At 38.3% G+C, this 121896-nt stretch overlaps 4 protein-coding genes across 10 annotated transcripts; 1 reads left to right on the plus strand and 3 right to left on the minus strand.

The window, feature by feature from the left end:
* Window positions 1-8640: 8640 nt before the first annotated feature.
* On the minus strand, window positions 8641-9492 carry LOC108678784 (protein odd-skipped). Its single transcript, XM_018167252.2, has one exon. The coding sequence runs from the start codon at window positions 9473-9475 to the stop codon at window positions 8717-8719; it is 759 nt and encodes a 252-aa protein (XP_018022741.1). The 5' UTR covers window positions 9476-9492; the 3' UTR covers window positions 8641-8716.
* Window positions 9493-21706: 12214 nt separating this feature from the next.
* Window positions 21707-26452, minus strand: LOC108678813 (protein sister of odd and bowel). Of its 2 annotated transcripts, XM_047882775.1 has the most exons (4): window positions 26405-26452; window positions 25613-25795; window positions 24685-24888; window positions 21707-22791 (listed from the first exon to the last, which is right to left on the minus strand). In XM_047882775.1, exons 3-4 carry the CDS (start codon window positions 24752-24754, stop codon window positions 21725-21727), a joined length of 1137 nt encoding a protein of 378 aa, XP_047738731.1. In that variant the 5' UTR covers window positions 24755-24888; window positions 25613-25795; window positions 26405-26452; the 3' UTR covers window positions 21707-21724. The 2 variants fall into 2 exon arrangements, with proteins under 2 accessions (XP_047738731.1, XP_018022786.1); XM_018167297.2 differs by lacking the exon at window positions 26405-26452 and having other exon boundaries at window positions 25613-26042.
* A 29394-nt stretch (window positions 26453-55846) lies between these two features.
* Window positions 55847-74412, minus strand: LOC108678810 (glutamine-dependent NAD(+) synthetase). Its single transcript, XM_018167293.2, has 17 exons — window positions 74390-74412; window positions 69081-69424; window positions 68106-68276; window positions 67744-67828; window positions 67432-67577; window positions 67008-67168; window positions 66385-66581; window positions 65647-65898; window positions 64904-65064; window positions 63950-64124; window positions 63360-63535; window positions 62984-63087; window positions 62333-62448; window positions 61842-62018; window positions 61116-61272; window positions 58831-59042; window positions 55847-58444 (listed from the first exon to the last, which is right to left on the minus strand). The coding sequence occupies exons 2-17, from the start codon at window positions 69224-69226 to the stop codon at window positions 58337-58339; spliced, it is 2544 nt and encodes an 847-aa protein (XP_018022782.1). The 5' UTR covers window positions 69227-69424; window positions 74390-74412; the 3' UTR covers window positions 55847-58336.
* Window positions 74413-79885: 5473 nt separating this feature from the next.
* LOC108678803 (laminin subunit beta-1) lies at window positions 79886-121508 on the plus strand. Of its 6 annotated transcripts, XM_018167280.2 has the most exons (34): window positions 79886-80270; window positions 87230-87937; window positions 92831-92943; window positions 94100-94230; window positions 94580-94748; window positions 95150-95278; window positions 95746-95898; window positions 96879-97110; window positions 97366-97554; window positions 97877-98056; window positions 98523-98591; window positions 104672-104888; window positions 105393-105501; window positions 106029-106079; window positions 107645-107806; window positions 108587-108707; window positions 109024-109151; window positions 109584-109776; window positions 110321-110518; window positions 110823-111000; window positions 111864-112027; window positions 112541-112765; window positions 113327-113342; window positions 113456-113633; window positions 114016-114112; window positions 114458-114649; window positions 115527-115707; window positions 116112-116296; window positions 116651-116886; window positions 117132-117503; window positions 117874-118018; window positions 118231-118589; window positions 118849-118984; window positions 119413-121508. In XM_018167280.2, exons 1-34 carry the CDS (start codon window positions 80207-80209, stop codon window positions 119559-119561), a joined length of 6129 nt encoding a protein of 2042 aa, XP_018022769.1. In that variant the 5' UTR covers window positions 79886-80206; the 3' UTR covers window positions 119562-121508. The 6 variants fall into 6 exon arrangements, with proteins under 6 accessions (XP_018022769.1, XP_018022774.1, XP_018022768.1 ...); XM_018167285.2 differs by lacking the exons at window positions 87230-87937; window positions 113327-113342 and adding an exon at window positions 86584-86826 and having other exon boundaries at window positions 113440-113633; XM_018167279.2 differs by lacking the exon at window positions 113327-113342 and having other exon boundaries at window positions 113440-113633.
* The last annotated feature ends 388 nt before the right edge of the window (window positions 121509-121896 follow it).

A 121896-nucleotide genomic window follows, 5' to 3' on the forward strand; every position in this document is an offset into this window, starting at 1 on the left:
CTCAAGCCTTCCTGCAGCGTCGTACCTCGCCGATATAATGGCCAGAGATTGCTTCTTTATAACTGCTTTCTCTGCTGATTACGGCTTTCATGCGCCATGTCTCGGTAGGAGGCTCCTACAGAGATTTTTCCCATGGCAAAAAAAAATTGAAGCTAATCTCATGATTTCTGTGATGGATTTCACGTATACAAAAGAAATGCCTCTTGAGAATTCGGGAAATCATTCTCCGAGGTGAGAAATCAAAGGAACATCCCTCAAAGATCTTTATACTAGTGATGGGCCCCCAATGCGTGTCCAACTCTGGCATCATTGTGGCCTTAGATACCTGTAGTTGCTTGCCATTGTGTTCACGTTAGTACCACCTTTCTTGACGTGTAAGAGCCGTCTATTGTGAACACGCTTCACCTTCGTACGTATACCTTTTCTGAACATACACCATCGCTTCTTATCTCTCGTGTATAATGACGATCCTGATTCGTATTCTGCCACGTACTATGGAGATTAGCACCTCATCAAGAGGCGACGTTGTCTGACTAATACGCCATTGCTATTCACTATTTTTTGCCTCCTCGGTGGAAAAAGCTTCCAGACTACTTTTGAGGTAATGTTTTCTGCTGGATCTTATCCTGAAATTCCCTGAATAATAAACGCTCACCACTGACAACAGTTTTTCAAGCAGTGTATTTTTTTCAACCCAAGACTTCATTCACAATTGGCACTAAAGTAACTAATTGCCAGACTGTGATTTTTAAATTGTGCAAATATAACTTTCTGAAAGTTTTCGGCTATTTTTCCAGCATTTAACTGGAGAAAATTTCATCCTGGTGTTATCTTGAATAACTAAATCCATTACTCTAAAAAGCTAGGTATCTCCTTAATATGATTCAAAAACGAACACAATTTTAAGAACTTGTCAAAAAATATTTGCTTTTATTCAAGTAACGAGTAAAGGTTTTCGTTTTGTAACCACGTCGATTAGATTTTTTACGGGAGTCAAATAGCATTTTCAAACTCGTATGCTTTAGATATGGAACAATGAGTGCAAGAAGCCAGCATAGCTCTTCATAAATAACCCAACATATAAGCAGGTTTCCTCGCTGATGTCACTCTGAATACTATCTGATCTGATAAGCGTTGCTCGCTCATTGAGATCAGGTCCGTAACGACCCAACCAACACCACTCAGTGGGTGTCGATCTTTTTCTCCACGACCTCACTAACTTCGAGCTTTTGTATGGTAATCGGCTGCTCTCGGCAGCCGGTGTCATTCTCGAGCCAACTCCCACAACTTGGTCAAATCGTCCATTTCAAAATGCTTCGTTAAATCTCGTCATAATTCTAGCCTCGAGAACACACCTTCTTACGAATGAGCTAAGATTATGGGAGCGTCGAGTTGTACAATATGAGGAAGAGGTCGGACAGGTTGCAATGCGCAGCTGCGGGCGGTCACCGCTTGTCGCACGCTCGACCAGCTCAGCGCCTTCCACCTCCAGCCGGTACAGTCATCCATGTTTTTTTTGTGCATATCGGTATATTTTAATGGCTAAAATTAAATGCAGTAATGATTTTAACTCGTTGCAATATTGAATATCAAACTTTAAAATAATACTCATTGATAGTGACAAAATATGTTCTTTCATTAAAAAGAAACGAACCTAACAGAGTGGAATTCATTTTGTATTGAATGTATTGCACTGAGGCCACAAAGAAATAATTTTCATCATTCCATTCTCATTATTAACACAGGTACGCTCGTATATCCCTAGATATTATAATTTTTTCAAGGTAACTCTTACTGTCAGTGAATGGCATAAGTTCCCAGGCTCCCATAGGACGCTCACAACCATAACGTACGACGCACGACTGTGCGAGACGCTCGAGTGTTCGCTCAGAAGCGATCGTGAGGCAGCCAAAGAGGATCGCTCCTGGAGACCATGTAAGCCATGGGGCTGGTCTCTGGCACGGAGATAGTGTCTCTGATGGAACTTGAACCCCTCACAGGCTTCTGTGGACCGCAAGCTGTTGGAGCGTTGATACATGACCATCATGTATGTATCCTGAGAGCTTTGTGAACGCCATGCCGCCATTAGAAAGTCAAATATGATGGTGAAATACATTAAAGGACTGGCTGATGTTGCTAGCGGTCGTGTTGTAATTATACCGTGCTGGTCGCGACTTCAACGGCTTCGACTTATAAGTGGCCCTTTTTTTAAATCAACTCCTAGGATGCATGTGTACCGCAACGGTTGTCCGGTCGAATAATTCATGAAATACTTCACGAATTTTCAAGCTGACAAGAATTCGGAATTGGTCACGAAATTTATACTGAAAAACTTGGCAAAAAACCAATATCCATAGATTTTATAGATTCTGCATTGTAATAATCATAGTCGTACAACTTGACGGTTCTTTAACTCGTCGCATTTTCTTATATCTGTTGGATCGTAACTTTTTTTATAAATTCTGTGAGATCCGCCTGACAAAGAACATAAATAGAAATATTATCATTTTAGCATAGAACTCTAAATTCTGGCAACCAGGTGATTTCTCTGAATAAATTACGCAACTATATGGTATGAACATTTCTAAATCATAATAATTTAGTCGAAAACTCAATCTTAATTCAACTGAAACTACATCGAAATATCGTGAAACTGCTTTCTGATGGACCATGGTTGACATTGCTCATTGTTCTACCTCGAAACCGTGAATGCATGCAATGGAAGACTATTAAGTACCAAAGTATTGAATATAGCTACATACATCCATATCACATGTCAGCAGCCTAGCTTTGGTAGCTGTAAATAGCAGGAACTTGATATGTGTTCCATCGGTGGCATCAGGGGCGGCATGCGATGCAGTGTAGGTCAAGTTGCGTACCGTTTTGAGTTGCGTGCATCTGTTGCTATCATCAAAGTCTCATAGCTCACGCAGGGCGCTCATTTTTGTTGATTAGACTGCTATTTGCAGAATTGTTCTGTTCTATTATCATGTACTGCGAAGAGATCTTATTCAGCACATTGATTATATGCTGAAATAATCAGTGCTTATGAAATTGACTTGAGAATTGCGTGCGAAAGTAAATATTGTGGTTTGGATAAGAAATATTGGTGCAAAACATATTATTCATTCGAAATATGTTAACCAAAACGATCATAATACCATAATTTTTTATAATAGAGAAATTAAGTAAAAAAATACCAAGTTAACCCAAGCGACCAAGTAAAAAAATGAGAAAAGAGCAAAATTATTATGCAAGGCTTAATTATTCGAGCCGATCGTCTGCCGCATGTTCCTATATTACCTGCACAGGAGACACTTTCAAATGTTTATTAAGAAAACAGCGTGACGTTCGACCATCCCTTGAGGAGGCCAGATGTGCGGCGAGATAAGGGACGGGCACAGGGCACGTCGGGGCTGGTAACGGGCATGGGGTAACGGGAGTCCAATAAACGGGGACAAGCTTGGCGCTCGTAAACACAGTGGTAATGAACGCTTGTCGGTGGCACAATACTACCTTAAATGCTGCGTCCTGACCATTCAAAACCAGATCAGCCGCTATAATTTTTTTATTTTTTTTTTCTTTTTCTCTCTTCTTCTTTTTGCCACACATTTCCTACTACACACAGCAATCCCCCAATTGTGGCCTTTTCCTGTGTGTATCATCAGTGTTTAAAACAATCTTACATTAGTTTTACCTAGCCAAAAAACCCTAACATAACACCTAAGAGAAGAAAATGAGCCAAGATTGAAGCGCGTGCAAGGTCTGGTTGATTTTTAGCGAATTTTTTAAAAAATTCCCACTCTTTGGGGATTGGTGTCTTCCCCATGGGGAATTTCGGGAATCCGACTCCTGATTCGTATATAGGAAATCGAGCTCTATTATATGAGCCAAAATTTCAGCTTCCTGGCAGGCCTGGAACATAGAGAATGGCGCCAAAAGTACAAATTTCGTGAGAGGTACTAAAAGGGTGTTCAGACCTCGTCCTCGTCAATATACGATTTCTGCCGAGGTGCGGGATTTTGTTTTAGTGATTTCTTTCGAAACTTTTTTTCGAGTCCCACGCGTGTAATGAATTTCTAATTTACGTCTTTCCGCTTCTAGAGATGTACGTACAGAAGCCTTATATTAATAGCAAAAATTAAGCTAATTTATTTAAATTTTATGTTAAGTTATCAAAATCAATTCATTTATTAATCAAATTTGGTCAACGCCTTCAATCGCTTTATTCATTATTGCCAACTTTTGCGCCTTAATTGACTTGCTTACTCAGCTATGAAAGCCTAGAATATTAAGAAGAATTAATCAAGTCAAGCGCTTGAAATTCTTTTCAAGAAACAGAAGAAGTTTTAACTTCTAAATAGCCATTTTACTTTTAAATATTGAGATGAAAAATGCGATAATTACTGTTAGAGCTTTTTTCTATAACTCTTCGCTCGCAAATGTTCCCTGATACTTTGTAGCCGAAAAATTATCGAGAAAAAATATCGCGTATAATATTAGAGACAAAAATTTTTTGGTGTGGATTGTAGTTTGCTTGAATTCTCCCATCACCAATCAAGGTTATGTACTGAAAAATAGACAGCTAGAAAATACTGCAATACATTGAAGTCTATATTGAAACACTCGAAGCATAAACATTTCACGAGGAGGTTTTTTACGCTTGAAAATTTGTATTCAAGCTTCGGTGATGCCACCCAACAGACTGTTTATTGGGCCTAGATAAGTCCCCTGTTGACACGCCATGAGAATGAGCTCGGCTTGTGTTGACTTCTTGCTCTTAGCAACATCGTTACTCCGTTGAAAAATGGCTTGTGAACGAGCCGTTTGTATATGACCTGACCGTTACTATGAATCTGAAAAAATTAACTTCGTTCCAAGGCTTTGAGAAGTTAACATTTTAAAAAACCGTTTGATTTAAAAAATTTTTATTTTTCTTTTTGAAACAGAAGAATGTAAGATTGATTAAATTTTATCAGAGGAACGTCGATATGCAGTTTGATGCAGGTAGTTTGTTACAATATTGAAAATTATTTGTACAAATTTTATTTGCATATGTAGCTCGAATCTAGGCCTTTCAAATGAAATTGCGTTCGAAATAGTAACAATTAATTAATAGTAATTATAATAATGGTATAATATTATAATAATATAATAATAATTATAATAATAGTAATTAATTAATTAATGTAAGTTTTTTGTATAAATGAATCCAGCTGTACAATTTTATTTTTGTTTTTGTCGGTACTTTTTCTTATGTCTAGCAGCTAAAGCTGCTAAGTATAATTGGTTCTCACAGTCTGCTCTATTAAGTTATGCCGATAGAAGTATTGCGCATCAAAAACTAATTTTTTCCGTGTTTGTTTCTCGTGCTGTCTGCTACAATATCGAAAACTTCCAATACATTTGTTCTTACTTGTTCATCAATATTCAATACCACCGCTTATTTTAATAACAGTGCTGATACCGTATCCCTCTCTAAAAGTTCCGTTGCTAAATGTTTTGCATATGGAAAAAATATGGATGAGGCAGCGATCAGCAGCCGTAACGAACGCTGTGTTTTGATGAACACTCTCGATACGCTTTAAAAAAATACGCTAGGACAAGTCAGACGCGTTGCATCTATACGGCGACTTTGCATGGCTTGGTCACAGCCAGCGTCTGAGGTCGACAGGGTCCAGAGATTGCCAGTCATCATATCAAGCAAAGCTGGTGTCGACCTCCCGAAGTGCGGCGTACCTTCAACCCTGCCCACCGCGGCGTGCCTTTACATAGCAGCCGCGGGGTGGTAGAGCTTTCGGTTCTCCTTGCTTCATTTGCCTCCTTCACAAGTGCCTGCCTTCCCTCATTATAGTGCTGGAGCGCCTTAGTGGCTTACTCCTTTAATAATTTCTCACAATGACTCGAGTTGAAGTTACGTGCCTCGCGAGGTTTTTATGTTGAACGGACGATGGCGATCTTGCAAGAATGACTTTCTGACGCTTCATTTGCATCGCGTGATAAATGCTCGCTGCTGATGGTTGGTCGCAAGCTTCAGGACTCTCGGCGGTCACGGCGTCACCGTTTAGCTGTAACTAATTTATACCTCATTTGTCGGCATATTTTACAGATGATATTATTCCCAATAACGCATGCTACCTTTTGCAGTTCCGTAGCCCCTCTTCAGGAACATGCAGAATGTAATGAAAGAATTGACCGTTGAGCGCTTCTTGTGCTGCTGAAATAATCGAATCATAGCGCCTTATTTAAGAGACAACCGCAACGGCTGCATTGCCGTAGCTCACTCTATATATAGGTTGCATTGCTAATAAATTTAATCTATTGAGGCTTAGTTAATAAGATAATTTTAGCCTGAGCGCGATTGAAATTCACAAAACATGAAAGATTTGCTAAAATTTGTTTTAATTGTTTTAGCAGCACCCAGTTGTATTTTTTTACATGCGTCCAGTCACCTATATAAGCCTAATTAAAAGTCATCAAATTCGATAGCGTAAAACTATATGATATAAAACATAACTAAATTGTACCTCAAAGATCTATAAATTCAAGGCTGCACATGGGTTCCATCTGCGCTGCTTGAAAAACTGACGGAATTTTTTCGGTTGTATATGTCATAATTTTTTTCGTGTTTTCTGCTTTAAAGTGTGCTCATTAAATTCTATTCAAATTTTATTTATTGATTGATCTATTTATACCATATTCCGTGCCGTATTTCTATAGGCATCAATTTCATATCTCATTATATATTACGGCGATTTCCCCATACACACTTTTGACCAGCTTGCATGCGCACATTCCTTATTTGTCTCGTCTCGTTCATTCATAAATTATATCGAATTCCTCAGCACGAAAAAGGATGCCTTCTATGTTTATGTATTTATCTTTATTTAATATCATACTATACTAACACTCAAGCTTCATTACGTCTCGAATCATTTTGTAACTATTCGTGGATTTTTGTATTCATATGATAAAAGTCAATTGAGTTGAATGCCAAGCACTACAAACTAGAACCAGAAATGAACTGACGTTTTTACTTCATTTTCTTAAAATTCAAGTTATATTTCCGACTTATTTGATTTTAGAATAAATAACCGAAAATTTGAAACATTTTTACTAATTCCATTCTATTTTAACCGTATCTTCTAACTTTGTTCGAAAATATGATTACTTTATATAACTTGATTAACTTAAGTTTCATTTCAGGGTGCGAAGCGATCGCCTTGCAAAGAAGACGCTTCTCTAACGCAAAGACATCGCGCGCAGCTGGCAAAGGATGCCACAAAGAGCGTCTGTGCAGCCGTGACTCGTGATACCTCCAAATTTGCTCCGTGATAGTGTAATGAGCTTACATGAGTTAGCCTTTTAAGAATATAGCAAGTGCTCAGTACCAACAGCCGCCGACCCGTCTACTTACGACGGACTTTTAAATACGGTATCTATATTTAATCTTTTATTCCGAGCACCTTCCCTACCAAGGCTCGAGGAATGGTGTCGTTCGTTTCTGGCACATGCAGTACGTGCTGTAGATTAAACGGATTCAACTTTTTGTCCGGTTTTACATGAAATCATATGTTTAATTTATACTCACACTTGCCAGAAAAGTTTTATAGCTCATTCTGAAAGCATCCCATGAATTTTATGACATTTACGCACTGTTTTTACTGGAAATTCAAGTTTATGTTGCCCTTGTCAATTTAGTTGTTGTGACTAACTCCAGGCCAGCAGATTTCTCAAGTATTTAAAATTTATAGTTGAACACTGGAATGGTTTCGTCCCTTAAGTTTTTTAAATAGAATTTGTTTTTCTTACATAGCATGGCTTCAGAAATCCAAATAGTACTTGACTCTACCAAAAAAAACATTCTTTATAGAATTCATTTTTTAAATCTTATTTACGTACACGTTTTGATTGGGGCAACCGTGAGATCAATTAAATTAGATTTAAAATCTGCGAATGATTTAAAATTTATTTTTTAATAAAATTGCTTAGCTTGCTCTAAAACTAGAGATTATAATGATAATTGATATTAATAATCAATTCTAAAAATTTCCGCTCCTCGATGCTAATCTTTGTGTCAGCCGTCAAATTTTGATCGGAAACAGAAAGGAAAAATTAAAAAATAGCATACATTGCGTACAAAATATTTTTTACTTTCGTTCGGCTAGAGTTCACTTAATTTTATGTTATGAAATAGTATTTCAGCCCAAAACCCCAGTATTATTTTGCGAGGATTAACTACATCAGTGGGTAATTATACTTTTATTGCTGTTGATCATTGCAGAAATTAAAAACTTTTTTACAGACAATGCAATACACGTAGAAAAATCAATCGCATTAACGTAATGAAAATTACCAAAATTCGAATAACTAACGATACAAAATTTGAATACATCAAAATTTTAACAGCAAACACCTTTGAAAAGAAATAATAATTTTCTATGTAAATAATGTGCAAGAAAATTTCACTTATATATGTTAAAGAATCTGATAACGAAACAAATTAACTTCGATGGAGAGAATGACGTGCACAAATTTGCACGGAAAAATTTAATTCGCGAACAATACTTGCCATCAGACAACACACACAATATTGGAGACTTTCTGTAGAGTGTAATTGGTACCAGTAAATATATTCTACAAAAAAATATTACGAAATTTATATGCAACTTATTTTTTTACTCGCAGACATGAAGGTTATCATCCGCCCTTGGACTCATCTTCTCATGATGTCCTCGATGGTGAAGCCGAGCCTTCTTGGTCTCTCTTCTTCGTCGTCAGCGCCAGGCTCCTCCGCAAGGGTCTGCATGGGCTCGTCCTCCGTCAAGGCTGACGAGGTGACGAGGATGGGACTCGACAATCGCTCGACTCCTGACGAAGGCGAGACGTTGGCCGAGCAAACTCTTGGTACCCTCAACAAAACATTGAGTTCGGTGCTCGATGATAGAGCGATGTCGTGTGCGTGTTGGGCTTTGTGCACCGCCAACGTCCTATTCTGACAAAAACCTTTACCACAAACTTCACATTTGAAAGGCTTGTCTTTACTGTGGATGTATTTGTGATCACGGAGGTGGTCTTGTCTTCTGAAGGCCTTGCCACAAATATCACAAGGGAAAGGTCGCTCGTCCGTGTGTGTACGTTCGTGAATTAGGAGATTGTAGCTTTTGGTGAACTCACGATTGCAGAATTTGCAAATATATCGTTTCTTGGGCCGACATAACCGGCCAGTAGAGCTCAGCAATAACGCTGTTATGTCGGCGGTCTTCTTAACGCTGTCACCATAACCTCTCATTAAGCTTTCTAAAGCCATAAGCTTTGGGTGTATGACACTCCAATCCACACCACTTCCTTGGTCACTGAGTATAGGCAGGAATGGCATAGAATTTGCCTTGTTTGAGTAACTGGAATCAAACTGAGGCCACGGAAAGTTCGGGGCGGTAACTGACTTGAGGAACACAGACGAGGTAGAGTCCATGGCTGGCGTGTGGTCGGCAGTAGCTCGAATGGAGGCAGCTTCCGAACATCGTCGCTTTTATATAGCGCCTGAGCTACGCCCGAGGCGCCTTCCCACGCCTTCTGGTCCCGCCTTACGCACGGCGGTGACCGTCCGCTACCATTGGTGGGGCCTCCGAGGCGGGCCACCTCGAGGGGCGCTGCGAATTTCCCCCCTCCGGTAATTAGTTCCTTGATACACAAAGTAATGGCGGAGTGGCGTCTCGATGAGATCATTCCCGTCAAATGGCGGCCTCAATCTTTTGATGCAACCTTTACGTCTACTAATTAGAATGACATGAGCAATTATTGCTGAAATAAGTTAGAGATAATAAACAACGCTTCTGTAGAGATAAATAAAAAATTCAAGTTTTTTCTAAGTTATAGGTTTCGTTCGTCAAAAATCCTTACCATTGTCAATCAGAACTTTCTCCTTTCTGAGTCAGGCCAATTAATTACATTTTATATTAGACCATATTTTCATTACTAATCCATATATTAAGACATCTCTTCATTGTTGAGACATACATTAAGCCAGAGTTCAATTGTTGAACCACATATTGAGCCGTGCTTCAAACACTAAGAACTTAATAAGCAATTTTTCAAGCCATATATTGAACGACGCTTCAATTGCTAAACCAATAATTAGGCAATTTTTCTATTAATTGTTAAACCGTATAATAAGCCATACAATCCCATACATCCATTGTTAGACCATATATCAGGCGACGCCTAAATTGATAAGCTATACATAAAGCCGTTACTCCATTGCTGAGACATTAAGTTATATATCAAGCAATATGCCTCCATTGTTAAGCCATTTATTGAACTATGCATTATAGAGCTGCTATCCCTCGTTTTCGTCGCCATTTATGCAATTATTATTATTATTATTATTATTATTATTATTATTATTATTATTATTATTATTATTATTATTATTATTATTATTGTCATTGTTATTATTATCATTATTATTATTATTTATCATTATTATTATAATTATCATTGTCAGTATCATTTTTATTATTAGTATCATATTGCAACATAGATGTCCACCACACCACGAATGATAATAGACGGCGAATAATTTTAGTTTTGTTCCACGGCTCCTGACTCAATTTTGTGGTGGTTTGTAGAATATGGCTGTTCACAAGTTGTTGTTGTTAGCAGTCTGTTGTTGTTAGCAGTCTGTTGTTGTTAGCAGTCTGTTGTTGTTAGCAGTCTGTTGTTGTTTGCAGTCTGTTGTTGTTTGCAGTCTGTTGTTGTTAGCAGTCTTTTGTTGTTGGCAGGCTGTTGCTGTTTGCGGGCTGTTATTGTTATCAGTCTTTTGTTGTTGGCAGGCTGTTGCTGTTAGCAGTCTTTTGTTGTTGGCAGGCTGTTGCTGTTTGCGGGCTGTTATTGTTATCAGTCTTTTGTTGTTGGCAGGCTGTTGCTGTTTGTAGGCTGTTGCTGTTTGCAGGCTGTTGTTGTTAGCAGTCTTTTGTTATTAACAGTCTGTTGTTGTTAGCAGTCTGGTGGTATTAGAAGGCTGCTGCTGTTTGCAGGCTGTTGCTGTTTGCAGGCTGTTGTTGTTTGCAATATATTGGTGATATCAGGCTGTTGTTGTCGAGCATATTTTTTTAACTCATTATTATTGTTACAGGCAGCTGTTTTTGAAAATATCGGAAATTTCAATGAGTTGCAGGTATTTAACGTTGTTTGCAGATTCAAAAAGAATATTATATTGACGGGCTGTTGTTGTTTACAAGTGACAGAGAAAAGATAGCGTCTCCTGGTCTAATTGGTGAACTTATCTTTCTTCACATTTACTCAAACCAGTATAGCTGAATGACAAAGACCTTCTGTAGGTCTCCTCCTCAAAGCAGTATAAATAAATGACACTGACAACTGATCAGCAGCAGGTCGATCTCGCGTTGACCGCTGCCGCCCCAATCCTGCAGTGCTCCTCGACACTGCCCGATAAAAGTGGTCGCCGAACTAGCCCAGCTCAAACACGCGGGTTTTCCTCTGTTGACTCACTCAAGTTGAAGAGTTTTAGTCTTGTTGGCAGAAGAACCGACGAAAGGCGTTAGAGGCACGTTCTGGAGAGGAAGTGGTCGGGGCGAGGTACAGCGTCGTGATACCTGATATCAAACCAAAAACAAAACTTGTCGTGTGTGCACTAAAAATCTCTTCCATTAGCCCATGCTTGATCAACACCTAGGATAGCTCGCTTGACCTCACTTGGGATCATCTTCATTTTTCTGCCGGAATTCATTTGGTTAAAGACGTTAATGAAATCGTTTTTGTTTATATCATGAGATAATTATAGGCTGTAATTTTAATCTTTATTTTATATCTAGATAGCTTTTTTCAATAATAAAGATTATACATCTCTTCCCGCATATGCTTCTTCAGAAATGTTGACACAAGAAATTAGAATGAAACATGCTATATTTCATCCATCAAGTTCAATAATTAAAATTTCTGCTAACCCAGTAGAGGGACGTTTACTCGCGATGCCTTTTTTGGCGGCCAGAACCAGCGGCCACAACTCGAGGCTACTAAATTAATGTCATCCAGATTTTTTACAAAATTTGGCTGCCAGAGTGTCGTTGGGGCGGCAGAAAGACTGAATAGGTGAGGCTGATTATAAACTTCTATAGAAATAGCCTTACAAGTAATTATAAATTATATATGTAGAAGTTAGAAACCTATCTTCTTATAACTTTCGTTTGAATGGTAAACTTTTTGGTTAAGGGTATACTAGCCGTCGTCAATTATTTGCATGGTAATTATTGAGAGTTGCCGTTGGCAGTCCATATAGGTCAAGATCGTAATCGAAGAATTAAAGATGAATTAAACAGTAAAAAGTTCAAACTAAATTAAAATTATGAGTGAAATGAATGAATTTAGGAATGTATATATTGTACGCTTAATTATTCTTATTGTGTGATGTACGAGGATGTCTATTATTATTCGTGAAAAAATAGAAGCTTTGTCAATTTCCGTCTATAAGGAACGTTTTACCAAAAAATTATAGGACTAAAAAAAATCAGCAGTCACGTATAATTATTTAAATTAAATTAAATCACAAAATTATGAACGATTGATTTTACTACAATTGTAGTAAAGTTGAATTTATTGTACCCACTTCAATTTAGGCACAAGTGAACCTTTACGGTATATAAATCTAGCTCATACCATTAATCCTCTTCCGATCAATCAGCCGTTATTTCCCCACGTGGCAGCTACTGGCCGCTCACCGGGCCACTAAATTCAAACCTGCAGCCAACAAACTCGAACAAGTATTAAACTCAAGCATTTAAACTCGTTAAACTCAAGCATTTAAACTCGTTAAACTCAAGCATTTAAACTCGTTAAACTCAAGCATTTAAACTCGTTAAACTCAAGCATTCAAACTCGTTAAACTCAAGCATTGAGCTTCCTACTTGCTAGTTGAATCAAGCCTGTACTACTCAACCAGAGTCCGTCCTCAATAACTGGTGCACGTTTGTCCTGGCCAGTAATGGTGGCTGCGACTCATTATTTTACTAAGCAGACTTTACCGAAGCAGACCACACGAGACCTTTAGCCAGATAATTAACGGCGGTTATAATAATGCATTGCATTAAAGGCTATCATCACGGCCCAATTCTACATGAATGATGAGCTATAGTGAGAATTGCACTCATTTTCAGATTTGTTTTTGAAAAACAGTAACGTAAATGTCATTTATTCCACAAACAAAAAAAAAAGCTTATTAGCCGAAAAAATTGCAATTACATATAACATACGTAAATACATAAAGTTTTCTGTCGCATTCTTAAAATTTAAAGATTTTCCCTGAGATCAAGGTGACAGTTTCTCATAATTTAACACGTTTGAAGTCTCGAGTTCTTCTAAATTTGAATGCAGACAACTTCAATTCCCGCCTCGCGCAATAAACTCGAGACCAACATTTGTGTGTGGCGACATGAACGCCAGAGCTTCTATAGTGAAGCGAAGTGAGAAATACCGAGGCGCTGCTGCCTCCTATCTGCCCAAAGGTCAAGGCATTGTATGGGTAAGTAGTTACATTAAAGCCTATTTTATGGCTTCTCGAGGCATTGAATTCTCACACGCACACTTTACTGCCACGTAGAAGCTGAAAAATCACTCTGCCGAAAAATTGTCCAGCGTACGACATTGTCATGTAAAGTTTAGTGCAAATTGTGGGAGCTTGGTCAGCAGTGGCAGATTAAAGAGCCCACAAGTCTTATCTCGAAGCTTTTATAGCCAGGCTGTAAAATAAAACCCATTACAGACCAGATTTTTGCTTCTGACAATAAATGCCGCGTCGAGGACAGGGAGGCTGCAGCATCCAGCAGTCACGATCATGGCAGTTCTTGGCTTATAATATATATGTGTCGCTACTTAACCTCGTTCATGTTAGGTTAAGGTTATAAGCTCATAAAATAAAATACCTGGAAAATAAATGAACTGGAGTTCAACCGTTACTCCAAAAAAATATTGATAATTGAACTAAAAAACAATAATTTTCATCCAATCTATATATTTTTACATCATGCTTTCAATTTTGATAATGAACATATTTGTTTGAAAAAAATATACAATTTTATTGTGATTCAAGTAAGAACGGAGTTCACTTCTTCGTCAGGCGATTAAACAATGATTATTTATAATAACCTTTAAATATCGTCTAATTCACCATAAAATATCATTTATTTGTAGGAAATTGAAATTTGAATTGTAATTGCGACAAAGTATTTTATCTTGTAATTATAAAACAGATTAGAGGCCTCACAAAGTAATAACCTAGTCAGGATTGCATCCGACCATTTAAAAATCAATACAATAAGTAACTCAGTAAGCCCTTGACATGAGTGATGAGCGTTTATACACGCAGTCCGGTCATTGTCTTCTAATAATCTTGCTTTATTTAGCGATCGAAATAAACAATAAATTTTAGAAAGCAATCAAAGGAAGGAGTCATAGAGTGACTCGTTTGCTCAACGGGTCTCTACCTTCGTCACTTCTTCGATCATTTCCAATTTTCTGCCAAGTTTTGATTGGAAACTATAAATTTTTCAGCGAGTTCGATGGTCGATATGTAACCGAAACGAATGAATGTTTTCACACAGTCATAAAGGACCATATAGATTGTAGAGTTGCCTTATAAATTAAGTTCAATAACAATTCATACCACTTCTATTTTGCAATAATTTACCACACAGATACCCCTACGATACTGTCCATGTTATTATAATTTCAACATTATACAAATATACTTGCATAGATTTTTTTCTTGTGTCTACTTAGGAAAATCACGTAATTATTTAAATACAATTATTTTAATTTAATATTTTATGATTATTTGAATTCAATTTTTAACAATTTGAAAAGTTGAACAAATTTCTTTCTGTGGAATAAATTTGTAAACAACTCCTGTAATTATACATTTAAAAAACTATATATTAGTCATGCCTCAATCGCAAAAAAAAAAACAAGCCACTGACCATCATTTAAAATTAAATCTTATTATATCGTCCTATATAAAACACTGATGAGGTGCGCTACAACATATTTAACGAAGACGATGATATTGAATGTGCTGAATGAGGGACATCAATTTCAGGTGAGACGGACGATTGAAGAGCGATATTGTGAGACAGGATTTATTTGTAGCAGTAGGCGAGTATTGGACCAGACCTCTGGCCACCTCCGACCAGCGGGGGACCAAATGCCCGCTCAAGAAGCTCATTAAGAACAGACAAAGCTTAAATCTATGGTCCATTCTTGGTCATCTCTCGCACTCTGGTCTTCATGGTAAAGCGTACCAAGTGGTTATCTTTAGTACCCTAATTCTTAGAGTAACCAATAAGTGTTTAGGAATACTGGGTTCTCTGTTATTCATTTACATCTGGTCCCATTTACATTTGGTCCTATTTACATTTGGTCCTATTTAAATTTGGTCCTATTTACATTTGGTCCTATTTACATTTGGTCCTATTTACATTTGGTCCTCTTTACATTTGATTCTATTGGATAATGTTAGTCTGGTATCTCTCGTTCTATGTAATAAAGAGTAACCAGCAGTTCTTCAACATCCTTCGTACGCAGTTTTGTAGGAGAAAACCTGAGTCCACTCCCCTTAATAACTCATAGATTGTTCTTCATATTAATTTGCAGTTCATGACCATCTCATCTTGGTGTTAAGATTAACCCTCAGTTCATAACCATTATTCATACTCTCTTTTCAAGGTTAATCCGCTGTTCATTACCATAACTCATACCATTTTCTTATGATTAATCTGCAGTTCATGACAATTACATATATTCTCTTTTTAATATTAATTAACAGTTCAAGAACTCATCTCTTTTTAAGATTAATTCGCAGTTAATGACCAACCCAGTAGCTATACTGCTTGAAGTTTCCCCAAACTCCTTGTCATCCCGCGTAGTTAGCCATTCAGAGTTTCGCTACTATATAAGCATATCAACAAATTCTCATCATTTGACCATTTCTTTCATTCATGCAGCCTGTTAACTTTGATTGATGAAAAATTGCCGTTCGCATAATTATTTAAGATGCCGAAAAATTTATGTTTTGTGACTAATTCTTATTTCATCAACATTTACAATATTGTAACGTACGAAAGTAATTCGATAGTTAAACTGAAAAGTGACTTTTTAATCTCATTTAGTTATACTTTATTAATATTGCACCAAATACTGAAAAATTAGAGTGAAGTGAGTACACGTACTGTATCTAAATAATTAAATTCGCTTACACAACTTAATATTCATGATGCATTGCATGGTATGCACTAAATTCAAGCGTTTCAATTGTATGCTTATGATCTGACCTAACAGCCTTCCAGCTCTCGAGCACAGCTTTGCCATTTATTTTTTGTCCTCACTTTAATTAACAACAGTTCATATTTGTGTATGTACAATCTATAAATAAATTAAATCTATTATCTACGCGACATTGAATCTACCAAAAGTATTACAGGAATTATCATTAAAAATATCCATGATAGGTTCACAAATGGCACAGACATAGGACTGGTGAGAATTTCTAGATAAAAGCAGAAACAAACACTTGGTATTTTTTTAAGCAATTTTAAAAATAACTTTTAAGTAATTACGAGTCTAAATGAGATGCTGATTAGGGATTCAGTAGCTGGCGAGTCTGCGCCCATGAATTCATCGAGAAATTTCCACTGAATAATTAGAATGTAAACGGCCGTCATCTCAGCCTAGGAAATATGAGCTCATTTTTCAGGTAACATTGTTTGTTGAAGGGCCGGAAAAGCCAGCATTAGCATGGTAATAAGGCAACATAATATAAGCCAAGGTAATAAGGCAACAACAGCCCACTGGTAATTGACGGAAAAACTTTTACTCATGTATTCAGTTCTCATCGATAGCGTATATACATGTCCCCTAGTGATTCTTGATTGTAAGCAGAATTCTTTGATTCAATGTAAAAATTCGGTACAAATTAATTCAATCAACCACCATCACCCCACCCCCACCGCCTCCCTCCCGATATTTTTGTTATTTTAGTTTTCAAAAATTATTTTGTACCTATGCAGTGAATATTTTTAAATTATTTATTCTACCAAGCACCTCGTATCCTCGAAAAGTTGCAAAATTCACAGGTTCAGTCACAACTCACTCACTAATAACAGAACTCTTTCAAATTACTGATTATTTTGGACGAAACCTCATAATTGCATCAAATTTTATAAATATTAACTTTTGATACACAAACTTACTGCATGCCCGTACTGCACGAGATCATAAACAGAGCTCTTTTCAATAATGGGGTGTCGGGGTTTCGTTATTAGCTGTCGAAGCTCCCAATACTGGTCGTGACTTACCCGTCAGGCCGGAGATGGGCTCCGCACTTCACTGCGTCTCTAAACTTAATTAACATCTGGACTTCATCCAGAGCTTCGTATCGAAATATGTGTAAGATGGCTGGCCTAAATTTGCTTCTCACGATCTTTTAGCTGATTATATCCGCTTTTTAGTGTTAGTTTTGTTGTAAAAGCCAAATTAGACTAATCTCGACTAATCACGAATTAAATTTTATTCATCAGAATTAAAGTGTTATAAATATTTATTCTTGGGTTACTATAGTTTTTAAATATTAACAAAAAAAGAGCCGTGAAGTGCCTTGGGTAGAAGATTTTGAACATGACACTCTGTGTGTAATTCACTTGTTTATTATTGAGAACTTTAATGCATAATACCGCATTCCGTTGCAGAAAATTTCCTTCAGTTCATTTACTTAATTCATCACGTCGACGTATTTATTAGAAATATACTTCAAATAAGCTCAATATCCCCTAATTATTGACGTCATGCGTTGATGGCATGCGCGCGCTGGCTAAGTTAAGGTCAATTATGGAGTTCAGGCATCCAGTACATCGTTATATCCATCCCCAACGATACCGATTAGCCCATTTTTAAAGCTTTAATCTCCAGGGGCCATACTTTCAAAATTCGCTGAATGAACGTAGGTACTTACGCTCTATTTTCCTGTCTATGATTGGTGGATTTTGCTTGTAAGGCCGTCAATGATTGGCTCATGAACTTACGATCTCTTAACTTTTTTTGAAAGTATGGGCTCCGGAGTCAGAGCCTCAAGCTAAAGCGCCTCTTTAAGGGTTTACCGAGTATTTATTCTCTAATCATGATCATTTGGGAAAGAGTCCATCATGCTGGTCCTCCGTGCTAACCCCCGATTCGTACAGTACGCAGTTTACCCTAAAAGTAATTTTCGGAATTGCGTGCAACCAAAGCTTCCAGTTGGGGCTCTTACTATGAATTTTGTAATGAACTCTGGTCTCTTTGTGATAGTTGGATTTAAGAACTTGAGAACAATTATCCAGGCATTTATGTTACCGACAAAAAAATTATCTCAGCATGCAGTGTCTTCCCTGTGGCTTCATTTTCTGTGCGCACTCGCTTCTGTATCAATTACGTAACTAATGATGAGACCGTCGGTCCAGCGTACGCTGTGCTGTTAGCAGGTACCTGGACCTTCTAATATATCCCGCCATCGGCTCCTCTGACCAATTACTGCCAATTACAAAAGCGTGATTTGGCTATTCTCGAGACGCCAATCATATTTTGAGCGTCGATGACATGAGAGACAACCAAGCTGGATTTTCGTTCGCCAGAGAAAGCGCTCTCAAAGAGTCCGCCGATTGAAAGATACGATATCTCCATAGGCATCAAATGCCAAAGATTTTTATTTCCAGTCCATAGCCTACCTTGACAATTTTCTCATAAAGATATATTTTTGTATTTGTTCAAATATTGTACGGATGCAGTTCTTAATCATGAGTACTGCCTCATGTCACTAAATATTTTCTAGAATGAAATAGCTCTGAAGTATACGCGTTTTCCTGCCGCTTAAAAAACTGGCAGGATGGTATCGTGTGTGGCAGAGCGAAGCTTCTTCAGCAACGATCGCCACGTCATGGTCGAAGCATTAAAACAACGAACAGGACAATTACTTCAGCCATCGGACGCTTTCAAGAGCAGAGTATCTCGATTGCGTCGCAGCATCGCTTTGTCAAATTGACGTCGTGTTGCCAGACGTGTGAAGTTTAATGTTCGTAACGCGCTATGCAAACGAGATTCTTGTGATGAATTATTGCTGCCGATGGGTTTACACTCATTTGCACGCATGAATGAAGTCCAAGTTCTATATTATCAAGATCCATGCAGGTTTACCTGTCCATGCTCGGCAGTTTGCAACTTCGTGTTTGAGGAGTGTCTGAATAAAGCAAGTCAATTAGTACCATGATTTGAATGCATAATTTAAATTGCGATTTGGAATATTTGAATGAATAGCTGCGTAGATACGATTATAATGCGCAGGTTTAAAATAAATTGTAAGTTTATCTGCCCATGAGAGCAACAGAAGCAATACGACGATAAAATACCTAAGATAACATTGAACAATCACACATTTGTTAATTCAACTTCCAAAAGTTAGTTTAGTACTTTGATTCCAAGAAGCAATTTCTGAACTGTTCCTACAGTAGCTCTCTAAAGTTATGAATTGAACCGACGTTAAAACGTTAATTTTTGCATCATTTTGTTTCTGTGCCACTTCCAGACAGTTGTTGCTCGGAATTCCTCCTTCCTTCCTTGAGATTTTCTTTAGACAAAGGTTTGATTAAAAAATACTTGAAACTCAAGACTCAAGCTCACATAATAACACTTTATTATGCTGAAAAAAAATCCATTGTTTCTATTAACCAGTAGAAAATTTCAGGACCCGCAATCATCTTAATAACCTTACTATTCATTTAAAATTGAGAATTTTATGATTCTGCAGAACCCGTTCAAACCTACTAAGTACGGAAATCCCATTGAAAACCAGTTTTTAAATATAACGAAAAGTTGCGCATCTTATTTTGAAATGAAATTTTCTTTTACCGAATCAAATATTATTTTTCAATCATTTTATCTAATCATGCCAGAAATTTTTCAATGCTAGATTGACTCTCATTTACAAAAAATTGTCTACATTGGTAATATCTCGACACGATAAGTATCGTGTATACGCGCTCGAACAACCCCTATACTCGTATATTTCTAGCGCCAGGCTCTAAACAAATTAACAAACACATTGACAAACATTCAATAAATATAAATCATTTTCATTCATAATAAATAAAAATTACTTTATTCCTCGATTTTTGAGCGTAGGACGAATGCCAATGCAAATACTGGAAGCAATTGTCAGGACTCGAGACAAATAGAGGATGTCACGGGAGCCATGGCAGCATGTGTGGCAGTACAGACCTGGCTACGAGGTGTCGGTGTAATCGATGGCATTTGTCGCGCGACATCCGCGGTGCGCATGTTCCGTGCTCCGTGGGTGGATGTTACTGAGATTTCTTACCATCCTCTGACTCTTTTATTATTAGAATATAGGTAGTTAGAAAAATAGTGGAATTTATTTAGCCTAAAATGCTTGAAAACAATGGTCTGATAGTGATTGCTCCGTTCAATCGTTATTTGATTACTCGTTATGCATTTCCATACCTCAGTGAGAAAACGAAAGGCAGTTATTCATGTAGCAAATCAAGACTGAATATGATGAGTAAAAAGTTTTCTGCTTTATTAGAAATTTCGCGAATCTTTTGACGACTCATTTTTTTTAATCGTGAATTAATTTTGTTTACGTTAACTCTCGCATCGCAATTTTAAATTGCAATTTTAGCATCGCACTGCATTCTGAAACCTGGTCCAATTTACACCTTTTTTACTTATTCTGTGTATTTATATCTTCACCTCCGGTTAATGAAAGATTATAATACAGAGCGCAAACTTTAACCTTAATGTCAAATGCAGGTTGCGTCGTGAGATAGTTTCTTCTAACTCGAGACAAATAGAAGAGACAAAAAAATTGTATCTGAAATATGATGGCGGCGAACCGTAGAGTTTTTTGTGTGCCTGACGACTGGCTACAATTCTACGACCGTTGGATATACTAAAATTTAGTTTTCGATACGACCAAGCTAATTTGTTTATGCTTATGAACGAACCTTCAACACTTCATTTTTTGATTAGGTTCAGGTGTTGGCTACCTTGTTCGTACAAATTCTTTTATTTGCAATTTTTTTACATATTTGAAGAGAACAATTCAATAATTATGTAACAACCGAGAATTGTTTCATTTGTATACAGTCTCGTAAAAATGCTTGTTAGCTCATTGTTAATACAACCAAAACTCGTTCCTACATCAAAGGATGGAAAAATGATACACTTTTAAAATTTTTTACTGAAAATCTACGGATATGGCGTATCTTAACTACAAATTTCTCACTCAACGAAAAATTCTTATTCCCTAATCTTAAAAGATAATCTTGTACTGCTTTAGCAAACAAATGATATGCAAATAGATCTAAGTATTAATTTAAAAATTTGTTCTGATGCGAAAAGTTTTCAAATTTTGATTTGGAGGAAAAAACTACCCGTAATCCAGTATCCATTGACCAAGTTAAATTTTACAAACGATGATCAATTGTTTCTTAGAAAGTGTTATGATTCAAGAATTTAGTCATTATTCAATATAGAATATGAAATTCATTTTTTTGTCTGAAAGCAAAAGTAAATACATATTGAAACAAAAAAAGTTTGAAATAGCCGTGACACAATTTAGAATTTGAAATGAGAACGGTACATGCGATGCAAAAGGACATTCACTCTCTTAGGTGCTATAGGTACCCCTCACACTGTTATGGTTGATATCAATAGACAGTTTTGAATGATCTTTGAGCAGCAGCTTAATTGTATTGGCTGATGTTGAACTACTTTGTCTGCCGGAAGTCCTTAAATCCAATGCTATTTCTTGTCGTTGGGTTTCTTCAACAATGTTTTCATCGAGTCTATTATACTTTTCTTTGGATATTATCTCTTTTGTCAGAATTTCATCATTGGAATTAGAAATTTGACTCTGAGGCAACTGCTGTCGTAAAATTTCCTGAGCTTGTCGATAGTGTAACTGAGCCACCAAGTTACTGAAAGCTACAGACTGAATACTTAGCGGGGACGGCATTGAATATCCACGCGAAATTGAGTTGTGTAGGGGCCTGTGTATGTCGTAAAGAGACGGATACGGCACTAGACTTGGACGAGAATCGATTAAATCTCTTGGGAATGAAAAACAGTTTGTTGATGGCACAGAAGCTGGTAGAGTATCTGGAAGTGGATTTGCTTTCCGAGGCGATTCTAGCCTCGGTGATAGAGATTCTTTGGGATGTTGAGACTTGTGCACCGCAAGCGTTCTGGCCTGACAAAAACCTTTGCCACAAACACTGCATTTGAAAGGCTTGTCTTTACTGTGGATGTATTTGTGATCACGGAGATGGTCTTGTCTTCTGAAGGCCTTGCCACAAATATCACAAGGGAAAGGTCGCTCGTCCGTGTGTGTGCGCTCGTGAATTAAGAGGTTGTAGCTTTTTGTGAACTCTCTGCTACAAAATCGGCAAATGTAACGCTTTTTAGGCCGACTCATTCTGCCATTGGAACTGAACAAAAACTTTCCTATGCTAGTATCCCAGGAAGATTGCAGACCATACGGCTTCGTGGAAGAGACCTTGGAGCGAGTTCTTAACAAGCAATCATCGGGCTTTCGTTCGAACTTTCCATCACTTGACTGAGATCTTCTGGAAGAAGAACGCAAGTCTCTTGCAGCTGTAGCCAAATAATCAATAGAATCACTTAATGGTGTCGAAGGACTTGATAAATTTACTGAATTTGGACACATACGCGAGTCTGAAAAGACAAAAATTGATAAATTATTAATTGTCAGGATGCATACTGTATACCAACATTTGAGGACATTTAGAGTGTGTGAGCCTCGGATATATGTATATGTACATACTTTCGTTCTTACAGTGTTAGATTCAACTGCGAATGAGGCATGAGTGAATCCAACGATTAACATATCACACAAGCTCTGAAAATCCCTTGGTATTTTCACCGAGTTTCAAATGCATCAGCAATCATAAATCAGTGATTATCGCTTGACCGGTATCAACACTTCTATTTATGTTGCACAGGGTTGCCCAGTATTTCCAATACGATTTTTATCCCCGATAAACACCTTGTAATCTGCTAGGAATTGAGTGAAACGACTAAGCCCTGCATCGAAGATCCAACTATACTTGAATTTAGGATACTGTTAACCTTGATGCAGTTATCCAGAAACAATAAACTCCGTAAATGCATTAGAAACATTTCTGGGATCTGGAAAATTTCGACTCGGCCTTCGATTCAGGGTCGGTACAAGTTACCTGGAGATGGCTAAGAATTTCGTTTCTGATGATTTTTTTAGGATTGAACTTGACACTGCGAATTAAGTTTAAAATTGGACGTTAATCGCTTGCAATTTGCGTTTTTGGTTCTGCGAAAGATTAATCGGGGTTTGAAAATAGGAGAAGAAAACTGACTGGAAAAAGCGGGAATGTGAATTCCTTCCTGTACCTACTCTTTGAATTTTTAATTCAAGGGAGATATGATCTGATAACAATTGCTTAAATCAGCAATTGCTTAAATCGTCTTATCGTCCTTTACTTCGCTAATGTGCGCTTCATATTAAAAATTGCAACAATCTTCTGCCGTATAAATTGGGCTCGATACATACCTGTTGCTATTTCACTAAAATAATTACATTTTTTTAATTTTCCAATTTAGGACTAGCTAGTTTTTTAAACAAGTTTCACCCAATATTCGTGAACCTAAAATTAAAAATAATTCTAAGGTGATTTAAATTCGAGTAAAGTTTTCTGCAATTATCGAACCAAAAATCTTCCCAGATTTTCTAATTTCACATTTCTACTTTTTTATCCGTTTGTCATTTTTCGGTTCTCAAAAATTTCTTTTCAAAAAGTACATGCAAAATACTAGAGAGCTTATCATTTTCGCCCAATAGATCAAATTGAGTGGGCACATAATAAATCAAATTGAGTGGGCCCATTGCGTACTCCCGTAATAGGTAGGAGCTCTTCTTCCTCAGTTAACATTAATTTTCTTCACCTTGAATGGTCCGTCAAAGAATACATTAACACCTGAAGTAATTTCAGCAGAGCTATTGATAAGAGGCTCCTGAGCAAGCTCAGTAAGACAACGACTTTAAGACGTCACCTTTTGACCCGTCATTATTCTTGCTTCTCCTGTCTTGCCAGTCGCGCAGAGGATTTCTCCTCTGCACTGAAACTGGCGGGCACTACCATCAACTGATTCCTGGTCATGAATATGCATTGTGCCATGAATCCGACATGTAATGGTCTTCAAATGTTATGAACAGGGGCTAACTCAAATTTTTTTTCGTTTTGGTTCTTGGCTTTCTCGATTTAGTTCTTTATCCCAGTACACTAATTCGCGAAGGCTTAATTTGGAGTATCAATTTTATTCAGTTAAGTTAAAACTACCAGCAATGACAAAAACTAAATGTTAATTTGTAAGTAAAAATATATTCTTTATCTTTAACTTTTAATTAAAATTAAGTTCTTCATCTTTATGATTTGAATTTATATTGTAACTTTAGACACTGGAACAAGTTGGCGATGTTAAAACCCAAAAATTAGGTCATCCCGCTGTCACTTTCAGAACGAATGCAGTGAAGCAAATCCAGCAAAAGGTCTTTCCATTGAATGCACAAGCTACCTGCCGGTGGGGGTGCAGAGGTGGCCTTCGGACTGGCCTCCTTTGTGTCGGTGGGAAGTGGAGTACCCATCACTTGAGTCGGCAGCCAGCGATACTCTGACGTAGAGATGCTCGGCACTCAACAAAGTTTTCTCACGCCAACCAACCGTTATGGATTGCCAGAAGTCGGTAGTGTTTTCAGGAGTCTTGGAACGTATACCCGACCTGGCACGAGGAAATAAAAAGAAAGTGAGTTATGGAGACCGTGGCAGCGCAAAATAAGAGATGCTCCACTTGACAGGTCTTTGTTTAGCGAGCGGTGAAGTCATGCCGACATTGCATGCGTGTGTTCCCACCTTACTCACGCGAGTGCTGAGTTATGTGAGACTAGTCGTCTTGACTGCATCAGGCACCAAAGGGAATGAAACTATAACTGCATTCTTACAACTAAATGCTAATATATCAATATCTGTCTTATGAGTGCTATGTTCATCTGTGTAGGCGAAACTTTTAATATTCGTGCGATTATCGGAAATATTGCATTCCGGTATTTATCAATTAATTCAACATTACTTTGGTGCCACTTACTCTGATCACTCAAATGTGTCTCTGATCTCAAAAAATAGTCATTTATGTATTAATGAAAATGTAGGTAAGTTAAGGCAGAAGCGGACTATTACTCACACTTTGCATGAACTACTCAGTCATGATGATGTGAAAAAAAACACAGCAAAATAAATGATCAAATTCTAACGCAGGAATTTAATGATAATACACTGTATTTAAATTTGGAATCCAATGATTTTAATCATATTTTTTGCTTAAAACGTGCTCCTGTAAATTTAAATCGCACTTAACAGGAGTTGAATTACGTAAACCCTAATATTTGTTTCAAGTTGAAGCTATGAAATAATCACAAAAGCCATCTGCCAAATAGTACTGAACTCACAGTCTCCGCTCTGTTGCACAGAGCAGCAGGTCGCGCTGCTTTAAGAATATCCCAAGACGGGCTGAGCTTCAGTGTTCGTCTCGAATGAATTTGATGACCCGAATTCCCAGGTCGAATTTATGGCAAACGTGTTCTAGGGCCGCGCTTCTGCAGCGGTCACTCGACTGGATCATCAGCTCGAGGCTGCAGCTTTTCTCACGTTATTTTAGGCTTAGCGTTGTCTTGCTGAAATTATTCCATCTCGCTTAATTATGTAATTTCTGTACAAAAAGTTAATCAGATAAAGGAAGGTTAATTCTCATTAGCAATGAAATTTTTGCATGCGTGATACGCGTGTTGGAGGACTGTGAAGACAAAGCGGTAAAATATTCCTAAGCTCTTACTTCTATTTAGCCTTAGACGAACGAAATTGAACGATGATAGTTAATTCGATAGTTTTCCATCAACGATACATTTTTTTACGATTTATTACTACCACATGAATTTTCTAGATAAAAACTTAAATTAACTTGTGTGATACCACCATTGTTCGCCAATGAGAATTGTTCAGCCTTCTTATGACGGCAATATTCAATAAAAAAGGTGTCAAGCGTGCAGTAGTCTTTGCATCATTATTTCATGAATTAATTCAACTGCAAAACCTATACTCGTAATCTTTTGAATGGAATTTACAGAAACTTCACACGTCTTCGTAGAGAACAAAGTTCGGATGAGATCACTCTCTTGTGGCCGTTGAAATCTCCGACAGGATAACTTGTCTTAGCGGCGATAAGCGAACTATATATAACTTACCAGCTTCACGCGTTTATCTTCCATTTATTTTGTTCAAAATATATTTATTGAGAGGAATTACAGCTTTTTGATGAAGAGGGGTATTTGATTGTCATCAAGTTGGCGTTGAATCGTGATAGTGATATCAACGTTGTCAAACAGCGATAACTGAAAATAATGTGAATGGTAATAACTCGTGCAAAGTTTTATTTTTAACGCAAAATTTTGGCTACAATGTATGCTAAATCTCCATGAAACGATGACTACTCATTCTTAATCTTAATACTCATCAGAACCGAAGTTTTCCGTTCTGAATAAAGAAAATCCAGAATCAAATGATTAACTTTAATAGAATCATCAGCCTGTTTATGTCAATTATATCGCATTTAAAATGAATGTTTAAATTAATGGAAGTAATTATGAATTTACTCGCCACAGATCTTGTCAGCGCAATCTGAAACATATGATTGAATACACCATGTAATGTCCTTCCCATATATAATAGAAATGGCAACGGGGCACAAAATAAACCAAACTGCCTTGTTGAATAATTTATCAACTGGATTCTAATAAATTTTTTAAATTATATTTATACTGATACACTGCAATACTTATTTCATTACAGGTCGACATATTATTTCTGTACTAAATACAGCCCTGAATTGACTTATTCAATTCTAAATGACAGAAAAAGCGTGAAGCAAAATAACATTTTATTGTAATATACGTAGCCTTCATTAAGTGGTTCAAAACATAGATGCTATATATCTTCTAAATTTAAGCACCATATTATAATTTCAAGGCAATTAATCTAGATGATATCAATGTGGATTTAAAAAATTATTGGTTGACTGCATTATTGTGATGCTCAGCGAATAATAAAGCGTTATTTTGATTCAGAAAAGCTCCAACATACAACTTTATTGAAAATAAATTTCACGCAAACACGATGAAGCACCGCTGAATGATTAAAGCACTGCCGCTATCACATGTTACCAATTTCAACTTAACACACCTTTACCAGAGCCGAGCATGAGAACAAGTGCAAAAAATCAATGCGAGCGACTGAACACGCGCATCAACAACGCAGCCTCAGCTCGGGGGCACTGAAGTAAGCTAGGCTAGTATGCGCTCGGTACGGCACCCGGAGAGGTACTATCATATACCACCGCCTCCCGGGCTCACGCCGGCAACCTCGTGCCCTCACTCTAACTCTCTCTCCGGCTCTTTTTTTCCTCTTTTTCTCTTGTGCTGCTGGTTGGGTTGTCTGGAGCGTCCGTCCGTACGTTCAGGCTCCAGAGTCATGCATGGAACAATGCCTTGCTTGCCTTCGCGGTCATGAGACAAACGAGCAGGTCGAGTTTTTGTTCTGAAACGTAAAGCTGATTAAGAAAACGTATCCTTCTTTACTATATATGATAAAATTTGAATATCAGGCCTTTTGTTTCATGATTTCAGATCTTCCGTGTAGTGTTTTTTTCATGAATTATATCATACATACTCGCATCACATTTATTTCCGCATTATTTGATTGTTATTTGAATATGGAAGCTGTTTAACTAGAAACAAATACACTGAAAAATGTGTGCAATAATCTGCAAAAAAAACTTGCGGAAGGCACGGCATAAAATACAACCGCAGGGTCGAATGAAATGCACCGAAAAAATTCCAATAACTATGTATTACATTTTCCCAGTGGATTGCGGTATATTAAGTTTCTAAGTCAAGACATGAAGACGCAACAATGAAAATGTAGCCACCAGTGTTGATACGGAGACCCACCCAAGCCGCTGGAAGAGAGAATAACGTCGCCCGCCTCTCCACCCTGCTTAGCATAACTTGTTGCTCATTCCACCCACTCGCTTCAATGCACCCAGCACGACGCTCCAGCAGCGACGAGCCTTCCACCTACCGCTCCTCAGCGGTGTGTCGTCTTCACTCCTGTTATTCTGATGATTAAACCGTTTTATATTCGTGATGTATTGTTCAATTATTTAATTAGTAATTCCTGCTTGAGAATTGTTTCGACATACAACGGGGTAGTATAGCCTGTGATCTTGTTAGGAGATTTGGTGATTATTTGTCGAAGCTGGTAATGTCTAAACTGCATTCTTAGATTTTCACTAAATTTTAACCAAAAATGAATACAAAACCTGAATATAAAATTTTGGCGATCACGATTTGGTCACGACCATAAGCGTCCCAGATTTCCATGATCGAATTATACCTACGAACGCTGATGAATTTCCGGATAATTATGTTCATATGTTAATCTAGAATTCTTCATCATCTATATATATGTCCGCTCCTCTACTGCCTCGTAAGTGCCCAGACTTAGAAAAATTGGAAAATCTGTAGACAAAATTCATAAGATTTATTTTTACATGACTAAAAAAATTATAAATGATATCCTGTTCGTTTGTATGAAAGAGTTATTCAGTGTCAGCAACCCGAAGGGATACTGCGGCTCATCGAATGTCATAATGATAATGCAATGTTGCATGCACAAAGCTCATTGACATAATTTTACAACTTTTACACAGCAACTGATAAGAAATGAAAGAAATCATTACTTCTTTTACTTCACTTAGTAAAAATATGTTCGAGTACTCGGGGGTATTCATGAAAATTATAGAATAAAATGTTGGCACTCACTGATGGAATAAACACAGATTTTCTCAAAACAGCTGAAAATGTTTTTCTCCACCACGGAAATTAAATTAATAATTATTAACTCGCATGAAAGCTTACCTTGGCCCCAACGCTTGCATTTGTATGGGGTACGTAGTCTGCAATGAAACTGGAATCGATAAGCACTATCCTGGTGTAAGCACCAAGCTGTTAAAGACTGACAATGTAATTGCCAGGTAGACTGGATACAAACACACAATTACCAATTGCTAATTCAAAGTCTTCAGTCCCGACATAACGTCAAGGCAAGTATTTTACTTAAAGAGAATGTTCTGTCGATTTAGCACGCCTCCAACGATTTTAAGGCTTTCCTTTTACGATAACGTTGTGCAAGAGCTTTTAAGACCAACCATAGATTTTAGACTTCTTTACTTGAAAAACAAATTTATTCTGCGATGATATTGCTGGAAAATTCACCGGATAATTTTATCATTATTTCTTTTCTTCCTCTCCAACACATACCGCTTTCTCCAATAAATGCAATATCGAAGACTTCAGTACTGTTTTTTTACTCAAATTGTTGAACAGAATTACGTGATTTTATAAAAAGAATTCAATATTCTTCAGAAATGTTAAAAAGTAATTTGCCTTATTTCTTAAATCGAGGGAAAAATTAGATAATACTACCTACTTATGCATTTTCAATGTTAAAAAGTGACGAGATCAAATAAAACTTCAGCTAAAATGGCTGAATTGGAATCAAATTATAATCAGGATTAAACACAACAAGAGTCTACAAATAACTTCGATTTACAACACTTCTCTTTAACTTCACTTCTTGTCTGTCTGTCTGTCTGCTACAAATCTTGTAATCAAAATTTAATACACTTCTACTTATCCTATCGATCTGAAATTTTGCCAACTTGTGTAAAGTTGGAGACAATGCATGAATCAAATGTCAAAATAAATGATTTTAGAAATTAAAAAAAAATTTTTTTCAATATTAAGAAATTCATTGTACATCTGTAAGATTGGAGATACTGGATTCTTTGGAAGTGTTGTCTTTAAAAAGTAATTTTTAAACGTATATTATTTATATTCATGACTGCATACATCGCTGTCTGCACAAAAGTGAACAAAAAATAGACCTTGTGCTCCTACCTACACAGTGAGCTCTTCTCTTCGTCAGTCATATGTCGTCATGACGTGGATTTACGTCGAGCAGCCCACGCATGCAGCGAATTTACAAATAATTTATACTGCAACACGAAGAAGATGGTAAGTTCATTTAAATTTACCATAGAGTTTACTCGAATATGCACAGAATTGTATACGACTGCCCTCGCACGAAACGATTTTCTGATTCATGAGCCTTATTTCATGAGTTGGATTCTTAATTCAAACTTAAATGAGGGTTTTTAAAGTTGGCGAGCTTGATAACACTGAGGCCATATGTCGGAGAGCCAGTTACTTTAAACCACACCTCAATGTAAAAAGTAAGAAATTAGAAATTAGTATGTGAATGAAATACTAGAAAATGATATGATATAGAAAACAGGCCCGGATACATCGACTTGGCCACACTTGAATGTCACATGCCTGACCATCAATAATTTTCAATTTTTCGGCCTTTTAAGTCATTCTCATAAAGTTCAGTAGATATTATTTTTCATTGAAACTTGACTGATGACTAAGATTTAACCAACGACTAACTCGACAAAATTTTATGCTAATTACCCATGCATGCTCCGCCAAAATTGATCTCGAACTTTGGTTCCCTAACTCCACGCGAACTGATCAGTTGGGCAATCCAATAAACTCCGTAAAGTTTAGAGAGGTCGTTAGCGGGACTTGGACGTCAGCAACTTGCTCATATCGAGAAGCCAGTGCCATCACACCCTATTATATATATAGCGTGCCAGTGCAGAACACCCTCTTATGTATATAGCGTGCCAGTGCCATCACACCCTCTTGACTGATCGGGTCCATAAAGCGCCTAACCGCAAGCCTCCCTTTAGCTCTGCTCCGTAATTAAAGGGCTCCTAAAATTCACGGGGGCGAGTCGGTGGTAGGTCATCACAAGCACAGTCAACGGTAATAATTATCCGAAGTACAGATTCATTTTAATAGGAAGCAATTAGGCATAAAAATCTTTAATTTAAACACATAAATGAATCTTTAAATGAAGCATATGAAGAAATGAAGGTTTGAAGTACTGAGTTTCCTCTTTTGTCGAAAGTTCTTAATGATTTAAACGCAAAATCGCGTCCACTATAGATTCTGTTAACTTTTAAAGAATTTGGACCCAATATTAGAGCTCTTCTAACTTCATTAATGGGGGTCATATTGTTTTTTGAAGATGAAAAAATTATCATAGATTTCATCATGTGAAACCATCCATATCCGCCATAATTCAACCACTTTTCTCAGCCCGTAAGTAAGAGTGTATTTCATCAGATTCTGAAGCCAAAAATGAAAGCGTTGAATTTTGAACCTGGACCTCAGGGCACCTAAGATCGAGTGGCCCACGAGGTTAGGGAGAGTCTCGAGGTCGCCTGACCTCACGGAGCTTCCCCCTTCGTCTGCCGTCACAACTCCTACGATCGCGCCCTTTGCGATCCCTGCACACTGTATCAAGCCACGTCCTCAAAAAAAAGAAAAACTTCTTTCTGCGCCAAATATCTCGTACGCTCGTACTTCGGTGCTTTCAGTAACAGGATATTCTATTCAGTAACAGGATATTCTATTTAGTAACAGGATATTCTATTCAGTAACCGGATATTCTATTCAGTAACAGGATATTCTATTCAGTAACAGGATATTCTGTTCAGTAACAGGATATTCTATTCAGTAACAGGATATTCTATTCAGTAACAGGATATTCTATTCAGTAACAGGATATTCTATTCAGTATTTAGGATATTCTATTCAGTATTCAGGATATTCTAAAACTTATTAAATCGCATATTTTTGAAATTTTACTCTATTTTTTCTTCCCTCGCTAGCATTTACCGTTTAATAGTTTATATAATTAACTAATATATAAAATATCTACAGAAAAATTATAAATACAATAATAACTTATGTCCTATATCCGTAAATACTCAAACTAGGTTGTTATATGTAGGTTCATCACTTACATTATCATGGATCACAACATAATAATTTTATCGTAATATTCACGCTTCTCATTTCTTGAAAACCGAGGAAACATCGCACAGAGCGTTGTCAGAATTAAAATATTTATAACCAAATTGTTGGGTATCTAATTTCAGCATAAATTCAAGCTAAATTAATTAATGTGACAAGTTCTTGCAGTCAGAAACTATCATGCAAATCAGCAACGCCTTTAAAAAGGCAAAACATCGCAAAGGAAGTTTTTCTTTAATTTCAACATTTCCTCTCCAGGTCCTTCTTCGTTTTCATACACAGTTCAATGATATTTAAACTCATCCAAATTAATTGTAAACTGTGTGCTACAGGGTTTCTAAGCTGCCTTGCCTTTACAAGAACATGGCTCAGCTATCGAGTGCATGCATTACGTTGCACCCAACGCCCACCATAACTCAACTCAGGCCAGAAGCAAACGCTCCAACCTTCGTAGTCACTTTGAAGAACCACTCGGTATCTCATACGAGTACATCTCAGTCATGTGTCTTCTGAATGAGCCAACTAACAAATGTGCTACGGCCACATGTGTCGCGAGTAGGCCATGCAATCTTCGGGGCGATGGAGTCCTAGCTCATCCCTGCAACGTATTCGGCTATATTTCATCGAAGAATTTTTCGAACTGCTCAAAGGTCATGTTAGGGATTCTCCATCGTGAATATCTTGGCCACTGCCATGTAAACAACGAGTGTCCGACTGACCAATCAATTTATGAACCTTTTCGCAATGGAACATCGAATAGGAAAATTGTGCATCTGAGCAAAATGGCTGTGCATTTAATCGTCAGCACCTCCCACAAAATGCTTACATTCAGCCAGACCGATCCTCATTCCGCCACGGCATGCGTTCAAAGCAAGCCTGTAATTAGATAGAATTAACGGAGTTGAGGCGTCACGAATTTAAACCTTGAGCAGATAAGAAAAGGAGCTCCAATGGGCCTCTTGCGCTGTTGCTTGTATCCCAAAACTGGGATTATTTGCAAGGCTGCGTATATTGCCTATACAGGAAATTCCATCGCTAGTTAACGGTGACAGTTATCTTCTAATTTCTTCGCTAACAATTTGGCATCGTCGGCATTCCATTCAAACATAAAATCCAATCAGTTTTTGACTATTTTGGATATCAAAATAAAGCATGAAACGCTCGAACTTTATCCGTACATGAACAACAAAAAACTTTATCAAAATTTCAGTTAATCCTTTTGACGTAGAATTTGTGTTCTGTGAATACTTGTTGACTATCTGCATTAAACGGAATCTCCTCGTTTATCTTCCTGTAAGAAAAATTTTATGGCCTAAGGGCACCGGAACGTCGCAGCTGAGCGTACGACTCCTCGATCAGCGCTCAATCTTCCTCTCGCCTGACGATGGCCGGTCACGATCAGAATCTTACGCACTTTGAATTTCTGAAGTTTCCTGGACGGCATTTTATCCTTGAATTCTTCAGAGTTTTACGAGAATCTATGTAGAATCTTGTGGTCATTATGTTCAGTTCTCCCAAACGGTTTAATTTGAGATTTTAAAACTTAAGTTTATGATCGGAACATCTGCAACAATTTAAGCAAGAAAAAATACACGAAGACAAAATTTATCAGTACGAAATAACACAATTAATTATGCTAGCCAATTTCTCATTTAGACTGAGGGACTTGATGCTAGAATTGTGTTAAACATTGTGCATTTTGCTAAGTAACGAACGTTTGCATTGTTGGCATGCATAACCAAAATCCATTTCTAGGTAGCATACAATGTTTTTTATTCCCTGGAGACTTTATGTTATTCATTCGGAAGAATCCGGTGTCATAATTCACTAATTTCTTTCATTGCATCGGCCTGATCTTCATCGGATCTTTTAGGTTCTATTAAGTAACTAATTAATAAATGAGACTAACATTCCATTGAATTCCTCAAAACAGCATCGCACAGGCTAGGCGGGCTCGTGCCGGGTCTCAAAAGCCTATTATGGCTTAGCACAAATCCCGGCTACACCCATTGATAATTCGGTGACTCTCCCCCTCCTCCGAGCTTTGAATAATGAGTCAGGAATGGTCAAGTCGTGAGCATCGCAGCGATGCTTTAGGAGTGCGGCGGCAGCGCCATGGTTCAGCGCAGCGTCGGGGCTTATCTCAGGCACGACTTTTGTGCAGTACGCATGAGTGTGCCGTACGCATGAGTGTGCCGTACGCATGAGTGTGCCGTATGCATGAGTGTGCCGTACGCATGAGTGTGCCGTACGCATGAGTGTGCCGTACTCTTGAGTGTGCCGTACTCTTGAGTGCGCCGTACTCTTGAGTTCGCCGTACTCTTGAGTATGGCCGTGTGTCACTGTAACGCCATGCTGCTACACGTTGACTCACTTTGGCCGTGTGTCACTGTAACGCCATGCTGCTACACGTTGACTCACTTTCGGCCGTGTATCACTGTTACGCCATGTTGCTACACGTTGACTCACTTGTAGACGTGTATCACTGTTACGCCATGTTGTTACACGCTGACTCATTTTTGGCCGTGTCAATGAGTCACATTCTGACGGGTATGCGTTTAATCATGTGTTATAGCTTGTACTACTAAACCAACAGCTCGCTAGCATTTGTAGCTCAGAGGAGTAGCAGTGTTTTCTTCAAAATTTCCTAGCATTGAAGTCTCAGTTTTACGCATCTTGCTGGGCATTAAATTACACCTAAGCCATTAAATATGAAAATTGCTTGATTGTAAAAAAAAAGTCTAAGAGAAAGCAAGGTGTGCAGAAACTTCCAATATAGAGATACTTCATTAACTGATTCAAACCATCCTAACTAGAGATATGATTAAATTAGCATACGCAATACCTTTTTCGCTTATCACAATTTTATTGCGCAAGAATTAAATATTAAACGTGAAATAGCTTTGGTATAAAACAAATATGAACTTGCTGGTAAGCAGGTGGCACTTGCCGATCTCCTTTCAATACGGCGATGGTGGTGCATGAGGTCAAAGCGTTATTTAGACGCGGGAGTAACAGGTGGTAGGATGAAGTTGAATATGTTGACTTCTCATTCACTTACTATATGGAGGAGCAGCAGCAGCAGGTAAAGCTGAGATGTCAATCGTCTGGTATTCGATGATTGATTTTGAGCACAGGAACTTTTGAATATATCGGACTTGGATGGAAAGTGCAAAAGTTCTCTCATGAGTTTTACGAATTCCGATTGAAGTACCTGGTGCTGACATCGACCAGTAAGAATTATAGATTCTTTAAAATGCGATGCAAGCTAGCACGACTCTGCAAACACGTTCCGACTCTCGTATTTTAAAGTCGCTAATAAAAAGTGGCGAACCATGTCTTCCGAAATCGTGCGCCCCACAAAATGGACGCTGGCTGCGAGGAAGTCGTGACTTGAAGCAACAAGGAGTTATCCAACAGAGAAGTGGTTTTGCCAACCCAAGATGGAGAAGACATGGTCCAATACTATGGGTGCTCCCTAGCTCGACAGGGTGTGAGACTTAACGACTCGTCCATGCGGTCCACACAAAGACATGCCCCGGTTATAAGTGGTCCGTGTTATAGTTGTTTTAGGTCACCTATCTTTCAGCGTATGACATTCACGGATTAATCGTCTGAATTTGGTCAATAACGCTGACCTGAGAACAGTAGAAATTTGCGATCGTACACTTTTGTAAGTTTATGTCTTCTTGAGATCGCTGTCTCGTTATCACTTTGAGTACGCATTGAATACGACCTGGAAACAATCGGACTATGTTTATTTATGCAACTCAAACATGCATGTATAAGAAACATGACTGAATAAAAACCAAATTGTATATATTTCGCATGGAACCACCTTATTGTAAATCTACCGTACCTCAATTCCGATAGACATCGTGAAACTCATCTATTTAATTAAACTCTTCTCCTGCCGTCTTATTTAGTAGAATAGTTAGACCATTTAATGAAAAGTTCAACGCAAGTAAATTACCAGAAATGGCCTATTGCTTGTACAGTTTGCAAATACTTCAGAATCGCTTCGCATATAGTGCAGTTTTTCAAATGTGGCAGAAATATAGCCTGCTACCACTGGAGTCAGTGGTGTGCACTGCTCGGAATTCCATCATTAACTGCTGTCAGCCATGAAGCTGCCATCATGTGCCGAGTTTGCCATTGCTGTCAGCCATAAAATTGCCATCATGTGCCGAGTCTGTCATTGCTTCCCGCCATTAAACTGCAATCATGCACCGAGTCTGTCATTGCTGTCAATTTCCAGATACTTCAGCCAGTGCCTCGACTGCGCACCGAACTGAACGCCTCACAGCTAAGCGGCGCATGCAGGAGCTCCGCCGTGGGAATAAGTGGATAACATCTCGGAAGGAACTGGAAGAGCAGGGAGCACTTCACGACAAGCGTTCCAAAGGCGGAGTTCGGGTCTGATAAGAACCTAAGGAGCGATCAGCCCTTCTATGGGTTCTTGGTACAGAGCAGGGGCGTGAGACCCAAAAATTTCTTCAAAGAGTGTACTTGGTCTCTTAGTTACGGGAGAAGTGGCGAAGTTACGGGAGAAGTGGCGTTTGTTTGAATGGCTAGCCTTCTAATTTAAGAAGCAAGAGAATATAAAACTGCGTGCTGAACAAGTTTTTTTCTTTTAGTGGTACTGAATGTTTTAAAGACTAGTTTTAGTGGTACTGAATGCATGCCACTAGTTTATAGACAGAAAGACTAATAGAACCGTTAATGGCTTTTGGCATCTTTTCATGTGGCGTTAGAGATCTCACGCCACATCATTAGGCAGTGTTTTAATTTATATTTAAAAATTTTATAGAGTTTTCATTTCAGTTAAGCGTCTCTGTAAGTGCTGCTTTTCTCCCCTTTAAATATTTTTAACAGAGCAAAATTATTTTTATGCTCGTAATGCTTCGTGATTCTAAGTTCCTCAGTCATAAATACCTTGGATTAAATTGCCAGCGCTTGTCAAATAAAACACTTTTCCATTAATATAAAACACATTCATTCATTCAACAAAATCATGCAGAAAACAATAGAGCTCAAATGATCTAGAGAGATTTTTGCACTGACCTTAAGACATTATCTTCAGGAAGATGGAGAAAAGAAAGAGAATTCGGTTTCCTACAACTCGGTCTTTAACGAGCAAACAAAGACGCTCTGGAAGACACGTCATCGCCAGTAGAAAACTCAACTCCAGAAAATAATTCGCGGCATCCGCGCGTGTGTACAAGTTTTTGCCCACTCTTTTAGCATTTATAGATAAATGTTTGCATAGTGAAGTAATTGCATGAAATGGTTCGATTTGGCTTCTGTTGCTATCTACTAAACGAAAACACTGAGTAAAAAATTATAAATTTAACTAAGTTAAACTAAATATACTTATAAAAATTACCCACTTGTAATTTTTAATCAAGGAATGTGCGCAAAAATACTAAAATAATATATCTAATTATTGCTTATTAGTTAATATTATTATAAGCTTTTTTTATTTACGCTGAAGATTATTAAAGCAAAATTCACATAGCTTGTGGTGAATTTTTCATCTGACGCAAAAACTTGCAAAACCCTCCTGAGATCATAGAATAATTTCTATGAATACACACGGCGGCAACAGTCGCTCCCACGGCAGGTCCGAAGTCAGGGGGAACTTCAATCACTTACGCCACGGGCCAACACCGCACGCGTGACACTGCCTTCGTGACGCCTCATACGGGCCTGCCCGGCGCACGTTCCCTACCGGTCCGCCCTACGGGGTTTATTGTGTTGTAGCATCCGCCGTCGGTCTTCAAAGCCTAGTGCTGCAATGTCGGAGTAAAGCCCAGTGCTGCAATGTCGAAGTAAAGCCCAGTGCTGCAATGTCGAAGTAAAGCCCAGTGCTGCAATGTCAAAGTAAAGCCCAGTGCTGCAATGTCGAAGTAAAGCCCAGTGCTGCAATGTCAAAGTAAAGCCCAGTGCTGCAATGTCGAAGTAAAGCACAGTGCTGCAATGTCAAAGTAAAGCCCAGTGTTGCAATGTCGAAGTAAAGCCCAGTGCTGCAATGTCGGAGTAAAACACAGTGCTGCAATGTCGAACTACTTGCCAACTTGTCACCGTTGATTGCACGAGACCATGATGACCTTCAAATTTGTATTTCAATTTTTGAAAACGGTTGTTATTCACTTTTCTCTCTATCTCAGAAATACTTCATTTGCAAGGCTATTCTTATTAGCCATCAATGGTATTCATGTTTATTATTTGCTGTACAGTTTATTTTTATTTTTACAATTCTGGAATCTTTGCATTTGAATCTGCGCGTTTGTACTCAGTTCTTGGGCTGAGTTAGACACTCAACACTATTGGAAATTTTACTGATTCGTGTTCCATTTAATTGAAATTATGTTCCGTTTTACTGTAACGGAGACCTTAGAGATTAAGTTAGATTAAGTATCGATTTCGAGAGAAATTTTGAAGCATTAGGGGCTCAACTTTTGACTGGCTTATGTGATACGGAGGTGACTCAAATGGCGTTCTAGGCTACTGTATTGCCCGCAGTGACTAGAGTGCAATTCACTTCCTATCATCTTTTTGAATTAATGCATGCTATGGGCCCTCTATCAAGATTAATGCATGCCACGTTACTATTTGGTTTGACCCAACTTTAAGACGTCTCTGACGCATTAATTAAACTTGGCAGTATTGCCGGCTTTCGAGCCTATTAACTTTACGCCTTGTGGCGCTTTAACCCTATTAACTTAGTCACGTTGGGTCTACCAAGCCATTATTAATATACTAACCTATGCACTCAATTGCACTTGAACACATCTACCTCTAAACGGCTTTCAAGCCACTTCTAAATTTACCCCAGCGGTAATAAATTAGAAGGTTAGTCTCGAAATATTTAAACTTAATTTTTCATAAATTGCTCAATATATCTTGATCCTCATAATGATAAATTGCATACGATACAAGAGCACTTGCTGATCAATCTAATCTTGGTTTGTAACTGTTAATTTTACAGTATAACCTCCGTCGCATCTCGTACGTCGCATCTCTTTTGCCGTGTGCTTCATGCCTCCAGTGCAGCCAGCGCGACACTATTTCTGCTGTACGCGTTATTTCATTTGAGGTTAGATTGGGAATATGCGTTCGCTGTCAAGTTTTGTACCGCTAAATTGGAATTACTGAGCATAATTGATAAACTCATTTCTCAAGCTCCGGCATTTATTTAGCAAAGTCTCTTTTTCTACTTGCAGTTCCCTAAACTGCATCCACTGCAGTTCCTTTATTCTACTTCGCTGGAGCCGAAGTTTACCTTCTGGAGTTTCAATAAAATTGTTAGCCGTTATGCTTGTATGAATTCCTTACAACACAAGGCTTTCCAGACGTGTTGTGCTTGCATGTCGTCCGCACGACCCCATGTATAGCAATAATCTGCATAACATATATCATTGTTTTGCAAATTAAGTTCTGTTCGAGGCTCAAAATCTTTTTATCGTCAGTTTTCCTCCAAATATCGTGACTGCAAACTTTGATCACAAAATAGTTTTTTAATGCAAGTCGAAGAATACATTTTCCCTTTCATTTATACCGTAGCACTTAATCTTCCACCACATATTCATTTCTCAGAAGTATCCAAACCATCTTCTGAACGCTGATTTGTGATATTCTAGCATCAAGTTACATGCCTTTTCAATTATTAATGAAGAGAAATCTGACTCATCTGCCAGTACTGCGTGCGATTATGGGGCTGCCACGCAGTACATCACCGAGACAAATTGGCAAAGCAGAGGCAGCTGCAAAGCCATTTTTCGTCTTCGTATACGATTTTTAGCAAAGAAACTACGCGTTTCCTTGGTCTCAGTTTCAAGTTTTTGCTCGTGTTGCGTCAGTCGGCGTGAGAACTCTCAGGCCGTCAGCCGTTACTGAAAAGTTTCGGTGCCCCGGAGGGAGCCATTGCCGCACTCGTGTGAGTGGCACCTGCATGAGTCTTTGGTGACGACAGGTTTTTTATAATTCATAATACTTCAGGAAGCCTAGCGTGTGAATCTTTTTTTTTGTAAACGGTTTGAAATTTTGCTCTTTTTCCTCTACGATAGTTTAATTGAACCTCCTCTATAATGCTCCCTTAATAATAGAAGCAGGTTAACTTTCCGAAATAGCATGTCTCAATCAATTTGGAATCTTAATAAGCAAAATAATTTCTTAAATTGCATGCAATGGAAGATATCATATTTTTCGCTTGGATGTCGTAGTTTGAATTCGAAATAAATAATCATATTTCCCTATATTAAGTAATATTCTTATGCTTGATCTAAATGACCATAGACCTTTTTTCAGAAAAACCGCTGAGAATAAATTTATCTAAGAAGTTCAAGTTTCCAACGCCGATTTCTGTAAATTATAACCTTCGTAAGACAACAATTATGGGTTTGCTGGTCATCATCAGTTCGCAAGATGAGTGCTTTTGTAAGAAGTTACGAGCTTCAGTGGCCCAAACTTTAATGAAAACTCTTGCTTTCAACAAGAATATTGTTCATTGCCCTGTCTCAAGGCTGGTATACCTATAGCATTTTGACAAGTCACTCATTATCCCTACATTATTTCAACAAGAATATTGTTCATTGCCCTGTCTCAAGGCTGGTATACCTATAGCATTTTGACAAGTCACTCATTATCCCTACATTATTTCAACAAGAATATTGTTCATTGCCCTGTCTCAAGGCTGGTATACCTATAGCATTTTGACAAGTCACTCATTATCCCTACATTATTTCTTATACTTTCCCCGAACAAATATTGAAATATCATTAATATTTTTAACGAAATATGTAGGATAGAATTTTTTTGTAGTGCAGGTTTGTGGTGTCGTCTCGTTCGCTTAAACAGTAATTAACTGAGGTCGCTGGCTGCTAAAAAGCTAGCAAAGCCTTCAATACCATCGAAGATTAGTACTGTGAGATGAGGACAATTACCAGACGGGATGTTCTTCTCACGGACTCAGAGTTGCAGCTAGAGCTTCTTTAGCAGTAAGTTGTTGCCGCAAACAACACCCGCACGACAAACTGCTTAAGCTAATGAACATAATGAGCTGCCGCAGAGCGCAAGAGAGACACAGCTCTCATGGACGCTTACCGCTTCTTTGCGACCTTGCCAAGCGTTCTCACAATATTGAAAAAATGTGTCCAAAGTTAATGGTTACTGGGAGTTCCAAAATTGTGCGTTGCAGCAGCCACTGGCGATCATTTTGCGCCCCATGAGGCAAAGTGCCAGTAAGGTTTAGTGTCGCGCGTCGTTTTTTACATTGAAAATACGTCGAAAAATATACCAGTGCAGAAGAATGGCCTTAACTTGAAGCAAGAAAGTGTCACAAGAACCTGCCTCTGGACGCCTGGGAACCTTCCCTCTCAAAAGAATTGCTAGCCCGGAAGGCGGATTGGCCGAAATTAATATTTCGTGAATAAGAGACGGAAAGTGAGCATGCACTTTTGTCATGAATTATGTGTATAAGAATTACAATTATTCAATTATTACAGAGAATACAGAGATTGTCGTACTTGAACCAACAAAATACAATCATTAAAACATTGCCACAAAAAATGAAAATTGTTGTGCTCAAGTATTTCCGCTGACCATGGCCATACGTGTGAATACTTTTTAACGATATAAATAACTAGAGATCGTCAATGGTTCATCAATATTATTTATAACAGAGCATAATTGAGTCAAAAAAGTTGTTGCGAATACATATTAAATTGCTCGACAGTTGCCTTTCAGAACAAGAGCAGGGGCAGCCGATAATTATGGGTCAGTGGAACAGAAGCTGCTTCTGGAAACCACAAAATTGTAGGCTGCAAGAGGCTGTCAATAGGCTGGCAAGTCAGGCTGCTCAATCCTCCACTGCTTCGAGCTACTTCTGCATTGCTGGGTAAATTTTCGGAGTAACAACCAAGCATCCTGCATGTGGACTTATAATATGTTATAATAATCCGCTGAATTATCGCACTAATTATACTATTACTTAAAATTATAGGACAATTACGGTCACACTTTTCACCAATACTCGATTTAAACACGCAAACCCAATTATTGATGATGCACGAGTCCATACCTGCATGGTGCATTGTAATAGAAGCTAGAACCCTTGTCTTTTAATTACACTATCGTGGTTTGGCTGGGCACACACTTCTTTGCTCAGTATGATGATCAAAATATGCGTTCAATAAGAAATCAAGGCGTAAAAAATACGCTGGTTTAAAAATCTGTGTTTTGATTTGTGTGTTTTTAGGTATTTACACGACACAAGAGCCTCCAGCAAATGCAAGAAAAATCAAGCAAATGTAAGAATTAGCATCAAATACTACATGGACTGCAGAGCCTCAAGCAGATGTAAAAATTATCAAGAAGATGTAAGAATTATCAAGCAGATGTAAAAATTAGCAAAAAGATGTAAGAATTATCAAACAGATGTAAGAACTACATCAAATACTACATGAACTGCAGAGCCTCAAGCAGATGTAAAAATTAGCAAAAAGATGTAAGAATTATCAAACAGATGTAAGAAGTAGCATCAAATACTACGTGAACTGCAGAGCCTCAAGCAGATGTAAAAATTAGCAAAAAGATGTAAGAATTATCAAACAGATGTAAGAACTACATCAAATACTACATGAACTGCAGAGCCTCAAGCAGATGTAAAAATTAGCAAAAAGATGTAAGAATTATCAGACAGATGTAAGAAGTAGCATCAAATACTACGTGAACTGCAGAGCCTCAAGCAGATGTAAGAATTAAATGACAGACTGGGTTTGCCGACAAACGGCAGCACATGTACAGTATAACCACCACAGTCGGGCCTCCGGGCAGCGAGATGCTCATACGGAGTTAAGATCATGAACGCTCGGCGGTGCCTGGCTTATAGCGAGTCGTGAATTGCCTCTCAGCTTCTAATTATTACCCTGAAGTCGATCCTTATGAATGGCTTCTCGTCAGAAAAATCTTAATTAATTGATCTGAAGAAAATGAGTGAGCTCGGATTAAACCCTGAGTGAACACAGTTTTTAAGCTACAGAGGCCCAATGGATCAAGCATTTATTCAGAATTGACACAAAATATTTAAATGTTCTTACTTTTCAGTTTGCAAAAGTAGCCCTTTCATTCAATTTTATCTAAATACAAGAAATATTCTGTTGATGACACGTGCTGTATCATTTTCTTTTTCGTATGCGTGCTTATAAGTTCCCATATTCGCTTAGAACTATTCACTTATCAACTAGAATTTGCGTACATATTGACAAGCAGATCAATGGTCCATTTCATAACCACGAGGCATCCAACCATGCATTTTTCATAAGTTTCTTCTTGAGTGAAATAGCGCTCGTCTACCGTCATTTTCTAACCACAAAGACTACTGCCAATTTAGGATATTTCTATGTTGCTTTTCCACTGCCTATATTCCCGCGAGTCATAGAGTTTAACTTTCACTGTCATTCGGAGATTTTTATTCACAGTTCTATGCCATGCAATTTACGTTTCTTGCTACGCAAAGAAATGGAAAATCTTTCAGAGTCTCCGACAAACATCTCGTATCACTGATACAGAATTTTTGAAAAGGCTAAAATTCCTTTGGCAATGGGTTGCGTCGCACCGACCTTTAAACATTCATAAATTTAATAATTTCAGACACAATAATTCTGGTGTTCCAGAAGGCGGGGCGCATACACAGTCGTACTTTAATCGACGGTTTGATCGTTGCAATGCAAGAGCTATGTTTGGCAATGCGCTAAAGCGTTTCTAAAATCTTACGACTTGACTCGTTTCGTTGCCGCAAAGGCCGCGTATACCTACCTCAACAGTGACGAGGTATCGTGACTTTAACAGCGTTAAATTACAGTGTAAACGCAAGGTTAACCTGACCAAACGACTGACCTTTTAGACCATTTGCCTTTTGACACTCGAGCACCAGAGATAGAATCGCCGCAGCAAAACGTTGGAATTTTTCCTTATCAATGTAGAAGTATATATGACGATAACAATACTGCTGTGAGTGCATTTAGACCTCACTGAAGCGCAGCGCTTGGTTGCTGTTTGATATCTTGCCGCGACCCTGTATAAGGTTGAGAAATATCGAATGTTCTTGTAAATGATGAGATCATTTTAGGTGTGCTAATACACGAGACATTAGAGCGAAATGGTCGGAAGTTCATGCTTTTGAACACGAAGTAAGGCAAAGCGAAACGTTGGTTGTGCTGGACCAGTAATGCTGTATATCTGTTCCAAGGCCATAAAGACATTTCAACGTCAATTCAAAAAACTTTCACGCATATTGATCTCGAAAATCATTGTAGCGAAAAAGCATTTCAGTTGGATTTCCCAGAATTACGAATGTGCAAAATCGCAACTGTTGATTTATGTAGGTCATATCTAGATCTTAACAATACTAGTCTTTGCGTTCTTTCTAAAAGTGAATGTTTCTTTTAAACCATTATATAGATAGGAAATCCTGAGAAGAGTAAAAGTACTGCTAGTACTCGAATGAAATTAAGTTAGTGTTTCCACAAATAGAGGCGAAACGGAAATTGCAAGATTTTTCATGAACTAAGCTCATTCAAAATTGGCAAGTTAGCGCATCAAAATAAATTCTCATGATTTGTATCAGAAATGCTCATGATCAGTTAAAGTTTAAGTTTAAGAGAAAGGAGCAGTAGCTTGCAGTTTGCATGCTTACAGCAAGGGAGCGAAAACCGACAAAATTATTTAGAGTAAAAACACTAACAGTAGATATGCAGAAATACAACACGCTATTACGTATATGTTCTCGATACGGCAAGCAAAAAAAATTTAACACCCATTAAGAACAAAATGAAGTCCGCAACCCACTAACAGTAGACAATAACAATAGATTATATTAGCAAATGTAAAAAGGCAACTTATAAGCAGTAGCGGGAATGAAAAATAAAATCTAAGTAAAAATAGATGAAAAATGAAGAGGAGTGAAGGAAGATACAAACAGAATTTGCTCGCGACCTCGAATGCAAACCAACATAATTTCTAACTGAAAACAAAAAAGAACAAGAGCGTATAAGAAGGAAGATAGCATCAATGCAGGAAGCTGGAAACGCAAGATGATATCATTATGCATGTAACAGAACGGCAACAGGCAATTGCCGAACAATGGCAACTGGAGGCAGGGCAGCTAGAGGAAGGCAAGAGGCAGGGCAGCTGACACGACAAGTATCCTACAGGAGGCGGGCAGGAGGCAGGGCAGCTGGCACGACAAGTATCCTACAGGAGGCAGGCAAGAGGCAGGGCAGCTGGCACGACAAGTATCCCACAAAAGGCAGGACAGCTGGCACGACAAGTATCCTACAGGAGGCAGACAAGAGGCAAGGCAGCTGGCATGACAAGTATCCCACAGGAGGCAGGCAAGAGGCAGGGCAGCTGGCACGACAAGTATCCCACAGGAGGCAGGCAAGAGGCAGGGCAGCTGGCACGACAAGTATCCCACAGGAGGCAGGGCAGCATCGGAGGAGGCAGGGCAGCTGGCACGACATGTATCCCACAGGAGGCAGGCAGGAGGCAGGGCAGCTGGTCCTGGTATCCTGAGGCAGATCGTGACCAGCTGAGGCGGCTCAGCACGGCAGGCCTCGACGCTGAGACGCGGGCAACCCAGCTGCTCCCACACCAGTGATATACCGGACCACAGCAGGGTTTAGAAGAGACCACAACGAGGGCCGCAGAAATTAGATGTCGGTTATTTCGCGCGAAATAAAATAAAATAGAACCCATGTCAGGTACATTGGTAGCTCTGAGGTTCGATTTAACTATCATTTCTCCGCTGGTTTGCTCATGAACTATAACACTGATGGCGATTTATTTTAACATAACATAACACAGCGATCTCGGCGCTGAAGTGTAGGCCTGATGTGGCCTTTCGCCGATTCTTTTCCTTTTCGTGCCTTGTTCACAGAAGTTCTAAAAATCGTGTCCTTTGACCGGATCTTTTCATGACTGACGATAGTTTGAAATAACTACTAGACTTCCATCGGATTCGATATGGTGCTAGGCATTTCAAATCTGAACATATATATAATAATTTTCCTTAATTATTATGTTTCAACGTCTCGCTAACTTAATTTTTTGAGATTCGTTCACAGTACACGCATGTATTTCAATACCGAGTCCGTTCGAGAATCATCAATTTTTGAGGTTTAATATTTGCCGACGAGAAAAATATACAGCTTTATACAGTAAATTTCACATACTAAGACTTCATTAGCACCAGCATTCTTTCAATGCTCTAGTAAAATGAGCCGAATATTGGATATGCAAAATTTATAGATTTTTCTTTTACTTTCAAAGCGTATCACTTTTCAGAGACGGGAGGCACCGTCAGTAGACTCTATTGCCTTTCAGTTTGTTCAATGCACGTCTTTGCACTTACAAGGCAAGAAGATACATTTTCTTCTCCTTTTGTATAGGTACGACAATGCATGCATACTAATTCAAGTATAACTGAGTAGATTAGTTCTTAATTTACGAGGTAACTACGTTTATCAACAAACTCGTTCATGTTGCGGATCTGCATCGAGAAATTTCATTGAAGTTCTTCAATGTTTTTCAAAACCTGCATTGTGAACGGGTAAGAGAAAGGATGGCCTCTACAGGCTGCGAAGGTAATTACAAGCTTACAAGCGGCTATTTCATACACCACAACAAGCGCACTGCTTCCAACGAGATAGAGTTTCACTGCACGCAGGTGCTTACGAAGTCATCGAAAAATATAAGTTTTTTCTTCAAGGTTACTTCTTACTTTGTTGTATGTGATTGCTTACATTTTAAACTAAGTCTAAAGTTCTAATCAATCGAATCTATTCCGCAGCTCTAATAGTTACACAAAATTTTAATCCAATAATTCCACACTTAACATTGAATAGTTCCATGAAATTATCTTGAAATAATTTCAAGAAAATACACAAGAAGAAAACACAAGAGACTCTGGACTTGAAGCCACGTATATACAAAGCGCCGCGTGATGTTGAAGGCACGTCGCTCGTGCAGTATTGGCTTGGGTGATTACAGAGCTAAAGTTTTTTCCCATATGAGTAAAGGAGCCCTTCACTCCTGGGCCTAGCCTGGAGCAGCTCGTGACGATCTCTGCACTGTAGCAGTGCAAGGGGGAGTGGGTGGCGTAGCAGTGCAAGGGGGAGTGGGTGGAGTGGTGTGTGGTGCCCACTAGCTGAAGGGGCTGGTGTCGGTGAGATATGAGTGCTCATTGACTGGGAGCTCGCAACCAAACGAGCAGCAACATTGCGGTCAAAAACCTAACTTCAGAAAACCTAAATTTATATTTGATAACTTAACTTTAGGAAAACCCCGTTTATTATAATACTGCTGCTGAACGTTATTGTATTTATTCTAAAACGATGAATTCATATATTCATTTAATAATCCATTATTAAGTATTTCATGTCTAAATATGTCATTAATACGTATATCACGTCAAAAAAGAGTCACAGTTCGATGTGAAAAAAAAAACATGTCTATATGGCTTTTGTCAGTGTACACAGCACCGTACTTATAAAATGTTTACCGAACTGGTATTCCATTATTTTTACGCACATAACATTTTACTGGCGATTAAACAGTTAAATTTATATTATAAATAAATAATAATATTATAATTATAAATATTTAATAATTATATTAAATGTAATCAAATAATAATATATATTGCCTTAACTCCTCTTAGAATCAATAAGAATAGCTTCAGTCGTATTGAAGAGTTCATGTTATGAATGTACAAATGTTAATAAGGATTGAATTTGAATTATAATAGAGAACAAAAGAAATCGATTTCAGGATTAAAGTAAGGCTATAATTTGAAAATTATCCAACAAAGATGAAGCAAACTGTTCGATCACAAACTTTAATCAAACTTTTTTTCGGGCCACTTGTGCACTACGAAGATTACAAAATCACATAATATGAACAAACAATATTATTAGTAGGCGTATTCAACAATAATCAAATAAAGTAGCTAATAATATAATAATAACTGATAATACTCTTGCTAGTAGTAACAAGTATTCTAGTCTGAAAACACATTGCACGGGTAGATCGAATGTCGGCACATAACGGCAAAGATTTGGAAAGCTGTTCCGATCGAGTCGTTGTTTTCGCTTTAAACCAGAGAAAAAAAAACTTGAAAGTGCATACGATAAACTGCACTGGAATTCCTGTTCCGTGTGAATCACTCGATTCTTTGAAAGCTGTTCTTACAAGAATAGGTGTGGGAAATTTTGTAAGGCTCGTGATTGACCAAAGCTTTTTATTTCAAATGAAAGTTTTATTCAAAACGATATATTTCTAAAGTTTCTAAGTAAGCATTTGCATGATTGGTGCCACGTGATCTGATTTCTTAAGCTCTCATCGTTTGTAAGCACATTTTCACATCTGAGTATACTGAGCTGCAAATTGAGTCGGACACGTCAACAGGCTCCCAAAAAATAACAGTTCATTAGAGTACTGCAAATAAATCACAGGAGTTCAGATGCAGCCAATCCGCTTATCGCAAATGATTGGTAAACCTCAAGATCCTTCGTGCAAAATTGCTTTGTTTGAATGTCAATGGGAGTTCCCTTTTATATTTTGTGATTTACCTCCGTTCGTGGCTCCACTCGAATATCGAAATCGCGATTTTTCCGTCAATTCTGCAACCGCATCTGAACCAGGCTCGGTCCTGTGGCTCTGCAGCAACCAAACAGAGGTTCTTAGATCTGGCTTATTACAGATTCTTTGCCAGTTCTGTAAGGCATGTGCGGCCAGTTGTGTTTTTTTCCGGTGTTGAGTAGGTTATCGCAGAGGTGAAATTCTCGAGCATTATGACCAAGTCGTGACTCGGTCTCAGGTCCGCAGTGACCAATGGTTGGGCGCTCCGAGAGTGAACTGAACAAAAACTAATCTTCCATTGTTATCCCAGGACAAAATTACGGTAGGGACATAATAGCATGTTTCTTCTGTGAATCTGGACGGAGACGCGTGCGACATCGACGCAATACCTTGTACGGTGCTAAAAAAAACACACACAAAATTATCTCGTTCATAACTTCTATCAGCATCGTACTCAAATTTTCATTATCGCAATTTAAGCCAATGATATTCCTAGAGAAAATCCAGTTACGGTTGAAAGAAAATGTGAATGTTGCAATCGAATTGGTAGAAAAAGCCATTGCTAACAATTACATGAATAATTTTAATAAGGATTTTTCGAATTCGAAAGTATATCACAAAACTTACAAGATGATTAGATTTAATTAATATAATTAAACTTAGCTTGATTTCACTTCTTATATCCCCCTCATCTCAATTCAGTTCGTCTAATTGTTGAATCTGTTATCCTCTGGAGAGCTCTTGTGTACCATTCGTTTGTTGTACACTTACTTAATCATCAGCCAGTTAAGACCTAAGTCAATTTATTTACGATTTTTATGACGATTTTAAGGCTAAGCAATAATCAGACTTTTGCATAAATATTCGTTCAGCAGCAAATTGCGAGGCGATATCTCTCTAACCTGAAATATGTTGACTCTGTTGCTAGAACTGCTTCGCAATATGATGCACCTGCAGGGCTTGACGTGAATAAATTTTGACATCGGCAATCAATGATCGTCTATACAAAATGAAAATATTTTATCTTCCCAAATTATTCTTCAATAACACCATTATTTTTGAGCTTTAGAATAAATTATTTGTATAAATTTATTGAAGCTAGCACACGATGTGGAATCTTGAATTGCACAATAATGTATATATTTACTGTAATTATAGTGAAAGAATTTTTCTGTTCGCCATTTTGATAAAAATATGCCTAGTAAACGAGTGAATAGTAAATTATGTGCTACCTCCGCACAGGCGGATAACCTAAATATTTTTCACAATTCAAATTCATATTCCTGCAGTACAATTCACTAGTACGTTGGAGATAAAGTAGGAGCAGAGTAGCGATAAACTATCCTTTATGCACAAATGATTAGCTCGTCTCTGAAGCATAACATTAAAGCGTTTTATTTTTCATTTTTTGCAACCACATTGGCAAGCAGTTAGGCAGGATTCCATAGTTCACCTAGCGTACACGCGCCGCTACGATATTGGTCTCCAGCCACTCGCTCGCTTCCTCCGGCAAACCAAAATTCTTCGTTCACCGGAAGCCTTCTAATAAATTGGTTTGAAGAACCATAACGTTTCAGATCAACATTTAAATTGTAACATTCTTTTTCAAGCGAGTGAAGAGCACAAAGTCATGATCAGCAAGACTTCTAATTGAACTAATGAGTCAAATTTCTTCTTGTATACTCCCGTTGCCGGACGATGTTCAATTGGAACGCAACGAGACGCAGTGAGAGGAGGAGAAGTGTAAGGATTTAGCTAGCGGCAGGTCGTGACTGGATCTCGCTGCTCAATAGACACCAGCGAATGTATTATGCTCCAGCAGTCCTAGCTAGCTCACTTTACACCCATGCAAACATCTCGCCCAATTAAATATTATATTAGCAAAAACAGTTCTAGGATCGCATTGTTTTCATTATGAGAACAAACGACAAGTGCGTCGCTCACGTCAGAGATGTAACTTGGATTCTGCATTGTCGCTTTATTCGATAGCATGAGAACGCGTGGGGAGTCTAGACTTGTCTCTCGAGCGTAAAACTACAATTAACAGCAAATGACCTCCAAGCTTCCTAGAGGAGCCTCCTCCAAGATCATCCTAATCATATATACTTTTGTAAGCCAGAAAGAGTTATGTAGCGATAAGTAACGTTCGAGAAATTCGACGAGCGTTTCATCGCTAAATATCAGCGTACTACTTGTGGCCAACAGCTGTTTCTGCTTAACCTGATAATTTTACCTGCATGCGACCCAATGAGGAACTATACTATTCAGTGCTTCATTTAAAGAATATACTAGTATAAAACGAAGAATTGATGTAGCTTCCATCAACGTATTTAAAATACCACTATCAAATGTTTGATTAACGCAAAACATGGCTTTCATAGCGTAATATGACTCAACTTCGTAGAATTTAATGCAGTATACGACTGTATATACGCAATAAACGCCAATATTTATTCTGATCACCAAATTCCTGCTTCATAAATACCTTAATACCGTATTAAATTGTATGCAAACGGGAATCGTTAAAAAAATTACTTTTTCGTTTTATTAACAAGAAACTGTCCTGCGCATAATATCGATTAAACAAAAATACCTCAAAATGGTTGCAAGCTGCAAACCCAAAGGAATTCTTTCGCCTGCCCATTATTGATGCCTTCCGGTAGATTACATTAAACAACAACGAGACGTCTCTCAGCGGATGCAAATATCACAGCTGGTTACTACTTCAGAGCTGCGGCTTCACGTACGAGCTCGAGACCAGCTAATATACATAAGGGTGCACGTTCTGTGTGCTGAACGCTCCGTTTTTCGAGCAAGACTCGAACTCAGAGACACGTCCTTGTTCACCTCTGGTATAGCAGCGCATGACAATGCGTGATAAATGACTCCGACGTTGATCTTTCACCCCAGAAGTGTCCGAGGCGATCCTTGGCGCCACAACTCGAACCCAAATCTTTATTTCGAAGTGAATTCCACGTACAGGAGCGCGCCTGAACTTGGAGACATTTTGGATTTTACGCTTACGATGGCGTGGATATTTTGGCGGCAATGGGAAGATTAATCTTATTTTTTAGGCTTAATGAAGGACAGCAAAATTCACGCCAGTTGACAATGAATCAGAAATCAATTATGTAAGTGAATGCTCCGTGAGCCAGTCATTTTTTTAGCAGTAAATGACGTCACTCAGCAATATCAAGTGACATCAAGAAAGCGAAGCGAACCATTGATCGTGTCGGATCACTACTCACCGAGAGTTGAAGTTCCCTTCCTAACTTGCGCGCCGCTGTTCATTTGTTTCTAAGTATTAAACACAGCTCGTATTTTAAAGCCAGTAATAGACTTAATCTTACTCATTACAACCACGATATGCCGCCTCCGCAAGGGATGTATATTCTTATTCAAAATTTTATTGCAGCTCATGGAAGTCTCCGGATCTTCTATCATATGGTGATTATGGTCGAATGGGATTCATTACTGCAAGTATGTTCTAATTGATAGAAAACAAATTTAATCCATTCCGAGCATCCCAATACATACGAATTGGACTCAAACTAGCACGTGGGGTGGAGGTAAAAAGCAAAATTTCCACACCTTTTTAAACCCCTTACTTCGGTATCGGCTGGAACAGACCTAACCTGAGCTGTCTAGCACGAGACGCCAAATATCGATATAATAATAATAATAATAACGTTTTCAGCGTTTATTAGGCCGTAGGCCTGTCGCCGATTCTTAACATCGCAGAACATCCACAGCTTGAAGCGGTCTCGAACTCACAACTTCTGCTGTGCTTAACCGCCCGGCCTCCTTGCCGATTCTGACCAGAAACTGGCGCACAGAGCTGGGATCGAACCCGCGCCTCTCTGCGCCAATCTTAGTACTCTGAACTGTAACCACTGGGCCGGTTAATCAATAAAATTAATCAATAAAACACGATATCAGTCGGCCCTCTTTCAGAAAGTTTGCTTCACTGGGGAAGTGGCGTCCAGGCTCCAAGTCACGGTAAAGTTCGACACGCGGCGTCAGTAAAAGGCATAATGAGGGGTCAGGATCTCTGACTGGAGTTCGTGAGGCGTTGGAAGAACCGCACACAAAACGAACGAGCGATCTCCCCCGGTGAACTATCACGAGTTGGGCTGACCATCTAACCCCGCCCACTGGGGCTCAGACGGTGCACACAACACATGTTACTCGACGAATACAGTTTTTGGGAAACTGTACACAAAAAATACCGTTTTTGGGAAGTTTTCTACAAAAAAAAAAATACATTTTTCGGGGAAAACTTCTTTCCAATGTGATTGATAGGCCCATGGGCAATAAAAAGTAGTTTCTAATGGCTCATTAAAGAAGACTATTCAAGTTTCAATTCGAGGAGATCAATAATAATAATGAAGCCGTTGAGGATACAGGATGATACTTGATCCCGAAAATTGTTCGTTGAATAGAGAACGGAAGCATTCAAATTTAAATCAATTTATGTTAAAAATATCTCAATAAATGCAGGCCAAACCTCTTCGTGCGAAGCACGAGGCCCCGCGATTAGAAATTAACTGCAATTCAATGATGTATAATACCACGTGAAGTCAGAGGAAAAATAACAAGATCCGAGGAATTTAAGTTTTTTCTAACAGATAAGATATGGAACCGCACTTTATTAACAAAAAGAAAAGTCGGAACAAGCTTTATTAAAATGAGAACACTTCTTAAGTCTAGAACAAAATATAGGAAAATTTATTTTATTTCGGGATTTTTAGTGCTTAAAGTAACTCAATTCAAGACTAACACAATAATAATGCCCATCAACAATTTCAGACGAGAATCATGCCGAACGAGAGGCTCTTGGTCCCACAAATGAGTACATCAAGGCTTCACTAGCTGATAAAGACCAAAAGGAAGAGCATTTAGCTACCAGCCACAGGTGTGCACGAGAAAAAATGGCTTAAAATGCGAAATTGATAGAAAAAGGCTATAGATACAACAAATCAAAACTACTAAATTTGAAATTGATTAATAACGACGTGGTACAATTTTACCAACAGAAGAAAAATAAGTTTGGCGGCCACAATCGATCGTACGACTTGTGTCCACGACCCCCACTCATTCACACATCCACTAAGTCAAGTTTACTGGTTTTATTAAGGAAATTAGGGAAACCAAAGCATTGGTTGGCGTCGTGAATTTATTCGGCATGTTCCGCAATCTGGTCGTACAACACGATGTTGAACCACACAAGTAAATCAGGAACCTCAAATCAAAACGGGCTTCAATAATAAGTTGAGAGAAGGAGAAGATTTCAACTACAACCGTTATTAGTCGAGAACAGAATTTCATTAAAACTCGTTAAAAATAATACAAAAGAGAAATACAAATCAAAAACAAAAATCAATAATAAATTTATATGAACGGTTACGATAGAAAAAATCATTTTTCGACTGAAGACACACAGAAGCAATCACAGTATGCGATATGACCTCTACCTGAATTAAATATAATATTAATTTTGTGCATAAAATTCCAAAAAGTGCGCACACACGTAAATATAAATATGTCAGTTATAAATAAAAATATTAAAAACAAAATAAAAAACAATCAACAGTATTTCTAAGAATAACCAGTAATTTTCATCAAAAATCCAAGTTTTCAACAAAATGAGACAGCAATAGTCAGTCTACGACGACAATCTAAGGAAGCATGTAGCACACTAGTATAATTCATCGTAACAAGACAGAAAATGGCTTCTAACTAAACATTATGGGCATGAGAGGCTTTTATCATCACATCAACACAGGTCTTCTATTTAAATCAATCGTAAGCTAAGCCATAGAAACTGGTCCAATAATGAGTGAATACAAAGTGGTGCCGGGAACAATGATATAAGGTGCTCGTCAGGATCGTTTAGTTTAGAAGACGGAACGAGGAAGTCGCAACAGGAATGATCTTGAAACACCTTTCCGCAGGACAACAATTATCGTCAGTGCCCGCAAGAAAAAACTTCTATATCCTTAAAGATGCAAGCCAATAAAATCCCTACAGAAGAAGTAACTTTCAAGTTTCTGAAAACATGTTGTTGTTGCAGTCACAAGCACACAAAACATTGCAGTAACAAGCACACAAAATATAAGAAGAAAACTTCACGAAACTAAATAAATGTCGTAATGTATAGGTCATAATATTGTGTCTAGAATGTGCGATTTCACAAATGCAAATTCCATCTAAGAACGACAGTTATATATACCAAAAACATTGGAGAGGAAGAAGAAACCGAAAGCATTCATTTGCAAGTCATGGAATCTCATTTCAATACTGGAAAATCTGATTCGCAATTGAAGCTTCGTGTTCTGCATACTCAAGATAACTCAATAATTGCTACGTCTGCGTCAGGTTAATACAAGGAGAATCGTCACATAGTCGCCAAAAGATTACACAGAAAAACGGAATTCACTGATCTAAGTCTAGATTTCAACCTATAAAGTAAGCAATTGTTTAATCCAACATTTACAGTAAGTTCAAAAGAAAGATAGGAATATGAACCATTTAGCAGCCATAGTGAACTCTACAGAGGACAAGCGTAACGATAGCAGCTTCAACAACGGACCTAAACGTAGTGCAAGCGTGTTTCACAATACCTTAAGCAAGTTTCAACAATCGTTTAGCTAACGTGATTCAGCATAATTTGTGAATAAGGCAATACAGCCACGCTAATTACGAATAGGTCCATTCTAAACACCATAGATTGGAATGGTTTCGTGATATCTAAGTGGGAATACTTTCGCTAACACGCATGTATGAATTAAAAAGGATTACAGCTCAGGATATTTCGGGTTACTAGATATTGAAGCTGAATCTAAATCAGGATTCTTTCCTACGAGATTGTCCAAGGTTGCAGGATTTCTGAATTGAAGCGTACGGTTACAGCAGTTCTTAGGCAGTGATGACTTCCTGACAGCAGCAGCAGGCAATTGCAGCAGGCACCCCGCCAATTGCAGCAGGCATCTCTCCAATTGCAGCAGGCACCCCGCCAATTGCAGCAGGCATCCCGGCACCCCGCCAATTGCAGCAGGCACCCCGCCAATTGCAACAGGCATCCACCAATTGCAGCAGGCACCCCGCCAATTGCAGCAGGCACCCCTCCAATTGCAGCAGGCACCCCGCTAATTACAGCAGGCATACAAGTCGAGCTTTTTCATCTATTGGCAGTGTTGATTCTGTGCGATTACGAGTATACAATTCTATTCTAGAATACAAACATCATAAGTAAATGCGGGTAAAATTAGCATATCAATGATAGAGTACTATAGCTTCCGTCAAGGTTATTCATTTATTAGTAAAATTTTAGAGAATTTGAAGATTTGGAAGCAATACTAGAATTAGGTGCTCTACAGATTTATGCTGGAACAAAAAACCATCTAAAGATACCACGAGAGAGCAGCAACCGAGTATTGCTATCGTAAGGAGAAAAATGTGTACAACAGCAACAGGTACTGGCCCAACCACTTACTTTATGCAAGAGGAAACAACTACAGGAAACAATGTTAAATATAATGAAAAATATTTAAGCCTCAGTTTAAACTACGAACAATATTTAAAGGAAAAATTAGTTTCCATCTAATATAATTTCAGTGCTTTAAAAGCTGAAGTAGTCTCATTTTGAAGGGAATTTTGTCGAAAATAAACTTCAGTAATTCAACATTAAATAAGAAAGACACATTTTCAAAAGTTAATCACTAAACAAACATAAGCAAAACAGCTACACAGCACCTGAAGTTCAATTTCCTATTCCGCAAACGACACAATAATCACCTAATTAAACTGAGTTTAATACCTAATCTAAACCAAGCCTCGAAGGTGCTCAAAATGTCACCATCAATACGCGAGACCAAACAACAAAAAAGCTGCACTCTCTGATAAAATCTTTCACAAGCGAACAGTGACAAGGAAGATGAACGCCCCTTTCCTTGTACCACGAGAACCAATTAATAGCTTAGAGATGTCGGACAGAATAATAAGCGATAATCAAGGTTTTTAGATTAAACAAAATCGCGTTTCAAGAACGCGTCATAAGGTACCAGTATATTGAACAAGTAAATTGCATTGCTCAGCTCACCAAAAGAGTAACGATTTTCAACGTGTCTGCAGACTGGAATATACGAAGAAAGGCCGTGGCTATCTCATAAATCTACATTTCTAGACAACACCACTTCAAAAGAAAGAAATCTACGGTGACCAAGTGAAACGTACATAAAAACTACACGAACAAAACCTTGAAGCCCTTCAAGAGCTACAAGTGTGAACACTTTGAACATTTATAATTAGAGAACGCAAACAAAATACCTTAATTTGACAAAAAGACATTACCAACCACACAAATTGTTGTAGGAAAAGGCAGTGCTCAAGTCGAAAGAATTTCTTGAGGTAGAGGCAATAGCAGCATTTAGAGAGAAGATACGTAAGATAGATACCACACTCCAGATAGATACGATTAACTAATTATCCTCGTATGTATTGGCGAATCTTGCATAGTTCAGGTGAGAATAAGTGACATCCATCATTAACTGACTAGCAGTAGAAGATGTAGTGGAAAGACTCCTCAAATAATTGTTCTTAACATCAGAGTTACCTAAACATCTCTAGCTGCTGTAGACCTTTGAACCGATGTTGAAAAATCCACGTTGAACAATCAGAAGCAACTTGCTACAACCAGCCACGCTATTTGTAAAAGCCTCTTTGAACACACTGCAGCCAGAAATCTATTAGAGCTTGGCAAGGCAGTTTTTGATATGATCGGGCAATCGCTCCTCAGGCTAACATCATCAGCCATTAATATGAATTGCATGCTTGCACCTCAAAAATCCGATATTCAGAACGAAACCTCAAGTCATCATCTCATTACATTTCAAATGAACAGCTCGGAACCAACGCCATGCACTTTGATATTTAATCCTCGAGCACAATGAACCTATGACGTGCAAATAGGATACAGTTTAATCTATATTATTGATCCCTGCATACGAGTTCACAAGTCATCAGCGCGCTCGAGGATTTTGCAGGTACGTAACGATCTCGTGAGCATTCAATGCTTCTCAACAATACATTAAGTGGTAATTCCCAAACCCAGCTATCGCGAAGGCGTCACCAGAAGTTTCGATCAAACTATTCATCAACGTTTCCACATCAACAGATCAAATAAAAACAAAACTGATAATCTGACTCCGCCGATTCTACATGGATTCCATATCAATCCAAGAATTTATAATCTGACACAGCTGTTTGTTTCTATCACAAGTCATCGATTTCAGAAAAACACAAAGTCCTCAACCTCTACGCAAAAATTACTGAAACGTATCCGAAAGAATTGAATTTATGCAGAATAACAGTAAATTTATCCAAAAAACATCATTTGGTCAACTCAAGTCACATACACAAACCTCCATTTCTTTTTAATCAAACGAGTTGGAATCCATTCATTAGAATTAGAATTTCGACTTGGTAGCTGGAATGAATCTCGTGCCAGTTTATGAGGTCAGCGTAATCAGGTTACTGGGAGACTAGAGCTTCATTGGCCTGATGTCCGCTCAGCGATGGCGAGTGTGAGAGGTACTCGTCTTTGCAGGACAGGGTGGTGGACGAGGAACCATCACTTGCCTGTAAAATAAGCAGGATCTAATCGTCTCGTAATCAAATGTTGAAACTGTCATTAGAAATGGTAAATTTTATACTGAAAACATATCTTATTATTTTAATATCGAAATCTTAACAGTAAAAAACCTTTGATATACCAATTTTTAAAATATCTATGATCGCTACAAAAAACCTTTGATAAACCAATTTTTAAAATATTTATGATCGCTACACTGCTTAAGTCAATCCATTTACTTTATACTGTTTTTCCGAGCGACAGTAGACAGAAAATACTCCTAAAGTATCAAGTATCAATTAAGTATCAAATCGAGCACGATCACTTCAATGAAATAGTAACTACCAAGCGCATTAAAAGGTGCATGCGGCAAAATGACAAACAACGTATTTACCTCTTCCCCAGCACCGTGCAGCTCCAGAACGCTGCAATCTTTAGTAGCAGGTGCACTGTAGCAGCTGTAGTAGCTGTTGGTGTCGCTACTTGCATTGCTTGGGGACTTGTTGCTACCTGCAGTCGAGTCCTCGGCCAGGACCAGGGTCACCGACGGCTCAATCGTCTCGCTCAGAACAGCAACCTGGATGCCCTGACGTGGTGTCTCGTTTGCTGCTCAAGAGGTACAATGACCTGATTTTCAAAATATGTATAATTGTAAGAATTACAGTTGCACAAGACTTTTGAAAGCTTAAAACAGTGGTTCCCAAACTTTTTCAGGCTGGCGCCCCCTTTGGCTCCCTAGTGAATTTCTAGCGCCCCCCACAGACACATATAAAATCATGCGCCTTTTTCTTGAAATTTAGTACGCTGCAATTCTAACAGATAAAGGTTAAACACAAATGTGTATTTCATAAATAGGACCCTTTTAGCGAACCAATGTGTTTTTCATCTGTTTTAACCGTTCCAGCACTAGAAACCTATAGGAGGTCTCGGGCAAATTTACGGCCGGACTCGTGGCCGGTCTCACGACCAATCTCCAAATTCAGTAATCAAGGAATATCACCCAAACTAATGAACGCATCTCAATAAAACTTGGAAACTTGTATTACTTGGAAACTTGTATAAATAAAACTTGTATTCATCAGAACTTAACGGTGACGTTTAGCTTGCGAAAATTTTTTAATATCACCTTCATTCGTGAGATATATTGCGATACAGGCCGAAATTCGCAGTGATCAAAGAATTTCTTCCAAACTACCGAACAGATTTGAACGAAATTTTGAATATACATTCCTAACTACAAAATGGTGTTTTTTAGATTGAAAAAAATTTATTTTACCGTCGTTTGCAAGATTTTTTTCATTTTACTGTCATTCTTGATTTCACACTTCCTTATTCGCCTTCGTTCGCAAGTTATACAGATATAGGAGAAACGATCGGCTTTTCTACCGGCTGGTTTGACCAAGAGTCGTTTACGTATAGCCGTATAACTCACAAACGAAGGCAAACGAAAAAATTGTAACGAGCTAAACATCGCCGATGCTGAGGCTAGGTATAAAAATAATAAATTTCGTTCAAATCTGTTCAGTAGTTTGCAAGAAATTTCTTGATTACTGCGAATTTAAGCACGTATTGCTGTCTAAACCACGAATGAAACTCGCGAACGAAGGCACAATCGAAAAAATTTTCACGAGCTAAACATCACCGTTCGGTAGTTAGGACTGTAAATTCAAATTTTCGTCCGAATCTGTTCAGTAATTTGGAAGAAATTCCTTGATCACTGTGTATTCGCCCGGTACGTATTGCCATATAAATATGGCAAAAACAATTGATGGCAAAATTGAAAAATTTTGACGAGCTTTACATTACCGTTAGGTCCTAATAAATACGTGTACCAAGTTTCATCCAGCTAAGTTTATTAGTTTGAGAGGTATTCCTTGATCATTGAATTTGGAAATTGGCTGTGAGACCGGCCGCGAGTCCGACCGTTAATTTGTCGGAGATGTAAACCCAGGAGAGGTTAAAAAAATATAACTCAGTACTCACTTCAGTGAGTGACAGAGAGCGCATTTTCTCGTCGACGAAAACGTAAAGTCACGGACTGACAGACAGGCGGACAGACGGACGGACATGGCGAGCACAATAGTGCATTATTTCATGAATGAGTAAATGCGCTAAAAATAGATCTGGGTGAAAAAACCATCGCTGGGAGTCATGATGCGCTGCACGTGTTGTGCACAAATCGTCAAACAAACGTTCGAACTTCTGACTTCGACTTCCGAATGCCGCCCCCCTATCGCCCCCAAAACGCCCTCTTCTTCTTTATCGCCCCCCAAAATCTTTCCATCGCCCCTAGGGGGGCGATATCGCCCACTTTGGGAACCACTGGCTTGAAAGATTAAGAGGTTAAAGAAAAGTTAAGAAGAGAAAACTGCTCGAAAATATACAGTTCTGATCAGGACACGTACATGATTCAAAGAAAAATAAAATTGTCAAGAAAAAATTTTTTTTACGCAGTAAACAATCACGATTTTTACAGTAAAATGCAATTAGCACATCAAGATATGACTTTTTAAAATTAAATTTATGTCTTGCCAAAAGATTTTCCATAGACAAATTTTGCCTTGAAATACGAGAAGCCATTTATTCAGTTACGAGGACACAGAACAATTTTTTTACTGGAGATTATTCGGTTAGGAAGTGCCACTATGTGCTTTAGAATTGAGGGTCTAGAGCACCCACCAGGCTGCTGGGGAGGCTGTGGGGGCACATGCGTATGATGGGTCCTCTTGCCGCTGCCGCCTGCGCCGCCGTCCTGCTGCTTGCCGCCGCCACCTTCTGTGCCGTCACTGCGAGCCGCCACACCACCGCTACCGCGACCTTCCCCAAGCTTCTTCACCTGTCGTTACATAAAACTTTACACTTCATCCAGGGCCACACTGAGCGTCGTCACCGCCATTCCTATCGAAAGGCACAGCGCCTACAGTTTACATCAGAAAATAAAGAGTTGACAACTAGTCTATGAATGCATCAATCTGAAGGCCTGGCAAGTTTAGTTCATATAGGCTACACCTCATTGAGTTGCGGCACAGGTTTCAAGTTCATGACTTTCCTATCGATTTTACTGATGAAGAACAAATATGTCCCGGTGATATAAAAATGTAGCCTTTTTAACCTGCAGAATCATACAATTATTTTCGAAGATCTTCTCCAAGATGGAGAGAAATAGAGTTCATCCCAAGAGTGTGTATTTATTTTATATTTACGAGTAGATAAAAACCAGGGGCCGCACTATCAGAATAGTTGAGTTTGTAACTCCGTCAGCCAATTACTGACGGCTTTTCACGCTAAATCCAGCAATCCCTGAAGATGAATCGACCGTAACGTGTATTGAAGTCCCTACGCGTACTTGAGAGAGTTTTGATATCAAGGCACAAAGTATATTTGAGCATCGCTACGACCACTAACAGCGGAGTCTATGGACATGAACTGCCAGGTCCAGCGGTAGTTGTAGAGGAAGGGGCGATGATCAAAGCGGTTGTCGTCTGGCGAGTAAGTCTCGGCATGATACGCGGGCGTCAACACGGTCATCTTGTGCCTGTTCACGCTGTAGTACCGGAAGAAGAACTTCACCTTCTCGGCAACCTGCAAAATGATAAGGTTACTTTAATTAAAAGTTAGGAATGAGCAGCAACATCAGTTAAGGATTTGAGAGTAAATTCAACTATTTTGTAAAGATCCTATAATTTAGCTAACGAAAATAAATTACCAGGTACAAGAACGAAAATAACCCAACAAATATAATGGTCATAGTAGGTTGGCCACAGGACCGAGGTTTAATATTAGGATAGAAGCTCGTGGAAGCCTAAAGCTCTATCAGCTTGATGAATTCGAATATAGGTAATCCACCGAATACTTTTATACTTCGAAAAAAAATGGAGTAATTAATATAAAATGACCTGTGCGGGCGTGAGATCGCGCCACAGATGGATGAGCTTGCAGAACATGGAGTAGGGGCCACAGCCTTCTACCTTGCGTAGCTTGCCGTACTGCGACAGCTCGTCGTACGTCATGCCTGAAATACATGCTTAATTTAATTTATTTCATTCATTTATTCAAATATTGAAGAATCACGATCATGTTGAGTCGGAATTTCGAGTATCGATACATGGAGATATGACATTTTATTTTCTTATGAATGGATCACGGCTAATCGGTTCTTCCTGTTAAAAGTCGAACCAAAAAAAATATGGAATCTCATTTCTTCTTAGATTGCAAAACACTTCGGTTCCGAAACAAACTATGAATTTTGTTGGAAGTAAATCCTAAAAAAAACAGTGGAGTGACAGTGTAAAACTACAAGGCAATTGAAGGTAATACAAAAAATCAAACTTCAACATTAAATTAAATAGAAAAACAGTTAGGAAGTGTAACACACTAGTAAATAAAACATGAAAGTCTCCCTAATGAAGGATGATAAATATGATAAAATTCCAGTTGAAAACCACGTTCGATATAGCCCCATATTAAACACGTCCCCCAGTAATTAAAACTTGAAAACTGCTCCCAAATAAATTATGGAATATATGATAAAACTTCAGCGGACAAACCCATGTCTTGTTCATCAGTCTGCACCACGCGCCCCTCAACCAGAGGCTCGAGCTCGGCGGTGGGCGCAGCCTGCAGGATCTCCAGGAGCACAGGCAGCTGCAGCCTGTCACCACGAAATTATTCAAGTCAAATAGAAAAATTTGTCGTCCTACTTTCAAACTGTGTTTTTACCATGATATTGAAATACATTGATGGGCACCAGCACTCACGAGGTTACAAATTTCAAAATCTGTTAATCGAATATGGAACGAAAAGTGAAAAAACTTACCACTTACGATCGATGAATACAGTTATATTGTTAAAGTTAAAATTACCAACGGAAAAAAATTCCCCACTTCAAACTAATCCTCTTTAGGCACAACTTAAAATACTGACTTTTCGGCGGCGAGCCTGAGGAAGTTCTTGAGGTCAACCTTGGAGAAGCCTCCAATGGGGTTGATGTCGGCGGAGCTGCAGTCGTACTTGGTCATGTAGCCTCGTAGAGCTTCGTCCACGTTGCCTGAACCCAGTACCAGCAACCCTCCAGGCCGCCCCCGCACCCACAGCACCAACTGGAACAACAGTCAACGGTTCATCCACGAATACCGCACACACACAGTGCACGCCATGCGCGCTATAACAAAACGTTCTGAATCTTTAAACATAAGCCAAACACATTTAAACTAACATAACACCAACGCAAGTGATTACAACGTTAAGTGAACTATAGATAGATGGATGATATTAGTACATGATCATTAACTTACAATATATCGTTCAACTACTAGATAACCTACTGACTACCAATATGTTTTTAAATTCCGCAGTATTCATATCATCCACCCCTCCAGCACAAGTTAATAGAACGAAATCCATGTGACAACCATCAGCATATTTTTAGATGAGGGCCACATTAAGATTTCTACAGTATTTCAAGCATTTAGCATTGTTTACAAGGTAATAATGAAGGTATTCATCGCGTTTACCTGAGCATAAAGGTAAGCTGATATCATCCTGACGCGGGCTTGAACGTTCTGCAGAGCGACGTTCTCTCGCTCGGATCCTCCGCAGGCGCGGAACTTGGGCAGGTGGCCGGTGGACACGCTGAACACGCCTAGCATGGCCGACACGACTGTGTCCACCACGATGGACAGATGGTAACTGCAGGGGAGCAAGAAAATTAATAGCAAATGAAACAAAAAAATCATTTAGGATTAATGTAATAAAATGTGGTTTCATAATATCGTTAGAACCTCAAAATTTAGTAACATTGTGTTTATAAAGTTCGGGGAGCCCATTTAATAATATAATAAGAAAGTGGTGTCAGCTTTTGATTAGCCGATGTTGGCCTGTTGTCTGTCTAAACTACCCGGTCATTTTGGAGATTTTGACCAGAACTTTCACAGCTACTTGCGGGTTTTGAACCCAAAACTCTCTGCTCCAATCTTGATGATCTTAACATCTCGACCACCCGAACTTAAATTTGCAAGAGAAACTTCACTTGTCTTATGCCACAGAAAAAAAGTGAGAAGCAGAATGAAGTTCATTCACAGGAATAGCCGAAAAGTTAATATATTAAAAAATGGTCAAATTATTTTTGATTATTAATGGGCTCAAAACCATGACCAAGTGTCTTACAGTGAATTATTCTGAAAAGCCAAAGGCCGAATCATATGCACGTATAAATACACGACACAAATGCAAAATGAAATCTACACGACACAAATGCAGTATAAAATCTACACAACACAAATGCAGTTTGAAATATACATGACACAAATGCAGTTTGAAATATACACGACACAAATGCAATGTGAAATCTACACGACACAAATGCAGTATGAAATCTATACGACAAAAATGCAGTTTGAAATATACACGACACCAATGAAATATATACAAATATACACGATACAAATGCAAGCTAAGATGACGCGAACCTGCCGATCTGCTGAGCCAGAGTCTTGGCTCGCTTCTTAGTTTCTTGGGACGAGTTCTCGGACGCCATGTAAACAGTATGGAAGAGTAGCCCACACAACTGACGGGGGTCGGTCGGCACATATTCCTTCTGTGACACAATGCGCCGCACATCGTCCAAAACCTGACATAAAAACAACACTAACATTAATTCAAAGTCCGAGCATCCGATGACTTATTGAATGGTAAACGTTACAACTACAGTTTAAATTCACGAGTGAACAGCTCTATACTACTACAAAGATGTTAAAAATTTCAAATAATATTTTGGAACTATTGTAATCTTCATAAATATTTTTTGGTCATAAATCAGTCATCGACTTCTACACATATTTCTGTAGCACCGGAATAGGATAAATATTTTAGCAGCATGATATCCTGCTTTGTCTAGTCTTATTTTCATAAGATATTAATTTTACGTCTGAAACAATATTTGTGACTTACAGGCATCACGATGAACTGTTTCGTAATCTTTTATACCTACTTGTATGAATTAAGAACAACTGTTATTTCACATCAGCTCGTTATACAAATTATAAAAATCACCTGCATACTAACATCTTCACAAATACTTTGTGCACACAGCTACCGGTTTTACTGGCGCAGCTCAAAGAATGATCCAACAGTGACATTACATTTGCACTTCTCTCTAGTTTCAGCAGAGAAAAATAATAAACAGATACATTCTTCATGCTTTTGTATGGACCTGTTGCTCGCCGTCGGCCACAGCCTTGACAATGAGGCAGCACATGCTGTACACAATAGTGGCCGTGGATGCCGAGTCCACGCCACCGGACAGCGGGAGCAAGAATCCGCCCTGGCCAGAGCGGCGCAGGTAGTCCCATAGCCAGCACGCTGGTCCGTACAAGATCTCCTGCTCAGGCGTTGGCAGGGCCACGGATATCGGCGAACAAGAAGGCAAGAAGAGGTCGTTGTCTGAAGATAGGCTAAAATCCACCTGCACAAACAACAGGAATAACAGGAATTATTGAACAAGCCAATTATATGTTATGAATAAAATGCATTTTCTGTTTTTCAATCAAACTTACTTTAAAAAAAGTGAACTAAACCTGATAGGGACAGGTGAAGACAAAAAATAGAGGCAGGTAAAAATAGAATGGAAACAGGTGGAAAATATGTATACCTAAATGAAAAAAATATAAAATGAAAAAATTGCCTCTACTCATGAAGGCGAATGCTAAAACCATGACGCATAGAGTTGAATTTTACAAGATTATTATTTATTATTTTTTTTAATTGTCATTTTTCCCAAATTCGGTTTCGAAATTCTGTACTATGCTAGGCCGCTGGAAATTTGGCGCTAACCTGAACGCGGGCGTAAGCCAGTAGGTATATACCTGAGCGCGGGGGTAAGCAGGCATATACCTGAACGCGAGGGTAAGCAGGTATATACCTGAACGAGATGGTAAACATATAGGTATACCTGAACGCGTGGGTAAGCAGGAGCCTCAGCGGCCAGGTGGCAGCGGCTGGCGATCATGTGCCTGTAGACTCTGATGTCCTCCAAGTCCACGGCGGCGGTGATCACGTCCACCTCGGACAGCTGGAAGGGCGGAGTGTGGGCCACCACGTTGCCGTTCAGAGCGATCGTTGCGTCGCCTGAGAAGTGCACGCGGTCGCCTGCACACATAAACATATATGATAATAAACATATATAAATAAATAAAGCATGTCATTACATTATAAAAATAATTCACAGTTAAAACAAATTATTATTAGCAAAAGATAATAATGATAGCAGGAAGAAATTATGCAAGCCTTTACGTCAAATAAAAATATCCAAACTTTCAAAAAAATCTCAGAACAAGATGTCGATAGTTCAAACAAATTTATACAGAAGTTATAAATGATTTATGATGCAAATAGCCTGCTAATTATAAATAATCTAGGTGTGTGGAAATGTGCTCAACGTACTGGATTCATTGCCCTTAGGTCACAATAAAAAACTATCAAAATTAAACTAATTGAAATAAGACAATATTTGTAAACAAACAAACCTCGTAGTTGCTAGATCCTTAACAAATTCAGTACTAGAAAAAATCTCACCATCACAGCCCTTGAGGTTGGCAAAGACATAACATCCACCGCACTTGGCCGAGGCAGCCTTGATGTACTCCAGAGACTGCCAGCTCTTGCGAATCTCTCTGTACGACCCAGAGCTGTTTATGATGATCTCCACACCGTCCAAAGACAAGCTAATGTGCGAGCTGATCACACAAAATAATGTTTTAAAAATGTTGAAAAAATATTGAAGGGTTAAAAAGAATATTAATCAAATACACCATCCTGCAGAAAGGGCTACTATGACCATAACACTTTAAAATTGTTTCACAGCTCGATAAAAAATGAAGTGATATCATCAGTTCAAAAATAGCTAGACTAATTTTCATGAAAGTTAAAATAGAAAGCTGGTAAAGAAACAGAGGATAAGTTTTGACATTTTCTTTTTGATAACCAGGACATATCTTACCTCCTAGGGTTCCAGAGCTCTTCACAGATTTCATAGCCAATGCACGTGTCATAAGTGCTGAGCACAGCATCTCCAAAGACGACAGTTTTCTGTCCCGTCACGCGCTGCACGAGGCGTGGCAGGAAATGGTCTTCCACAGTGCGCAACTGTGAAACAAGAGGCATATACTCAATGGCCATGAATGATGTAGCAGTACAATTTTTAGCAACAAAATCTCTAAATTTGTTCACAAGAAGTTTTAAATTATTAAACTTGATGAGAACAGCAAATTTAAATCTTATGACAATGAAATGAAGTCATAAGAATTCTCACCTTGGTCCATGGAGCAAACCACCGAGGTTCTCTGTAATTGCCGTCATTGCACAACAACAACTTGGGACGAATGAACAATATTTTTCTGAAACAAATTTTTTGGAGATTAAAAATGATAAAATATCAAGGCATCTAGTGCGTACACTTGCTGGAAATGAAAAGGTTAGGAAAGTTTGAATCAAAAGTGGCACATACTTAAATACAGAAGCACTAGTGATATCAATCATCAATTTAAACTTCATGCTTCGGAGTAATAAATTAGTCAGTATTTTTAAATTTCAGAAATAATGTATGTATGAAGACTTGTGAACAGAAATGCACAAGTCATTATGGAAATAATAGGTCTTTAGGATACAACGTACCCATTAAGGATAATAACCCTGCAGTTGTAGAGTACATTCTTATGCTTGACTGGCATTCCCACATCAACAATGATGCCATAGCAGGCTCTGTTGCATAGCAGCTCTGCCAATGCCTCCCATGAATGCAGTACAGTGTCACTTTCATAGAAGTGATCTTGACAGCTGTATCCTCTGCAAAGATATGATCTAAGTCAGTAGCTTGTCGACATGAAGGCTTGTGCCATGACTATAACAAAATAATAGCAGATACACACAAGTAATAAGTTAGTGTTTAACACTCATCAAAACAAAATGTTGGTGTGATTAGTCATTTCAATTCACTTAGTCCGGATTCAAAGAGTGATTCAAAAATATTCAAATAATATCTAAGGAATTGAGTCTTCAAACATTATTATACATCTCAAATAAATTTTACAGTTGAAAGATGGTTCAACAATTTATCTTAATGTAATACAGTTGAGGAATACCCAAACTTCCAAACATCCCGCTTATCACCAAACCACCTTATGAACTGGCAGATCGAACAAATGCTAAACTGTATGATGAAGGTTTGCTGCACAACCCCATTAATTATCTTAGTTTATAACATTTTATTTGTCATTAAAATTAAAGAAAATAAAGCAAACAATATTGCATCAGCCCCATCACTGCTCCCAGCATTTAACTAAGCAAGAGCCAGTTGTTGCTAAAGATATAGGGTATACACAATTGGTTGAACCATTTAATTACACATTTTATGTAATTGTTGCAATGCCTAATGAAAAAACTATTTAAGCCTATTCTAGGTTAAACCTATTCATGTTAGGGGTGATTTTTGGGAGACCTTTCCATGAATTTTGATTAGAAAAATAGGTTCACTTTACAACTGATCTGCTGTATGAACCAAGTTTCTGCACAAATCAAGTTTGGAAGTCAGCATTTCACTAATACAACCAAATTAAAGCTGTTATAATGTATTTCTAATATCAAACTCACGTGATTTCAAGCTCTGGGCCAGTCCTGTACATAGCTCCTCTTGCCTTGGCTTGCTGAATGGATTCCACAATCATGGCAAGATTGTGGTGGTAGTCTAATGCCCATAAGTTGAGACTGCAAGCAGCAACCACCACTTTCCGACCCATTGTTTTAGTTGGATAGCAATATTTTTGTGTGATAAACTAAATGTCAATAAACCTTTGTAAGTAACCAGTACTATGTTATAAAAAGTTTAAGGACATATTTTGTTAATTGCAACTAATAAAGTGATGCAACTTACATATGTATATTTGTATGAAATGTATAAAAAATCAGATATCTTCTTATTTGAGAAATACAGAAACCTGCATGGAAGGACAATACATGAAGATTATTTTTGATGGTTGTTTTAAATAGCCTGATTATATATACCGGTACATTTCAAAAAATAAATCTAAGATCTAACCTGGCATATAGTGGATGTTGTTACTCCTACATTATTGTAGCTTCCAAGATTGTGTTTCAAAATTTTATACCTTTATCCTACACAAAGTTTTGTAAGATTTATTACAGCATAAATAGGAAGAAATGAGAGAAAAATAAAAATGGCTTTGACCTTCCATTATGTCTGTGCATAAGAAATGTCATGAAGAATTCTTTGCTTTACAACAAATTTTCAAGTCTTTCAGTGGCCTCTCTTCACAAACAATTATGGTCATTTTTACAAGTCAATCTATGACTGACAATATATGACATAGGTACATGCAATTATTTATATAAGTTAGCCAGAAGATGAAAGTACAACTCCACAGACATGAACAACTCAGCAGACATAAATGTCAACAAGAATTTTAATGGACAATGATTTGACTAGGCATGTGCAATAGTGCTTGGCCAATTATTAATCTACCTTGTCAGGATTTGGAAAGAGTAGTCCACTAGTAAACAATATATAAATGCTATGGAGTTTCTTACAGTGCATAAAGCTAGGATTCATTTTCCACACAACAACAGCCACATTTTTCATACACTTGTCCCACAACAGTCTCATGATTAATAAGTTTAGCAATAATAATGCCATTTCATGCAGTATGAGTTATTGTGAGTCAGAGTATTAATGATTTTATTAACAAATAATTAGAAGCCAATTTCAATATTTTTGAAAAACTAATATCAACTTGAAATGTTCTATAACTTCTACTCAGAAGTCAGATAATTTTTATGCTTTTTGGAATTGAACAATCTATGAATATGAGGCTAGTTTAAGAGATAGTTTTGAAACAGTAAAGTCTCCAACACAGTAGAGTGTATCAAACCATCAACAGACAGTAGAGTGAATAAATTTATGAGTTGAGGTCATGATCCTATTTTAAACTGTGAACTACAACAGCAAAACTAAAACCATTGAGGAGCATGGTGACATTCCATAGTATATATAAAAGAACACAAGCTTTCGTGAAATTGGAGCGCTCTGTCATAATCCAGAGTGCCACAAGTCACTAAACCTTCCCCCACAAATTCCAGTCAACCACTGTGGGCTGTGGTTGGTTGGCGCTCTGCAGGAGAGAATGCCCAGCGCTGATTGGTCAAAGTTTCAAAGCAGTCTGTCCAATGAGATAGCTAGCATTGCCATTTCTGAGATAAAAAGCTTGTCGAAAGCAAATGACTATCAATTGATTAATTTGATTTCCTGTGAGCTTTATTCAGAAGAAATGGTTGTGAATTGTATTAATTGCACTGTTAAAAATAACCAATATAACTTATTAACATAGTATCATTCTGCTCATATGTAAGTGTGAAATCAATTACAGGAGATCTGAAAAAGCAATAAATATTTAACTAGAAGAAACTCTAGAAGAGTGCATTCGGCAACCGTACGAGCTAGCTGCGGCCTGCTGTGAGCGCTCCCTAAGTTAACACGGAGTCAAATATCAATTGTTAACTATGAACGTGATTCACAATAAATGGCTGTGAACTGTATTAACATAGTATCAGTCTAGGCGATTCAAAAATGCAATTAATATTTACAAGGAAGAAGTTCCAGAAGAGTGCCTCTGGCAACCGTACAAACTAGCTGTGGCTGGCTGCAAGCACTCCCGATGCACAAGGAGTCCATAGTTTGTAGTAGAAGCATAAATAGAATTCTTTGTACATCATTGAATCAATATGAATTGTTTACAACTAAAAATTATACTAAGAAGAGGTAACACCAAATATGGGTAGGTATACTATTTAACGATGCTAATTTTTATTAAATTCATACAAAATTTCTATGCAATTTTAAGGGGAGCATCTGGATAAAATAAATCTATAAATTTGGCTTTTCCTATTTCTTTGCTCATTTTGTAGCTGCTGAAAAGGCTCATCTATTGCAGCAAACAGTATATATGTGCATGCTCTAGTTCTTGCATAAAGAAATTCTGAAATATATAAAATGATCATATTTTAACAATATGTACAAAGATTTCTTTAAATTAAATCTGTATTTATAGATCTTATTCTCATTAATTGCAAAATGTTTGTGCTCGTTTGAAAGCTACAAACAAGCTACCGTACTAATGTTTGAAAGCTAAAACATTATAATATTATATCAAGACCATTTTATAATAATATACACAAATATTAACTAAGAAAATAGAATTTATAGATCATCATTTGTATTAATTGCAAAGTGTTTGCACTCGTTTGGTTTGAATTTAACGTTGAATATTTTATATTAATATTATGAATAATAAAGCAAATATGGATTACATTTCATCCAAAGGTATCCAAATGACCACAAATTATTTAACAAAGTTTATTCTCAAAGTTATATATGTAACATGGTTTTGAAGACACAACTTTAATAATAGTATAGAATAAATTATAGTCAGATGGGGTAAGACAGGACCAAAATCACTAACAAGCCCGTAGCATCTATACCATGAATAATTAAAAAATCCTAAACCTATCACAAGGTGTATCTATGCAATAGGCTTCTAAGCTACAACTCAATTAAATTCAGTGCAATTAGAATGCACGCCATGGGCTGGTCCTTTCTTACCCCATGAAGGCTGCGATCCTGTCTTACCCCATTTGACTATAATTATATTCTAGAAAATTGAAATCAAAGATAGGACTAGGAGATCTGAAAATGCAATGAATATTTATTACAGGAAGACAGTCGAGAACCATGCCTCTGGCAACCAAACAAAGTAGCAGCGACCAGCAGCCAGGCTCCAAGTCAACGTTCATGTGACAGTTCGTGGTTTGACAACAAGATCTCGACTCCCATGTTGTGATATTTGCTTGTGAATGATGGATTCAATTGTGAGTTGTGACATTGTGCATATTTTTCATTGTGATATTATTGACATTTTATTCCAACAGTGGTATCACTGGTATGAACCGTAAAGCTTGAAAGGGAAACCTAGGATGAAACTCAGGGAAGGGAGCCTGGGCCCAGAAAGATGACTCGGCAACCGATGAAAATAAGTCATTGTCATTTTTTTAATCATTGATGGAATTTGACAACCGACAGAAGTCATTAAGCAATTTTACAGTGCAAATCTAATTTTCTTATTAAAATTACTTTCAAAACTCCACTGGGAGAGACTGAGCTGGGATTAGACCAAGCTGGGGTTAGACCGGGCTGGGTTTAGACTGCTGCAAGTCACCAATGATTGCTGCACAGTGCAGTGCTTGACCAAGAGGCGGAGTGCCATAAGTACCTCCCTTCCAAGAATTTCACTATGTTAAATGAGGACTGAGGAGCATGTCTCAATAGCTAAAGACTTGGACTGCAAATATCAATACCATATAGCATATAACATTGAAAATGAAAAGAAACATCATTGTGCATTTATGTCCCACATAGGAGTATAAGTTTTATAATAGTGACAGACATAGGCCTAACTACAACTCTACAAGTAGTCAAAAATGATAAAATCGATAGAATATAGAACATGGCCAAAATCTTGGTAAATGGTAACAAAAATACTAATACCTAGCTGCTAGCTTCTCAGGTTAAGAGCAAAATCAATTTATATATACACTTTCAAAAAAATTACTAAATCATTTCTGGATTAAATTTTTGGACTGAACATTCAATGTTTGGCAAACTTACAACTACATTATAGCCTATTCTGGAATTAGCTACCTACTGGCTACTGCTACTGAAACTGTGCACTTATTTATTAGCTACTGTAACTAAAGAAATCGAAAATAATCAGAGCAGTTTTCTGATTGGTTCCTACTTGGAATCTTGGATTATGTATATCCTCAATGCTCAATCTGTCAATCACAGTTGAATTGCATTTACTAGGCTTAGAACTTGCTGACTAGGAACCAAAAGCTAAAAAATTTAATTTTTCAAACTTGTTATTGAAATAGGATGTATAGCTCATAGCCTCATTTGAGGATACTACAAAACAAACTTGAGGATGAGCAAGTCAAATCTTGTGCTGTTGTGCATTCTAACATACCTAAGTGGACAATTAAAAATTTACATTAAAACTTTATCTATACGATTATGAAACGCAAAATAACTGGATACCATAAAATTATTATGAATGAACATTTATTTAGGTATCAATATTTCCAACGGCAACGAACGGTCTGACCGTCTGACGTCTTTGGACTGTGTCACTGTGGCTGTGGCGCTGTCAGCTGTGTAGTTCAAAAAAAAATGTCGAAATGGTTTACTCGAATCCGGAGATGTGTTAATGTTGATTAATATTTCGACAGGCAAATTGTTTATAAAATGGCAAGTAACTTGGCAACACAAAACCTGAAGGCTGAAACTGTGAAACCTGAAAGAGCTGACTGTGACAGCCTGACTGCCGACTTTACCTGCAATGCCGATAACGCCACCCAGCAGTGCCAGCACTGAGCACTCAAAAGTCGAGAAAACAAGTCACCGACAGACGACAGTCCGACACACCGGCCACGGCCTTCAATAGAAACGATCTATTTTAATAGCAGAACTTGAACCACATCCTTCTAGAATCTCAATCTAGCGCGATCAAAACTTCCTCGTATTAATCATATGGTTATCGAACGTTATACTAAAGAACCAATCGTAGTTCCGAACACCGACCAAGTAATCAAGAATTAGACAGTTAATAGTGGCAAGCGTCGAGGTCGAAGTAAGTGCAGTCCTTGTCGTTGACGCTTGACGGTATCGCCTATCCGCCCTATCGGGTGTGTAAATCATCAGCCAGGATGATAAGGTTGCACGATCTCTTACTGTTTAACACGAGTATAAATTTCTCAGTCACACTCAGAAAATAATCTCTAAAAATACAGTAGGTTTTTGACATGAAGCCATATTATTAGTGACGGTAACTTACAATATTTGGTAATTAATTATCGTGATAGAATCAACATCAACTGATCAAGTTCCGAAGCCCGTCCGGCCTGGTAGTTCGGATGCCAATGAATCGAAATAATAATAGAAGTATACATAGCCTATTACAATCACGAATATTTATTTACACTAACCAAATTTCGTTGTTTATCTAATTTAAATTTATCACGTTTTCAACTTCGATTACGTTTAAATTAGTAGTTCACAAATTTTTGTTATGGAATTGAAGAATTTCTCATAAGTTTCAGAGTTTCAGTTCTAAGTCAACGTCTCAGACGAACCGGCGAGGGATCAAATTAACCCGTCATTTGTCCACACACAGCAGAGTCGTTGCCATGACGACCGACATATTTTGGTGTATTCAGTTCTTACCCAAAATTTGAACTCATCAGCTAAACTATAAATTAGTAAGTGTAAGTCAATGATCAGATTTATTCTCATTAGGTCATGTTGTTCGATCTATTGAACACTCGGCAATAATTGTTAAGTGTAATCATGCACCATGACTCTAATAGAGTTGTCCTCAAGTTCATTTTTTGAGTCCTTTAGTGAGCAAATAAAGTATCATGGACACCAGCAATATCATACATAAGATATTGGCTTAAATTTTAAGTAAGCAACACATAAATTTTCATTCAATTATAATGTTCGAGGTCATTTCTGAAATTGCATGAATTGAAATTCGTATTCAATTACGTATCCACAATACCTACCGTGCTTTTAATGTAACGTGTGTACAAGCTTTAGTTCTTTTCTTTCAAAGCACCATATTACCTTTCGATATGTCTTGTACGGCTAGTGAGGCTTTGCCGTTTCTCGTTTCAAATTCTATTGAATACATAAAAGTACGTGTCGGACGATTTTACGGTCGGACTCTCGGCCGGTCTCCAAATTCAATGACCAAGGAATATCTCCCAAACTAATGAACGCAGCAAGATGAAACTTGATACACATATTCATTAGAAGCTAACGGCTGTGGGGGCTTTAATTTTAACCATCTAAATGTGTTACGACTCCATCCAAGAAAACATTATTGGCCAGGCATTGAAATGATTATGTGATCCATAGATGCATGTGTGTCACGGTAAAAGAAGCTCACAACGTCGGTATCCGCATTTATGTTTTGAATGAGACAGTTTGAAATTTTAAGAACAGTCGAGATAAAAATTGGTTGGCTAAAATGAACACTAAACTTATCTGGAGGCAAGCGATATTAAGTCTATGTGACCTGCTTGATGATGGCGGCCACGGGACGAACTAGGAGACCGCGGCACGTAAGATGACGAGGTGTCAGGAGCACTTGGTGAGTGCGGTAGCCAGGAGCATGGATGAACTAATATTAACCATGGCTAGGAGTACATGGAGATGCACGTGGCGTTGAGAGATGCACGTGGCGTGGAGAGATGCACGGGGCGTTGAGATGATGCACGTGATGTTACATGGGCAGCAACCAAGAGGCTTGACGTGACGTGCGTGGTGTTGTTCAGGCGACGGCTATTAGTAAAGTGACCGAGTTTAGCGAGCAATATACTGTAGGACGAGCAAAATGCCAGAACCCGGAAGCTAGTGATTTAGCTCGTGAATGCTGTGTTACCCGAGAAGAGGTTATTCCGCTACGGCTTGTACCGTTCTTTGCTCCATGTCGCTAGTTTGAACATTAATATAGTTGGTAAGGAGATCCGCTACACGGTGATGTTTAGCTCATGAAATTTTTTTCTCATTTCACCTTCATTCGCGGGTTATACTGCAAAACGCGCCGAAATTCGATCAAATCCAGTGATCAGGACATTTTTTTAAACTAATGAACATAATTGAACGAAATTTTGAATATACAATCCTACCCACCCAACGGTGATGTTTACCGGTAGCTTGTGAAGCCAAAGTAGAACACGACAATTTGCACGTCACTGCAATGTCGCACGTCACTCAATTATCTGCAATGAAGTTCAAATTATTCATATAAATGGTTATTCATACGTTCAACAGTGAATTTAACGTATTGCCGTATGAGTCGGGAACGAAGGAGAAATCGAAAAAATTTTCAGGAGCTGAACTTGCCATTAGGTCCTAGCAAATACGTGTACAAAGTTACATTTTGCTCCGTTCGTTACTTGGGTAGATATTTCTTGGTCATTGCAAATTTGATAACCGGCCGTAAAATCGGCCTCAGAAATGCAGGTCGTTCCTCGGTATTGTCGTATATCTCGCAAACGAAGGCAAAATTGAAAAAAATGACACGAGCTAAACATCACCGTTTAGTAGTTAGGAATGTGTATTCAAAGTTTCATTTAAATCTGTTCTGTAGCTAAGAAGGTACCGGTATGTTCTGGTCACTACAAATTTTGGCCCGTTTTACCGTAGTAAGACTCACGAATGAAGGTGAAATTGAGAGATTTTTCACAAGCTCAGCAACATCGTTAGGTCTTAATGAATACGTGTACCAAGTTTCATCGAGCTGCGCTCACTAGTTTGTGAGATACTGCTTGGTCATTGAATTGGGAGATATTCCTTGGAGTCCGGCCGTCAAATTGTCCGTGACAAAAGTCATGTCGTCCACCTGTCTTACCCCTTCACGCGTCTGTCTAGAGTCTAGACTCTAGACTTTAGACCAGTGGGTTCCCAAAGTGGGCGGTCCCGTCCCATGTCTGACGTAATGATTTTTTTTATTTTATTTTTTATTTTTTCAAAAGAACTGGAGGAAAGCGACGAGCAATGCTGCTGAAACATTCCACGTTGATAACAGTTAAAACTGCTAAAAGATATACTGGTTTACTAAATTGGGTGTTATTTGTGAACTGCACATTTGCGTTCAACCTTTCTCTTTTGCAGCAAACCAAATATCAAGAATTTGAAAGAGGTGTTTGTAACGTTGTTTCCATATGTGCCTGTTGAGAGTGGGGGCTCTAGGAATTCCCTGGGGAACCTATATAGGGGTACCGGCCTGCAAAAGTTTGGGAACCACAGGCTGGTCCCGACTAAGAAACTATCTTATATGAGAATTCACCCACTTACATTTCTTTAGTTGGAAAATTCTCGAAGGGATGAAAAAGAGCATAATTCTGGAATCTCAGGAAGCTTCTTTCCAGATCAACGCTTGATTAAGCTACTGATTTAAAAAATTATTATAACTCGATTGAGTTACTCGTACAATAAATATAATAATATGAGAAATTAGCATTCCCTTCATTTTCATTCATGCAGAAGTGCATTTATTCATCATTACCAACAACGTTTCAGGATCCTTCAATCACGAGTCGCTTACTTACGATAATATTATATAAAAATTTGCAAGCTTTTATTATCTCAACTTTGCTGGTTTCAAGCCTCGACTTTTCTTTCTGATGGATTATCACTGAATGGAATTTGATTAAATAATTTCTTACGTCAAATTTATTTCAAATTCGGAAAATAGTTTCTTCCTCGTGCATACCTGCTCAATTTGAGAAGCGTTGAAACCTAAATGTGCCAACTTTTATATAAATTTTAAATATAACGCTAGAAATTATGCCGCATTTTGAATTTCTCTCAGTCGTTTACTTGTTTTTTTTTTGTCGTCACTATCCAAAGCTAGTGAGACTATTATACAATAGCATTCATTTCCATATATCTGTCCGTACTTCCGGCACTCAAGTCATGTTTAACACATCACTGAAAACTATACGGAGAGGCTCCCAACAAAAAATGTGCCATTGATAAAACGGATAGTCAGTGCATCGTGGCCCAGACTAACGACCCTGCCTAGTGCACCGCAGCCGCTCACGCTTCCGGCTAACCAAGCTGCTACTGGGGCATGGCTGTTGCCCTGAGTACAACTGTGATAAGTTCCTTAATTCGATTACTCGTGAATTTTTCTTCGAATTTTAGTCTCCAGGTGAGCTGATTGACCTTAATAGTTGAAAAACTCTTTATGAGAAGCCTAATTATAGCCACCGGGACGAAAACGACAAGGTTATTACTAAAATGAAGTACCAAACTTTTCATGATATCATGAAATCTGTTTAATAAATCAATTTATTGTGCTTTAGACAGATATTTTAAATAAGATGACCTCTAAATTGTGGAAGATTTGTTTTCTCCGCGCAAAAAAAATTGTGAATTCTTAAAGTTCCTGTAGCTGTGTTAATAACAAAATACAGAAATGTTAGTCATGAAGCAGAGAATTATCATGATAGTTGCAAAGAGCAGACGAGACTACCAGCACAATGCGAGATGTTCATCAGCTAATGCCAATATATTTCATCGTAAACTCGTCGTCTTGGATTATCAACTATTCATCCTGACTTTCGCAAAGCAAATCGAACGAATGGAAGAGGAATTGAAGGTTCTTTATTCGCGTATCGAACCGGAAAGCAGTGGCCACAGTCGCTAACAATTAACCTTAACTAATTAAAATTTTATTTTGAAGTAGGAATGGAAATTCTACGTTAAACGATTGAAGATTGAAATAAATCTCTATATGGCGGCAAACTACACCAATATGCCTTCTGTAGCATTGGCGGACGATGAACCAATTAAATTGATTCAAGCTTTTATAATAGAAAACAAATCCTGAATGCTATTTATAAAATATTAAGTGAAATTATTATTTATATATTTTACTTAAATTAGGGATCATTGCAGATTAAAAATAGGCAAAGAAATTGCTAGGTTACGGACTTGAAAGATTTTTTTCAGATCAACTCAAATCAATGAATCAACCTCAAAGAAGGTTGAAATGTATTTCGCACATTTATTGCATGCTGAATTGGTTTTCCTCAAACCAGCTTATGAATAATTTACATTCTTCCATCTTCTTTCAAGAAAACTGTATTCAAAATTTCTACTTGCATTCTGTACTCAACGGTTATACAAGCAGATTCCCTGAATATGTTACTTGAGAGGAAGTAACTCCCTTGCAAAAACAACTAATCGTTGTAAGTTGAAGCAATTGAACAAATTTCTCATGTTGGGCGCGCCGAGATTCAATTACAAATCGGCCATTTGCAGAATTTTCGGCAGATATTAAAACAAAAATGTTTTTCCGTATTGCTCCATTTGCTGTTTCAATCTCTGAAAAGTCTACTTTTGCATCGTTGTTAAAATATTTGAGATGTTAAAGATTGATACAAATATTTATGATGTTAAATAACAATGCTAAACACCACCATTGTATTCTCTATCGAATATTCAACGAAACATTTCAGTATCCTATTGGCATTCGAGATAGAAACTCTGGTACGAAAATATATTTCAACAGAACAGAGCTAACAAAAATTGGCAATGTCCACCAATATAAATGGGTGATATCTCATTAAACGTAATTCGTGAAATTGTGCTTCGTGTATGATCCATAGAATAAGTTCATGTCCGAACGACTATAATAGGCGTTCACAGCCTTGCGTAAACTGCTGGTGCCTCGGTCGCGTCTCACCAGGGCAGACGACGGTGACTGCCAGGCGTCCGCGACTCCGCGTCACTGCGGGTACCCAGTGCAATCTGAGCAGTGGTGGTGGAAGGTGACGTTGGTGCTGCGGGTGCTGCACTCATTCATTAGCACTCAGACCATCAGCTGTTTGTGAGAGTGAATTATAGGTAATCTATGGAAATTAATTATTTCATTTAATCCTATTATTTGGTCACACATTTTCAAGTGTTAGTTCTGATAATTGTCTAAGGAGTGAAAAACAATGAAGTGAGTGACCACAACAATGTAACTGTTTTTGGAACAGTTTGTCGAACCTAAACAATTCGCTCTGGATCAGCGCACATAGACTGTACATCTGGTTTTAGATTATCACGCTTGACAACACACCTGTCCAAAATGAACCTGTTATCGTTATGGGCTACAGTCGCTCTTCTACTTTTGTTTGTTTCACTAGCACCAGGTGAGTTGAAACGGGTTGGGCTAGTTGGGTACGTAAGCTCCCGAGATTTTAGTTCGTGACCCGCAGTTGTTCCCTTGATTACACGATAGTTTAAACTCCCTATAGTTTCTATTCGATAGTAGCATCTAAGACTTTAGTTTTTTTAAGTGGGGGTAAAAACGAGTGCTACTTGATTAAAGTCTCTTACCAAGCGTTGCAGTATTTCATGTTTGAAACTTCAATTGTCTTGAATGATTCTTTCAAAAGTATTTACTCCATTCAGCCTTTCAGATGCGATCTCATTATTGAGCGTATATCAAAATCTTTGGGCTTGACTTGTTAACATGGAAATCATGAATTGCGTGTGCAGCGTTGTTTAATTATTCTCTTATTTTGAATATAATATTCGCTTTTCAATTCCACACTTTCGTATATGACCAGGCTCCAGCTGTAAGAAATCAGGTCCTCTGCATTGTTCTATATCAGGATTCTAACCAATCAAGATCTATTCAGCGAGTTTTGATTATATATTAGTTCTGAAAATCGAGTAGGGGGTATCGAATGTTATGTAATACGAACACCGCTTGCATCATTTCGATGGGTACCGTAACGACTAACGATAAGTAGGCAACGAAAAGTTTACGTCATACATGACTATTCTATGGAGTATTTCCAATTGCGTTATTTGATAATGTTTAGGTATATGAACCAGTCGAATGATATATCTTTCCCATTACAATAAACTATCCCCGATAAATTAATTTTTATTATCATTAATCATTCCTAACGCTGATTATCTCCTGACAGATCCATCATGGCCGCTATAAAAAAATCCTATACCCTCTTGCATACTCTTAAACGATTTTGTTTGTTTATTTCTTTTCCTCGTGCTTCATACTCATATTTTTAGCAGTTTTCTAAGTTTTTTTAATGATAGTTTCTAATGAGTTTCTTTCAGGTACAATAAATTTTTTCTTGCTAGAATGAACTGATATCATATGCCTGCAAAGATGTGGGAACGACGTAATTTCTATTTTATCCTATACTGCAATGCATATGTACAGCGTATGAAATTAGGAATCAGGCAGTTTTATTAGTGTTTGATGTCATTTGATAACGTGAGAAAATATCGTGATGCTTGTTGTCAGAGCTCATTTTTTCACGTCTGCGTGTATTCGGTTCCAAAAGTTAATGCATAATGCATCGAGTGATATTTAGATGCATTGTCGTTGCCAACACAAGCAACTCCGCTTACTATAGGAACGCTCGTGGTCTAACGTTATGAACTCCCGTTAATCATTTGATGCCTTTAGTGTTTCACAATTACTTTTTGAATGACTAGTTACACCGAAAATTCTGGAATTCGATTGTTTATAAATTCAGATAGTTATTGAACGAAGTTACGAGTGTACCGGACTGCGGTCATGACAATTACGATGTAGGTATCTAACATTCCATGCATTGTGCATTGATACAGAAGAGGGAAAAATTGTTTCTAAAGTTATTTTTCAATTTGCGCGGCAAAAACCAAACCAATTCACATTTTTTACAGTTTTTTTATGGCTTTGGGATATTTTTTATACTTAAAATCGAAGAGTTAACATCAATTTTTCAATTCAGAACGTTGAAAACTTTATATACCTGCCATTACATGCCGTTAATTAGGTGATTGTTGTTATGATATCATATGTTCTGGGTATATGAATAAAAGGAACAAACAATGTGTGCTATCTGCTGAATATTGACATTCCACATGTTCTCTCATATATATTGTGCATATATACAGAACATTCTATGGAATGCAGTTCTTAATGTCTCACATGCACACCGTGGAAATTATTATTCGTGTTGAACATTTTCGCTAATTGATTGATTTTGTATATGCCAATCCTTTGTTTATTTACAAAATTAATGAGTATAAAAAATATCGACAATTTTTGTTAAATTTTAAATTAAATTGCGCTAAAAACTGCCAGTGATTTTGAGGTGAGTCAGCAATGTTGAGTTATGCCGATTCTGTATTAATAATAATAATAAAATAATAATGAAAAAAAGGCGATTTAAGTGGGTATTCGCACCTATAAGAATTTTTGTTGTTAGCTCTCCATTGACTTCCTAATGAACTCCTTTATGTGGGGTGCTATCTTATTCCTTTAATATATGCAATCGGCGTATTTAGCTCAGCATTGGTTGGCCGCCCCCAATTCCTCCATAATATTACTGCACTCAGAGAACAGACTAAGTCTTTGTCCTAATAACGATGCACTTTTTGGCCCTTGCCTAGGTCATTCTGACCCACTTTGGCTCGGCAAAAGTGTTTTTCAGTGCTCCATCCGTTCCTCTCTTCTCGTGCTGTGTGCAGGAAAGTGTGTCACGACTTGGACAAGATGCCCCATTATTTTTCTGAGTGTAGAGGTTAAAACACGCATGCCGAGCAACTGGTCTTGACAGCGGATGCTGAGAGGGGCGTGTGTGCGCTGAGCTTTTATGCGTGGTGGGCGGCACAGATAATCTCGTGCCGCTGTCTGCCGCGCAGGCCTACATATGCTGCCTCGCTAATGCTGCCCTTAACGCTCATCGCTCATCTCAAGTAGTGCGACTTGATGGTCGTAGACTCGTAGTAGGAGTTATAATTAATATATAATTATAATTCATGGTATAATTAACAAACTACAGGATTGTACAATGCCATGTTTTGCGATCGTCCATCACACATATTGTGGGACTCGATAGTCGAGGTAGGAATTATAATTATTGAAGCCGGTATAAGTAAACAAATTACAGGGTTGTACAATGCCATGTTTTGTGATTGTCCATTATACTGTATGTTGTGAAACGCGATGGTCACAACATGAATTATAATTATTAAAGCCAGTATAAGTAAAGAAACTTCAGGGTTGTAGTACAATACCATGGTTTTGCGATCGTCCCATCACATGTTATAAGACTTGATGGTCACAACATGAATGATTAAAAATACAGTACATATAATATACCCACTACACTGGTATACAATCATCTGATTGTCCATCGCATTTTGTAGGAATCGCTGATCATAAAATGAAATATTTATGCTGCGTTTAGTAAATCCTCTTAATTGTTGTACAATTTAATATTTTTTATTGCTGTGTAACTTCTCAAATTGTGAGAAAACGCAAGTCCGAACTTATATTTATGAATACAGAAAAGTTCCAACTTGAAGCCCGCTACGAAATCCAAGACGTACAAATCTTGGAGCAGAGTAATATTTGATGCCACAACCAACTTTGTTGTTCATTTTTATTCTATTATTCAACGACTTTAAAAAATGTTCGTTCGAATTAAGCCACAAAATTATAAGCGATTACGGAATGAGCGAAAGCCTACTTCTCCCTGAAACCCTTCTGTCAATTCATGGAAGAAATGCTAAACGAATGTGCTAATTAAGTTGTATCCACTGAGTTTTTCAGTATCTTCTTCAGCAGCTATAATAGAATATTTTTGTCATTTCGAAATGCCCGCGAAGAGAGTTCTTGTGAAAGTCCTTGTACAAACTTGTATAAATAACAGACAAATGATGAGACAGTGAACTACACTCAACTACTGCATGGGTTTGTGAAAAATCTGTACTCAATAGTTTGAAACATCTCAATGTGACGGTTCCTCACAGTTTAGCGTCTTTCTTAACTCTCTAACAACGCGATAATGCAACATGATTGCATGTGCCTCAGTGTGCCAGGTTCGCCATAGAAATGTAAAGACGTTTACGCCCAAGAGTTGTTGTCCTGGGATCACATTAATTCATTGCATGGTATATTAACGCCTTCAAGAACAGACTAGACGAAGCAATGCAGGAGCATATGTTCAGTCTTAAAATGCCTAGCACCTTACGGACAAGGCAATAAGTCCAGCAGCTATCTCAATCAATCGTCAGCTATGGAAAGATCGGGTTCCAAAGGCCGGAACCCTTATGAATCAAGTCACGAAAAGTACAAGAATCGGCAACAGGCCACGGGCCTATTTCTTCAGTGCCGACATTTCTATTCTATTCTTTTACCGGCGTGGGCGATGTCTGTACCATCTGCGCTGCCAGTTCACTGAACGCAAGTTAAATAATTATTCTTGAGAGAGGTCTGGTGCCATTATATCAAAACTCGCTTAATTAAGTACACATAGTAGCCTAATTATACGTAACACCCGATTTAGGCTACTATGCACCCGATTTAGGCCACTATATATGCACCCGATAGCACCCGATTGGTGGGTTTGATATGTGGCGTGTTTTGATCACCTAACCTTAGTTGCGTTAGATTTTAGGCCTCTTTTTACGATACAATAGAAGAAGGCAAAACAACGTACAATTTTCAGTATGATCCGTGTGATGAACGCTCCAATACACATTAGAAATATCAACATATTGTGACATTTTCAAATTTGAAAAATCTGTGAATTCATCGTTTAATCACGTAATATGCTATTAACTTCTACTTGTTTATTGACATTCTAGATTAGTTATGCATAGTTTATGTTATTAAATCATGTCTGCCGGTCACCTATAATTTCCATTTGATAACTGTCTTGTGCTACCTGAATCTCGCAATTGATGTTATTTTATTTATTTAATGTTTGTTTATTCAATTTTTAACTAATTATTAATTAGCAAAATACCTTCATCCACAGCTTCGTTGTTGCTCAGCCTTGTGTACACATCTCTTTATTTTTTTTAGAAAGTATTTGTATTTACACTGTAAAATATTCGTCTTCTGGCCAAGTACATCGATTCTGTGCCACCGTGTTACGTGACACTTGGTATGCACCGGTAATATTGCTTCAGTACAACAACAGAGCCGATGTAATTACAGCCAACGTATATACGCGGCGCACGGTAGTCGACGAAACCCGGCCGGAATTTACGGGGAGAGAAGCTCTCCCTCCGGCTGCCCATCCAGGCGTGGAGAAATGATGCTGCTGTTGCACCCGTTGAAGTTGAAGTACTTTTCAAACCATCCAAATCTGCAAAAAACCAGACAGACGATGAACCTATTACATTGACTTTTATTTAGACCAAGAAATAAAGTAAACGTATTTAATCTCTGGCCCTTGATTGAACGAGTTGTAGCAAGGTTTTTTTAGGTCCTTTAATGTTGTGGTAAGTTTTCATACTAATCTTTTACATTGGCTTTATTTGGAGGGATCTCCTTAAGAAACGCACGGAATGCGAACGAGTTGTTGAAGTGTAATTCTTTTCACTGTGGGAGAAAATCCTAAACTGCTATATAGGTTTGCTTTTAGACATTTATCTGTATTTTGATGGCAATCAGTACGTATCGCGTCATTATCTTTCACTTCAATTTCTTGCATAACTTTTTGTGCAGTAAACCAATAACTTCACATTTACCAAGCATAATTAACTTGGAGTTATCAGTGATGCTTCTGAAGTTCTATTTATTTCTATTACTATGAAGTACCTTGGACCTGCCGAATTAACGTGTAGTTACCCGGGTTGACAATTATTTATAGCCACACATACCCGATTTCATTTTATTTTATATCAGCAGTCAAAAGTTCGAAAATTTAAGCGCATAATATATCAAGTCACACGATGGGCATCTAATGGATTGCAGTGCAAAAACAAATGAGCTCTGCTACACTAGCGCGGGTACCGTCAAGCGGGATAAGATTCGCCCTCAAGTTAATAAACATTAGCACAAATTTAGAAACAATTTTGGGATGAATTCATGAAGACAGTAGTACTACCTATCCAGTGATGCTTGAACTATGTCGATAACTCTTCACATGATCACAACAAATTCATTCCTAACTTTATTGCCAATACTGAGGTCAAAATTTACCTCAGCTCTACCATGATGCAGCGTCGGCAGGAGTTGTACGCCGGAGAAAGTTGTGCGGTGCGCGCGGAATGACGCTCTTACGCAACGCACTAACTGCCTCCATGTCCTTCGCGACTTTGTGCCTGCTGGACGCAATTAAAAGATGAACTTTGATGAGATGAGATTTTGATCTTGTTCATTTTGGAGTTATTTCCTTGATTGGAAAACTGTTGTCGACTTGATTTTGACGGAAAATTTTTTTAGACTGGAGTAAATTTACATAACGTACGAATTCACCTGGATTGAAATCAAGTTTGAGAATGAACATAATATTGATTGGAATAAATAAACGGTAATTTTAGATTAAATGCTTCGTCTTGCATCATGACTTCCGTGTAGATTAAGATATTTTTCAACTATTTCTATGCAGAATTTATTTACATTTTCTGACTACTTAAGTAAATAATAATCACAATCAGACATATACTTTGTGTTTCAGTTGCAATGTTTTCCTCATCTCAAAGGCTTGGCGACCGACGACCCCGTTGATGACTACCCACAAGCAGATGCCCAGTACCCCAGTGCAAAAGGTCGACCTGTTAACGTGGTCAGTAACGTTATTGTGCCGCCCGAGGGCTACCCTCAACCCATCGACAGACCTGTGGACCGATCTTACCCCTCGAACCCTCTACAGCCTCCTCCAATTTCCCCTCAAGTTGATTCACTTCCCCAACGCCTAAACCAAAGATTTCCCCCTAGACAGCCAGGTACACCGCCTCTCTGTCTTCCGTCTCATCTCTTGCGAAGCAGATTCTGAAGGATCTTGGCTTCTCGCACGTGAATGTTGGCTGATTTTACTCGCTTTTTCATGTCAAGCTTGCCGTTGCTCGATGCATGATGCTTGCGGTTCATTTTGCATTTTATGTGCATTTACGTTTCTTATCTTTTTCAGGTCCCATGCTCAGGGTAAGTTGTTTGTATTGTTTATGTTATGTATTGTATTGTATCTTTTTTTTAATTTACAGAATTCATGTTCCAGATCAGGATATAGCAACACTATTTAAGCTTCATGCGACGACGTGGTTTGTTCTATTCAAACGGTTGAATTTCTCAGACCTGTGGTGCTCATTTAGAGCGTTTTATATAAGTCATCCTATTTTCTGTTACTAGAATGCACTTCATCCGACCTCGATCGCATCAACCCGCACTCTAGCGGAGTTGACAACGCTGGTCATTCGAAAGTATCTCAGTCATCCCGAGGAAGCCGATGGCCCAACCGCTTCAAAGACGACACTTCGGATAGCAGTCGCTCAGGAAAAAGACGCAAGCGTGGCAGAAAAAAGTCATCTCGACACCGACAACACAGTCGGCGGTCGCATCAAACCGCGTCGGATGAGACATTTTCTTATGACAAATTTCCACGTGATGAAGGCGGTATTACTACTAGCCAAAGACGCGGGCAGTCCTACCCATGGAGTGGTAGAGAGTACGTTGTCGGTGGAAGTCGTATTACAACCACAAGAAAAGCCAAAACCACTAAGACGACCATCAGTTCAAATGGTACGGTGAGAGTATTACCTGGAAGTACCAGAGTTTCCACTTATACCAATTCTACCTCATATGCATCGCAACTACCTCATTTCCCTGGAGGTGATTTGATCGATCACAGCTTTCCAGCTTCATCTCGGGAGTCGTCTCGTTTTCCCGATAAACACCAGCCTACAGGAGATACAGATTATTCCAGAGTCTCAGAAGAAGAGACTGTGGACGATTATGAAGAAGTTAATGAAGTCGATTCGGAATTTGCCAAGGGCCGGCAACTGTCTGAGGAAGAAAAAATGCACCCCTTGGAGATATACAGTTACGGAACATCTTCAGGTATTGTTAGCGATCTATTTCGTGTTTTTGCGTATGAGTTATGTTCCTGAATTTCGGGTGAACGGTTTAACTCCTATAACTTGTCTGGTCTACTAATATGTACTACGTATTTGAAACCGTTGTTTTCACAAGATTATTTTTTCCATCCACTTCATTTTAATCATCGTTGGGACTTCTTCAACATTTGATGTTTCTCGGAATTTATTGGGCAGGTATTCTTGTATTGCTCCTTTGTATTGCTGGGTTCTGGACGTTGTAGTCTCACGCTGGTGCGCTGCCTTGGTGTGGGTCGAGTCTTACATTCAGAAAATAAAAATGGGATTTATTTTAAATAAAGGAAACGTGCGTTCGCATGCTTCAAATAGAAACTTCTTCTAATTCTTCTTCGTCTTTTAAAATTATCAATCAGCTACTTACAATGAAATAAAATTATCCTTTATTTGACTAATACAACGGTTTCATTTGATTTTCTTACCTGCCATTGTGTTTTCTAGAAGATTTCTGGATCGTGCATGCATGTGCGCGGGCAATAGCATTAATTGCTCAGCTATACATGTCTCGCCTTGCCATATTCAGGCGTCTGAGTGCTGCTACCATCTGTTGTGAGCATCTCGCTAGTATGTAGCATAAATGTCATCAAACAGCTATTTATCTTGCTATGTTAACTCTTAGATCTTCCCTTAACTTTGCTCTAAAACCCGAAAATTCTTTTTTGTAGAATGAAGAAAATTTTTGTCTAATATTGCAGTTCAGTTCAATTTTTAGGAGTAACTTGTAGGTTTCTCAATAATTTAAAATTATCTAAGTGTTGATGATTTTATTAATTCAAGTTTTAGAGTCCTCAAAAGTGCAGTAAAATGTGTAGTATGTTACCTAATTCATGAGGACGCTAATTCAATAACAATATTACATTTTACGCATTGATTTCGAAGAAATGCAAATCAACATTTTTAACTATTAACTCCAAAGTTGCATGCTACAATAAACCGCAAATAAGTGTTGATCGAGGCGTAGATCTACACTGCTGATGTTTGCGCTAGGAGCCATTTTAAGAGTTTTTGTTGATAACAACGTCCTTTTCTAGCTGAGAATCGGCAGCAAATGAGCAATGAACGACGGACTCCTCCCTTCCTTGAACTGCTCTCTGCACCTGATTCCACTTCATTGATCTTGTTTACCTCATTTGTATCCAACTCAATGTATATATTGTTTTTAAAAACTACTGCTCACTTGGATTGCAACGTCGACCAGACTTTTCGACCGCAATCAGTGTCCAATTTTGACCACAATCTGTGTCCAATTTTGACTACCATCACTGCAGTGTCCAATTTTAACCACAATCTGTGTCCACTCAAAATTTCTCTTAAAATAAAAGCTAAATTCGTTAGCTTGTCCATTTATTGAATTTCATGATGGTAAATCGAGCCTTTTCGCATAAATATCCTGCAGCTTTATATTCTATGGACTACCTTCATGGGGTAAATCATTGACCGCCAAAAATATGAAATATCCAGACAGTGGACTAAATACAGAATACTTTAATATGAAAGTTCGCATAAATATATCTGCGCTTAAGTAACTCTGTAGAGTGTGTTTACTCACCGTCACTACCCAGCCATTTGTGGGTTTCTAAACAGGGTTGACAAAACAACCGCTGCTGACCAACAGTAGTAAGAAATCTTAGCTGCTTTTACTTAATGAAACCAAAATAAATTTGGTCTTCTGCCACATATGAAACTGCTGTATAAATTCTACCTCATTTGTCATAATACTGCCCTCAAGTCACTTGAAAAATTTTCAGTATCCATCCAATGATCGATCATCTCTGCCTTAATCAACCGTACGTAATATTTGACTGTTTCTACCTATGAGATGTTACATGGGCTGACGTTTGTATTGTTTAAATTATTAGTACAAATACTTCTACACATCAATCCTGATTCTTTGCTAGTGGACCCTGTGTAGGACATGTATATGTAATACCAATCAATGAATGCTCATACGAGTATAGGTACTGTGCTTATCAATACTCGTTTACTCAAATTGGCACGTAGACCGATAATTTGTTTATTCTATTTATGATTTTTTTTTAAAGAGGCCTACTTATTCTCCAAAAAAGAGGTCCTTGATCCAACTCCGAAAAAAGTAATCTCTGTGCGTGCCAAAATCGTATAGCAGTATAGCTGCATTTCATGCTTCCGATGCTCCATAAGTGCAGGGTATATAAATACGATGGGAGCTGTCTCTGATTGTTATTAATTTATACGCTCCAGCATAATATATGTAATAATAATACGCTACAGCTATAGTATAATATACGATGTCAATGAAGAAAGTGTGAATTGATCCACCGAGTAATTTTACAATTTTAAAATATGACAGCGTTATTTGATTGTTTAGAAATATCTATAGAATAACTTGCATCTTGTGCATCAGAGCCTCACATTTAATGTTATCGTGAACTGAGTACAGATGAGCGTGAACTCATGCAATAATAAATAAATTGCAATATCAACGGACGAGACGTCTGCTGGCCGCTGCATGTCTAGGCAACGCAGCGTATATGTGCAGCGCAATGGACTTGTTATCGTTTAAGGGCTATTTCGAGTACGGCTACAGAGTTTCCTTATTCCGAGCGCTGCCAGTCTCTTGCAAACCTCTAGACATGAGATAAATCATCATAATCATTTTGGAGATATACAATACATGCTAAAATGCAATTTTTAAATTCATTTATAAGCACCCATGAAATATTTTATTTCATTTTCCAGGATTGTTACACTGGACATGACGGTACGAGTTAAAGAATTTGACATAGCATCGGTATTTTACTTATTGTGTTCTCATTGCGTCCGAAACATTGGAAAAAATCCTCCTGAAGTTTCCAATCGTGGCTGTTCCAATAATGTTACTCCAATTACATTTAACCAACCTAAACTAAATTACAAGTAACAAACCTGAAGACAATTAAATGTAACAAACCTGACGACATATTAGCTGTGTCTGGATGCCTGATGACTATAGCTGCTGTCCGTAGATAAAAGGCTCTCTTTCACTCAAATTTTTCTTAATTAGACTCTTTTCATCTAAGCATGGATATCACTTTGCGTTGCAAAATATTTCTCGATCATAAATTTTTTGATCGCAAAATCATTTTTGATCATCATCATCATCATTAATATATATCTATCACTGCGAAAATTGCAATACTTCCTTCAGCCACCAGTTATGCCGAGTCGCCAGCGCGTTAAACTTGATTCCTGCTGCTGCCTAAGGGGTTCGCTGCGAGGCTACTCCTCCTGTAAAAAATTAATTAAAAAAGCGTTGTCAGGTACGTAGGTGCCTTCTTTTATTAGTTTACCGCAATAGTTGTTGAAAAAATCTCATGTTGAAATTTATCAGATTCGTCTCTATTGTGAAAATATTGCGTTTTCAATATTTAGTGATATGCTTATGTCGTAATCATCTTTGAACAATTGAAGCGCGTCGTTAAAAATTTATTCTTTAAAATAAAAATCACATGATATTATGCTGTTTCTTTTCCAAGCGCGTAAGCTTGAGTCTCTGTAAACTCTAGAATGTACTACTACGTTCGCGTTACTCAAATGTCAGCACAAAAACTCCAATTATAATAAAAAGTCTGAGTTTTTGTTATCTAAACTCAATTTATAGCTGAAAGTCTCCGAATTTAGTGACCGAAGTCTCGCCGAAGAATCGCTCACTAATATTCCACTTACCGAATAAGGTAACTAGCGCAGAGACAGGCCTGCTTCTCCGCTGTGGGCGTTCGTGGGACGCGCATTCTGCTGCTGGCGTCTGTACGGTCCTCTCGAGCTGTCGTTGTTTATGTTGGATGCAGCGCCATGAGCAGGCGAGCTCTGACGGCTGGTCTAGCGCACGTTGGATGCAGCGCCATGAGCAGGCGAGCTCTGACGGCTGGTCTAGCGCAGGCTGGTCTAGCACGCGTTGGATGCAGCGCCATGAGCAGGCGAGCTCTGACGGCTGGTCAAGCGCAACGATGGGCCACCATAATTATGGCCTTATGAATGCAAACTGTAAATATTTACAGTTTGCTTGTCTACTGTTTTCGTTTGCTTGTCTTATTTTGTTGTTTGTCTACTATTTAATTCCTCGTGCCTTTCAAGATTGAGTTGAAATTAAAAAATTAATCTAGTCATTCCTTGTGTATTCTAGTGAATTAAACTCAATTGAACTTCAACTCAGTTGAAAACTAATAATTTGTGTTCAGTTTACAAGAAAAACTAATCATAATAAACCACTGCCACTAAAAACGCAATGCTATTTATTCTCGCTTATTCATATGCAGACATGCATGATATTGGAGGCTTGGAAATTGGCTTGTCATTGTTTAATTCATTTAATCCTAGACTTAACTTCTTCTCTTGACTCTGCATTTGCACGTAATCCTTCGAAGTAAATATTCCATTCGTCATCTGTTTCTTGCTGTGTTTTTTCCCGTCTCGTATTAGTAACTAGTAATTTATATCGGTACAAATTTTTGCTTCGTGTTTTGCATGAAGACCTTGAAAAATTATTCTCTTTGCATTTCATTTTAAGAATTTGATTGATGAGCTACGTGAATTTCTTTGCTTCTGGATGTTTATTTCCATATTCAATAATATCGGTTTTGTCAAAAATCAAATTATTTTCATGACTTAGTCCAAAATATTTATCTCATTATCAAATTCAAGCTACCAGCTCACTGGCAGAATGACTCAATTACCCATTTCACTCAAATTTTTTACTTCAATTAATTTCGAAATTGCCTAAATTAGTATAGTATATACTATATCCGCTATCGTCCTCAAGTATATTTATCCGCTTTACCTCTCAATTGATTTTGTTTGCCTCCGACCCTTCACTACGGTACAGGACGAGTGTCCAACTCGTGCGAGCGGCGCTCCTGTTACCCCGCGACGGGTAATCTTCTCCTGGGTCGCCAGGATAGACTGTCCGCCACATCAACTTGCGGCCTCAGAAGCAGGGTTTGTCCGCCGATATTTTCATGTGCTCAAGGAAATATTATCTTTGCATGTGTACTGAGTTTCATATGAACTGATTTAGTTTTATTTGTAATTGAACGAGACCGAAATTGTTATGAGTTGCGACGCTTTATTGCTCAGTAATCAATGCAATCGTTTCCTGTTCTCAAACTTATCTCAACCCTGACTTAAAGTATATCTGAACTAAATAGTTAGTAACAACATCAGTAGACAAGTTTAGCTAACATTAGTCCTATCATGAGACAACACTTACAATCAATATCCTCCAACGTCAGCAGCCAAGATTAGCGTAAGTCCCATCATTAGACAACGTTCAGAATCTGTATCGCCGTAAAGGTATTTGCATCGATGTCGAGATTTAAAGCGTGTAGGCGCTAGTGTGGGCTTCACGGTGCGTACTGTCAGACCAGACTGTAGGTCACGGCAGGGCGGGGCTCGTAAAGCGTACAGTCGTACATCCTACAACCTAACTCAGTACCGAGTTTATTAAGGACCGAGTACTGAGACTTTTTTACTTCAATGATCACAATATTAACGTCTGACTATAAAAATTGGTCTTACTTCTAGGAAATAGTTGCAAATGAAGCAAAAGGACTTTTCACTTATGTGGTATATTTTTAAATTCAATATGAAATATTTGTTCCGACGGTAATTTGTTATGGTTCTTTAATCTATTTTGTAGTACACTGAAGTGTTGTGCCTGCTGGAGAGCTTCCTCGCGGAAATTTTAAGTTCACTCGTGGCTGAAGAACATATAACTGCTATTGTCGCTCTCGACAATAGCGTTAGACAGTGGGTGCAAAAAGCTTCCGATACAAAAGAAATTCTTTTATAATTTTGAACCATAAATTTCAGAAAGTTGTAATTATCAAGTTGACATTTAATTATATTGTTGTTTTGATATGACATTTGCATTTTTAAATGGAAATTTACTTTTGAATAGTGTTGTTTGTGTTATTTTGTTGGCTAAGCTTTAATTAAATAAAGTTTTTCCTTTGGGTCGGATACTTTTTTGCACCCACTATAATTATCGAGTCATCCTCGGTACTTTTTTCCTGTGTCTTGCGTTTATAATGCACTAATGATCACTATTTTCCTGGCTTAAGAGCTTGAAGCTAATGCGGTTTCTTGTTCACAGGAGAAGTTCTGCATCGTGTCTCACCTGCAGCACCGCAAGAAATGTTTCTGGTGCGACTCTCAGACGGCGCAGCGCGGCAAGCCTCGCTTCTCTCACACCATCGACAATATCATTGACAGGCTCGACCCTAGGTGAGACTTCGCCCAATGAAACGTTTTCTGGCTACTATATGCAATTCCATTGCAATTCTTGAATAATTTAAACACTTCTTTATCTCAGTAATGGCTTCAATTAAGTAGGTAATGACTTCAACTCAGTAATCGCGTCCTTTAGGGATTCGTTGGTTGCTGCATGAATACACCTCTCTGGATACATTTTGAAATACCGCTCGGTGTTCCTCAATGATATTTTTGCCTATCGGACTTTCAAAGTTGTAGGTTTCTTTCGGTGCAGTAAAGTGTTAACAGAATTTTTTATTTTCGACCTACGCTTGTCAGGCCTTAAAGAGGCATTTTATCCTATAAATAAAAAAAATTCAAGGACTGGCCAGCGGTCGTGGTGGCAGAGCGAGAACGGCGTGCAGAATGTAAGCATTCAGCTGGACTTGGAGGCAGAGTTTCACCTCACTCATCTCATCATCACCTTCAGAACCTTCCGGCCTGCAGCCATGCTCATCGAGAGGTCTTTCGATTTCGGTCTAACTTGGAAGGTGAGCGAAATTCCTTTCTGTTCTTTTAATCGTTCTCTTTCTCCGATCCGTAACTTTCTTTTTTCATGACATTTATTCCTTTTGTTGGATCGTTATTTAATGTCGATGTTATTTTTTGCGCCTGGCACGAGATTCGTGAAAATTCTGGCTTATTCACGTCGTATGTTCCCGCAGCCGTTGCCACACTCGGACCGCCCAAATCAAAGCGTTATCCCATTAAAGTTTTCTACGTTTTCAATATTTATTCATCCTAGTATGGAGCTGTTTTCATCGTCTTCTTCTCCTCGTCATATTATACACCACCTGTTCGGCTGTTCTAAAACGTAAAAACAAGCTAATTATTTAATAAATTTATGACTGTACTGCGGTAGTCATTCTTGAACTTACGTTCCTCGTCTCAGGTATACAAGTACTTTGCGTACAACTGTGCGGAGAGCTTCCCAGGCATCAAGCAAGGCCCGCGCTCGAACATCTCGGACATCATGTGCGAGTCTCGCTACTCCTCGACGGAGCCATCCACTGAGGGCGAGGTCAGTGCTTCACTAGTGGACATTTTATTTCTTACGGTAACTATGAGGGACTTACTATCTTGGTTGAAAAGCTTAAGAATATTTTTTACTACGAGAATTTATTTCAATAAAACAACAGCAAATATAATACTAATAATAATAATACGCGGTTATACGGCAAGAGTTCTAATTTCAGGTTATGAGTCCTGTGAGAGGCTTACCATCTTAGTTGAAAAGCCTTAGAATATCTAATATTACGAGAATTTATTTGAATAACATAACAGCAAATATAACACTCATAATGCTAATACAATGCTATACGGCAAGAATTCTAATTGCAGGTTATATGACTCCTGTGAGTTTGTTACTATCTTAGTTGAAAAGCTCTAGAATATCTAATAATACGAGAACTAATTTGAATAACATAGTAGCAAATATAACACTAATAATAATAATACGCGGTTATACGGCAAGGGTTCAAATTGCAGGTTATATTCCGTGTGATGCCGCCTAGCATCCCGATCACGGACCCATACAGCGACGAGGTGCAGAGTCTCCTGAAGATCACCAACCTGAGGGTGAACTTCACCAAGCTGCACACGCTGGGTGACCAGCTGCTCGATACCAGACCTGAGATTAAGGTAAATAATATCTCTACATTAAATGTTTCTCGGAATGTTGTGGTACAAATTATATCTTTTTTAAATTTAGTTCTCTTATTTATTTATAATAGTTTCCGGCTCAAAGCGTGGTTTAAATTGAAATCTTCAACCGTGAAACGAATTTCTAACTGTTTTCTTATATTGATTATTTATTATTTGTAAATTCACTTTATAGAAATTTTCAGCTTGTTCACAATATTTCGTTTGAATTTTTTTTTTCAGTCTTGGAAAAGGGTTCGATCTAACTATTGCCAGGTATTCCTTGTATCAAAATATAAATTTTCCGCTGTGTATTTCGCTTCTACGTATTCAATATAATACATATATTCTAAAACGTGTATAGCCCTGCAGCGCTTGCCGCTAGAACAACATTTTGTCTTATTTTGCTTGCATGCAACATTTATGTTCATTCATGATGAATCTCTCGACCAATCTTACTTGTTTCTGCCATAATCTCCGCTCACCACGCAGCTCCCTGAATGTTACGTATGAAAAATATTCTCAAGTGTTATTCGCCTAAGCTACTGTAGATAGCTGCCTACACGAGAAAATGTTTCTCAATTTTTCACTACCGGACAACAAGATAATTGTTTCATCTCTTATTCGTATCAAAGTGTGTTTTTTTTCTAAAAAGAAATGTACAAAAGAACTGCTCAGGTTGGTTGGTTTCCAGTAAGAAGTTGATTACGCTAATGCATCACACTCAAATTTAATTGCTAATTTCCATGTAGCGGGAAATTTACGGACAAGACGTTCATTGACTTAAAAATGTACCTGATGAAGTCATCGAATAATTTTAACGAGCGCTCTAACTCATACCCGCTGTGATACTCGAGGCTCGCTTAGTGATGTCATATACGAGTCTATTAATGACAGAAATATTGAATTTGTTACACAATGAACGTAGATACATCTTAATTCATATTTATTTGATTGTAATGGTTTGATTGCATGTACAGGAGAAGTACTACTACGCTATCTACGAGATGGTAGTGAGAGGATCGTGCTCATGCTACGGACACGCGTCTCGGTGCCTACCATTACCAGGAGTACCCAACCGACCAGGCATGGTGCATGGTAGGTGCGAGTGCACTCACTACACTACGGGGCTCAACTGTGAGAAATGTCAGGACTTCTACCATGACCTGCCATGGCGACCTGCTGTCGTTACTGAGTCCAACGCGTGTAAACGTGAGTGATGAACGGGTGAATGTTATCTTGTATCCTTAAATATAGTAAATGCTTTGTGATCCTCACAATAAATTCATGGTTTCAACTTCTATAATGAAGATTGACTAGTCCCATACTGAAGGAAAACAGTGGTGCTTCGAAGCAAACATCTGAGTAACTAACAATACATAATACAATAGCAATAATAATTGCGCGCTTCTGAGAAGCACCAAGTTAAGTGTACAGATTATTTTATTTGTAATATTCTCTTGTCAGGGTGCAACTGCAACAACCACTCGACGAAGTGTTACTTCGACCCAAAAGTGTACGAGGAGACCGGCCGCATCTCAGGAGGCGTGTGCCAGGAATGCGCGCACAACACCCAGGGCAGGAACTGCCAGGAGTGCGTGCCTTACTTCTACCAGGAGGAGGGGCGTGATCTTAGGGACCCTGCCATCTGTCAGCGTGAGTCTAGCGTCGTCTCGGCACGTTAAATATGATTTACGATGATGTTCTTTACATGATCATGTATAAAATGATTTATAGGTGGTCTTAGATGATCAGATTTTTCGTAGTTTCGATGTATAGTGGGCGTACATTGCGTAGTTTTGCCTCCATGTTTGACTTTTCGGGAATCTGAAAAAGTTATGTTTTTTTTTATTTCACGCGGCCTTCTGCACATCGACAGTTTTATTAGTTTACATTGCATGAAATCTTTTTACTTGAGTGCCATTTATGTGTCTTAATTTACAAAGTGTTAATGAGTATGATATTGAATATATTTCAGCGTGTAACTGTGATACCCGAGGCTCCCTCAACGATGGCATATGCGAGTCTCACACGGACGAGAAGACAGGACTTGTGGCCGGACGCTGCTCGTGCAAGCAGAACGTCGACGGCCTCAAGTGTGACAACTGCAAGCCAGGCTACTGGAATTTTACTGCCGAGAATCCTCTTGGATGTCAAGGTGAGTACGTTATTTTTATATAGCATCGAAAAGTGCAGTATTGGGAGCGATTTCAGAAATCTCGGTTGCTGTTATCCCTCAGATAACACGGACTTCAGACATACGCGAAAGGTTTTTGGCATTATGATGTGAGGAACTTCAATAAGATGGAAATGATATAGTCCCTATGATGCCAGGGACTTCAGACACATGGAAATGATTTTTAGCCCTCAGATGCCGGGTTCTTCGACTAAATGGAAAAGATTTTTATCCCTCTGATACAACGAACTTCAGATAATGAATTGGGTTTGAATCCCTCAGATGTCAGAGACCCCAGACAGCTGGAAAATATTTTATTAAAAGGCTCGCAATAAATTCAATTGACGTTTCTTTGCAGAGTCGAAAACCGCTTATTTAAAGGAGAAGAGGCACCAAATTTCTTGCTCGTTCCCCAAATTTATTTCAGCAAGACGTGGTTCTTTTCCAGAGCTCAACGCTGGTTATCTTAGGACAGAAGAATACCGTCACCAACCTCGCTCTGAGTGGCCAGTGGATTGTGAGGCGCATTATATGTTCCATTTAACCAATCCTTTAACAGCAAAAACCCCTTAACAGTTGTTCGTTAACTTGCAATGCTCTCTTAAGTCCTGCAATAATGGCGCGTTGTCATTCAATGCTACAGAAATCCATTAACAGTTGCGATCTAACCTTCAAGTACTAAAAAATCCATTAACAGTTGCGCGTTAACTTGCAATGCTCTCTTAAGTCCTGCAATAATGGCGCGTTGTCATTCAGTGCTACCGAAATCCATTAACAATTGCGATCCAACCTTTAAGTCCTAAAAAAACAGTTGCGCTTTAATCATCGAATTCCCCAAAATCCATTAACAGCTTCGCGTTAATTATAAATTTATCGCTAAACACAATAATAATAATTGCGCGCTTCAGTTTACACAAAACATATTAATATTTGCACTCTAACCTTCGTTCTCTACTAAATTTATTAACTTTAGCGCGCTTATTTTCCCGTAATCGGTCTGATAAGGATAGAAATTCATAAAATTGGGAATATATGTAGAACCGTTGAAGATTAAATAAGCCGACGGTTTGAATAACTTCAAAAGCGGATATTAGCGTGCATTGTAGCCTTCGTTGGGAATTGCAAATACGGGTAGGCTAAGCCTAGAGATTTGTTGCCAATTTTTGCCGTGCCCAGTTCTGTATTAGGATGGGAGTTTTCTGCCTTTAAGTATATAAGTGTTGACATAAATGTTTGTATTTTTTCCTTTGTCAATTCGTCGCCTAGCTGCCAGTAGTAGTAGAGAACTTTCTATGCGCCTCTTTGACCACTCGGATAACGAAAAAGACCATGCAACCAACCTGACAGTGTTTAAAAACGTTTAATTAAAAACTCTATCGAGATTTCCATACGATTGATAGTTCAATACAGGTGTCGGAAAAATTAATAATAATAAATAAAGTAGTAATAATAAAGTATTTACTAATAATAGTAAATAAAGTAAATAATAATAATAATAAAGTAGAAGTAGGACGAAATTCTTTAATCAAACAAAAGTAGACCTCTCTAATCAAGTGGTCTATGGTGTGGGGTTCAAAAACTGGCAGTGACGAATTGACAATTGGAGTAATAATTAAGTTTTCTTTTTTTTCTTTTTCTGTTACAGTTGATATAATTTTTGTGTGCCATAATTACAATTTTTGCATATTTTTTTTTTGTTGAAATTTTCATGTGATATGATTTTCTTTTTGGGTCGATAATTCTCTTGCTATGGGATTTTCTTATAGGATGTTTAGGGTGTTGTAGAACTCTCTCGTTCGTTTTCTCTTGCTAAACTAAAGGAGTGGCGCTGTAGAATTTGCGAAGATACAATATGAAACCAATCCCCTTGGGTTAGAATAAACTAGGTCAGCGCGCGATATTAGGTATTTAAATTCTGGCAGAAAATTGACTTAGGTAGATATTAGCTTCAATTGGCGCGCGATTCTCGTATTATCTAGGCATTCAAGTAGCTATTTGGTTGTGTAGGTAATTTTTGTGGCACTTCGTATTCGATTATTAGATATATATATATATTTTTTTTTTTTTGTGTGTATTTGGCGCGCGATCAATCGTATTCTGGTGGCGCGCAAACAACTCGTATTTAATTGACATTATTATCGGTAGTGCACCTTACCGCGCATCATGTCCTGCGATATAGTTGTTATTTTGCTCATCTGCGTTAGCGCCAGTCTTGAGGCTCTGCGAGAAATTAGCTACACTAGATTGAGCGCGGGAAAGGCGGTTAAGCGACAGACGAAAATGGAAAGCAACAGGAAGGGCATAGGAATTTCGGCGGGAGGTTCTTCAAACCTCCGAAAACACCACCCGCCCTACCGCTTGCACGGAGGTATGCATTCGGGCCAGGTCCCAAGTGAAGGAAGTATGGAGGAAAAGATGGACTAAATAGCACTCGACGCAATTACTACAGGGCTCGCAAAATCACGAAATTGGAAATCGTAGTTCATTTAATTAGAATTTTTGGTTTCAGCACCGGGGTTGTTTTCGTTTAGGACTCGCGCAAATTGAACAGAGAATAATTAAATAATAATGTTACGATTCATCGCGCTCGCATAAGATACGTTGAAGGCAGTGAAGACGCTAGAGCAAACTTTTTCAAGTTATATATATATTTTTTTTTTGCTTCGTTGCCTACTTACAGCTAATATTACTAGAAACAGGAATATTCGTTGGCGTGTTTTCCTTTCGGTTGTTTGAGGAGGGAAGTTGCGCCGGTGTTAAGGTATTAGTAATGGTCGTCTAGGAACTTACATAGACAGGTCGTCCGAAAATAACAAGTCCGTTATTTTCTGTTTATAAATTCATCTCAGCAGGCTTAGAGCAGGGCGGTTAATGTTGAGGGACAGAGGGCGGCAGCCGCTGTTCGCCGAAGGCAAGTTCTTTCTTTGTCTTCTTCCTTCTTTCATGTGAGGGAACATTTTTTTTTTTTTTGCGGGCGTGGGGAACCACCATTGAGCGAGGGAGAAAAAGGGGAAAGGAAGGTTGAAGGGAAATGACGCGCTCCGTGCATAGAAGGTTATTGTGAGCTATTGTTAAAAGAATTATTGAGGTTGCGGGAAATTAGATAGAACGTAGAAACAGACCGGCGGAAGCAGGAAAATAATCTGGGACGTTTTAATTTTTTAGATGTGTTTTTTTTTTTTTTGCCATAAAATAACAAAGAGAATTCAAGTAATTAAGGGGGTCATTGACTAAGAAGCACTAGGGCGGACTCCGGATTTTTATCCCGGCGAAGGGAAGTATTTTTTTTGAGGGATACTTGCAGCGAAAGTAATAACCGTACTTGATTTAGAAGACAAATACTAGCCACGCGGAGATTAGAAAAACGAGGGGTAATTTCAATAAAATCTGATGACAAGGAAATTTCAAGGTATAGCCGGTAAGGATAGAATTTCTCCGGGATAGAAACCATTTTTTTTTCTTATGTATATATAATGTGGAAGAAATGTTCAGCGAGAAGCGTAGAAATTTAGTTCCTCTCAAAATTGGAAGCAAGTCTTAGGTTGGGCGTTCAATTCAAACAATCTTTGTTGTGGGAAGGAAGCTATTTCAAATGGTCAGAAAAGCACTTAACCGAGGTTGCGGCAAGGAAGGAAGCGCGACCACAGAAAGAGAGGAGAGCGCCGTGGGAAATGGGAAATAGCATAGCCATAAAATGGACAGTCGTAGATGTGCGACAGTAAAATTGGGAACGATGAGATTCATGATTTCAGTTTAATGTGAAGGATGTGAAAATGTGCGCGTGCATAACATTTGGAGTATCACACATTCGGGATAATTATTCTTAGGAGAAAGTTAGGAATATTCTATATTTTTGAGTTGTTTTATGAACAGCGCGCGCCGTAGTTAAGGAGTTTCAACTACCGACGAAAAAATTTTAAAGAAATGCTCACAAGAACATATAATCGCTCGCATGCAATAATTAAACAGCGCCGGAAATATGATAGAAAGTTTAGTTTTTTTTTATTTATTTATTGTAGGCAGAAATGCGAATTATAGGGGGTCGGCGTTAGGCATTATTAGAATCAAAATGTATTGCGTAAGAAATCTTACAAGTGCGAAAATAAGAGAGAACGATAAGCAACGCANAGTCACTAGAGTTATAGTCACTAGAGTTATAGCTGTCTCTTATACACATCTAGATGTGTATAAGAGACTTGTATGTACCTCTGTATCTGAAAAATGTCAATTAGGAGTAGGAAGATTTAAGCTAGAATAGTTCTCATCCGAATGTCAGGAGCGGTGTTCTGTTCTGGATTTTTCTGGGAAAATAGATTCTGTAAATTATAGAGTGTGACGGGAAGGAGACAGGAGTGTCTGAAACAGTTACGGCCTGCTAAGGTTGAATAGTCAGATGAATCGAAGTAATTAAAAGGGGGGGGAGATGAGTGTGCCGGATAGTGACCGATAGTAAGGATAGGTTATGATATTAAGAGGATATAAGTTGTCGAGAGAAGAGTTAAGGAAAGATGTACACGGGCGTGCTAAAAAAAGATTATGCGCGAGGTCTGCATAGCATTTATTGACCGTATAGTCAGTAGCAGTAAGCCAGAGGTCAACGCCGAGAAATAATGAAGAAGTCGTTCTAGATTATCGAAGGCGGGAGAGATTTTCCGGATTTGATAATATTGTGACATGTTTCGTAGGATGTGGATGTGTATTTTCCTTTGTATTTTTTTTATATAATATTATTTTGGGTCGCTTTGGTTGAGGGGTAGAATTCGGGTACTTGAGGTTGATTATCACTGTCTACATTCTATGTGTTATTCTAGGATCCTATCTGTTTTATAATGCGGTATATGCGGGGGGATTAACAAAGTTGGCCAGAACGCAGGTAGAGGGAAATTAGCGGTGTTGAACGAGGGGAGGCGAAAAATGGAGACGAGAGTAAGGGATAGGAGTGGCGAGATGAAAGCCATGTAGGTCACGATAGATGCACCTAGAGAAATTGGACCGTGTTAATAGGAGTGGCAAAATCGATTGGTTCTGTAGTGGAGGTAGGGTTGAAAAAAAAAAAAAATCATCACTCTAGGCTTAGACGTTTTTTTTTTTAGCCAGCAAGGGAGGATATGATAAGGATAGAAATTCATAAAATTGGGAATATATGTAGAACCGTTGAAGATTAAATAAGCCGACGGTTTGAAACCTTCATTGGTACTATTGTGAGGATTGAACTATTAGCGTGCATTGTAGCCTTCGTTGGGAATTGCCAATACGGGTAGGCTAAGCCTAGAGATTTGTTGCCAAATTTTGCCGGGCCCAGTTCTGTATTAGGATGGGAGTTTTCTGCCTTTAAGTATATAAGTGTTGACATAAATGGTTGTATCTTTTCCTTTGTCAATTCGTCGCCTAACTGCCAGTAGTAGTAGAGAACTTTCTATGCGCCTCTTGACCACTCGGATAACGAGAAATCTCGTGTAACCAACCTGACAGTATTTAAAAAAATGTTTAATTAAAAACTCTATCGAGATTTCCATACGATTGATAGTTCAATACAGGTGTCGAAATAATTAGTATCTTGCAAAAACTATAAATCCTGTCGACGCCACCCCCTTATATCGATGATTACAGTTTCGGTTAAAGGTTGAAATTACTACATCAAGACCAAGAAGAAAGGTTAGAAAAGAAAGTAGGAGTAGGACGGAAATCTTTAATCAAACAAAAGTAGTCCTCTCTAATCAGGTCTAATAATATCTGCAATCAACGTGTTTACAGGAAATTGCACGCTGTGCGACTCCTATGTACGAAAAAGTTTCCTTAATGACAACATATGTAGATCAAATCAAACTTGGTTCCAATTCTGCAAACGTATTAACCGTTTTCACATTAATATATCTTATTACCAGGTGATGGTAAGTTAAGTCACGTGCTCAACGTTACAAGTTCCCCCTGATTAACGGAACAATCTTGAAATTCTTAAAATTTCATTGTCCCCATCTCGTTTCTCTATGATTTTGTATTCAATTTTAAAATCTAGCAATTGAGTGCCATTGCCGCATGGATCAGGTTGGTAACTGAAGCTGTCTCATGATTTGATGCTGGATAGTGGTTCTTCATTCGTTGCGTATGCAACTGCTTTAAATATAATTGTTTAATCGCATGAGTTTTCGGTGCAGTGATTCGGTCGTTTTGGATTATATTATTTTTAAAGAGAACTAACGCGTAAAAGTAAATTACGACGTAATCGTACTTGATGATGTTCATCATCAGTGCTCTCATTTTGTCAAAGATTTGTCTTGATTTTGTAATTTGAAGTTTGAGTTAACTCTTTTAAAAGTTAAAACATTTCATTCTTTAATGTTTTCCCTCTTTGTTTTCCACTTTTGCGGCTAAATGAGTTTGTCTAATGCACAAAGAAATTTGGGCCAGCACATATGAAGAAAATGGTGCTCCAACTTTTTATTTCAATTGTTTACTCAATTCGCAGACTTTATATGCAAGATTTTCCTTTATTTCGATCGAAAATTTAACTTATATAGTCGTACTATTATACCTATGTTACAGTCGTACTACCAGCTTATTACAGTCGTACCTGAAGTTTTGTGAATCACTGTGCAGACTGTACCTGCAACCGACTGGGTACAGTCAACAATCAGGGCTGTAACGTGCACAGCGGTGAATGTCAGTGCAAAAGGTTCGTGACTGGACGCGACTGTAACCAGTGTCTGCCTCAGCACTACGACCTCAGCGACCATCCTGACGGCTGTAAACCTTGCGACTGTGACCGCGGCGGCTCTCTCGACAACGACTGTGATGTCATCACCGGACAGTGCAAGTGAGACCAAACAAACTTGATTGTTGAATTAGTTTCTTATGGAAGTTTCTAGAAATCAATATAAAAATATATTAATAATAAAAATAATTCCCTGATCTTAAATCAAATTTGCATTAAGGAAGAACTTCTGCCAATCTGTAGCATATATAGAGCCTATCTACTTTATGTGCTGTAAGACGAAGCCTAGCTGTGTCGAGGTGGCCTCTTCGACGACAGCGATGTACTCTCTCTGTAGTGCAAGTTTACGTGTAAGAAAAAATTAATAATATAAGTGCATGTGTCAAAGACGTGTATCAAAGACGAGGAATTTTAAAATGAGACATTAGCTCGCAGTATGTCGAAGCTCCTAAATGTTCTTCAACCTAGTTAAGTAAGTTTGTGGCTAGTGTCTGTACACTGGATTATGAGATTAACAATTAAAGAAAACGTTTATTGTCAATTAACATTTATAGCATTTTGTTAGCAGTTGAAGAGAACTTGAGAAAAAATGTCCTCATGCCCCAGATGTCGGCCACACGTGGTAGGCAGACGCTGTGACGAGCCTGAGGAAGGCTACTACGTACCTAGCCTCAACTACCTCACCTACGAGGCTGAACTGGCCAACGGGTCGGAGGTTAGTGCCTCAAATGCTCTTTAAAGACAACTTATATATAACTGAGGAGATAGCTTACAAATTTTATGTCTAATAATTGAGGTTTTATAAATCAAGAGACTGCTATAAATAATGGCAGTACCTAGAAAATGTTATTTGGTGATAATGGAATGCTCAATTACGGACAGGCATAAGCGAAAATCTCTATTATCTATTTGAAAAAAGTTACCCCTTTATTTAGACTAGTTATTTTGAGGCAAAAGTTATCTATATGATTTGAAGCTTTAATGGTTGAGTACGCATAATTATGAATGTAGATTTATAAATCTTGAGATAAGGAATGTCATTTAAGCGTAAAAATTTTATTATTTGCCGTGGCTTCCGTAAACTTGACCACTCGATAAAGTTGTGTTATCCTAACTTTTGTTATTCAATGGTGTCTAGAGTTTGGGGAAAATTCAGTTTGAGATTTTCGATTAATTCAGCTTAAGATGGATATTCGCATTATATTTTAACTACTGCATAGACTGACAACGAACTTTTCATAGCTCTACTGCGACGAAGCGAGTTTGTTCGGCTACAAGACTACGTCCGGTAAAGTACGTCGCTGATCATGTCTATGTATTCTATGAGACGCGTTAACTGGACTGGACTGGTGTATACTAATTCTATCTAAATTAATTAACTTTCGTGGTGGTTATGAGTAGTTGTCTCGGGTGATTGAGGTTTATTAATTTAGTTTTGTTTTGAAGGAATTAAACAAACTGGATTGTTTTATAACACTTGTTTTGTCGATGGTATCATCAATTGGGTTTCAGGTGGTAAATTTCAATTAACAGCAATAGTTAGCAATTAATAGCAATAGTATTTTCTCGCACTAATTGACACTTAGTACCTACAATTTACTGTACTTTCTGCGTACTTATATTGCCCTAATATAATTTAAGTTGTACTATCTGCTAATTTTCTAGATAATATTTCTCAAATTTGCCATTTTTTCGTTCAAATTAAGTCTTGACCACATTTTCATTATGCATTTAGTGACATTTGCCTCTCATGCGCCGATCTTAGCATTGGGATGCTCGTATCATGTCGTATGTTCCAGCGGTGTCTGTTCAGAACTTCAGAACGAACTAGTTCAATCTATCGCATTGCTTCATTATATTCATTACGATGATATTCATTTTTCGAAACCATGTTTTTTATCAGATTTGAATTTATTTGCACTTATGTATTCATGGGCCATCTTTACTTTTTCAACTGGGGTTACACTTTTATGTCTTTTGATTTTGGGTTTAGACTTTTATTATTTTGATTAGTCGCAGATGATTGCACATGCACAAAAATTTTCGCTCATTTATGCATGGAAAAACCTAAAGAAATTAATGGATTTTGTGCAGGAACATGTAATCCCTCCAAATATTTTTTAACTCACTTGTATCTGTAGTTATAGTGCGCTGCTTGGTTAATCGCGAAAAAAAACATCGTTATAAATGGATGTACGTTGTAGTTGTTATTTCACCAGTGTTGCAGTGCACAGCAGCCGGCTCATCTATCGTAGCATGAATATATCGGTGTCATTATTGTTCAGAATTAAATTACTACATAATTCCATTTGTTCATACAATACATTAGTGAGCTACGCTTGCACTTTTACTCTGTAATAATACGCTTGCACTTAAATATTAAACATTGATGTATATTTAAGCCATCCAACTAAACAGGTCCCGATCGTTGTCGGAAGACAGAAGGTTACATTTCTGCGATTAATATAGGCACCTAAGGTTTTGACTTTAATTTGGTGCTTGTGTTGTTGCATCTAAACATATTTTGACTTTAATTAGGTGGTTGTCTTGCTGTGTTTAATATACTGTAGCTACCTAAACAAGTCCCGATCTTTATCAGTTGACAGATGGTTACATTTCTGCGTTTAATATAGCCATCTAAACAGAGTTTGACTTTAATTTAGTGATCGAGTTACTGCGATTAATATAGTCATCTAAACATATTTTGACTTTATTTTGGTGGTTGTGTTGCTGCGTATAATATAGCCACCTAAATATATTTTGACTTTATTTTGGTGCTTGTGTTTCTGCGTATAATATAGCCACCTAAACTATTTCTGATCACTATAGGATATATAATGATTATGTTGCTGCGCCAGAGCTGCCAGGTGGTGATGCGGGAGCGCAACAAGGACGGGTCGAGGGGCACGTGGACGGGGCTGGGCTTCATGAGGGTCGTCGAGGGCTCCAGGCTGGAGTTCGACATCGATAACATCGAGACCAGCATGGAGTACGACCTCGTTATCAAATACGAGCCCCAGGTAATATAGCTTAAAAATATACGAGTTTGATATCGATAACATCGAGACCAGCATGGAGTATGACCTCGTTATCAAATACGAGCCCCAGGTAATATAGCTTAAAAATATACGAGTTTGATATTGATAACATTGAGACCAGCATGGAGTACGACCTCGTTATCAAATACGAGCCCCAGGTAATATAGCTTGAAAATATACGAGTTTGATATTGATAACATTGAGACCAGCATGGAGTACGACCTAGTTATCAAACACGAGCCCCAGGTAATAAACTAAAAAATGTGAGTTTGATATCAAGACTAGCATGAAGTACGATCTCGTTATCAAATGCGAGCCCCTGGTGATATAGCGTAAAAAATACTAGTTTGATATCGATAACATCGAGACTAGACTGGAGTACGAGCTCGACATCAAATACAAACCCTAGGCAATAGAAGGAAAATAGAAATAACTAAGAAAATGTAAGCTGGTCTTACGATTTGCTGCAGAGGAATATTGCAGTAACGGCAGACGATTTTTAGAAAATTTATTTAGCAACTTTGACGAAATGGATCCATTGTTACTTCCGAATGCACTTAGCATTTATAAACTCACAAATTACTCCACCATTGTCTTTAATGCGTGCTCCTTAGTTTTTTATCAAGTTCAATCATCAACGCTTCTAATTTGATCTCAACATTGCGGTAGCTCCATTTATTATTTCTCTTTCCTGCGAATTAATGCGTAGTTCATTGCTTATCCATATCCTTCAGTTCTGTTAACATTAACCGTGTCCCGCAGTTCCGTAACCACTGGGACAACGTACAAGTGACCGTCGAGAGATTTGAACCCGTTGACCCCACGGGCCCGTGCAAGAACGTCCGGCCCATCAACGACCAAATGATTGTTTCTCTCAGAGACAGTAAGTTCTGTTAATGAAACCCTTCATTTGCAAGAACGCTCATAATTTTATTAAAATGTTATCTATAACGTATTTTCAGTAGGCAATTCACTTTATTCCGTATTTTTGTCTAAAACGTATTTTCATAGAAACACGTAAATCTAGTGAGCGTTTAATAGAATGCTAGTATATATTGTCTCTGAATTTTCTGTTTTTAATTCATTTTTATATGAAACCTAGAGAAATTGATTTGTTCTGAAATCTTGTAGTAAATAAGACTGTTATCTAATTATTTTCTCGGTTTCTATTATATTTAAACAACTTTGTTGCACGTCAGGTCAGTACCACGAGACGTTATTCCCGCCGCTGTGCCTGGAGGCCGGCAAGCGCTACAAGGTGCGCGTCGAGTTCCGGCGCACCAACGCGCAGCAGGACCTGCCCTCTGCCTCCATACTCATCGACTCGGTGCGTGTAGTGAACTCTTAAGCATCCATGTGATATCTTGTTCATTTTAGACCTACCATGTACCTCATCCTAATCTTAATTTTAGACTTAATACTGTGTCTCTTCTCTCATCGTCTCGGCGGTTGTAGATTTGTAGATTTTTCATGCATGCAGCATGCCTCATACTTATTTTATACTTATATCGGACCTGCATCTTCACGAATCCGTGTGTACACGAGCAAACAAATAGCTGAGCGGTGATTGGTTACTTTGGGTGCTAGCTGCTATGTGTGTAAGCACTTGAACATAAGAGTCCGGCGTAAAATATTAATGATTCGCTTCAAGTATGGAAACTGAAGAATTTGCATTTCTTTCAATTATGCCCCATATAGCTCAGAAGAGTGAAGAGTGAAAACGATACTTATGAAGCGATAAATTCCTATCTCTTTCCAGATGATGTTGATACCAAGAACAGAAAATCTGCCGTTCTACACGGGTTCTCTGGAGAACGACAACCTACGTCAAGAGTTCGAGTACTACCGCTGCAGGGATAGCTTCTACACCGGCAGCTCGGAGACCCTGCCCGAGCTCTGTGAAAAGGAACACCTCGACAGCATCGGCTTCTACGTCTACGGACAGGCCTTTGGTACGCTCATATTATCTCTTCTCATGAGACTTCTGATGTTGAATCAACGTTAATTATACGTTGCTCAATGTTAATTATACGTTAATCAACGTTAATTATACCTTGTTCAATGTTAAACTAAGCATTGTTTTACCGTCGTTTATCTTGTGGGTTATTTTTACACTCGAGACACTGGATCTTAAGTAGTTCAACATGAGTAGTTTAAAAGAAATAAAAAGCGTACATACATTTGTGTTACGAACAGCAGCAAGCATGGTGACCAGAAGATATCGAGTCCTTTTTCTCTTAATTTCGATATGTTCTTCTATTCATTGTGCGTGATTTTTATGCTCTATATTCGGATAATTTACACTTAATTTTATCATCAAGTTTCTAAAAACTTTGATAATCGAATTACAACGACAATTCACTTCATAATAATTTCTTATTTTGTATATTAACATCTCTAAATATTTCATTGAAGATTTCATCATTCATCATGAACATTTCATCATTCATCATGAACATCTCACCATATTCACCATGAACATCTTACCACGACCAGCATGCGAGTGCGACAAGACGGGTGCGCAGAGCAACATCTGCTCGCAGTTGGGCGGGCAGTGCAACTGCAAGCGCAACGTCGCGGGCCGGCGCTGCGACCGCTGCACTCCGGGAACGTACGGGCTCGGTCCTCAGGGCTGCACCCCCTGCGAGTGCAACCCTGTGGGGTCCCTCGATAACTTCTGTAACGTCATCGACGGTTCGTTGAGACTTGTAATAATAACGTTTTAAATTAAAGATTGCTGGTGTTCAGGGGGTGTGTGTTTTTAATTAGCAAGTCACGATATATTTTCGTATAACTTTTGGGTGTCGAAAAGAGTTATGCTTTTTCATCTGTGAATTACTTTCATAAATTAACGAAATGTACATTTGCAACCTAACACGTGAATAAAACTTTATCTTCTTTGCTTGATTATTATTTATTATTTGCTTGAATATTTTTGATTATTTTACAAAATTTCCATACAATACTCTTGATGTCTCAAAAAAAACGCACGTTACAGGAAAGTGCAAGTGTCGACCTAACACCTATGGACGACAGTGCAACGAATGTCAGCCTGGCTACTGGAATTTCCCTAACTGTCAGCGCTGTGAATGTAATGGTCACGCTGACAGCTGCGATCCTGTCACTGGTGCTTGCATCAAGTGTGCCAGCAACACTGCCGGCCCTAACTGTGCTGTGTAAGAACATTAATTTCTAGCGAACGCAATTATTATTAATGAAAATTTTAAGTTTGATACTGTGAACAAATATCAGCTGACGTCGCTTGCAACATTGCAGATGTTCTAAGCGACGGACACTTATTAAAGTTGGAAATAATTAACGTTATTTAATATAAATATATTATTATTTAACTGCTCTTCATAGAACATGTTTAATCGCAATTACTAGAGATTGACCGACATTTCTTCAAAACTGGCATTGCTTACTCCTGTGAAATTCAATGATTTAGTATCGGTTGCGTCTTCTGTCTAATATTGTACAAATGCAAACAACCATACATTTCCTCTGGAGTACATTTTAAATTCATTTTGGTTCATAATTAGTTAAATTATTATTATAATTATTTATAATATATATAAAGTTTATATTAATTTATTATAACCCTAGCTTTAGAACCCGAGGTGCTACAGGTGATTGATGGCATTGTTGTACCGAAGCTAATATACTAATATCACCCTACCCACAGCAATGAATGTCGTAGCGCTAATACTAATATTACCTACCCACAGCTATGAATGTCGTGACGATGAATGTCGTAACGATAAATGTAACGATGAATGTCGTAACGCTAGTACTAATATTACCCTACCCACATCTATGAATGTCGTAACGATGAAGGTCGTAACGCTAGTACTAATATTACCCTAACCACATCTATGAATGTCGTAACGATGAAGGTCGTAACGCTAGTACTAATATTACCCTACCCACATCTATGAATGTCGTGACGATGAAGGTCGTAACGCTAATACTAATATTACCCCCTACCCACAACGCTGAATGTCGTAACACTAACACTAACATTACCCTCTGGCCACAGCTGCAAGGAGGGGTACTACGGAGACCCTCGTCTGTCAGTGGGCATCTCGTGCCGGCAGTGCCCGTGCCCCGGCATCGCTGGGTCAGGTCACTCCTTCGCCTCCCGCTGCTACCTCGACCCCTTCACCAAGGATGTGGTGTGCGAGTGCGAGGAGGGATATCTCGGTGAGCACAGCAATTGTTATGAAATTTGATGATTAATATATATATATATAATATTAATATATATAATAATATATGAGGCGGTAAAAATATTTTCGTGGTAGCCTAATAATCATCTCCTGGAAATCGTGTTCTTTGTAATATAAAATGATTTAAAATAAAGGGATGCTACATGAAGGTTAATTCTAAATGAATCATATCTGATATTACTGTGAAATATTTGCTATTTTTGCCTCATTCTACCTCATTTATGTCCTTCATCTTGTTTGGCTCAGTTGCTAATCACTATCCTTATGTCCTGCGGCACATAACAGGGGAATCCTAGTTCCCAATCTTGAATATTTAAAAATTTAAAATTATCTTTTGAGTTCCTAATCTTAAATATGTAAATATTTAATATATATCTTTTGATCTCCTTATCTTAAGTATGTAAATATTCAATATATATCTTTGGATCTTTGGGATTCCTAATCTTAAATATATATTCTAACTTTAATGTTTGACAACTTACAACAGGCCCACGTTGCAACGAGTGCTCGGACAACTACCACGGTCAGCCAGACCTGGTAGGAGGCTTGTGTCGCTCCTGTGACTGTAATGGCAACATCGACCTGTCTCGCCCCGGCAACTGCGACCGCAAGACTGGCGAGTGTCTCGCGTGTCTCTTCGATACGTCGGGACAAAACTGCGGTCGCTGCAAACCTGGATACTTCGGAGACGCGCTTGTCAGAAACTGCACGAGTCAGTATATGAAACATTGAGTAAAACAAGAATCTGTGTCACTGAGTCGGAATTTAATGGCTCTGCAGCTTTTACACATTTTTGTATCCCAAGAGTTCGAAATTATTTCTTGATTATTTCTAGCTCCTTGAGTCATTCGCTGTTTTGTTTGAAAAAGTTCGGAAAGAGCAATCGATGCAAAAGTTATTTAGATCTGAGATTGAAGCAATTTGCGTTATCTCGCATAAGAAGATTATTTATCATCTAATTTTATCGCTGTTCATACCTTATTTGTTGGTAATTATAGTGGTGTGGGACTGTAGCTTAATTTCATCACCGATGAAAACTCTCAAATGCCATCCAACCCGGAAGTAGATTTGGCTCAAGTTAGACCAGTTACCTTTTGATTTATTGATCAAAATGTTGCCTTTTCATGAACTGAAAATACCTCATTCAACGATTAACTATTAAACTCCCCCTATAACGCAGAATGAAATTTTACTCCAACATTAACTTATTCTTCATGGTGCTACGAGTGCTGCTGTTTATTTAACATTAAATATTTCTTTCGTTTGATGGTAAAATGTCGCTGCGACTTACTGGGCAGTCGTAACGATAAATATCGTAACGATAAATGTCCAAACAAAAAATTTAACGATGAATGTTGTAATTTTATTTCTTTCGTTTGATTGCAGAATGTCGCTGTGACTTACTCGGCAGTCGTAACGATGAATGCGACCACATAACGGGCCAGTGCCCATGTCACCCTAACGTGATAGGCCAGGAGTGCAGGAGCTGTGCTCCTAACCACTGGAAGATCGCCTCTGGCAAGGGCTGCGAGAAATGTGACTGTGATCTCGTCGGCTCCATCTCTGACCAATGCAATGAGGTCACTGCTTATGCGTAATCCTTTTCATGATGACTAGAGGCTTCTCTTTATATTTTTAACATGTAAAATTTTCCTTTTTAAATTCACCAAAGGGATCATGTCATTTTTTTATTAGCAAGACGTCTGAAAAGAAGCGAAATTCGATTGAGACAAGTGCCGATAATTCGGCCAAAACGTATTTTTGCTTTCTGCTTCGAACGTGATTATAATTGAAATACTTATGAGTCACTTTGTTCAATTTTCTGTAGTTTATTTGAAACTTCGCAATTTCTCAATCGCAGAGTATCTGCAATTGAAATTTCTGCTCCTTGCGGCCAGTGTAATTGTATTTTCCAGATAAAATTATTTAATTTGACATCGTAACAATGAGTATTTCTTTCAGTTCGACGGCCAGTGCCAGTGCCGGGAAGGCTTCGGTGGCCGCCGCTGCAATCAGTGCCAGACTTACTTCTTCGGCGACCCACGCAAGACTTGCTTACGTAAGTCATAAAATCAACTGTTTTCGAGAAAAATTAATCTAAGTTAAAAAAAATAAAAATAAACGATAAAATATAATAAACGCTGCTTTGATAAAAAAATGAGATCGGTAATGGTAATTTTTTTAATTTATTGATTGTAATGAAAATTTATCAAAATTAACATAATTTTGCTAATTAAATAAAATATTAATAAATATTGAATGCATTCAATAAATTTTATATGACTATGGAAAACCTCAATTAAATTAATTATTTAATAATATTTGATAATACTAATATTGCCAATAAATTATTTATTTTACTGGAAAACCTCAATCGTGTCATTAAATTAATTATTTTCCTCAGCATGCAACTGCAACCACGAGGGCTCGTCTAACCACCAGTGTCACCCCGAGACCGGCAAGTGCGAGTGCAACGAAGGCATCGGCGGCGACAAGTGTGATCGCTGCGCCCGTGGCTACAGCGGCCAGGCGCCTCACTGCCAGCCTTGTGGCGAGTGCTTCGACAACTGGGACTTTATACTTGACCAGCTTAAAGGTTAGGTTTTACTTCTTGACTTTATACTTGACCAGCTTAAAGGTCAGGTTTTACTTCTAGACTTTATACTTGACCAGCTTAAAGGTTAGGTTTTACTTCTAGACTTTATACTTGACCAGCTTAAAGGTTAGGTTTTACTTCTACACTTTATACTTGACCAGCTTAAAGGTAAGGTTTTACTTCTAGACTTCATACTTGACCAGCTTAAAGGTCAGGTTTTACTTCTACACTTTATACTTGACCAGCTTAAAGGTTAGGTTTTACTTCTAGACTTTATACTTGACCAGCTTAAAGGTAAGCTTTTATTTCTACACTTCATACTTGACCAGCTTAAAGGTAAGCTTTTATTTCTACACTTCATACTTGACCAGCTCAATAATGAAGACGTTCTTACATGACCAAGGTAAAACGTTCTGAATGCAGTCTTAATTAATTCGCTTACTTGCGTAACTTAATTACTATGAATTCGCCATCTTATGCCAAGTTATTTTTTTGTTATAACTCCTTTTTTTTCTTCTTTCTTACTTACGATCTTCTCTGATATATTAAACAAAGGTACATACTTATCCGAGAGTTGAAATTTTTTTAATTTTTGCATTAGACATGAAATAGCATCGACTAATATAATTTCCAGTAAAATTTTTAGCTTCTTTCTCCAGTGATTACTTATCAAAACTAAAAAGCCAATTTTTTAGTTATTTATATATAGCAGTGTTATTTATACATAGGAGTGTAATTCATATGTAGGAGTGTTTTTTATATATGAGTGTTATTTATAAATAGCAGTGTTATTTATAAATAGGAGTTTTATTCATATATAAGAGAGTTATTTTTGTCCATTGGAGTTATTAAACTATTTCGCATGTACGTATCTCAGATCGCACGGCCGCGTTGATTGAGTCCGCCAGTCAGATTCGCCGGAGCGGCGCTACGGGCGCGTACAGCAACGAGTTCGAGTCCATGGAGGACAAGATAGAAGACGTGCGCAACATCCTGCTGACTGCCAACACCACCTCTCAGGACCTCGTCGCTCTACAGGAACTCATCGATAAACTCACGTGAGATTTTTAGTCGCGATTAAAAATGATTAATTGATCGGCGACAGGCCTATTCTTCAATGCCGAAGATACTATACTATACTATAAACATGTTAGAGCGTTAAGCCTTGTAATCGATCTTTATATTTCCGTAATTCTGCATTGAGATTGTCGAGGCCTTTCATGCTAAGTAGTGACGTATGGTATGTTTTACAAATTCAATTTTAGATACTTCAATATAAACCCTTTAATATGATGTCATTACATACGGGCGATAAAATCTAATTCGCGTGCACTTTATTTTGGTTTCCCGGTGCTATGATACCGACAATGGACGGTACTTCTTTGATTTTTTAAAGTGAAATTCACAGACTTTATAAATTATCCAGGAAAAATATATTACGTAATTCACATGGTTGTTACAGCGGTGAATTAGACAGTCGCAGCCAAGAGTTGGCCGGCCTAGAGACGGCCGTAGATAACACAACCCAGCGTATCAGCCTCGCCAAGAACTCCCTGGTGACGCTGCGCGACCAAGCGGAGCTCCTCAGGAACGAAGCTGGAGACCTCAAGAGCAAAGCCACGAAGCTGCAGGAGGCAAATGTTGAGGGTTGGTGTCGCGCTCTCAACCTTCGTTGCTGAACTAACTTTATACGTTTTAATTGTATTCACGATTGGGGTCTGGGGATGGAATTGGTCAGAAATGTTCTGGAACACTATACGTATCTTTATTAGGTTCTGACATTTCAGATAAATAGGAATAAAAATAGATAAAAATAGATTTAAGACGCCCATAGATGGATAAAATTATCCACTGTGCCAGGAAATGGAGAAATGACTTTACTTTTTACGCTTGCATTTATTCTTGAAACATTACACGTAGATGAATTTAACGAAAATAACATTTTTAATCCATTGATATAATATCTTGAATGTTCATACTATAAAATTTGACATTGTCTAGGGGCTCTCAACTTGACGCGCAACGCGAACGAGCGTTCGAAGAAAGCGGAGGAGCGCGCGCTGTCCACGGAGAGCATCTTGCAAGAGTCGCGTCGTAACCGCAAGCGCACGGAGCTCAAGCTCCTGCACAACGCTTACTCCTTCCAAAACAATCCCAAGAACAACGATGAGATGCTCGATAAACTTTCGATGCGCCTTGATGCCATGAAAACTGCCATGCCTGACCTCAACGAAAAGGTGAATTGCCACAGAGGGCTGAAATTTTCATATTTTGTTTAGGACTATCAATTTCATTCATTTAAGTCTGATGATGTTTTGAAGTTCAATTGATTTATTTTTACGATACATTCTTAACTGATCCCAGTTTACGAATGCGTCTCAGTTTTTAGTGGTTTTAAATAAAAAATCTTTAATGTGCAGCTCTGAACTCATCTAATACATTTTTGATAAATTAGTTAGTGTAATCAAATATATATTCCAAGGTGTGCGACAAACGCGGTGACCCTTGCGACAGTCTGTGCGGAGGTGCCGGGTGTGGTACGTGTGGCGAGCTCGCCTGCACTGAAGGCCTCGTGCAAAAGTCTCGTCTTACTCTCAAGTTCGCCACTGATGCCGAGACGACACTAAAAAGCAAGGAAGCCGCCACCGACAACCTGCTTCGAGGCATCTCTGGCGTCAAGAGACAGTCGGATGAAGCCAAAGCCTTGGCGCAGATGGCTTATGACGCCAGTCTCATGTCAAGAAATGAAACCGATGCCTACAAAATGGCTCTTGCTGAACTGCTACGCAACATCACCGACTACTTTGAGAGCCCTGCGGCTACGCCTGATGGCATACGTACACTTGCTGAAGAGGTGGGCAGCTTTTATTCATCACTGATTGGCCCAAATTGGATTCGTTTGTCCCAGGTTTTCTGGTGTAACAAGATGGGTTTTGTTTACGTCTTTCGACAAACCAGCTAAAATATATTCCGCCTTTTGATATTATATTTTCCACTATTATTCAAGCATCACATATTGATGCTTCTGTTTCATAATTAGGCTAGTATTAACTGATTGTATGAGGCATGAATGGCTGTAAGAAAACAATTTATTTGCTGTAAATGGCTGTAAGACAACAATTTATTTTTAGTATTTTTCACAGATGCATAACTCGTGTTTAACATATTTTTACATTAGGATAACATTTTAACATATATTTTACGATTCATGTCACTGCGTGCAGACCAAATTACTGGACATTAAGCTCAAGCCAGAGCAAATCACGGAGCTCGCGACGAGAATTTCCAAAACCATCGACTCTCTCACCAACATCCAGACCATCATTGACGCCACTAGGAATGATCTCCTGACCGCAACTCGACTCAAGGGTAAAAATTTCAGAAATTCTAAATCAAATTACGAAATAAGCCATTGTAAATATCAACCAAACAGAATACAAAAATTTTAAACCCTAACATTTCTTCTCAGTTCAACTCAACAATAGCATAAAGTATGTTTAGTTTTTAATGTGACCGGGGCATTAGATCGAGTAATCGAAGATATTTTTAAACCTATGAGTAAAATTTTTCTTTATAAATAGAACGTGCGGACGAGGCTCGTGTGAAGGCGGAGGAAACTTTGGATGTTGCATTGCGCGTCGACGACGCCCTTCAAAGTGCTCGGGAGGCGCAAGATGCCGCTGAAACTGCCATCAGCGGCGCCACGGACGACATCAGCGCCACCGAGGCCGACCTCAGCCAAATCGCCGTCGAAACTGAAGCAGCGGACCGTCGTGCCACCACCTCCCTTCAGGAGGTCGAGAACCTCGAGGGGCGGCTCACTCAGGTCAAGCAGCAATATAAGATCAACCAGCGACATCTCGAGGACACCAGGAATGCCGTGGATGAGGCCACAGTCAAGGCTCAAAAAGCCTCCCATGATGCGACGAATCTTGAAGATGTAAGTTGCTCGTTATCAAGTAACCGCAAGTTATCAAGTCGACTGAGTAGCCTGTTATAAAGCTAACTTTAGTCTATTTTTTTGGTACCGTAATGAAACATGCCATTGACATACTATTGGTTCCAATTTTTAATCACCGAGTGCAGTAAAAATCCATGTTATTCAAATCGAATTCCACGTTGATAAAGAAAACATTTGAATTATCTCTAAATCTCAATTTGCTTACTATGATGGAGAGTTATTTTTGTTGTTTTTTCAGCGCTATCAAGAAGTTATCAGGATCTTGGAATCGAAGTCCAGCTCTGCCGAAGAGGCCAGGAGAAGAGCTGATGCCCTAAAAGAAAGAGCCAACAAACTCGCTTCAGAAACCTTCAACCAACTCAAACTGCTGCAGGGTGAGTGCTCTCAAGGGATCAAACTGCTGCAGGGTGAGTGCTCTCAAGGGATCAAACTGCTGCAGGGTGAGTGCTCTCAAGGGATCAAACTTCTGCAGGGTGAGTGCTCTCAAATGATCGTCTAAATCTTGTGCTTTTCAGTCGTTTATGCCAAGCTGTGGCAATTTTCACACACGAAAATGGATGGGTCATATTGTCCAAATAGTGACTAATTTTCTGCACGTAGCACTGATACGCCCTTTTTGCCAGGCCAAACTGTCTCACGATGACCCACAGTACAGCACAAATTGGACAAAGTCTTACACATTTCTCTCAATATTGAACTTATATTAGACTCAAGTCGGGATCATGATCCTGCAGAATAATCGCTGTTTATATATAGAGAAAGATAGCGTCCGCATTTGCCTAATTCTTTGCATTATTTTCAGACCTGCAAGAAATTTTCAGCAAGAACGAGGTCTCCATAGAGAGTTACGAGAGCGAGTTGCGTGTGATGGAGGAGAGCATGGTTGAGTACCACTCATACATCCTCCAGAAAGCCGAGTTCTACACAACTTGTACGTCTGGCAGACGATAGAGTCACCAGAAAAAATGTGCTCTACATCATGCATTCTGCGAGATTAACGTTTTCTGAACAACCTGTACGTCTGCAGACAATAGTCACAATTATTAATGTGTTCCAAGCGAAGTAAAATTTCCTTCTCTATCTCAGTCAACCTACAAATTGCAAAGTTTTACAAACATGCATGTCACAAAAGTTTCGGTAACGTAAGTATACGTAATATTTATCGTACAGACTCAAAATAATTTGTTGCAACGCCACGCTCTATGAGAATACGCCTGACAAATATTAACTTATATCGATATATTTTTCGTGGTAAAATAATTTAAATTACTGTTGATTTCAGGAACTTTCCAACTATTTTTTACTTTTAATTATTTTGAAGCCGGGTTTTATTCTGCTTATACCTTTGTAACGACTTCTAACGGATTTATTTTTTCTTGATTCATTGACGGTAACTTTTAATGGGTTCAGTTAGGACTTACGGTTTATTAGGCTTGGTCCAGGCTCCAAAGAAGACGAAGCAACGTTTTGTTATGAAGGAACGTGACCTAGCTCTACTCAGCGATAATGATTGTTAGAACGTCTCAGGAATCAATTAACTATAGCTTGTTTGCCAATGACATTATTGATCCAATCTTAGATTCTTGACTCTACTTTTCAGGCAGAGAAAAGGCATGAATGTTAGAAAAAAAATCTGTTCTTTTGTCCCTGATCTTAGCAATGTGAGTCTTCATTGCATTTTTGGGGAATTTACACTCAGGATTCTCAGCACAACTGTTAAATCCACCAAAGGTAGTACATTAAACTTGTCTATCTGTATCCTCCTAGGTTAATAAGTCGGAGCTGCATTTTTTTAGCAGTTACACTTTCGTTGAATTGCGAGAACATAAAAAATATGAAATTTTACGTGCATTTACACAGAATCTCACTGCCAGCCTTCATGACGTGTTATTACCATCTGTCCAGGATTCATTTGCTATTTCCTCTCGAATAACGTATAAGAACAATTAAAAGCATTTGATATGTAAATAAGGGCTTTTGTGCTTAACCAGACAGACTTATTGCGTTAGATTTATTCTTAGAATTCTGATAGAGTTGGATTTAATTTCGATTGTCCTTAGATATTATTAGCTAACATTCATAGCACTATTAATCAGAAAGCTGACTAATATTTCTGTTAAGTGTCCCTTGAAGTTACGATAGACTCACTCTAGTGGCCTAACTTTATTGCATTTATACCAAAGTTGTACGTTTTTTTCAGTCAACATACAAACAAATCAATTTTGCAATGGCACATATAAATACTGTTTTTTCCTTCCTGTGCAACAAGAGCGATCGAAAGTTTAACAGAAGTTCTAGGGACTAGTGGAACACTGCCCCTACTCTATAAATCATTTTGACTTAAATGTATCATTCAATAAAAGTTTTTCTATTATATATTAAAAAAACAACACTTTTTTTCATCTCACCTGTGACTGAATTATTGCGCCGAGCTTAGCTTTTGTACATTATGAAGCTTGAGCCCATTGAGTTGTGCCATCCTCATGTTCTTTTATTTAACTAGACGTGGCGATATCACAATATAATATACTAGGTTGTATGTTTGACTCCTCTTATAATTTCGCTTTAATATTTAGCTTGAAGAAAGTTGCCGAATTGATTGTGTGCGAAGTAATTTTCTTAAACTGGCAAGGATAGATACGAAATTCTAACAGGCTTCACCGCTATCTAATTTATTGCGCATATATTCCTATGTTTCTATTCTATTAACATCGTAGTCAAATATTCACTAATTTCTCAATTATTATACTTTAAATTCTTTATAATTTCTTGCATTCGTTCAACAAAGATTTGCTGCGTACTAAGTTCGTTGTAATGCCTAATTTTGTAACAAGAATGTATTCAATAAAATCAGTTATTCAACACAACTTTTGTCTGCAATAAATTTTCTGTCCGGATTGTTCAAGTTTCTTACCTGAAAATTGAGTGCACATTCAAGCTTCTTGTTTAGACCCACCGATTCGACACTTCAGCACCGATTCGACACTTCAGCGAACTCGCCTGCGAGCTCGAATGCAAAACCTAACTTCTTTTTCCACTGTGGCACGCATAACTCGTTCAATTATGAACGGATTTTATTCAAATTTGGAATATACTTTGTGCACGAGTAAGCACGGGTGTGCACGAGTGTGCACGAATGTGCACGGGTGTGCACGAGTGTGCATCGTGCACACTCGTGCTCACTCGTGCACACTCGTGCACACTCACCACCTCCCTTGTGTTATAAGTTTGCAATGGCATCCAGCTTCACACTCGTGCACACTCGTGCACACTCGTGCACACTCGT

The sequence above is a fragment of the Hyalella azteca genome, unplaced genomic scaffold (assembly GCF_000764305.2).
Source record: "Hyalella azteca isolate HAZT.00-mixed unplaced genomic scaffold, Hazt_2.0.2 contig11277, whole genome shotgun sequence".
In the NCBI taxonomy this organism is placed as follows: Eukaryota; Metazoa; Arthropoda; class Malacostraca; order Amphipoda; family Hyalellidae; genus Hyalella; species Hyalella azteca.

What these genes read in the sequence shown, in the direction of transcription:
- LOC108678784 (XM_018167252.2), bottom strand. Translation starts at nt 9,475, where the DNA reads ATGGACTCTACCTCGTCTGTGTTCCTCAAGTCAGTTACCGCCCCGAAC.
- LOC108678803 (XM_018167280.2), top strand. Translation starts at nt 80,207, where the DNA reads ATGAACCTGTTATCGTTATGGGCTACAGTCGCTCTTCTACTTTTGTTT. An exon ending in GCAGGAGGCAAATGTTGAGG is followed by an intron (nt 116,297 to 116,650) that starts GTTGGTGTCGCG and finishes GACATTGTCTAG; the next exon opens with GGGCTCTCAACTTGACGCGC. An exon ending in TACGTACACTTGCTGAAGAG is followed by an intron (nt 117,504 to 117,873) that starts GTGGGCAGCTTT and finishes CACTGCGTGCAG; the next exon opens with ACCAAATTACTGGACATTAA.
- LOC108678813 (XM_047882775.1), bottom strand. Translation starts at nt 24,754, where the DNA reads ATGGGTACTCCACTTCCCACCGACACAAAGGAGGCCAGTCCGAAGGCC. An exon ending in CTCTGCACCCCCACCGGCAG is followed by an intron (nt 22,792 to 24,684) that starts GTAGCTTGTGCA and finishes TTGTCTTTTCAG; the next exon opens with ACTCGCGTATGTGTCCAAAT.
- LOC108678810 (XM_018167293.2), bottom strand. Translation starts at nt 69,226, where the DNA reads ATGGGTCGGAAAGTGGTGGTTGCTGCTTGCAGTCTCAACTTATGGGCA. An exon ending in CAACCTCAAGGGCTGTGATG is followed by an intron (nt 66,582 to 67,007) that starts GTGAGATTTTTT and finishes TTATGTGTGCAG; the next exon opens with GCGACCGCGTGCACTTCTCA. An exon ending in CTGCTTACCCACGCGTTCAG is followed by an intron (nt 65,899 to 66,384) that starts GTATACCTATAT and finishes TTGTTTGTGCAG; the next exon opens with GTGGATTTTAGCCTATCTTC.